Genomic DNA, 111,346 nt, shown 5'->3' on the forward strand with positions numbered 1-111,346 from the left:
TAGCCCTGCGCATGGCAACACCAGTGCCAGTTCACCTACAGTACCCTTACATCAATATTTACCAGGCTTCATTTTCCAGGCCAGTTCCCAGCAGAAAACATCTGTCTTAGTTCACTTTTAAAAGAAGCTGTTGTTTAGAGTTCAGTTCTTAACTTCTACTCACATTCCAAACCAAAACAATGAGAAAGATAAAAATAGTGATGTTCTCAACACTTATACATTCTAATCTGAGCTCACCTACCAGTAGCAGAAATGACCACTTTTCCCTTTAAAGATTACATGTTTTGCCCAACTCATAACCTAGCATGAGTTTTTCATATGTAGCAGCCTTCACTGGGCTAACAGAAGCCGAGTATAGTAATCAGGCTGCCAATGCTGTGGAGACAGCACATCCGACACAACTATAACTCCGCAGTCTGCACACTAATCACAATTTTATGGTTTTATGGTCAGGTCAACAGTAATCCAGGCCTATACACCTCACACAGGTGTGTTCACCTCTTGTGTCCGAGAAGTATATCATGTTTTCTATCTGTTATGAATTGCTAACACTACAACTGTTTCTTAATATAAATGCTTCTATGTGGTTACTTCATAACAGAACAGCAAAACATATGTTTAAAGCACTATATAAGTGCAAGTTGGAGTTTCTTCTCCAGATCTTTTTGTATTCTTTACATTCCTGGTATTTTTATTCTTAGGAAGTTGGTTATTTACTCACATTCTACGTGCTCGATATAAACAATTGTAAAGAATTTGTTCTGAATAAAGTGGGTCACGAAATATCATCTGAACCCAATGCTTTGACCAGACTCGAAACAGATTGTTTCAACTAATTTTTTGAAATGATAATTTCTCTGAAGGCATGATTGCATAGACATTTGAAACTTTTGTTGTACTGAAATCTTCAAAGAAAGCCAAATTCAAGCATAGATCTCCAGCTCAGCAACACTGGCTCCAAATATATTACATAAGTTCTAAGGTAAGGCTTTACCTCGAGTTAGTGTTTAAAACAATAAGTAAAGTGACAATAATCATCCCTAACATTTCAACTACTAATTTGGAAATGCCAACAAATGGTGGCTAAAATTATCACAAGTTGCAGGTGAGCCTTGATAAAATACTGGCCCAGTCTTAACTGGCTAATTTTAGAACTAGAAGCAAAAAAAACCATTCAGCTCCTCAGTTGTGCTCCATACTCCAGTGACCTCATAGACAATCCACTTGTGAGCTTCACTGCAATTTTCTGCTCGCGATACCTTTGACTCTTTTATTGATCAAAAATTTGTCTAATTCAACTTTACATATAGTCAATGACCCAGCATACAGCTCAAGGAATTTGGGAAAGAGAATTCTGAACACTAACAACCCCCAAGAATGGACATTCCTCTTGTTAAATCAAAGACCCCTTACTTTGAAACTGTACCCTATGATTTTACATTCATCTTGTAAGATGATCTCAGCATCCATCCCCTAACAATTTTCATGTTTCAGTGGGTCACCTCTTGTTCTTCCAATAAGTAGCCCAGCTTCCTCAATCTTTGCTCCAGACAAGCCCCACATCCCAGGAATCAACCTAGTGAATCTTCTCCGAACTTTATCCAATATAAATAGGTCCCTCCTGAAGTAAGATGACTTAAACTGTACACAGTATTCTAAGGTGGAGTATCATCAATTCTGTATTCAGTTGTGACAGGCTCCCCAAATTTTATACTCCACCCTCTTGCAAAAATGTCTTGTATCCCATTTACCTCATAATTACTTTATGTTCATGTATGCTAACATATTAAGATTTGTGAACAGGAAAGGTCAGGTTTATCTATATCACAGCATTCTGAAATCCCTCTTCATTTAAATAATGTTCTGCTTTACAAGTCTTTCTGTGAAAGTGGAGAATGTCACATTTTCTCATGTTCCATCTGCCACCTTTTTGCCCATTCTCTTAACGTATCCCTTCACTGACTCTTTGTACCCTCCTTACCACCTGCATTCAATACTGGCAAACACAAATAAAGAAGCATGTAGAAGACCTTGAGAGGTTGCAGAAAAGATTTGAGACAATGATTCCAGGAATGAAAGTCTTCAGTTACACAGATAAATCCATCACAACCAGAACTGAAACCTACCTGGTTCCAGTGAGATCAGACCACTGTACAGGATATCATATTATTATGGGAAGCAAATGTGATTGTCCTAGGTAAAGGTCACTGCCAGATACTTGCTGAACTCCCCCAAGATAATCCAGGAGTTTCCAAAATGAAGATGCTGGCAAGAATTTATGTCTGGTGGCCAGGATAGGATGCTACATTGGTGAGATAGTTGCCAAATGATCACCAAGGACAAACATTGTAGCCAGCACATACATGGGAATGACTATGTAAACCCTGGCTTCAATTACTCATTGACTGTGCTGGTCTTTTCATGGACTCAGTGTCCTAGGTCATTCTGGGTGACCGTTCAATGTGATTGGACATGCATAGAGTTTATTCGACAAGATTAGAGAAGACAATTAAAAAGCTGAGAGCATCGTTGACAATACACAGGCTCCTGGAAGTAGTAGCCATGGAGGATGGGGTGTCATTTTCCAGCAGGAATTTCGAGCATATTCTAAAGTCAAATGGCATTCAGCATGCTTGGTCATGTCCATACTATCCAATGTCCAACAGTCTGGCAGACAGCACTCCAAACATCAAAAGTGGCCTTAAAGAATAATGGCGTCGCCTCGTGCTCCCACAAGGAGCTTTAACAGTTCATCCACTTTACCAATACTTTCCACCCCAACCTTAAGCTCCCCTGGACCATCTCTAATGCCTCTCTCTCCTTCTTGGACCTTTTGTCTCCATCTCCAGCAACCACCTAGAAACAGATATCCATTTCAAGCCCACTGACTCCCACAGCAACCTAGAATACACCTCCTCCCACCCACCTTCCTGCAAAAATGTCATCCTCTATTCCCGATTCCTTCGCCTCCACCGCATCTGCTCCCAGGATGTGATATTCCACTCCCGTACATCTCAGATATCCTATTTTTTCAAGGACCACAACTTCCCCCCCTCAGTGGTCGAGAATGCCCTCCACTGTTTCTCCCGCATTTCCCGCAACTCATCGCTCACACCCGCTCCCCGCAATAATTTTAAAAAACAGAAACAGAATCGCCTTCGTCCTCACATACTACCCAACCAACCTCCAAATCCAATGCATCACCCTCCAATACTTCCACCATCTGCAATCCGATCCCATTACCAAAGACATTTTTCCCTCCCCACCCTTATCTGCCTATCAGAGGGACCACTCTCTCCGTGACTCCATTGTCCGCTCCACACTCCCCTCCAGCACCACCACACCTGGCACTTTTCTCTGCAACCGCAGGAAGTGCTACACCTGCCCCCACCACTCCCCCCTCACCACCATCCCAGACCCCAAGAAGACTTTCCACATCAACTGCAGATCTGCTAATGTGATGTACTGCATCCACTGTTCCCATTGTCGCCTCCTCTGCATTGGGGAAACCAAGTGGAAGCATGGGGACCGCTTTGCAGATCACCTATGCTCGGTTCGCACTAAACAACTGCACCTCCCAGTCGTGAACCATTTCAACTCCCCCTCCCATTCCGCTGACGACATGTCCATCATGGGCCTCCTGCAGTGCCACAATGCTGCCACCTGAAGTTGCTGGAACAGCAGCTCATACTCTGCTTGGGAACCCTGCAGCCCAATGGTATCAATGTGGACTTCACTAGCTTCAAAATCTCCCCTCCCCCTACCGCATCCCAAAACCAGCCCAGCTTGTCCCTGCCTCCCTAACCTGTCCTTCCACCTATCCCCTCCTCCCAACTCAAACGCCACCCCCATTTCCTACCTACTAACCTCATACTGACCCCTTGACCTGTCCTATCTCCTCTCTACCTCCCCACCTACACACACCTTTACTGGCTCCATTCCTCTTTGATTGGTCTGTATCCTCTCCACTTGTCCTCTCCTCTATTCATCTTCTATCCACCTCCCCATCTCTCCCTATTTATTTCAGAACCCTCTCCCCCTCCCCCATTTCTGAAGAAGGATCAAGGCCCGAAACGACAGCTTTCCAGCTCCTAAGATGCTGCTTGGCCTGCTGTGTTCATCCAGCTCTACACCTTGTTATCTCTTAAAGAAATTGCCTACAGCTTTACTCCACACCAAGATGTTTCGTCTCCTGTTTGATTACAGGACTATCCCTCATGCAACAACAGGAACAGCTCCAGCAGAGCTCTAATGGGGAGAAGACTCCACACCAGGTTATACCTGATATTCCCAGACCTGGGGGAGGGGGGAGGATTTTCAAACGATATGCATCACATAGCTGCCTCAGTCAGTTTTCTGGATCAAAAGCCCAACGGCATTGCTTTCCTCTGTTGACTCTGCTATAAGCTCTGTGTGGCTACATCTAGTACTACTGAATCCAGTAATTCAAAGGGTAATTCAAGGTATCCAAGGAGCCAGGAGAAATGCTAGTACCACAGCTTCATTAGTGGCCATCAGTGGTCTATTGTTCATTGCCCCATTGGAACTGAACTTTCTTTCAAGGAACATCGTTTAAAGGTCTTAGTATCATGGTCAAGTGAAGTATGTTATCTGCGCCAATATCCAAACAGTCCTATAAATTTCTGTGCCTCAGTCTTGCTAGTTGGAACAGCAGTTTATTGTATTTATTCTTTAATTTTTCAAAGATGACCCTATCCTCTTTTGCCCACTGAGCGCCTGAAAACTGCACTGATTATGCTGGACCCCGCATCTTTCTCAGGTTTACTTTTTTTAAAATTTATTCATTCACTGGATGAGGATGTTGCAGGCTAGGCAGCATTTATTGCCCATTCCTAATTGTCCGGAAGGCAGTTAAGAGTCAACCTGGAGTCACATGTAGGCCAGATCAGGTAAGGATGGCAATCTCTTTCCCTAAAGGGCATTAGTGAACCAGATGTTTTTCTTTCCCCCCAACAATCGACAATGGGTTCACGGCCATCATTAGTTTCTTAATTCCAGATACTTATTGAATTCAAATTTCACCATCTGTCATAGCAGGATTCAAACCCAGGTCCCCAGAACATTATCTGGGTTTCTGGATTAATAGTCCAGCAATAATACCAATAGGCCATTATCTCCCCACATCCCAGCATCTGTCGGGCATATGTTGTACCAGTGTGGCTAGAGCTTTCACCACCACAATTTCTGTTAGCCCATGGATCAATATGTCATCAATATAAAGTGCTACATTAATGTCCAGTAGAAAGGGAAGCCTCCTGCTCTTAGCCCACAGCGTAAGTTTGAGCTGTGTAGATATCTTTGTGGTAGCTGGCAAAAGGTATATTGATGAGGTTCCCATGTAAAAGCTGAGCTTCTGATTCCCTGGCTATCAGTTTCAAGAAAAAGGCACTTGCTAGATCAATAATGGCATGCCAGGCATCAGGCCCCTATCACAGAGTTTCTATAACAGTGATCAGATCAGGCACAAACACCAGCAGTGGAGGAGCATATCTGCCGAGTTGGGTAATCAACTGTCATTCACCACCTTCCATCAGGCTTCCTTACAGGCCACTCAAGGCTATTGTACGCAGATACCCCCGCATGTGTCACAATGTCCGCAGCCAACAGCCCCTTTATGGTAACCCTAATCTCTCTGTGTCCTCCTGGAATACGTGTGGACAGAGGAATAATGAGGGGTTGTTATTTTGCCTTGCTGACAGTAATCATCACAGATCGTATATCAAAAGAGAATTTGCCCAAAGGGTTTGCAGGGTGGTCCATACTGATAATATTTCCTGGTATGTTGGATATCAATATTAGGACTACTCATGGGTGTCCGTTCCCCCAGGCCATTCTAATATTTGTTCTAACTGCCAGTGTTATTGCTCAACCAAATCCATTAATAAATCATTCTGAGCCCTACATGACTGTGTGGATTTCCATATATAATAGTAACTTCTGCCCCGGTGCCTAATAATACAATGTCTTGTTGTACCTTGCTTTTCCTCCAATAAACAGTGATAGTGGCATGAGGCCTCAGGTCTCTGGTCGTCCTACCACATGCCCTTACACAGACCCTGGAGTCCTGGCCCCACCCCTCACTGATTGATTAATTAGCCTGCCTGACCCCCTCCAGGCTAGGGTACAGGGATGTTGCGGGAGACACAGTCAGTGCAGTTTCCTTTCCTCCCCCCACATCTGATGTAGTCTTTCTCACTTCCTTACTCTTTGGAGAGTAGTGCATCGCCCACATATTGTACATGGCATCTGTGTGTGTTTCATCTATCTTCCTTCTCTCAGTTCCTGCTTTTAATAATGCCGCAAACATTTCTCTTCTAGTTATTTTTGTTTCAACTTTGAACCTACTCCATCTCCAACTTGTCGTCCCTGTTTGTTGCTTGCTCGAGCGGACCCCACTCTTCGCTTACCAGCCTCCACATCCTCTAACTGTCCTAACAGCAAACATACCTCTCCCGCTGCCTGTCCCTGGGCTGGCTCAAACTGCGCTAACAAGATCATACCTCATCCAGCCTGGACCACTTTGAATTAGCCGGCTATTCATTCCAGCTGCAGAAGCTTCCTGGTCTGGCCACTGAAACTGTGGGGAATACGTACCCGCTTGCGTAGCTATATCCCTCAAATGTTTATACCTTCTGGTATGCACTCCCATTTTTCAGCATCACCTTCCCAATCTATCGGGTAAGGGTAGGTGTTTCCTATTGTTATTGGGAGTGCGTTCCACAATGATCCAGTTTGCGCAATGTTTCTAAAGACACTGCTCATATATGGATCAACACTTAATGCTCCCAGATTCCCTCACTCTCTGGCACTTAGCATAATATAAGCAGCTCCCTGGTCCCATGACCCTGTCAGCCAAGAGGCCAAGGGTTCACCCCAATTCTGTTTAAAGCACGGCCCCAAATTCTGCCGGTCGGATGTATTTAATCTCTCACTATTCTCGAATTTTGGGGGTTCCGTCCTCCTACCTGTTTTGCCTTATTTGTTATTAGGGGTCGTGCTACGAGTCCTTTTTCTGAGGATGGCTTTGAAGGTGGAACATCCCCTTCCCCATCTGTCTATTCAGACTGTAAATCAGATGAATACCAAATGTCTCCATCCCCATGGTTGGGGTCCCGTTGTGAGGTGAATAATGTACACATTTTGAATGGATCAATTTTCGAATTGCACTGTTTTGCTCTCTTTTTCTGCTGCACCATCATCAGACGGTACACAATCTGGTTCTGTTTCTCCTCCAACTTCTCAGCTTTCCCCTGCGCTGTCTTAACTGCTTCTGCTAGGGTGATGTTACGCTGTTCTATCATCGTCAATGCAGCCTCAACCAGCCTGTTTTTGGCCTGGCACACCTCCAATTGCCTACGTGTCGAACACAAAGCAGTTAACAAGCACTTGTGTATGGCAGCCTGTATGACTATTCCTCCTTTCTCTCTATTTCCAGTATAACCGCCCCCCATTCTTGCAGGGGTCCTAGTTGTGCTAACAATTTAGCTACAGACTCGAATCCAGAATCTGCCGCATTTCATGCTGGAAGGTCTCTGGAGCATCTGGTAGCCTTTTCCTTCTCTTAAGTATTTTCTCAAATCCCATCCTCATTGCCAAAAACACCTTACATCGCAGCGTGTATCCAAGCAGTTCTTTTGGATTGGCTTAAATATAACTAAAAGAAGGCTCGACAACAGCGATTTGCTTAAATATGAATGTTTATTAAGTAATAACAATGATGATAGTTGTAAAACAAATGGAAATAAAAAGAGGAAAAGCAACAAATCTCACACCCTTCCCTCGATTGATGGCCCGTCTGGAGGTTTAAGCTCATTCCTGCCACTATCCATGATCCGGTCTGAGACAATGTCCGACTCCCGGAACAAAACTCTCTCTGTCTTATACCAAGTAACAAACAGCTTCTACTGAAATAGCTATAGCAAAAAAAAAAATGCTGGTGTCGTCTTCAGTCTGTAAAATAATATTCACAGGACTCATTCAAGGTCATGCAGCTCTGAAATATTATCGTTAACTTCCCCAGCTATTTTCCTGTCCTATACAGTTTGGGCTCACAAAATTGAAAGACCTAATGGACGTGGCATTGCTCTCAAACCATACGGTGTGGTGTTTATGAAAATGAAGGAATTCTACACAATTTATATGAAAAACCCTGTTAAAATTGGTGACAACTACATGCTGAATTTATTTACCAATTCCTCTTGTGCAGAACCAGACATAGGTAAAGTAGGGAATTTAATTCTTGGGGACCCATTCACGCTTAGACACAGGGAGCAGTCGCGATAACTCCTATCATCCTTCAATGGAAAAGAAAATCCAAGTGGTGTGTAACATTTTGGAGGGAATGGTACATAATTGGACTTGTAACCCAAAACTCCAAGCGAATGTTCTGCCAGCATGGGTCCAAATCAGATGGTGAAATCTGAATTCAATAAAAAAAATCTGGCAGTGGCCTAAAGGCTACCACGTAACTATTGTCAATTGGTGTAAAAGCCCACTTAGTTTACCAGTTTTTTTTTGGGGAAGTTTATCTGTCATCCCTTAGCTGGTCTGGCTTACATGTGAGTCCAGATCTACAGCAATGTGACAAATTGTTCAGTGTTTTCTGGGTATTTAGAAAAGGGCAATAAACGATGGCCCACACCTTATGAGGAAAGGAAAATGGACAGCTGATGAATTATTTCAACAAACCTTAACCAGTAAAACATTGGTTTGGGGTTACTTTTTGCATAATCAGGCAAAAATGAAGCATTGCAGGGTTTTCATCCAACTGGCACAGATAGTTCTCAGGGCCTATTTATCAGAGATATTTCTCTGTTCAATGGGCTTATGTTACAGCATTTTTTAAAAATGCTCACAACAGCTACAATGAGCTATTTCACAATACTCACCAAGGCAAACCCACACCTCTGTGTGGAATCTGGAGAGGTGTTAGAATTGGAGCTGAATATGGATAATGTTTGATTAATTGAAGGTCTGAAAGTTACGTTGAAATTCCAGATGTCACTTTGAGTCCTTTTATTTCAAAGCAAGATTCTATTAATCATGAACTAGGTCATTTAAAATTGATGAAAATTGATGGTTTCAAAGCAAAGGCTTTATTTGAAAATTGAGGCAAGTACCTCTGCATGCACACCTCCAATGTTATATTTCATGATATTTGGATTTCGTCTTCAAGCTTTTGTAGTTTCAAATCTTCTGCATAGCTACAGCTTAAATAAAAAAAACTGTAAAATTACTGTTTGCTACATCCCTCATACATGAGTGACATTAGATTGACAATGATGTGGCTGACATTCTGATATTCTCATATATACGTACAGTGTATTCAGTTTGCAGGCTACTCCCCAGTTGATGCAAAAATCCTAACATCTTCATGTCTATAACAACATAAGCTCAGTTCTGTACAGTTCAGTGGCTTTGCCTCTTTATGACGCAAGTTGGCAATTACACTGGTACGAAAAGAGATTAGTGTGCTGTGCACACATTGTTCAAACAGTGATGAACGCTATTGACATTAGTTTGGAGAAGTTGATTGCCTGGTACTACTATGTACAAAGCACTATGTTGGAATGGTAGTAACTGCTGTTACTGCACCCAGATTTGAGTTCAGTGAAGCAGACTTCTCAGTCACACGTTCACACTATATGTTTCCTAGGGCTTCAAGTGCTCTACTCCGTGCCCCCTGTACATGAGCACCCTAGTTGCTTGATTGCAATCCCTTTGCATTAATCTTTCTTTGGAGGATGGTATCAGCAAACTCCAGAAATAGTTGCTAAATAGCAACTGGAAAAATTAATTGAAAAATTCCACATTCTAAATGATTGATAATTTCACATGATAAAGGAAGAAGCAAGTTTGCAATTGCTTTTCAAAAATTTATCTTCATGTTGAAGAAATGCTTAGTGTATTTTTAAATATGTAGATAGCTAAAAGTCCTTTCTTGAGCTTCTTCTCCCATTGAAATACTGTGTGTGTAAAAGTCCCTTCTTTGATTGCTTGAAATGCCACTCCTGGTCAAATTCATATCCTTCTCATTGTTTCCCAGATATAACCTCCTCCCTCTCTCCCCAGTACATTCCTACTTTTCATCACCTTTGTTACATTTATAATAAGCTATATGCCAAAAATCTATCAGTGTGCTGCATTTGTTATCATTTAAGTTGTAAACCTGTCAGAAAACCTCCCTGTCTGTAATCAATTTCAATGCAAGTTTCAGTTCCCAAATTACTTCTAATTCCCAACTCTAGTATCCCTAGTTAAAAATCAAAGATGTATCAGTGATAATGGGAACTGCAGATGCTGGAGAATCCAAGATAATAAAATGTGAGGCTGGATGAAAACAGCAGGCCCAGCAGCATCTCAGGAGCACAAAAGCTGACGTTTCGGGCCTAGACCCTTCATCAGAGAGGGTCTGATGAAGGGTCTAGGCCCGAAACATCAGCTTTTGTGCTCCTGAGATGCTGCTGGGCCTGCTGTGTTCATCCAGCCTCACATTTTATTATCTAAAAATCAAAGATGATTGTTTCAGTTTGTAATTGAAATTAATTCTTGAGAACATCCATACACAGCCTGAACACTTGTCAGAAACTAATCCAAATTTCTTTCCATTTTGCGAATAACTATTCTTGAGGACTGGGATGTGAATTTTGCAAATCAGATCTGCTACTGTCCACGTATGCCTAAGCTCCAGCATGAAGATAGTGGGTCATGAACTCTCTATCAATGCATAAGTCTCCCATAATGCAGTAGGCTGGCAGGCTCCAAAACCGCCAGCGTTTCTCTGTCGAATTAATGGGCATTTTAACTTCTTAACATGCCAAATGATCCAAATATTACACTATCCATGTCAAGGTGTGGGCAGCTGAGTGACAATCTACCATCCACTTTTCAGCACCTTCAGTGAAATAAACATGGAGGAAGTGGGGTTTAGAAATGCTTTGAGCACATTGGGGCATACTATTGAAATAGTTACTGTCTGGGACGTGAGTCTAGCATCTCACATAATAATAGTAAACGAGAAAATGTGACTGACAGTCTTGGAAGGTGAATGATTATGACTTAGGTCACTGAAATCCGGTCATATAAATCTGTATATGCTTCCTTAATAGATAATAAACCAGTTGTTAAATCCAGAGAAACAACATCAAATGATATTATTGCATTGTTATATTCATGGGATATCAGATAAATTTGAATACATCTTGAAAGCTTTCAATGGTTAATTCAATCCCAAGGAGCAAAAAGATTATGGAAAGCATCAAATTCCATAAAGACTTTAGGAACCAGGTAAACTGCTGGATATTTTAATTAATTACCTTTACAGGCTGGTTAATAGATTTGTGTATGGGCACCAAGAAGCAGAATTAATATGAGATTGCATTGTAGTCAGTATTACTGATGAATCTCTATCAGATTTATTATAATCTAAAGAAGACCTCACCTGAGAAAAGACAACATAGTTGCTGCCAAACAGAGCTGTGTAAACAAAACAGAGCAATACTAAGAGGTGGAAAAAACCTTGGCTCAGGAAATGTCCAGTGGTCAGACAGCTTAAACTTAGAAAGATAAACAAAAGCATCAGAAAAGAAAGTACACTTATGAGGGAAAATGCAGGACATCATAAAGCTTCACCAGGGCTAAGACCATGCCTTTAGCTGCTATGGTTCAATGCTCTATAATTCCATAATAAATCTTTCTTCCTCTCTTTTGTCTTTAAGACACTCCTAATCCTATCTCATTCATCAATTTTTGTCCAGATGCCTTAATATCTCTTTATATGGCCTAGTGTCTAATTTTATTGCTACTACTCCAAGAAGAGTTTTTCAGACATTTATTATGTTAATAGTGCTGTGCAGATGCACATTGTTATGAGGAATCTCACCAAATGCCTTACAAAACTTCAAGCCAGCTACATTAGTTGAATACACTACACCAAGTAAAATATTTAGTTCCTCAAAAATCTCCGATACATTGTGAGACATAACCTAGGGCTTCAAAGTTCACACCTATGAACATACAAATTAGGGGCAAAAGTAGGCCATTCAGCTGATCAAACGTGCTCTGCAATTCAGTAAGATCATTGTTGATCAGAGTATGCTCTAAGTTTCACATTTACATCTGCTCCCAATACTCTTTGATTCATTTGCCTAACAAAAATCTATCTAGCTGTACCTTAAAAATATTCAATGGCTCTGCTCCCAGTGCTTTCTGTGGCAGAGTTCCAAGGTTGCACAATCTGCTGAGCAGTCTTTTTTTGTTGCAATGCCCTTTACATGATTTCACTTCATGTAAAATATTTTTATGCATTGAGTACTACTTATATTAGGTTCATGATATTTGTGTGCATTAGTCAGTTTCCAAGTTAGAATGCGTGGCCCTAGATTGAATCTCGATTGACTGTATAGTGTGAGATTTCATTTGTGCTATCACAAAATCTCTTAACATAACCAAACTGTATTTGTAAAGTTGAGTGCCTCCCTGTATATTAGTTTTGGGAAAATGCCCATTCCTCACTTTTACCTCCCTATGTCTTGCTGTGTCTATGAAAATACTGAATAATTCAACAATCTTCAAAATCTTCATTGCTATGTGTTTAAGTGAACATCTTTGGGCAGAGAGAGAACAGAATTGATAGGATTTGAAAATAAAGGAAAGGAGGCAAAAGTACAGCCTGGGACATAGAGTTTTAGGTGTTTTTTGGAGTAGGAATGCAGTGATTTTGGGAGGAAATTCAAAAGGCAAGAATGGCTGAAGGATCAGCTACAGATAATGGAGCGGAGAGATTCAAGGGATTAATGGTTATCAGAGGAGCAAACAGTAAAAGGGATGATCAAAGTTAATGCTCAATTCTGGGGCTGGTACTGGTATTGAGGCTGAGGCTGAGGCTGAAGTTGGTGCCATGGGAAAAAATAGCATTCCAATCTGGCAGGACGGGATGTAGATTGTAGAATTGGGATTGCAGATGATTTTTAAGTAAAATGAACAATTTTTAAGTGAAATTGTTGGGGCATCTGTAGGTAAAGAAACTCAGCAATGACAAAGATAATGGGTCTGGAGGGCACTATAGAGGAATGTATACAGGCCACAAGTTCTCATTTAGCTAAGATGTGTTGGTTTGGCAGTCCTACAGTGACATGGGCATATTTAAAATCTATAAAGATATTAGCAAAGTTTTTAATCATTCATTGCAATTCTTCCAGTAAAAAAAAGACATATTTTTGTTGGTGCACTGATCTCCACACTATTTGTTGCATCTCCACTTATAAACTAATGTTAGATAATAAAGTGTGAAGCTGGATGAACACAGCAGGCCAAGCAGCATCTCAGGAGCACGAAAGCTGACGTTTCAGGCCTAGACACTTCATCAAGGGTCTAGGCCTGAAACGTCAGCTTTTGTGCTCCTGAGATGCTGCTTGGCCTGCTGTGTTCATCCAGCTTCACACTTTATTATCTTGGATTCTCCAGCATCTGCAGTTCCCATTATCTCTATAGACTAATGTTAGCCTGATTTCATGATTGCTTCTGTGTTGAAAGTGTGTTCTTTTTTTCAATTACTCATTTAAGTTGCTGCCCTATCAATCTAAATGCCTTGCTTATCTAAATGCCTTACATCATCTTCACAGGAAACTCCCTTCTTGCTAAAATTTAAATTTGGTTCAGAAGGTCAACATTTCATTTGATAACTGAATACCGTATAAAAACACCAAAAATACTAATTTTGTGAACGTCTTGATAGAGAGATTCAGCAGGTGCGACTGTTGGTGTCATCTTCATAAAGGTAGGTAAATGTATTAAATTAGTTACTTTTAAACAGGTTTTAATTAGAAAGCTAGTTATCTAAAGACAACATTAACTTATTATTTATAAAATTTGAAAGAACTGTGGATGCTGTAAATCAGAAACAAAAACAGAAGTTCCTAGAGAAGCTCAGCAGATCTGGCAGCATCTGTGAACAGAGATCAAAGTTAATGTTTTGGGTCCATATTTTCTGTTTTCTGCTTGAGCTTCAGGACTTAATATCGAGTTCAATAATTTTAGTGCCTGAACTCTCCCACATCCTTACCCCTACTCCACAAACCAGGCCTTGTTATCATATTGTCTGCCAATGCACACTACCTATTATTACACACTAACTGCTCCCCATTAACAGCTATTCACCCTCCTCGCTAGATTGTTATCCACCCCCTTGTCTGTCCAACTGTTCATCTCTCTTTAGGCTCGATCTCCACCCATTGCTTACTCCTGTCCTCTTCCCCCCACCCTACCTTCTGCTTATTAATCAATATTTTCCTAGCTGCCATCAGTTCTGAGGAAGGGTCACTAGACTTGAAACATTAACTCTGAGTTCTCTTCATAGATACTACCAGGCCTGCTGAGCATTTCCAGCCATCTGTGTTTGTTGGAATAATTGCAGTTTACCAGGTCTGTGTGCTAATCTGTAGGTACATGGCGACAGAGCTGAGAGTGTAGGATATCGACTGTTTACTGGTTTGTGGACAGGCAAAATTCTCAGGTATTTTTTATTGCTGCAAGGTAACCTTATTGAACTGAGGCATACATTTGACAAACTGGCAAGGCAAAATATTTGTGCCAGTTAGATGTCAACCCTGGAATGCCTTATTTATACTTGATTATGTAGATATAACCTCAAACTAAAGTTTTTGTGGTTCAGCTTTGTTTAATGGTTAACCTAGCTGCCTAGCATCAATCAGGTTAATTTATCTAAGTCTAAACAAGTAGCTTTAACTCTGTACTGCACCCACAGCTGGGAGTTACTAATGGATAGGCCAAGAAAAACTCAGAGTTAATCGCGTACGAAGTGAATACATAGTTGACTTGGAGCTGCTCGTGAAACACAAACCCCAGTTTTAAGCAAAATCACGTGATGAGCTAAGACAAGTTATAAGCAAATCCAGCTCTGGCTGACACCAGAAACTGAATCTAACTCCCACGGACACATATGATAAACTGAAAGTGCCCTAGCTAACTTAGCAGTTCGTGATGATGCAGAAAGCTCAAATGTATCAAATAAGTGAAGCTAAAAACATTGAAAAAAAAAACACATAACTCCAAAATTCCATATCATGCTAGGATTTCTGATCTGGTGTAGCTACTTGTTCAAAAATATTTGAGTTTATTAGCTGAATTTTGCATTCTAAAACATGGATTTTAAAATCTTAATTGAAAACTCAATGGGACAAAGGAGTTTGAACTAGAGGTAAGATTCAATCGAAATGTCAAAGAATTTAGCCTGGTGATCATCAACCACTGACCAATAAACTGTCATAGGTAATATACAGGAAACAATAGACTTCCAACACTTCGACACACACTAACCTACAGGCTACGAATGGACACAGACCAAAGATAGCTTTCCAAGTTTGGCCCACACCTACCAAAAGGCCAAATTAACCAGTACATTGCCATGGCTCAGAAATACACCACAGCAAATTGGTAAAGATCAGCTCAAAGATTTCCTTCTCAGATTAGACCATTGTTACTTCAGGCATTCTCTCCTCTTCATGAAACCTGGGACGGATATGCCCAACCAAAATTTAACCTACTCTCCTAATGTTTCACTGAGGTTTCAGATACATAAAACATCAATGATTTTACTGTTTCTTTATCTGCTCCCTTAAAAGATGGCAGATACCTAATACAATTGTCAAAGGTTAGATTTGCACCTACTTCTAAATAGTTGGCCACCACTGCAAAAACAAATAGTCATTCTGAAGGAGGGTCCCCAACCAAAACATCAGCTTTCCTGCTCCTCTGATGCTGCCTGATCTACAGCTCCACACTGTTATCTCTGACTACAGCATCTGCAGTTCTTGCTATCCTAGTCCCAACTTCTAGAAGGTTTAGAATTGTCACATGATTTATTCCATTTAAGAGGAAGGCAGGGTATAAACAAATCATTTAAGGTTAAGGAAATCTTGGCCTTTATCTCAATTGGGCTTGAATACATTGGAGGTAGACAATAAATGCCAGCAACACTCACGTGCAACAAACAAACTTTAATAAAGTTTCGTAAAGCTCTCGTTAAATTTTATCCAGTGTTTTGCATTCATTTCTGAACAGCTCACCTCAGGAGGCATATAGACCCTGGAATGGCTATGGTGCAGAATCACCAGAATGGCTAAGACTGCCATGTTTAGAGGACAGGTTGCACACCCTTAATATTTATACCTTTTAGTATAGTGGGATAAGAAATCTATTTCTGAAGCTCTTTGACTGATTAGATTATTAGAGAGGGTTGAGTGATTTGTTTATTACAAACTTCATCTTTGAACTGATGGAGCCAAATCCCTACAATATGGATTGAATGTTTTTCTTCTAGAATGGTGCTGAAGTGGCTCCTGAGAATGTCTTTCATTGGATTTCTCCTGACTGAGATCACTGGAATTCCAGCAGGTAAGAGACTGAATCCAGTACAGAGGCTTTAAAGGGAAATTGTCATTGATAACTTTTTGTTTCAGTGAAGTTGAATAAATAAAGTGAATGCAGTCAATGTAGTAATGTGTTTTAAGAACTCAAAATGACAACTTACAAAAGACTCCTGAGCAAAATTCAGCAATATATTGTCGTGAGAAAATATGTGGATGGAAAGTTAGTTGATGAACAGGAAGCAAAAAGACAGGATGTATGGGTGGATTGATCTAGTGACATATTGTGAAAAAAAATTACAGGTTCACCAGATTGTACAAAAGGGAGTTGTTCTTAAGATTGTTAATTTTTAAAAAAATATCCAAATTTTAAAAGTTATGTAAAGCATCAGACTTTACAATGTAGCAGAATTTGTTTTGAATGATTTTCTCATCCTGATGGCAAAGGTAGTGTTAGGGATCAGGCCAGACCCCTCAAAATATGTTAAGACTGAAGCCTAGAACCTAACTTTTTTCTTAATTTTAAGAGTAAATGTTACGTGCGTGTTCCAGATGTGAGGCAAATGGTTAAACCACTTGGCATTAAGCAAAACACAATTCAGTTAAACACTACAGTTAAAACACAAACAAAAGATAGTGGAATTTAGAAATGACAACTGTTGGAAAACTTAACGGAATACTGATACAGGACCTTAATTAATTAACTGTTCTAACATAATAATATCCCATAAACACACCCCTTGGCAAAAAGGTAGATTCAAACACAGATTCCTACAGGCAGGAGACAACATCCAGAGGGATTTCGGTGAAAGTCAGTTAGAAATCATTTACTGAAGCTTGCAACACTTCTGGTATCCAGAGCATCTTGTGACTGCTACAGCTAAAATAAAACTATAAAGCCTGAACTGGGAAAACTGGCCACTCTCCCTCTATTGTACAACCGAACTAAAGAAAAACCTAAAGCCCTCCTGAGATTGTTGACTTAGGCAGTCTCTTGTAGCTATTTTTCACCTCTGCCTTGGCAACCTCACTTCAAAGATAAACCCAGAACAAAATAACCTTTTGAAAGTGAAGGTTTCAACACAGTAGCAATGGTTCTAGTTCACCATGGTGTGCCTTGCATCATCACAGGATAAGGTTGAACTTCCAGACTCTTGATATAAATCCATTTATGAAGCTGCATGTTTAGCCAGCATAGATTAAACTGTCTCCTCTACACAGGGAAGATGAAGCATTGGGTGATCTCTTCATCTTCCCCGTGTAGAGAAGATGGTTTAATCTCTGCAAAAGAGACCCTGAGGTTCCAGTTGCCTGCCACTTCAACATGCCATCATGTTCCTTGGCCAACATCTCTGTCTCAGGTTTGCTGCAGTTCTCGAATATTCTGAGGAAGGGTCATGGGACCCAAAATGTTAGCTGTTTACTCCTTCACAGATGCTGCCAGATCTGCTGAGCTTTTCCAGCAACTTTGTTTTTGTTCCTGATTTACAGCATCCACAGTTCTTTTCACCATTATACTAAACTTCACCACTTCCTCTGGTAGCTCATTCCAAACACACACCACCCTCTGCATGAAAACGCTGCCCCTTAGAACCCTTATAAATCTTTCCCCTCTCATCTAAAACCTATGCCCTTTAGTTCTGGACTCCCTCACCCAAAGGAAAAGAGCTTGGCTCTTTACTCTATCCATGCTCCTTATGAGTTTAAAAACTTATATAACGTCACCCCTCAGCCTCTGGTGTTCCAGGGGAAAAGACTTCAGCCTATTCAGCTTCTCACTGTAGCTCAAGGTCTCTCACCTTAACAACAGTCTGGTGGATACTGTCAGGAAGGACATACTAGCCTTGGAGCATGTCCAGCAGAGATTCACACGGATGATCCCTGGATTTAATGGTAGGTTTAACGTATGATGAACGGCTAAGGATCCTGGGATTGTACTCATTAGAGTTTAGAAGGTTGAGGGGAGATCTAATAGAAACTTACAAGATAATGTATGGCTTGGAAGGGGTGGACGCTGGGAAGTTGTTTCCGTTAGGCGGGGAGACTAGGACCCGTGGGCACAGCCTTAAAATTAGAGGGGGTAAATTTAAAACTGAAATGAGACGACATTTTTTCAGCCAGAGAGTGGTGGGCCTGTGGAATTCATTACCACGGAGTGCAGTGGAGGCCAGGACGTTGGATGCCTTCAAGGCAGAGATCGAAAAATTCTTGATCTCAGAAGGAATCAAAGGCTACGGGGAGAGTGCAGGGAAGCGGAGTTGAAATGCCCATCAGCCGTGATTTGAATGGCAAAGTGGACTTGATGGGCCGAATGGCCTTACTTCCACTCCTATGTCTTATGGTCTTATGGTTTAAATCTTTCCTGAACCTTTTCATGTCTCACAACATCATTCCTATGGCAGGGAGACCAGAACTGCACACAGTGTTCCAAAAGTGACCTAACCAATGTCCTGTACAGCTGCATTATGACCTCAAAACTACTACACTCAATGCACTGACCAATAAAGGCAAGCACACCAAATGCCTTCTTCACTATCCTATCTAACTTCGACTCCACTTTCATGGAATTATGAACCTACAGTCCAAGGTCTCTTTGTTCAGCAACACTCCTCAGGTCTTTACCATTAAAGTGCATATGCCCTGCCCTGATTTACCTTCCCAAAATGCAGCACCTCATATTTATCTAAATTAAATTCCATCTGCCACCCCTCGGCCTAATGGACCATTTCATCAAGATCCCATTGTACTCTGAGGTAACCTTTTTCACCGTCTACTACATCTCTAATTTTGCAGTCATCTGCAAATTTAATAACCATATTGCCTGTATTCACATCCAAATCATTTATATAAATGACAAAGAGCAGTAGGTCCAGCACTGATCCTTGTGGCAGACTGCTGGTCACAGGCCTCCAGTTTGAAAAGCAACCCTCCATCATTACCGACTGTCTTCTACCTTTGAGCCTGTCCTGTAGCCAAATGGTTAGTTTCCCCCTGTATTCCATGTGCTATAACCTTGATAACCAGTTTATCTTGAGGAACTTTATTGAATGCCTTACTGAAGTCTATGTGCAACAGGTCCACTGCTCTGTATTCATCAATCCTCTTCATTGCTTTCTCACTGATATACATGAGCTCCAGGCCAAGAACATCTTGATTTTAAATTTCTTGTCCTTAGCTGGGATTTTGTCAACAGTGCATCATTTCTAAGCATGACTGAACTGTGCCTTTTACACTCTCTCTACTTCCCATTTCCCACACAATTGCAATGAATATGTTATGTACCAGCAGTGTGCATGCAAAGCAAATCATGTCTGTTTCAATGACGGAGAAAGCATTTCATCAGTAAAATCTGTCATCAGTTAAGAATGCAGTAGGTGCAGGGGTGCGAGAGGAAGTCTCTTGATTAAACAGGAAACCTCTACATTATGCCCAAGACATTCTGCCAACACTTTTTTGCCCAACTGCACTTCCATTAAAATCTGGCTTGAGAACATAGGGGTGGCATGGATGGGCCATATAATCTAATGGAACTTGTAAATATTTCATGTAACATTGGTTTCACTTTACTTATCTATGAATAATTGTTACTTGGTGAGACTAGCTAAGTCAGAGAATGAAATTTGCTGCCACACCCTCATGTTTGCATACTCTGATGCTTAGTTCGAGACATTTCCATTATCATGGTTTTCATTCACTCTTTAGAGGATCTTCAGGCTAGTGCCCAGTGTTGTACCTGGCACTTTTTCAGGCATGGCTGAAATAACAGGCTACGCTGCCCTCCTTTCCATGCAATGCAAGGGACATTGTTTGAGAGCAATCTCAGTAGGATAGTCAAAATGTTATAAATGCACCCAAAGTCCTGTGAGGACCCTATGAGCTAATGCACATTTCCATAGTACTGACACCATCCTTTAAGATTCTCATTTTCTTACCTTGGCTGACGGTTCCTGCCAATCACCAACCCCACTCCTTTCTCACCATAGTTAGTCTTCCAGAACCTTCTCACATTACTGCTCCATGCCCCCAACCCTGCCTACTAGGCCTTTCTTCTACACCAAGTTGGAACCTGCCATACAAGACAAGCATGCAGCTGACTTTATTACAATACACTGTCATGAACTCTAAACTATACATCTCACCATATTTCTAGTTCTCCGGGGCTCTATATAATCCCACAATACCTTCACTAACTCTTCTGGTCAAACCCCCGAGATATCTGTTCTCATCTTATTCTGGTTTCTTGACTAACCCTGATTTTAATATGCGTATTACTAAATTTGGGGAGGCATGGTGGCTCAGTGGTTAGCACTGCAGCCTCACAGCACCAGGGACCCGGGTTCGATTCTCACCTCGGGCGACTGTCTGTGTGGAGTTTGCACATTCTCCCTGTGTCTGCGCGGGTTTCCTCTGGGTGCTCCGGTTTCCTCCCACAGTCCAAAGATGTGCAGGCTAGGTGGATTGGCCATGCTAAATTGCCCATAGTGTTCAGGGGTGTGGGTTATAGGGGGATGGGTCTGGGTGGGATGCTTCAAGTGGCAGTGTAGACTTGTTGGGCCGAAGGGCCTGTTTCCACACTGTAGGGAATTTAATCTAATCTAATGTCTGTGCCTTCAGTCGCCTAAGCCCCAAGCTCCAGAATTGTGTTACACTTCTATATTTCTAACCTCTCTACCTGGCTTTCCTCCTTCAACAGTTGAATAAGGAGAATATTGGGATGCTGGGAGTTGAAGTGTAACTTGACAAGCTCATGAACAGGGAGAACTAATCTTGGCAGTCTTAGACATGCACTAAAAAAAATAGTGTTCGCTCTTTATACATGCCATTAGTCACATGTTCCGTCAATCAATTCGACAACTTACAATCACATGTTAAACAGGTGCTTAGTTCCTTGTACCTGTGTGCACATTCTTTCTTCTCATCCATACAAGGTTTCCTATATCTCACTGATTGCGCAGTCTAGGCTGCTGCCTTGTTTTTATCATCCACTCTCTGGCCTGCTCTTTGCCCTAGTCTCAATCCTTAATCTGTCTAGAGTACATTTGCTGATATTTTCTTGAAGAATACAGAAGCTGGGTATTACTTAAGTGGAATAAGACTGCAGAATGCTGCAGAACAGAGTACTCTTGAATGTGTTTTTTAAATGTATTTACTGAATGGCTATGTTCCTCCTATGTGTACAGATTCCAAGAAAGTTCTGGGAAGTCAGTTTAAGCAAAATGTTTTGCAGGAAACTATCAACTTGATCAGCAAGTTTTATGAAGGGCTCAGTGATGGGTGAGTATTAACCTCAATAACTACAGTTGAATTGGATTTTCCAACAATTTATACAATTAGGATAATTTGTTTTGGCTGAGCTATACACGTCTGTGATTCCAGCTCAGATTTAGTTTTGCTGCTTTTAGTTTTACACTGAATACATCGCCAATTAAACTTCAATAAGCATTATCAAATTATTAACTTGCTAATCAATATTCGTTATTATTTCACTGTCATATTCTAACTGTCATATCTAGGAGGGTCTAGTGGTGCTTGTTAGTATCCCCACCTCTGTATCATAACATTCCTGCTTCATAACTTGCCCAAAGATGGTGCTTTGAAATTGTTATTGCAACTAACCTACAAATAACCATGTGTATTACAAATGTATTGTGACATTTCATGGTTTAACCTCATACAATCTCTTTTATGTAACATCCCACATAATTTGATATTATCTGCCTCACTGTAGCATCACATACAACTTCACGATGACACTGTCAGCAACAAAAGTAGTACGACTGTAATGAGAAACAGTCATTTCAGTGTCTTAGCCAATACAATACATAATCTCATAGAATAGATTCACATTTCTTTCTGTCAATGACTACAGTCATTGTCATTGCAGTTTAGACACATATCATGTGGTATATCATATCTTTACTGGGGCCTTTCTGCCACATCATGGCTTAGTCTTATTCCACACTTCTCCTTACTCCCACTCATGTTCTCCTTTTTTAAACATATAATTCCCTTTTTAAGTATCAAACACTTCAACAACGGTTTATACTATCCATATAAAAGGCACTTTTCTCTAATTCCCTTACTTATGTTTGTGTTCTTATTTTATATCAGTACCTCCTCCAACAATTGGTAAGATCTATCACTGTTTAATTCATTAATGCTAAGAGCCTGTATGAAGTTAGCCTTAACATTCAAACAAAACATCCTAGCTTCTCAAAATGGTGTGCAACAGATTTCTTTCTAGATTCTAGTCAAGCCACTATCACTTTGTCTATTTTGTCAATGCACTGAAGGGGCCAAGATTGCTATGTATTCTCTCTAATACAAGTTATCTCTTGGTATCTGACCAAATTTCCTTTAATTGAGGCACTGGATCCATGGGGCACAGAACTAGGCTAAAAATGACTAAAAATCGAAGCTCCAAATGAAAAGCCCTGATTTGCAGTCTCACACCTACGCTAGAATGTTTAAGTCTGAAGTTTTCTCATGCTAAAAATCCAAGTTCTTACATAAAATCTATACCCCTATAGTAAAATCAAAATCTATCAGAAATCTACCGTATAATTTATAAAATTATTGAAATACATAAAAAATCTGAAACACTTCCATTAAAATTCAAGCTTTTAGCTTTATGTTTGCTTCATCTCTGGTTTGCTCATCTATTTTCTGATCTAGAATGTGGTCATTTCTACAATAGTCTTTGTTGTATTTTGTGCTGTTGTTTATTCTATTATCACACAATTCATTTCAGTAAGAAAGATTTAATCCTTTATTAAAACACCCCACATCTGGAAGACATTTTCTTAAGATGTAAAAAGGATTCTTCTGAGACAGACCTCCTGGATTCGAATCTTACCTGCTCCAGCAATGAGTCATAACATCCTTGAGTAGGAAATAAATAAAAGTTTTCCTTGTCATTGGGCTAAATGCATCAACAAGGAATATTACTTATTGGTGAATAATCAGAGAATTTAACCCTTCCAGCTTGCAAATAGCAGAGCAGAATCTTCTCAGGCTCTAAACAACATGGGTTATGCCAAAAACAATGAGGAGATTCAAGTGAAGCCTTTCTCAAAACTGGGAACAATGTGTCACATTTTCTAAATAACTCTGGGTGTCAAGACAGGATTTCCAATAGTGAGCAATGGAAGGCCTTTTAATGAGATTATTGCCCTCATCATTACCTAATATTACTTCATTAATATGTAGGCTCGTATTCTACCCTTCTTTAAATAGAAACTAGACATGAAGAATTCCTGACCTCAAAGTCAATGTGGGAACCTGACAGCTCCAGTTTGTCGCTTACTCCTCCAGACCACCAGCTTGGACATGCAGCATCAACATCTCAAAATATCTCCATGGGTAGTGGTTGCATGTACCACACATCTGCGAATGTTGGCATATGACATGTCCCACCCTCTCCACATCATCAAGTTGTATCGCCAATTTAACTCAATGCTGCACTTTCAAATGCACCAGTGTCTCCCATTGGAATGCTGCTGCAAGGACATTTTCCATACAGGGACACAAACACAGCTCATAGATCAAACCAGGATGCATCACAAAGGTGCTCACTTTCTCTCCTAGTGCATCCTTGCTTAGTGTCTACCTGGATGCTCACAGCATCTGTGCCTTGCCTTGCATTTTTTGCATTAGGCTACCTCAGCCAGAACATAGAGGGTCACAGATAACAAAGTGTGGAACTGGATGAACACAGCAGGCCAAGCAGCGTCTCAGGAGCACAAAAGCTGACGTTTCAGGCCTAGACATCCTTCTCCAGCATCTGCAGTTCCCATTATCTCTGATCACATAGAGGGTCACAGTTTGTTGCATTACCTTGCAGTTTAGCAGAGACACAAAGTCAGACAGTTTGTCACACTGGTCAGCAGTCATCCATGAAGGGGTGGACATCTTGCAACCATGGTAAATCCACTGCTGGAAGCAAAAGGACGTGCCTCCTAGTCTAAAGAGAGTTGTCTACAGTCAAGTCCAGGGAGACACTGCTCAGTCAGGGGTCCCAGCACAATCAGTTCAAGGCAGTCTGTAATATCAGTACAGGGACTTAGGCACAGTTAGGCATCTGGTCAAAGCAAGCCAGTCAGGGATTCCATCCCTCTACAATATGGGGAGTGGGGCACATTCAGTGGCACGTGTGGATCCAGCGCAACCAGTCCAGGGAATCACAGGAACACAGTTGGGGAACTGTGCAGTTATCAGTCAGGGGTGTGGTCATTCAGGCTAATTCCCTTGAGGGCAGAAATGTCAATTATTAGGGGATGTAGGTTTAAGGTAAAAAGAGAGATGTTTAAAGGAGATGTGAGAGGCACCCAGAGCACCCCGCCAGAAGAGGTGGAAGAACAGTAGCAATGTCTAAGAGGCATCTGGACAGATACATGAATAGGCAAGGAATAGAGGGATATTGAACACGTAGAGGCAAAAGGGTTTTAGATTAGAAAGTCAAAATACTTCCTAAGTGCAGGGTCAGCGAGCCAAAGGGTCTATTTCTGTTCTGTACTTTTCTTTGCTCTTTGCATAGTGACTGGAGAATCAAACTAACACTGGATGCAGGGAACATCATAGGGGCGTAGTAAGTGGTTAATCTGAACAGATGGGACAACTGTGTGAGAAAACATGCTAGGTGTTGGGGAGAGAGTTCCAACATGAAGTTCAGTGCAACTGACACTTGGCTAAAATTTGGTCAGATTCAGCCCCACATGTTAGGGTGAACAAGCTGACAGGTTGCGTGCTGGACACCATAAGCACCAACAACTACAACATTGCTGAACTATTTTATGGATCTTTCACAGGATACAAGTGGAAATTGGTGATTCAACATCAGTTTTACATCAGTATCTTACTCAACAGTGGGGATGGAGAATAATGCGTGGGACCAGCTATTTGGTAGATACTCAATTTGGTGCTATAAAAGAAAGGATTTTGGAAACTTGCTAATATTCACAAGCTTCAAGATTGTCCAACTCTCTTATGGCCTTTGTGAAACACATCAAATTATTTTCTCTTCTATATTTGCAGTGAAGGAAATATTAATAAAGCATCACAAACTTCTCTTGATCTCCTAAACTTCTTCAAGCAGTTTAGATCATCAACCAAGTGCCAGCAAGCTTCTGGCTCAGTGGAGACTGCCTTAAGAATCATCCAACACCATGTACTCTTGAGCCACCAGTGGTCATTCAATGTATCAGGTCAGTTCAAAGGTGACTTCAACCACAAACAAATACTCAAACTCAAAAATGATGAGTTATAGATGGTAGACATCTTGAGGGTTTATTTGTGGCAGCTAACGAAAGATTGACAGATTTATATGGTCAAAAAAGTATACCCCATTTCTCAATTATTTTTAATGTATCAGTACACATGAAAAACCCAGCTTTCTCCATCCCAGGCTCTGCAAACATTTTTAATACGCTCAAATTGAAATCACAGGGCAGACAAATATAAGAAGTCCACTCAAGCCTGTTTTGCCAGTTGTTAAGATCAAAGTTAATCTGAACATGGCTTAGACTCTATTTTCATACCTGCCTCCCTTGACTCTCTTATTGATCAATTACCTATCTAACTCAGCCTTCAAAATATTCAGTGGCACAGCCTGCTTCACAGGATAGACAGTTCCAAAGACTAACCTCCCTCCAAGTGAAGGAAATTCCTCTCACCTTCACCTCAAATAATCTTTATTTTAAACAATGTTCCCGAATTAAGAATCTCCCACTATGGGAAATGTTTGTTCAAGGTCCACTCTGTCAATCCCCATCAAAATTTTATATGTTTCAATGAGATCACCTCTCATTCTTTAATGTGATTCGGTCCAACCTGCACAAAGTTTCATCTTAAGATAAACCCTATCAAAACTTCTCTGAACTTCTTCCAATAGATGTGTGTCCGCTTCTTTAGTAAGGTAATCAAAATTGTACACAATATTACCAGTGATGGAAAGGATAAAACCATAGTTAATTCAAGATCATGAGGTGGGTAACGTAGGGTCTTAAAAGTTTAGATTTCACTGATTAGGCAACAAATTTTAAAGTGAGTCTGAGAAAGGATGAATTTCAGTATAAAGGAAAATTGGTGATCAAAGTACAGAAATAATGCACAGCAGAAGTTCACCAAAGATCCTGAGACAGCACCTTTCAAACTTACAATATCTTCAATGTATATGGACAAGGGCAGCAGATACATGAAAACAGCACCAACTGAAATTTCCCTCTGAAACACTCACTATCTTGACTTGGAAATATATTGCCATTTTTTCAGTGTTGCTGACAATATCCTGGAATTTCTATCTAAATAGCATTATGGTTCTACCTATACAAAATGGTTTGCTGTGGTTCAACAAAACAGCTCACCACCAGCTTCTCGAGGCTGACTGAGAATAGAAAATAAATGCTGGCCCAGCCAGGGGTGCTCTCAACCCACAAGTGGTACAAAAGTGTATAGTTGCATCCAGCCACATCTAGTTGCTATGATGACCAACAAACAATTTAACCTCCATAATCCTTGGATCAATTTACAAGGTCCTTTCCAGGTAAAACTCTCTACGGTTAATTCACTGAATGAGTTCTCAAATAGGTTCCTTGATCATCAGGATTAAAACTTGCTTTAAACAAAAATCCATTATTTGTTTTATTATTAAATTCCCAATGTAATGCATACAAAATCTCAATCTACCTTCAATTATCACCAGTTAATGATTTTTTTTGTAGATCTTTTAACCTTGACTGACCTTAATGATCTGATGCCTAACACAGAGCATTCACCTGTTGTCCAATCCTCTGCCTGCAAGAAGGACTGCTGGTCCAACCGTTATAGATCCATCAATTCCAACTGCAACAACAGGTACCTGAACTGAAGTATTACTCATTTATGGTTCACAATAGCTTATATTATGGAAAAGAAACAAGAACCGGTGAACTATTGTTAATTACTGTGCATGGGCTGCATAAGTAAACTGAGCCAAATGTCATAATTCCTAAAAACACCATGAATAGTTTTACGGATATATAATACAATCTCTTAGCACTGCATCTAATAGAAACAGCAACAGCAAAACTGCACTAAACAACTGCTTAAACTTATATAGTCCCTCAATAGAACAAAATGTTCCAATATTCTTCACAGTCATGTTATCAAACAAAGTTTGACACCAAGCCACATACAGCGATGTAGAAAAAGTGATCAATGGCTTGGCCAAAGAAACTGGTTTCAAGGAATATCTTAGAAGAAAAGATAGAGTTAGAGAGATGAAAAGAGTACATATTATTCACCAGAAGCTATTATGCAATTGTACCATTTGAAGGAGTCTGCAATAGGAGACAAAAGGAAGCCATTGTTTGCACGTGCAATTAAAAATTCTAGGTTTCTTTGGCCCTTTCTATCCTGAGAACTTCACAATACTTTCTTGATTCTGCTCTTTCCAGGAGGGCTCCAAAACTGGGGGCAACTAATACTCCTTATGCCCGTTGGCTTCCTGCTCAATATGAGGATGGATTTTCACTTCCAAAAGGCTGGATAGAAGGGAAACTGTATTCAGGATTTCCCCTACCACTGGTAATTATCATTGTTTCTTCCAAATCAGAGAGACTTCAACACCAACATTAATATGGCTAATTATTGTTATTAAAGATTATTATTTAGGTGCGATAAAATTTTTGTTTTAAAATTTTCTGAAGGTCCATTGTGCTGTCTACCAGGAAGGGTGGAAATCAGAGAAGTTGATGGGATCAATCCAGAAGTATGGAGTAGCATAATGCTAATGTTATTGGGTGATTAATCAGAGGCCCCGACTCAACGGAAATGGGCTTATGACAGTTGGTAGAATGAAAATTCAATTAATTAATGTGGAATATAAATCAAGCCTCAGTAATGGTGACCATGATAACTATCACTGATCATTGCATAAATCTATCTGGTTCACTAACCTCCCTGAGGAATGAAAATCTGCTATACTTGATTTGACCAATGTGGGACTCCAGAAGCACGCATTATGGTTGACCCTTAACCACTCTCTGAACTGGCCAAGCCATCTCAGTTCAAGGGCAGCGAAGGAATGTTCAATGCGTTGTTTCTCTCATGTTTCAGTTTAGTTTAGGATTTTGTCTTTGTAACCACCTGCCATTTTGCTCCAGTGTAATTTGCAATGGTCTCAATTGGCAAATATAGCTCACTTAAGAGCATCAGCTTTCTCACTGGCACTCAACCAGCAGCACACGGGATACAATCCAGGCAGGAGCCCTTGTGGGCACCCAGACTGCGACCCTTGTGAAAGAGTACTCAGTACGTGACATTGAGAAGGGGATGAAGTGTCCACTGAGAGCTGTCCACTTGCCCTTGAAGCTGCCTGCCATGGCTCACCCTTCCCTTTACCTCTGATCTCCACTCTGCAACTCCCCCTCGCCATTTCACAACACCCAGCCTTCAGTTGCCTATGAACTGGTGTCTCTTGGCAGTCCAGGGCCTGGGTGCACTGCTAGTATGTGATGCTGTCCCTACTGATACTGCTTACAATGGTCAGTCGTGGCCCTTGATTATCTATCAGCACTTGGTGGAGAGGAGTAATGTAATTTCTGCCCCCAAGATCCTTGATCCCACATCTGTCCACATAAATGGCTAATTACTTAATCAGTCAGCCATGTCATAAAGGAAGCAAAGCAAGACCTAGACTGGCTCTGCAGTCAACAGACGAGATCCCCAATGTTTGTATTGATTACCACCCTGAGTATGGCTGAGGCAGAATGCGCTGACCCCACCCCTCTCTTCCCTATTCACAAAGTAGATGAAATCATAGAACAATTAAGCATGTGTCTTTTCCAACATGTGGTGATTGTACATTGAGCTGTAGAATAATGAGACATCAGCAGAACGTACAATGATCACAATCTTTAACATAATAAAATGATGCTATCGATATCACATGATTACATGGAGTGATTCCGCAGGAAGCAGAAACTCTACCATAGTCTAAGAGAATGCATGCATCCACTATATTGCAAAAATATTTAAGAAGTGAAGAAATAGTTCTTGGGAGATGTGAGCTAGTTGGATGCTGTACGCATAATTAGACACCGTCAAGGTAGGGTCTTATAATGTTAATTTAAAGTAATTTTAAAATGCTAGACTTTGAAGAAGTTCATCTACAATTACAATTGGGGAAATGTTATTTCTTCACTTAGGGAATATGCAATGAGATGTATCAAACTAATGTCGTTATGAGTAAAGAGAGCAATTAACATAACTTTACATAAAAAGGGAGTGATCGAAGGTGAGGCCACTAATTATTTTAAGAAAACAGAATAAACACTTTTTAAATAAAAACATGGGAGAAACCAGTCTGTGTTTAGAGAATCAGACAATGGTATTTACTTTGGGAATGATCTAACACACTTGGGACTAAATAACTTTCTTTTGTGCCACAAACTAAATGGCCCCATCTATAAGCTGCTTATCAATCCTGGAAGAAGCAAATGGATCTACATCAAGCACATGAGTTGCTTTATAATGATTTATAATGGAACAGCCATGAAGGTATGAGTGTGAATAGGGTTTCAATTGTACGTTTCATCTCAGAGGTGTTTGACTGAGAAATAAGGAAACATTGACTGTGAAGAAATATCTGTAAAGCTATGTGAGAGCTTTTGTTGCAATTTGTTACAAGCTGCAAGTTGTTACATTCATACCTGAACCATTCACCCTACAACACAATACACGGTGTACAATTCTTCTCCTCCAGAGTGGGCTTGTTCTCAAACCCTACAAGTAATGTGCACAGCATGGAGACACATGATCATCCATTGTCAATTTCAGATCATTGTTTTATTCTGGGATGATGTTTTCAGTGTCAAAAAGAGCACACGTCCTTGACCATTCTTTTTCAGTTTGTTCTCAGCAAGGATGATGGTAAAGCTGGGTTTATTGCTTAGCACTGAGAAGTTTGAGCTAGTATCCTTTCTGGAACTATTGCATTACATTGAACCATTGTGTTACTGGTGCTCCACAGCAATGTTTGGTAAGAATTTTTATGGTGTTGTCAAATGGCAGTGAAAGAATAATTAGTCTTTCTAAATCAGAACTGTATGCGAGTTTTAAGAGAATTTGTAAATGATACAGTTTTCATGACATGCTTCTTTTTGTCCTTCTTGATAGAGAGGTTATGCAAGATAAGCTTGGTGAGCTTCGGCAGTTCTATAAACTTCACATACTATAGCTCTTGATAAAGTGCCCAATATTGGAAGGGTTGGCTATCTGGGCTCATGTTTTACATGTCAGTTGAATGCGTTGTTTTGTCCTGAATTGTATTAGCTTTTGGATCAGTGTTCAGCTGTACCCATCTCAGCTCTTGTGTAGTGTTGATATGGTTGGATCAACCAGGCTTCTGGTCAGTAGCAATTTCCAAAATGTTGGTGCAAAGAATTTGGGGACATTGGAGTGTTAGTGAATGTGTTGGGTAATAATTGCTATTCCAGCACTTTGGAGTATCTATTGTTACTTACTGTTATTGGTCAGCCTTAGCCTAGTTCCGTCTGTAGATCAGTAGAGACTAACTCATTGTCAAAGGAGTGGACAATTAGGTTTTATGCTATGGACTCAGCAGCATATATCCCCTACTCCGTGTGAGAAGAGGTCATGAAGCAACTGAAAATAATTGAGTCAAGGTCACTGATCTGAGGAACTTGTGGCATTACAATGATTGGTCATAACCACATTCCTATGAATTGATTATCTATATATTTGGGGCTAAAAGAAGTGGCTAAGGAAAAGCAGCCAGACTGAAGGTGGTTGAAACATGACATGTCTGTTTGGCCATTTCTCAAACAGGGGCAATTTTGACATTAAGCTTGCTCCCTATCTAAGACCAATGTTGCACAGAAGCCTCCAAATTTGTTTAAAAATAGGTGTAAGAGAAAAAGTGACACCAGTCAGATATCTATTTGTTAACATTGTCATATCAATAGACATAAAGTTTGATTCTATCAATAGAGGAAATATGCACTTTATGAACTGTGTGACATTACAACAGATGTCTAGAAACAGAAGCTGCTTTTAAATTCAATAATGCTAATTGAGTAATTTCTGAGGATGGGTCAACAATTTATCTTGATGGAGAAAGGAGCCAGGGGCAACATCTGCAATTACAAAATAATCTGTCAGCATAGACTTGTGATATTGCAATTATACCCCATGCCCAATGAAAGTGCTGCAGTGGCACCATCACTGGGAAGATAAGTTTACATAGGTGGGTTCCATTATAAATCTGAATGAAGAGCTTCAAAATTGAAATATATATAAAAATTTAGACAGGACATATGAATTTTGATTAGGTAACTAATCTGAGGAGAGGAACATCACCCTTTGTTGTAATAGTGCTAAATGTGGACTATCACATTTTAACTTCTATCATCTGGTGGTTATTGCTGAGAATTTCCGTGGATGAAATTTTTTTTAAAGCAGAAGAAATATGGAACTAACCATGTTGCAGAGATCACCTGAGTTCCCAGAGTAAGGCAAGCTTGGCGATATCCATGTGGAACACATGGAGTCATCTGCATTCAGTTTACCATTTCACCGAAAGACTTCAAAACCTGCTAATTATGTAAATGCAAGAAATTTGCATTTTTTGTTTAAATTCACACTTGCATGATAATATCACCCACTGGAAGTTTTTTTAGATTCGATTCCCTACAGTGTGGAAACAGGCCCTTCAGCCCAGCAAGTCCACACTGCCCCTTGAAGCATCCCACCCAGACCCATCCCCCTATAACCCACACACCCCCGAACACTATGGGCAATTTACAATGGCTAATCCACCTAACCTGCACATCTTTGGACTGTGGGAGGAAACGCACGCAGACACAGGGAGAATGTGCAAACTCCACACAGACAGTTGCCTGAGGCGGGAATCAAACCTGGGTCCCTGGCGCTGTGAGGCTGCAGTGCTAACCACTGAGCCACCGTGCCACCCTTAACCTTTACCTGCCAGTTGCCAGTTTGGAAAGAAATTGGAGCTACAATCCATAATACATACTGAGTTACATTTTAATTTTAAGCAGCAACGCAGAGACAAGAACATGGAATCTGTAGGAGCGCTTTTCCTTACACCACCCAAGACATTTTTCCATCCCCACCCTTGTCTGCTTTCCAGAAAGACCACTCTCTCCTTGACTCCCTTGTTCGCTCCACACTGCCCTCCAACCCCACCACACCCGGCACCTTCCCCTGCAACCGCAGGAAATGCTACACTTGCCCCCACACCTCCTCCCTCACCCCCATCCCAGGCCCCAAGATGACTTTCCATATTAAGCAGAGGTTCACCTGCACATCTACCAATGTGGTATACTGCATCCATTGTACCTGTTGTGGCTTCCTCTACATTGGGGAAACCAAGCGGAGGCTTGGGGACCGCTTTGCAGAACACCTCCGCTCGGGTCGCAATAAACAACTGCACCTCCCAGTCACAAACCATTTCCACTCCCCGTCCCATTCTTTAGATGACATGCCTATCATGGGCCTCCTGCAGTGCCACAATGATGCCACCCGAAGGTTGCAGGAACAGCAACTCATATTCCGCTTGGGAACCCTGCAGCCCAATGGTATCAATGTGGACTTCACCAGCTTCAAAATCTCCCCTTCCCCCACCGCATCCCAAAACCAGCCCAGTTCGTCCCCTCCCCCCACTGCACCACACAACCAGCCCAGCTCTTCCCCTCCACCCACTGTATCCCAAAACCAATCCAGCCTGTCTCTGCCTCCCTAACCTGTTCTTCCTCTCACCCATCCCTTCCTCCCACCCCAAGCCGCACCTCCATCTCGTGCCTACTAACCTCATCCCACCTCTTTGGCCTGTCCGTCTTCCCTGGACTGACCTATCCCCTCCCTACCTCCCCACCTATACTGTCCTCTCCACCTATCTTCTTTTCTCCCCATCTTCAGTCCACCTCCCCCTCTCTCCCTATTTATTCCAGAACCCTCACCCCATCCCCCTCTCTGATGAAGGGTCTAGGCCCGAAACGTCAGCTTTTGTGCTCCTGAGATGCTGCTTGGCCTGCTGTGCTCATCCAGATTCGCACTTTGTTATCTTGGATTCTCCAGCATCTGCAGTTCCCATTATCTCTCCACATTGATACCATTGGACTGCAGGGTTCCCAAGCAGAATATGAGTTGCTGTTCCTGCAACCTTCGGGTGGCATCATTGTGGCACTGCAGGAGGCCCAGGATGGACATGTCATCTAAAGAATGGGAGGGGGAGTGGAAATGGTTCGCGACTGGGAGGTGCAGTTGTTTATTGCGAACCAAGCGGAGGTGTTCTGCAAAGTGGTCCCCAAACCTCCGCTTGGTTTCCCCACAAAAAGTTAGCATACAGGCAGGATTCAGGCAAGTGGACGATGTTCATTCAAGCAGAAACTAGGGGGTGGGCCAAAGGATCTTCCCCAAATCTGGCTTTGAAAGACAGATCAACGATGCACCCTTTGCTTTTACTAAGAAACACAGTATTTTTATACATTTTGTGATGCAGCCAACAAATATAATGTCATCACCATCCTTCCCCTTAATTCAAACACCCAATCCTGTGGGACACCTAATTAGTGACAGGCATTTCCATGGACAGCCCTAGGTTCCCATGATTCGATGGTATTAGCCAAACATTGTAATCTTCCTGTGCATTCTACTCATTTGCATTCCAAACGTTTGGAATGGCTTTACTCCTTCGCATCTTTCTCAGCCTTGCTTATCTGGAAGGACAGCTCAACCTCTAGTACCCATTGTGTTTTGGTGTTTTTTTTAATCACATCCAGTTACTCCCTTTATTTTCCCCCGTCCCAATTACATAATGCAAAAATAAAACGTCAGTTCGTTTTAATTGATTGCTATCAGGTTACCTTCTGTTATAAAGTCAATTATAAGTGTAATGACAGAACTTCTAACATCAGCATTTTGTAACTTATGGACTATCAACAATCTATGTTGTCCAGGGCATAAGAGAAGGTGTCTTTTAAGGCTAGTAAATCTTTACATCTAAGCTTAATTTTTTTTTGAGGCTTGGATTATATTCTGGTTGTGAATTGAAACCAACTTCTATGATTAGAGCATTTTAAGCTAGAAACTATTTAATATGGCTGGTAGCTTCAAAGGGGCAACTATTTACTACTATTTTGGAGATAATGTTAGCCGTTATTGAGCAGCTGCTTCTGACCTAATCTAGTACCTGAAGTTATTCAGTTATGGGACAATCATCTTTTCATTAATAAAGGTGGAATTGGTCATATGTCTGTTCTGAGGCATCCTTTTATCAGAATTGTCTTGGATGGAAACATGCAGCATTCCTTTACTGACCTTCTAGTAGTTCTGTTCAAAGGTACCATTGTATTTCTCTGTGGGAGCAGTTTGCTTAGATCTGCTTAGCTTCTGTCTGCCATTTTGTCAGCAGGCATGGGCCGCTTAATATGGTCAGGTACATGCCATCTTACATAGCCAGGTACAGGTCACCCCTACAGGATCATAAAGAAAATCTAGCAAGATTCTCTCACAATTCCTGTATCTCTCATCATCTCAGGAAAAAACAGCACTCTGGAAGAACAATTTAGGAAAACTTTAAATCTCAGCTTTAAAAGCTAACACCGCAAAGACTCGAAGGACATGTAAGTTCTGTCGTATTATTTCTCCTTGTCTGGCCCAGACTCTTTCTCTTTTAACAAAAACAGAAATCATGGGAAAAGACTCAATACATCAGGTAACATCTGTGGAGAAAAAGCAGAGTTAATATTTCAAGTTTAGTGACCATTCTTCAGAACTTATTACCTGTGTTTGTGAGTATGTTTGACATTGTTTTTTTTATTTTTTTCTCAAGGTTTTTAGATAATAAAATCACTCTCTGCTTTTGACAGAACCTTAGTTGAATTTTCAAAATTTTGAATTTTTATTCTTTTATCAAATTTGGTTTGGAGTTGTGAACTTGAAATTGTGAACTGGAAATGATTTGTAGACTTTGGGACAGCTTGCGGTAAAAGTCTCTAAGAGTGGACATGGTTCTCCCTTCTCACCTGGTCACAACAAAATTATAAATGGGTATAAGTAACTGGCAGCAAACATAGCAAAACTGTAGCTACAATTTGGAATTTTAAAATATGGAAATATCTGGGACAGTTCCAGCTTTGGATATTGTGCTGCAGGGAGATGGGGTAGTGGTATGAGATATAACGGAGCTGCATTTCTAAACTAACTCCTAGAGCAGTTGAATGTTAGAGAAATCAGAACAAAGTCAGTGAATGAAAAGAGAGACAAAATAGAAAACCAAAAAACCATAAAAGTCTTTTTACTATACAGTCCATTGATGCCACCCGAAGGTTGCAGGAACAGCAACTCATATTCCGCTTGGGAACCCTGCAGCCCAATGGTATCAAAGTGGACTTCACCAGCTTCAAAATCTCCCCTTCCCCCACCGCATCCCAAAACCAGCCCAGTTCGTCCCCTCCCCCCACTGCACCACACAACCAGCCCAGCTCTTCCCCTCCACCCACTGCATCCCAAAACCAGTCCAGCCTGTCTCTGCCTCCCTAACCTGTTCTTCCTCTCACCCATCCCTTCCTCCCACCCCAAGCCGCACCTCCATCTCCTACCTACTAACCTCATCCCACTTCCTTGACCTGTCCATCTTCCCTGGACTGACCTATCCCCTCCCTACCTCCCCACCTATACTCTCCTCTCCATCTATCTTCTTTTCTCTCCATCTTCGGTCCGCCTCCCCCCTCTCCCTATTTATTCCAGAACCCTCTCCCCAACCCCCTCTCTGATGAAGGGTCTAGGCCCGAAACGTCAGCTTTTGTGCTCCTGAGACGCTGCTTGGCCTGCTGTGTTCATCCAGCCTCACATTTCATTATCTTGGATTCTCCAGCATCTGCAGTTCCCATTATCGCTAATGGATTTCTGTTTTGTTTATACTGATCTGCATTGTATTGCTGGAAACGGCCAAAAACAAATGTAGTTGATGAGGTTCTACTCAATCCTGTGATTTGCCAAGTGAACCTATTGAAAATATGTAAGGTGGACCCAGGAATACTAAAAGTTAGCTATTATTTTCCTTTTGCTTTGCAGGCCCGAGAGGTTTCCAATAAAATTCTGAAAACAAGTATTGAAGATATAATTGAAGATTCTGAATGGACTCAGCTCTTTATGGAGTGGGGGCAGTGGATGACACATGACATGAGTTTAATCCGCCCAGCTCAGAATCTTGAAATGTCTAGTAACAACATCAACTGTGAAAGGTCTTGCGTGCAAAGAAGTCCATGTTTCCCTATTAAGGTGAGGCATTGAATGTCTGTTTAGAACCAACTAAGGATTCTGTTGGAACTAGATGTTCATTAATGTTGGGTCAAATTTTCATCCATGTGGTCCATCCTAAATAACAGGTTGTTGACAGACTGGCTTAATTCTTGTTAGAATGCGATCATCGGCTTGTATTCCACGAAATACTAACAGCAAGCAAAAAGCAGGGTAATGTGAAATATAAGTTTATAATACAGCAAGTCATTAGGACCTGGAGTGATGATGGAGGCAAATTCAACTGAAGTATTCAAGAGGGCGCTGGATGATTATTTGGATAGAAACAACATGCAAGAAGATTGACACTTTTTTGAAGAGCCTGTGCAGGCATGATGGGCTGATTGGCCTTCATTTGTGCTGTAATAATTCTGTGGAAAGTCTTATATGTCCTGATAATTTCTTACATTGTGATCATCCCCATTTCCATACTGATCTCTTCTCTCTATTTTCCCCCTCATCCTTCTTGAGATTATCTTTGTGTTGTAGAAACGGGGATATTAACTGTAGCTAATAACCACTGTATGCAGTAAAGATTGTAAACAGTCAATGTTTAAGATTGCATTTGAGTGGAGAAGAAGTATTCAAGCACAAGGTTCCAATGCTGACAGATGCATCAGCTCTGGCTCCTGACAGTCTTTGTAACTACGTCTAACTAGTTAGTCTAACTGATACTATTGTTAATTATATAGACCCTCAGACTTAGCACAGGAAGGAGGATTTGTGGCAACATGCTAACCCAACCATATAATACATCATAAAAACAATATGTGATCAGCAGTGGAGAACACTGCATAAGTACCTCATGGTAATAACAGTGGAAAAAGAAATCTAATGACTGAGGAGAAACATTTTTAGAAGAGCACAAATACTTTAAGAATTTTATTGCTTTAAGACTACATGATAGTTTTACATATTCACGGAGAAGCAGTCGGCAGTGTTCATGAAATGTATTAATGTTTATATTAATACTTATATTAGGCAAAATGAGTTCGTCTTTAAGTCTTTAGTGAGAATGTTTATTAATAATCTCTATAACATGTTAATTCCAATTTGACTCGAACAGTAACTTTGAAGACCATAACATGAAAGGTCAATGTGAATTACCCTTGCTCAAAAAAAACTCTAAGTTGCCACGTCAACAAACAACTGCAACACTCCTTTCAGTAATAACATACAATCTGTATTTCAAGGCAAGCACATTCCACATATTCACCAGAGATAGTAGGAACTGCAGATGCTGGAGAATCTGAAATAACAAGGTGTAGAGCTGAATGAACACAGCAGGCCGAGCAGCATCAGAGGAGCAGGAAAGCTGTCCTCTCCTCTGATGCTGCTTGGCCTGCTGCGTTCATCCAGCTCTACACCTTGTTATCCACATATTTACCATGTGTGTTTTTTCAGAAAACAGTTAAACACGTAATGGGAGAATTTTTCACCTCAATGCTGTAGATGGCACGTTGAATCTGAAGAAACATGTACAGATTAAGGAGCAAATTACTGCAGATTCTGGAATCTGTACTGAAAACAACAGATACTGAAAATCACAGTGGGTCAGACAACATCCGCGGAGAGAAAGCAAGCTAATATTTCGAGTCTAGATAATTCTTTATTAGAACTGGTCTGGTCAAGGAATATACATGATTACACTCCCTCAGAAAACTAAAATAGTTTTGACTGGAGCCTACAATTATGAAGCTCTTCTGTGTAGCTGTAGTTGAGAATGCTGTTCTTTTTCTATGTGTTACTTGGCACTGATATCTCAAGAAAGTAGATTCTTTGAGGGGACAGAGATTATTGAGCAAAGCAAAGTAATTTTTGAGGAGGCAGTCATTCTTGACAAAATCAAAGAATTTTTTCAAAAGTAAAGAGCATCTTGGATAATGAGCTTCATTCCTCACTTCAATATTACTGTTGGATGCATTCAAGGAAAAGATTATAATCCCTCAGATGCACGACAAATTTTCTCTAAACTAGATTGTTCCTTGCTCTATATCGGGAGCTTGAGGATATGCACTTAGTGTGAGATTCACTGATTAATTATTTAAAATATTTTAGTAGTTTTTAATACATATTTTAATTAAAATTAAATTTCTGTGGTGGTGTTCTTTCTTCTATTATTATTCATTTATATGTAATGTATTTTTTAATGAACAGGAACATGCAAAATGGAATAAAGGTGAAATTGATTGAAAATTGCAATTAGAAATGGGAAAGTTTCTAAACTGATCTACATGATTATACAGACAAGATCTGCAACTGACAAGTGCCGTTGCATAAGTAAATCACTACCTGAAAAAGACCACTTCCATCCTGACACAGCTTTAATAAATAATGGTTCCCTATTTAATGTTAAATATCGAGCACTAAAGTTCAAAAGAGGCGAATACGCCTCAAAGTAATTACAGTACTTTCAAGGACCTGAGTATTCTGAACTTTGGCAACTTCCCCAGACCCATATATGTCTTTGTAAGATAGCTAGGATAATGTATCTCGGTCAGTTGCCACCATCGTGCTACAAACACAGATTGAAAAGTCATTTGGCAAGAAAAGCCCTCTTCGAAACCACAGCAGGATTATGGGTTTTCAATGCTCAACTACTGTACAGCTTAGTCCTCATCTTTACACCTGTGAATATCTGCCTCCCTTACCATTCTGGCTTTTCATCCACAGCTACCACATGGTGATCCACGGAATACAGGCACTTATCCATGCATGCCATTCATTCGATCAGCTCTTGTATGCTGCCCAGGGTTTTCAGGCCTGAGTGGATGTGACCAGATCAATATGCAGACATCCTATATTGATGCCAGCAGTATTTATGGTAATATGGAGCTCCAGGCAAAGAGACTCAGAGATTTTACTAGTGACCTGGGCCTGTTGAAGGTCAATCCCACTTTTTCAGACAACAACTTGAAATACCTGCCCTTTGAAAACCATGGACCAAAGGATCCCTGTACCATCGCCCACAACAGCTCCTCTTGCTTTGGCATAAGAGTTCCCTGTATGTTAGCTGGTAAGAAACCATTAAATGGTGAAATTGTATAAGCATCTAATAGCTTGGTGAACCAAAGCCTCAGTGAAATCAACACAAAAGCTGAACACTCTGCATCATATCATGTAATAACAAGCGTGCGAGAATAAGAATCAAATATGATCATCTCGACAAGTTCTGATCTGGTCAGTTTGGAAAAATTCCTACGTTTTCCAAATGAGGAACCTTTAATTAAGGGGCATGGTTAAAATTGGAGTCAGACTTTTCAGGAATTAAATTTAGGAAACAATATTTTACACAAGGGATGGTAGAAGTTTGAAAATTTCTTCCAAATTTATGCTAAATCACGCATTGATTTTAAATTGAAATTGGTTTATTTTTGTTGGCCAAAGATACCAGGAATGTGGGGGGGAAATTGAGTGTATTAAGTTAGATTACAGATGAGCAATGACTTAAGTGAATGTTGGAACAGACTTGAACAGCAGAATTGTTTACTCCTGTTTCCATGTTCCAACTCATTCAAATAGTGAGTAAAGCCTCCATGACACTACGTCTATAATGTTCCTATCCCAAAGATCTGATAAGCGCCTCTTAAACACCAGAACACATATTGCCATTTTACAAACCGTACATCTAATTTTACTTAGTTCACTACTAACTGGAGTAGAATATTCAAACCCTCAAGCCTGTTCTACCTTTTAACAAGATCAAGACTAATCTGTGACCTAACTTCATCAACCCACACCTTCCATATCCCTTAATACTCCAGTCAATAACAAATGATCAATTTCCATTTTAAAGTTAAGAGTTAATTTGGTATCAATTGCTATTTGCAAATAATATTGAAATTTAACTATTAATTATGTGCAGATGTGTTTTCTAATTCTATTCCTGAAAGGTCTGGTTCCAATTTTTGGACTTTGTCCACAGTCCTAGTTTCCCCTATTGTGACGCAGCCCATAACACAAACTTACTAATCACAATTGATGAACGGTATCAAGTACTTATATTCTTTTTTGATCAATGGTATGTTGTGGGATAGATTTCAGACCAAACAGGGTTGTATCTATTGGACAGTTATACGACATCATAATACGTTCCCGCATAAAGGTACCCACTTGGCCTTTATTATCACTGTCTGTAATGGAGTCAGTTATGCAATGTTTAGCCAGTGGTACAATGTACAATAACTTCAGTAAGCACAGAATCCTGACTACATCTGTATGCTTGTGATATGGAACCACGCAAATTAATATTGTTGATTATCTCAACGAAAAGGCAACTCTATGTGGCATATCTTAGGTAGATTAAGATGTTAAAAAAAAACCATAAGTGAACAGTAAACTATATACCAACCTAAAGAAGAGTTCTACATGGTCTCAGCAGATAACACCATTTCAAATGCTCTGTCAGGTGTTGTCTTGCATCATTTCCTGTGGTAAAGATATTTCTAACTATATGCATTCAATGATATGATAATTGGAACACTGTACCACATACATTAAAGCAGTCTCATTTCACAAATCACCACACACAATTTTGCCATAACTACCCTAATTGTTGAAAGCATGAATCCAAATACACCTTTTCATCTCCTAAACTACAGAAAAGACAAGCTAATTGTGTAAACTCTGCTCATGGTTTAACCCTTAGTGTGCAGGTATAATTTTGATAAGGCCATGCTGCTCTCCTTCATGATCAGTGTATATTTCCTAAGATTTAGTGCCTAAAAGTGCATTCCATATCTGGTTTAACCAGCATTTTGTGTAAAAGAAACAAAATTGCTGCCCCTCAGCATTCCAAAAGGCTTTTTGAAATATTTTCCATAGCCGTTCATGATGTTTTATTAATTCAGGTACTTGAATCCCCAAGTCCTTTTGGACCTCTACTGTTTCTAACTTTTCACCATTTAGAAAATACTCAGTACCATCCTTTCAGTTCCTAAATATATGTCTTTATGTTTGCCCTCATTGAGTTCCATTTACCAGAATTTGCCATTCACTTAATCTATCAATGCCTCTCTATAATTCTATGCCTCAACCTATATAGCTTGTGAAATTGCGTGTCCTAATATGACCAGTAAATGCAGATATATCTTTCCAAGCCATCATCTAAGTTATTAATAAATAAGCTGAATAATTCAGGCTGCAGCACAACTCTTTGTGGGACATCGGTTAATGTGTTCCAAATTAATTTCACTTAAAGTCTATTTACAGTTGTTGCGTGAAGGAAAATGTTATCCTGTCATTTGGGCTTACATGTTAGCACAGGTCATTAAAGTATAAAGTTGTTTGTTGACCCACTGCATGACCCAGGCCATCATTTCAGTGTCATACTTTCTTTACTCACTGGCCTGGGCTCTTAGGGCTCATACATCATGGGATATATTCAGTCTTGCTATCTACATGTTATTTACGCATGTTAATTATGTTCACATAGGCGATAACCGCGCAAATGAAAACCTGGGACTACTCAGTTTTCATACATTATTCCTCCGGGAACACAATCGCTTGGCGACAGAGCTGAAAAAGCTAAATCCTCACTGGAGTGGAGAAACAATCTACCAGGAGGCAAGGAAAATCATTGGGGCATTTCAGCAGGTAGAATCAAATGGAGGCTTTAGGATGAGAGTGTGTAACATTGTGCCTATGTTTGTTATAATCTAATTATTAGAGATTGAGTAGTATGATTAGTCAACAACGCTATTATCATTCAAACGTGTTAATATCAAAGTAGTGGAGGATGAAGTAGATAGATCCTCATGTCTTCTTCATCTAGCATTTGACATGGTTATGTCTCTATGCGTTGCTGCATGTGAGACTCCATGCGTAGGTGTGAAAATCCCTTACTCAAAGCCATTCTCTGAAATGACAGAAATGAATGACTTGTTATGATCCCAGTAAAGACGGCCAAATTTATATTGTATTCTGACTGTAGACAGAACGTACTATCAATTTAGCAGTCTTTACTGGGATCATATATAAGCCACTCATTTCTGTTATTTTTAAAATAGTCTAAGTGTGACATACTAAGACAGAAAGGGCACACAATTTTATGCATTTGAAACAATCTTAAGCCTCAGTATAAAGTTTGATCAGTGCAATCTACTATACAATATAATCCAACACCCAATTAGGTTTAAGATGTGGTAAAATGGGAATAAAGATGCCCGACTGAAGCACACTACAAAGTATATTAAAGAGCAAATACACTAAGATAAATCCTGCAAATTTCTTAGCAAGCTTCCTGCTTCTCACCCACACCACCAATGTTACTGACATGGTGGATCACCAAATCTCATCAAAACTTTTCCAAAGGTTTCAGTTTCTTCTCTTGCTTCAGAACTAGAAATCCTAGCGTCAGAACTCCCTCAGACGCCACTCTGTCATAGGCTGCCTAAACAACTTTTGGCTTTTCTTCCCTAGGACTATGCTCTCCCTGGATTCTTGCAGATTGACTGGAGCATTTAGTCACAGGCACAACTCCAGCTTTACACTGATGGTGGGGTGGAGGGGAATTGGTCCACAGCTAATAATGTTACTAGTGATGAACATTGATTGTACAATCGATTTGTTACTTATGATACGGAGAAGTGGTCATCACCTCTCTGATAATTAAAACCAAAACAGTCAGAGAGGCTCGCTTCACCTCATTAATCTGTTAAAGGAAGGGTGAAAAGTGGCACAACCTGCCTCTCACATCCAATCTGTTATAAAGGAGTGATTAAATGAAAGAAATCCCTGATACTCACTTTATAAGCAACAAGTAGCAATTTATTTATCCGACTCTAACAGTGAATAAATTTGCAGAGCTATGAATAAACCAAAAAAATTCTCCTCTTAACTACTAACTATTCCTGAATAAAACAAAATTCTAATGGGATGCTGTTCCAATAAATATAATGCCCACCTATATAAACCAAATTAAAAAGAAAGAAAAGTAAAACTTTATCTCTTGAAATTACATCCGTGATAAGTCTTCTAGAATGTTTTTTGCCTTCTCTGCTGTCTTCCATTCAGGAACACCTTTCTCCATCAAATTTGTGTGTCAGGAATATTAGCTAAGAGTGCAATAGTATCTTTATTTAGATAGCGCTTAATCTGAGAGTTTACCGATTTTTCTGAGAACCAGTGATTCTTTCTTTCAAACCTGAGAGCTATTCTCTTGACAGATGACAGTCGATTCTCACCCCAATTTTGAAATCCCCTCTTCTTTTATCCCCTTGATAGCCTGTTAGTTTCTTATAATAGGATTGTTCCTAGCTTATCAAAACTATCAGATTTAAATTTAATTGGGTTTTTGTATCTAGGGTCTGGTTTAAATTAATTTGCTAAATTCAAAAACCTGTTTTCTTGGTAAAAATGCTGCTTTTCCTGGTAACAGTATAGTCTTTTATACAATGTTCAATTTCAAGAATTCTCTGTGCATCAAGCCTGAAAAAAGTCATCTTTTAAAGGGACCACATACTCTGCACCCCCATCATTTTACAAACATCAAATAGTCTACCCAACTTCATAATACTTGACTTAATCAAAGCATAATCATACAAAGTAACACAGTGAGGAAGAATAAGAAAACCTGGCAAAAAACAATTACTGACAACATATCTGTAACAATTATTCCCAAGGCTAAACTTGTTCTTCACTTATAAATATTAATAATTATGTTTTGGCAGATTATAAATTACAGGGATTATGTTCCCCTAGTAATTGGTAAGGATGAAACAGAGAAATATCTCCATCAATACCAAGGTTACAATGCATCAGTAGATCCCAGGCTGTCCAATGTTTTTGCTACAGCTGCAATGCGCTTTGGGCATGTCACGATCCAGCCAATCATGAAACGTTTTAATGAAAAATACCAGGAGGACTCGAGGTATCCCAGCATGCTCCTACATGACACTTTCTTCGCTCCAGGGAATTTAATTGGGAAAGGTACTCAACATTATTTTTCTCACTTGAAATAAGCAGCAGTTCAGATTACCATAAAATATCAACCAATTCAAATTATTAATGTACTTCTGGTTATGTGAGTGCTGCTAGATTATAGAACAATGGTCTAATTTTAGCTTCCAGAATTAATAAGCAGCTCTCCCAGATAGATAAAATTGGAAACAGTATGCTATGCCCCATTAAGCACTCATGCAAATCACAGGTTATATACAGAATAAAGTTCTCTCTGATGTGGCATCAAACACTCTCAACCAGGTATGACATGAGTTAGAAATGTAAGTTGGAAAGTACAAGATCAGAAATGAAACTGAGGTCTATCTGATAACATGTTCTATTTTGAATAGCAAACTCTTTTCATATCCTTACACAATTTAATTAAGTATATGTCATATGTGTGTATTTGCACTAAATATTACTCTTAGTCATACACTGGCTAATACATACACAAACCTCTATCAAGTAGTTAAACCTAAATCATTTCTCTATATCTCCTCTGAGTCCAGATTTTATGTGTACCGCCTTCTCATTACCATCCCACCCACAACGGGTGTAGGAGTGACTATAAAATGATGTACTATTGTGTGACTCAGGTAATTGACACCCACAATCGAACAATTGAATATGATGAGAATCATGGCATTGATATCTTCCCCAGCAACTCACCAACCCCATGGATATTTTACAATAGCAAGGGCTATGAGGGGCAGGCAGAAAAATAAAGACCACAATCAGAAGAATCTTTGTAGATGTTGGTGTGTTCGCTGAGCCGGGAGATTTGATAGCAGACATTTCATCTCCTTACTAGATGACATCCTCAGTGCTGTGGAGCCTCCTGTGAAGTGATGTTGTCTTGTGCTGGCTCCAATTTACATGGCCTGGTTTTTGCTGCTTCCAGTAGGTGTTGGCTCTGGTTGTGTGTTGTAGTGGTCGGTATATCAGGTCTAATTCAATGTGTTTGTTGATGGAATCTGTGGATGAATGCCAACCCTCCAAGAATCTCCTGGCTGTCCTCTGTTCAGCTTGTTCTATGGCAGTAGTGCTGTACCAGTTGAAAGTGTGATTTTTCTCATCTGTGTTTACTGAAACCAAGGACATCTGATCTCCATAGCACTGAGGATGTCACCTAGTAAGGTGACAAAACGTCTGTTATCAAACCCAGCTCAGCGAATACACCAACATCTACAATCAGCACCCGAGCCACAAATCTTCACTCAAACCCTGAAGAAGAATCTTTACACATTGAATGGGGGAGCTGGTTCAACAGGCCAAAATGGCCGATCACTGCTCCTACTTGGTATGATCTTATTATGTAAATGATTTAAAACAAGTCAAAACAGGTGTCAATGTTATCCCTTCCCCACATTACTCCATATCCCCCTCTGTTTCAAATATTTACCCAATATTCTTGGAAGTGATGCAATTACCCCCATCTAAGTTGCATTGCATAGCCTTCCATGTATTTATAATTTCCTGCATAATAGAAACTTCAATCTTTGATCAAAAATTCAAAATGGACATCCCTTCATCACAGTCTCCCTAACTAGAACAAAGTAATCCACTCTTCATTTTATCAAAACCTTGCATAGTTTAACAATTAACTTTACTAAATCACCTCTGAGTCTCTTCTCTTCCAGTGGAAATCGAGTCAGATTACTACATTGTACCCCTCTGTTCTATAGTCACCCATCTCAGATTAAATCTGCCATGTATTCTTTCGTGTTTTAATACATTATTACATCACTTCCCAAAGCTAGTCTCAATACTCAAATTATGGCCTAGCCAACTCTTTGTACAAATTTACAATTTATTTCTTAACTTTTGTACTCTATGCCCTTATCTACAAATACAAAATACAATCAGTTTTTTTTATGGTTCTAACAACCTGATCTTACTTCAATGGAATTAAATTTGAGTGCTCATATCCTCTATTCATGTCCTCTCTTCACTGTCCTTCCATGAAGTCTTGGTTGAATCTCTCCTGGAATCTTTACCTTACATTTATTCACATTAAATCACAACTGACACTCTCAACCTATCACATTTAATTATTGGCAGTAAGTTTTTGTCTTCTTCACCTGGGCAATAATCTGGTAGAGTGGTTACCCCAAAATTGCCCAGCCATCCAGGCATCCTATCCATCTAATAATCTAATGCATTTTTAACTCAACAATATCAGTGAAATGATAGAATGAGAAGATGTAAAATGCAAAAATAGCACAGCCAGTTGCAACCATTCTACTGAAAAGAAATGGAAATGTGTTTAATTTTTTAGGTGGAATTGATCCAATCATTCGGGGCTTGTTTGGTTACCCTGCCAAATTGCAGTCTCAAAGCTCCATGATGCCAGATGAACTGCGTGAGAAGCTAATTGTACCATCACAACATATAGCCCTGGACCTGTCTGCCATAAATATACAGCGCTCTCGGGACCATGGGCTTCAAGGTAATAGAAAACAACTACAGTGGAAAGCTGGTTTGCTAATCACTAATCACAAAACCCACATGCAACAGCTATCACATTGAGAAATAGCCTTGTTTGTGCTTAATTTGAAATTAGTAAAATCTGCATACTTTGTAATTTCTTGCGCTAATTTTGCCTTGTATTTTAAATCCAGGTTACAATGCTTGGCGAAGGTTCTGTGAGCTTTCTGAGCCCCAAAATATTGTGGATCTTTCTCTTGTTCTTAACAATATGGAACTTGCAACTAATCTCCTTAAGTTGTATGGAAGCCCGGATAACATTGATGTGTGGGTGGGGGGCATCTCAGAACCCTTCATGGAGGGTGGCAGGGTAGGCCCTTTGTTCGCCTGTTTGATAGGACAACAATTCAAGAACTTGAGAGATGGAGACAGGTAAGAGAAGTGTTGAGGGTTTCAAAGTGATCAATTTGTATACCTTGTTGCACTCTTCTCATTTCAATAAAATAGTTTTGCTCTCAAAATTGTCAAACTTTTGTTTCTCAGCGATTAATGAAAACATGGATCAAAGGTTGGCATTTTTAGCACTAGCTCTTCTATCTCATCCACTACTCATCTCAATTCTACCACCATATCCTTCAGCATCACGCCCAGCTCCTTTGCAACAACATTAGCATCATGTTTAGCACATCCTTTCAACTGCAGTTTCTGGAATTTCGGCCATTTCCAACATCATCACAATTAAAATTACCCTTGGATCCTTGACCCTTACGTCCTTGTATTGATGAATATTTGCAACCCCAACCCTTGACAAACATACATGGAATGCCAGAGGAGGTTCGCGGACCATAAAAAAAAGCGAGCTTCTCTTCCCTTTTCCCTTTCAGATCAGAAATCTGTGGACCATGAGCCTCATGTCACAGATCTGCTGAAAAATGCGACTGTGAAAACGTTATTTCCTTTATATGTATGCCACGTTTCAGGCTCGAGATCCAACAAAAGGCCTCCAGGCTTTGGAAATGCAAGAGTAGGTGTATCTGTACCACCCCAGGTCCCGTGTGACAGATGCAGAGTCTGAACTCCTGAGTTAAGAAAGACTTAGGCAAGTCAATGTGACGAACTACTTCAATGTTTCAATATATCTGAATGCATTTATTCCTATTAAAAGTTTTTTAATCCCATATATTAACTATAGCTAAGAGAATAGGTGAAGACTAGTTCTCAATGCCCTTTAGTGCTAACAGGTATAAACTGCAGAATAGAACAAGAAAGCAGTTGTTATGATGGAGTTAGTAAGAACTGTCAATGCTGGAATCAGAGATAACACAATATGGAATTTAGGTGGAATTGATCCAACCATTCAGGGCTTGTTTGGTTACCCTGCCAAACTGCAGTCTCGAAGCTTCATGATGCCAGATGAACTGCGTGAGAAGCTAATTGTACCATCACAACATATAGCCCTGGACCTGTCTGCCATAAATATACAGCACTCTCGGGACCATGGGCTTCAAGGTAACAGAAAACAACTACAGTGGAAAGCTGGTTTGCTAATCACTAATCACAAAACCCACATGCATCAGCTATCACATTGAGAAGTGTGGAGCTGGAGGAGCAGGAAAGTTGACGTTTCAGGTTGGGACACTTCTTCAGAAAGAGTGTCTTTCGGAAATGTTCCAAATTCTTCACATAGATGAATGACATTGTAGGTGATTGTTGCAAAGCTAACAATTATTCCCAGTGAAATCTTATAAATACCAATATCTGGTTAGTCTTTCTTTGTTGGGATTGTTTGAGAGATAAATGTAGGCCAGAGCACTTACATTCTTCTGAATAACCTTGTTCTTTGTGCTTCAGATTCTGGTGGCAAAACAAAGGTGTTTTTACTGACAACCAGCAGCAGGCTCTTCAACATATTTCATTCTCCAGAGTGATCTGTGAGAACAGCAAGATTGAAGAACTCCCTCGGGATGTGTTTAGGTACAGGCCATATCCAGAAGGATATGTCAAGTGCAACCATATCCCACAGGTAGACCTGAGTGCCTGGAAAGAGAATACTGATGGTAATGACACTGTTGGGCCTTTCCTAGGATTTTGACTAAAGATATTGGGTTCATTGTGTTTCTCCTAAAACTAGATCAGTGACTGATGATAGCTATAAGCAGTTTCAACAACTGTGCTGGTATTTGATAGATTGGATGGAAGAGGTTCCACGTTATTTCTATTTCCTTCTTTTGTTTTCTCCTAAAATGTCAAGATCGGCCCTGCAATGTGCTAAAAGAATACAGATCAACTTAATGCTGCGTGGAGGCGCAGTTCTCTGGGAAATTGATGTACCAGTGCATCTTTAAGCTCTGAGCAACCACTTCCCATAATGCTGCTTTCACCACTCATAATATTTCATGTCAGGGTCTTCAGAATGAGACTTGATATTTGAGATCTACAAAGCATATTGTGAATTCAACTAAATTTTTAACATGCAATTGACAGAGGGGGTTTGTTTAAGAGATTGTGTTAAATGAAATAAAACTTGTAAAACTGCCATTGACTCTTGAAACAGGTTTTGCTACTATCTCCTCAAATTGAAAAGAATCCAAAACATTGAATAATATAACTTTAATTCTAGTCCTTTAATCATTTGGTGTCAACAGAAATATTTCTCCTCAGGAAACATCCTCCAGGTATCCGTCTTATATAGACCTCTCAAGATCTTCTTTAAAACAAAAGATCACCTGAGATTCTTCTAAATTGCATTGGATACAGGTTTAACCGATTCAGTCTTTTTTCATACAATTAGAATGTTTTCCCAGGAATGAGTAAAGTAGGCATCTCTAATCTGTTTCTAAAACAATTACAATTTTTTTTCTAAAAAGGATACAAGACTTGCCACAGCAACTTCCCAACTCTTTTCCTGCCAAAGTTCATTCATTACCCACATTCCATTCCATCTTCCAATTTTTTGCCCATTCCCTTAACCCAGGGGGAGACTTGCTACCTCCTCTTAGTGTTCAGGGAGGTGTAGATTAGGTGGGTTATAGGGGATCGGTCTGGGTGGGATACTCTGAGGTTCAGTGTGGATTTGTTGGGCCCAAGGGCCTGTTTCCACACTGTAGGGATTCTATGATGATTCTTACTTTCCTACATTGGAAATTTAAATATCATACATGCAATCCCATCATCCTAGTAATTGGTATATATCATAAATAGTTGAAAACATTAGTTGGGCCACGGCTGGAATGATGTGTGCAATTCTCATCACTACACTATATAGAGGATGTGATACATTAGAGAACATGCAGAAGAGATTCAACAGCATGTTAAAAAAAACTGGAATTAAGACTCTGACAATGACCATGAATCCGATGTCAATTTCAGAAAAAAAATCTAGTGGACTGATATCCTTCAGGGAAGGAAATCTGCCATCCCTACCTCATCTAGTGTACATGTGACTCTAGACCCACAGTAATGTGGTTGATACTTAACTGCTCTCTCAACAATAAATGTTAGCCTAGCCAGTGACGTCCCCATCCCATGAATGATTTCAAAAAATATTGCTGAGACTAGAGTAATTCAGCTATGAAGAGAGATTGAATAACTGGAATAGAAAAGGCTGAGGTATACAAAGTTCTGAGGGTCATTGACAGGACAGATAGGGAGAAAGTTGTCCCCTCTTATCCATTGTGAATGTCACTTTTTCAAAAAATTATAATAGATTAATTAAACATGATCTCCCTCACAAAGCCTGGTTGATTCTGCCTGATCACATCACAATTTTCTAATAAATAAAAGCAAAGTATTACGGATGCTAGAAATCTGAAATAACAGTAAAGTGCTGCAGAAGCTCAACAGTTATAATAGCATCTGTGCAGACAGAAGTAGAGTTAAGGTTTTCAGTTCAAAATGACTCTTCTTCTGAGCTAATTCCCAGGAAAAGTAGTACTGGATTCAAAATATTACCGCTGTTTCTCACTTCATAGGCACTGCCAGACCTGCTGAGTTTCCCAGGCACTTTCTGTTTTGATGTAGTAAGTGTCCTGCCACAAGTCTCTCATTACTGAATTGTAGTATCTTCACGTTGATATATGTTAGGCTGACTGGCCTTTCTAGTTTTGTGCTTTTAGCCTGCTTTTTTCTTGAAAAAAGCAGTTACATTTGCTATTTTTCAATCCATTGGAACTTTCTGAAACTAAGGAACTTTGAAAAATTATAACCAAGCACCTATTATTTTGCCACCACTTCTTCTGAGAGTCATTAATATTCACTTGAAAACCTACCACTGCAATTTTATTAACGTATCTTTTAGCCTAGTTTCACCCTAGCCAGTTCTGCCTTCATTGTTTTCTGTTTTCAGTGCACCTTCTTACTTGAGCAAAATGTTTTATTTACTAGCTGTCTGTAATTCCTTTGTGTCAAATTTGACTTTGAGCTCAGGAAGGAGACAGAAGAAGCAATGATCAAAAGATTGGTCAAACAAGTAAGTTTTACAGGACATCTTAAAGAAACAGATACAGATTTGGAGAGATTTAGAGAGGGAATTACAGATCTGAAGCCGAAATAGATAAAAGCACCATCACCGGTAGCAGGACTAAAGAATCTCAGGCTGCATAGGAGGTCAGAATTTGAGTGATGCAGAGTACTTAGATGGAGATCACAGAGATACAAAAAGGCAAGACCACGGAGGAATAAGCATTTGTTCTACAAAATCTCAATTCAAATTAAATCTTAGCCATTTCCTTTTCCCCAGTATGCAAATCAGCCAAAAGGAATGCAATACTGATTAAGTCTCCTCATGACGCAAGTTGTCTATGCAAAGCTTATAAGCAAATCTTCTTTTGGTGTTACCTGAACTGGCAATCGCTGTGTAAGGGCATTAAGACCCTGGAGTACTATTGTGATGATGTCCTCACTGGATATTAGCACCACAGTGTGGGTGGATTTAAGACAGGGATATCACAGAATGCTATGTATTACATTATTTAGTTTTAACATGCAGTAATCCATGTTAGAAAGAAACGCAAGGCTGAAGACAGTTCTTGGCCTTGCCTTCTTCTCAATAAACGTGGCTTGACCCAAATTCATGGAATAAAAGCAAAGTACTGTATATACTTGGAATCTGAGACAAATGTGGAAAATGCTGGAGAGACATGTCTGTGGAAAGAAACACAGATAACTTTTCTAGTCCAGTGTGACTCCTCAAATGATGGATGTTGTTATTAAACCACTCAGTAAATCAAAATCATTCACTCTAGCATTTCAATAGTATTGTTCTGTTTAGACTGATGGAATGAATTTATTAACATTTTAATGAAGAATTGACGTTCCATAAAATGTGCAACAGAATGTTAGATTATATAGAAGTTGCTTTATACACAGAGAGCAAAGCTTAGAAATGTTATTGTTTTGTAACATTTACTCAAACACTTCCTTTATATTTAGACTTCCAATCTTGACAGCTTCTATTCGTTCCCTTTGCAGTAACTCCCTGTGGCTCTGTCCCGGTTGTTGCTGATGCCCATTTCTCAATCTGTAAATCTTTGGTCAGATACACCTGTAACTCAGGGTTCAAGTTGATTGGAAAGGATACCCTAAAATGTTTGAATAACGGCCAATGGAACTCTACACCACCCAGGTGTACAGGTAAGAGCTGAAACCCAGTGCAAAAGCTTTGAAATTAAGACTTGCAAATTTAATCAAACAGTAATCGTTTATTAATCAAAGCAAAGTGTCTGCTAACTTAAAAGGGAGTAAAGAAATGGTCAGAACCAGAATCAACAAAGAATCTTCCATGTCACATAACAATTTTGGTCAAATAGATAGGTTTTTGTAATAAGTGACTTATAGGAGTAAAAGAAGAAAAATATTTTTCACAGTCTGCAATTATCTGATAATTTCCTCAGGGGGCGGCCGCTGGAGGGGTGACCATGCTCTATCTTTGTGGAGAAAGTCCCAAATTTACGCTGAGGATGCGGTATTCTATTGTGTAGCACAACTACCCCTGTGCTGAATGGGATGGATTCAGAACAGACCTAACCATTCAGAACAGGGCATTTTTGAGCTGTTGGGGAGCATCAGCCACAGAATAGTATTCCACAACAGCTTTTACACACATGACCCAATATATTCCTTCACCCCACCATGACCATTCAGCTAGGGATTTAAGCCTGGATCAAGCAGTTCAGGACAACATGCAGGACAGCACCAGGTATTCCTAAATCAGAGGCACCTAGCTGGTGAGGCTATAACACTAGACTATATTGCATGTAATTATAACATTTTCTATTTAATGAAGAGGTTAAGATGTTTTTTAAAACCAAAAGCTAATAGAATATGTAAAATTGGCTGCAAGAGGTTATATAACTGATACTTGTTGTTTCATATCAGCCAAGTGTGCATGTATGTGTCTCTCTGTGTGTGACCATCTATGTGTGTGTGTGTGTGTGTGTGCGTGTGTGTGTGTGTGTGTGTGTGTGTGTGTCTGTGTGTCTGTGTGTGTGTGTGCGTGTTTATGTGTGTGTGGGTGCACACATGTGTCTGTGTGTGGGTACACGTGCATGTGTTTCTATGTGTGCATTGATCTGTGTGTGTGCATGTGTGTGTATGTGTGCACATGTATGTGTCTGCATGTGTGCATGTGTCTGTCTGTGTGAGTATGTGTGTGTGTGCATGTGTCTGCGCATGTGCATGCACCTGTGTGTGTGTGTATGTGCATGCATATGTCTGCTTGTGTGTGCATGTGTGTTTGCATGTGTGTGTGTGCATGCGCCTGTGTGTGCATGCATCTGTGTGTGTGTGTACATGCATCTCTGTGTGTGTATGTGCGCGTGCATATGTCTGCGTGTCTTCGTGCATGTGTCTGTGTGTGTGCATGCATCTGTGTGTATGCTCGTGTGTGTGCACATGCACATGTATTTGTATGTGTGTGTGTCTGTGTGTGTGTATAGGAATGCTCTTTTCGTTCTTTCTCTGAGCCAGAGGGCCTGGATTCAAGTCCCACCGGCTCCAGAGTTGTGTGATAACATTTCTGAATGGGTTGATTGGAAAATATCTGGACAGTCTGATGCATCATTCTTGTAGCAACTATAATGGGAACCATTTAGAATTTGGTCAAAACAACTGATTCTTAAAGATGTGAACATTCAGAAACAACTTCTGAGACAAAAAAGACACTGGAGAAGCAGGGAATTCCAGAGATATTTACCTTACCTTGTGGGACAAAAGTTAAGATAGCAGCAATCTGAAGTTTGATCATTTAAGGCTTTGAGATACCACATTAAATCAGAGCTCCCCAGGAACATCTGAGACAACATCCTCAAAAGTGTCTTTTCAACTCACGAGAAAGCTTTTCATAAATTGACCATGTCCCGCTGAACGTGTCCAGGCAGGTTATAGCGTGGTAACTGCAGCCATGTTGAGGGAACAAGAAACCTCTCTCCTTCTCGGTCTCTGTCTCTCTCAAAACCTGGTTCAGTTACTAAGGCTACCTGTGCAAGCCAACTCCAACTATTCAACAAATCTAATTAACCGTTCTTGATCAGTCAACCCTTTTATCCCAGGAATCAGCCTGACGAATTTCCTTTGAACTGCCTCCAATGTTACTATATCCTTTTTTAGTATAGAGGCCAGAAGTTCCAGGTGTGGCCTTACCAACACCCTATATTGTTATTACAACACGTGTCTATTTTTAAATTCCAACCCACAGCATAGATAGAAGGGGAGTTGTGATAAAGACATGAGGAGGCTACAAAGGGATATGGTTAGGTAACATGAAAGGGCAAATATATGACAACTGGAATATAATGTGGAGAAATTGACCATCTTGGAAGGACAAGTACAATGGGACATACTTGTACAGAGACAAAAGTACAAATTTGTGAGAAATTACAGAGCCCTTATATGCAGAGTGATCTGCATGTCGAATGCATGAATCACAAACTGTTGATATGCAGGTAATTAAGAAAGCAAATCCTTCATTACTAGAGAAAATGCCAATGCAAACTTAGAAAGATTATTCTTCAGTTATACAGGACAATAATCAGACTGTGTCTGGAGTAATGTGTACAATATTACCTTCTTTATTTGAGGATTCAAAACATTAGAAGCAGTTTGGAGGAGGCTAACTGGACTAATAGCTAAAATGGAGGAGAAAACAGAGTTAACGTTTCGGGTCCCTCAGAACTGAGGAAGGGTCACCAGGCCTGAAACATTAACTCTGTTTTCTCCTCCACAGATGCTGCCAGACCTGCTGATCTTTTCCAGCAACTTTGTTTTTGTCCCTGATTTACAGCATCCACAGTCCTTTTGGTCCTTCTTTAATTGCTAAAGTGGATGTGTTATCCTATGAGGAAGGACTGGACAGGTTAGGCTTGTATCCAATGGAGTTTAGAAGAACAAGAGGAAATTTGATGAAACAAATCTTGACAAGATAGACGTGGAGAGCATTGGAACCTCCTTCAGGAGAATATAGAACTAGGGAGTCACTATTTAATAATAAAGTGTGGAGCTGGATGAACACAGCAGGCCAAGCAGCATCTGTGCTCCTGAGATGCTGCTTGGCCTGCTGTGTTCATCCAGCTCCACACTTTGTTATCTTGGATCCTCCAGCATCTGCAGTTCCCATTATCTCTGATAAGAGGCTCAACAGTTTTGAGGTACTGTCCCTTCCCACTTATATGTTGATCTGTCTGCTTGATAAGCAGTGGGTGGTAAAGTCGCTATTTAATAATAAAGTGTTGTCAATTTAAGACAAAGTTGAGGAGGACTTTTTTTTCTCTCAAGAGGGTTGTGTTCTTTGGAACTCCCTTCATCAAAGATGTAAAAGCAGAGTCTTTGAGTACTTTTAAAGCAGAGGTAGGTCAATTTTGCTAAGCAAGGGGGTGAAAGGTTATTGGGAGAGCTAGAGTGCAGAGTGGAGTTTGCAACCAAATCTGTCATGGTCATATTGAAAGGCAGAGAAGATCTGAGGGCCTGATGTCTATCCCTGCTCCAAATTCATATGTTCTGAATTTAATTTGTCTCCTTAACAGAAGGTCCTGGAACTTCTAATATTCAAATCATTCTTCTTGCCGATCAGTCTTGAAGCCTTAGTGTCAGCTTTTTCACTGCTAACTGTAACTTGTATGTTTTGAGCGGATGTCCTGAAACATCTAGTCCTTAATCTTCTGGCCAATCAACGCTATAGCTTTGGTTCTCCTTTATCCTTAAGCTACACTCTCTAGAGCATAAATGAGCCTGGCCGATTCACTTCAGGTGTTAGTATTTGGCACTAAATGAGAAGCTGACTTTTGACATTTCCTCCACAACATGCCCCAAAATTCAAGTATTTTCCAATAATACGCACCAATTAAGAATTTTCCTCGCTAAGCTTACATATAGGACAATTTGATAATTCAAGCTTTAGTAATTCTACGAATGTACCAAAGAGGTAACATCTAATAACATTAACTTATTAAATAATATTTTCAGAACCTCAACCAGTGACATCCGAAGGAAATACAGCGAGTACAGATTTTCTCAAAGACGGCTCAGGAGTTGATGCTTGGGCTACACCCTAACACCAAATTGCTTCTCAACTATGAGGATACAAGAGAGGTGGATGGGGATGAAGTTTACCATTAAATATAGGAATACAGCTATTATGTGCTCTCTCCACCAGTGCCAAGAAAGTACTCAACAAAATGGAGTGAGTCTTCCCCTTCAGTCCCTTTTAAAGCATGGTCTTTGGCAATACAGTCACTGGATATGATTCCAGTCCTCACACTTTTACATATTTGATTCTGGGGTATGAGTGACGATAGCAAGGCAGCATTTACTTCCAATCACCATTTGCCCTTGAGAAGATTGTGGTGGTGACTTTTTTCCCCCTTTTACTTTCCCAGACCCTTGCAGAGGACTGCTCTCAAATGCTTATGGAGTAATCAGCAGAGCAGCACATAAAATATTCTCCGTCAAGGTGGTATTGTGTCGTGTGAAAGTAGCCCCCAAACCCCAAACACACACCCACCCCTGGCACACCCCTTCCCCCTGTTGCCCTTTCCTACCCCCCAACTTCTTCAGAACCTCTTCCAAACCCTTTATAATTCAGCAGAAGACTCTACGGCAGCATAAGTTTTGGATCTTCGGGGCATGCCACTTCAGTGAAATAATCAGAAATGCTGGATTTTGAGATATGCTTTTATTTGGATGGCTATATGCTAAACTGACAGTTTTGTCATCATTACAACCAAAGATTCCACAGGTAACTTCATCAATTGTTTGTGATTATTAGAGCTGCTTAATTTGGCTAATCCATGTGCCTACATATTCGTGACTGCAATTCATTTGAATGTACATGCAGAGGCTTACAATAAGTGCAAGATCTTTCCAATAACCAAGGACATTGTTTAAATTGAGTAATCTGTTTGTTCTGATGTTGTTGATCTCAGCTAACGCTCTGATGCTCTTATCATTAATATATTGTTGTCTGTTGCTGTGATTACTCTTTTCTTGTGCAGAATCAGTAAAATAAATTAGTAGCAACCATGTTACATCCTATGCAATTCCTTGTCTGACATGGGTCAAATAAATGGTGTCTATACCAGCACTGAAATAGTTGTTCTCTTGTTAAGAATTGCTCTCTCCTTCTCCCTCTCTCCTTCATTTTCTGGGTTTTCCCTATACCCGGCAAAATGTTTTGTTCTCTCTTTGTCCTTCAACTCAACTGGCAACTTCCCACCAACAGTACAAACATAATTAACCCAGTATGTTAGTAACAAAGGATACAATTTCAGAAAGATAAAATGTTATGATTTGAGCTTTCTCCTAATTGCTCTTTCTATAAAATTCTCACATTAAAAGGTGGTTTCCATAAGAACAGATAGAATCTTTGAGATCAAACCTATAACTGTCTACATATTAGTGCATTCTGGAACCTATAATTATTCTTTATTAAAGTGTAATGCAGGTAGGGTGATAATTACACTCTCGTGTGCTCTGAAAGGCAGTGAATGTCACACTGTCACTTTACTACATTCAGGCTAAGCCTGATAAATTTATTTGTCAATGAGATAATTCAGCATAACAAGAAACAAATGCTTAACAAATGTCTTTGAAAAACAGAATAAATTAAAAGCAGTCTACAAGAGATTAAAGTAAATTGCCCACATAACCTGGAATTTTTTTTTAGGAAGAAACAACCTTCTGTAAGAGTTTATGATATGATGTCAATAAATAAACATTTCTTTCAATTTCATGGCACTCATTTTGCAAGTCCAGAATGTGTAACTTAATTAGAACCTAAACAAAAATTTATCAACAGTTATGACAAACATTTATTAATGCTGTAGATATTAATATCGGGACATAAATTATGTTTAGCTCAGTTCCATTTCCTGACATGTTGAACATTAGTAATTTTGAATTCCCCTGGATAATTAAATTATTTGACATTTGTCAGCAGTTAAATTCATTTTCTTACCTCAATTTCGGTCCACAAATCAAATACTCATACATCCTACAATCAGTACAGAAGTAATAACTGTGCAGAAAATCTGCTGTACAGCTTTTTGTGTTATTTTATGATACAGTGGGTGACATTTAGGAAAGTACAATTTCTGCAAATATAATTAAACAAAAATTTAGCAAAGGTACCTACTTCGTCGTTATCAACTTGAAAGACATTGCTGCTTTGGACATAAAATTCCAATTGATGAAACACTTTTGGAGTCCTCAAGTGACTTTGACAAGGTCTCTCACAGATTGCCTAAAAGTTACAGGGAGACAGAGAATAGGATGCTGTTATCAGGTAGACAATTGACAAATAAAAAGGTTTTAGACTGGAAAAGCATTGTGAAGGAGATGCTGTAGCCCTGACATCAGTATTCGCCTTTTCAATTCTTAAGAATTTGGTAAATTCATGAAAATTCCAGCATGTAACTCATCTATAACAAAGAGGATACCAGATACTTTGCCGGAGACAATATAAATCTGAAGTGTGAAGATTGTTAGAGATCGGTGTGTGCAATTTGGGACATGCAGAAATCAGCAGGATGTTACTGCCATTGAGTTGATACAAAGGGGAGAACAATGATGATTCTGAGGATCAGGTATTTACGTTATAAGTAAAAATTAAGGGATGTTTCAAAAATTGAGGCACTTTGAATTTCTTTTGGCAAAATGTAAGGCTTGGGCTTTCTTTTTTCGAGGGGACAGGCTGTTTGCTGTCCTCACCCCAAGAGTACCCTCAGATATTACCTAATAGATATGTATAGGTACACACGAGGTTCTAGGCACAACAGTGAGCAAAGAAAAGTTCACCTTACATGAGACACACCGGTCTTGCTGATTGTCAAACTAATTCAATACAACGTCTCAGAAAGATCCAAGGCTATGAAAAGATAAACTTTCAGAAATCTGACAGGATCACAGATGTCCACTATGAAAATGCCACTAAAAAGGAGATTGATAAATAGCGCTTTTGCAATGTCCTCATGGGCCACTGCTAGCCCTGACTGGGCATAATGAAGAGAAATAGAGTGGAACTTAAACCACCCACAGATCTTTCACCAAAATTATGGAAAGTGAGAGGAAGATTTCCACAGAAACTTATCTCCAAAGGATCTGAAGAGGTGAGTGTGCAGAAATGGGCAAAGGGGCTTTTATTTTCTGTTGGGCAGGGAAAGTGGATATAAGGCTTGACGTGTCTGTATAGCCAAAGACTCCATTACACTTGAGTCACACAGTCGTGAATACAAACATCCTGTGCATATGAAGCATGATTGACAACACCCAGGACAGCATGCATCAGAACAAGTGATACTAATTGGTCAGATGTTGAAGCCTATTTTGATGAGTATATTCTACACACCATTATAGACACAACATATACATACTATGTTCCTTTCTGTCTTTTCCATCTTTTCTCACAACTACCACTCGTAATTAAATCACATCTTTAACATAACAAGGCACTTCACAGGAGGAGCACAAAACAAAATCTGACACGGACCCACATAAGGTACTATTGGACAGGTACATTATCAAAAGATTGGGCTGGGATCAATTCTAAGGTTTGGCGGAAAGAATGAAAGAAAAATAATGAGACAGTGAGATATCTTGGAGGGAGTGTCAGAGCTTAGCATTTTGGCAGCTGAAGACACAGCTACTAATTGGGGACAAATTAAAATCAAGATTCTGAAGAGAATAGTATTGGATTATCAGCATTAAATCACTAAGTTATAGATCTGTGTCCCTCCCTCCTTCTATCTCTACCTGAAGCATTCTTATTGTTGTAGGGTTGCGACATATGGCTCTGAAATGCAATTATACCACAATAGGACAAGTCAAGATCAAGCCCCAAGAACTGCACAGCTGTTAGAAAAATTAAACCCACACTATCAGTGTTATTAATTAATACACTCTGATCAACTGAGCTAAATGGTTCTGATAAGCATAGGGTCGCCAAATGTTGGAAAGTTTTGAAAGCGAGAATGAGTATTTTGAATTCAAAGTGTTACTTGACGAAAGCTAAAGTTGGCCAACAAGTACAAGAGTGAGGATAACAGATCATCCATGATCTCATTGAGTGACAGGGCAGGCTTGAAGGGCTAAATGGCCTGCTTCTGCTCCTAAGTCATATAGTCTTGTGATGAGCACATAGAACTCAGTGTGAGTGAGGGCAGGGGCAGACCTCATGTTTGAGTGAGCTCAAGCTTACAGATTAATAGTCACACTAATTTATAGGCTAATAGTCTGACACAAATATGAATTCTGCTTCAAACAATCAGCCCTGAGGTAATAGTTATGTTCACTGTTTTTATTTGTTGATTCTGTAACAGGATTATAATGCACCTAGGAACAGTAATCAAGTGTAATCAGTGTGCTGGATGCAAGCTGCTTAGTACATTCTCCACTCTTGAAAGCAGAAAGATCACCAGAATTTTCCATAAATTTTCAGTATGTCAACATAAGTCCTCTGAATATCGGCAACATTTGGATGAAAGTTGAAACTAGTTTTCAAAAGATGGAGTAAAGTGATCAAGTTGACCATGGGTCATGTTCTTTAAACTTGGGTAGTGCTCACATAGAATGGACTCTAGTATCCTTGATGCCTTATACATACTTAGAATTACCTTCTTCTCAGAGCTAAATGGTGCAGAATCATATTTAAGTCATTGCCATGTCTGCAGAATAAAACAAATACATTACAATGAATCACAGTGGCAAGTAGGCGAGAACTGAGTAAGTATTGTTGCAGCCACTCTGTAAAAATATTCCCTGTGGTCAGATTCCATGTGAAATGTGAACATGACTCGAAAGAATGTGTCAGAAGGAACTACAATAAGTGCATTCAAAATGTTGCTAAATAGCCACCAACAAAACTGAACCAGTTTTTGGACTGAAGAGAAATTGATGACTCGTTTTGAGGATCTACATAATGCTACACACAGCAAGGTGGCTCAGTGGTTAGCACTGCTGTCTCATAGCCCCAAAGACCCGAGTTCAATTCCATCCTCTGGAGACTGTCTGTGTAGAGTTTGCACATTTTTCCTGTGTCTGTGTGGATTTCCTCCAGGGTTCCAGTTTCCTCCCAAAGTCCAAAGATGTGCAGGTTATATGGATTGGCCGTACTAAATTGCCCATAGTGTCTGGGGATGAGCAGACTAGGTGGTTTATCCATGGCTAATGCAGGCTTACAGGTATAGGGTGGGTCTGGGTGAGTAGCTTTTCAGAGGGTCAGTGTGGATGCAATGGGCCAAATGGCCTGATTCCACACCGTAGGGTGTCTATGATAATCCAAGTCATGCATTATGTAAATTTCAGTTTTGGGCCGCAAAGCTTTATTATGGGTGTATACCAGTGCTGGGACTAAAATTACTTTGTGGTACATCATGGAACAAAGCAGTGGGGAGGGCGCACAGAGGCAGCTATAGAGGAAAGAACTTTAGGTCATGGTGTGCACTGTGATGCAAGGAAGATAAGAAATTGCTTCATGAAACAATATAGAAGGAACTCTTGACTACTAAATAGACTGCTGATCTAGGGTGTTTCGGGCTGATAACTAGATGTCAAATACCAACACCAATGTTTATTAAATTAAACAGAATTGCAGAAGACTTGCTACTCCCCACAGCCCGTTTTATTAAACCTGAGTCTTAGTGCAAGCCCAGCGTGAAAAAGTTGCATGGATCAATGCTGTTTTTGTCAGAAAATAAGAGCATGAAGGTCCCTGGCAGACATATGTCACTTTGTCAGGAACTGAATTTCTAAACCAATTTAAAAAGTATGTAATTCAATTTGATAGCCCCAGAGGACAGCTTTGTACTATGTTAGAGTTACACAACAGCCAGTTGGCAGCTCCTACCTGTACAGCTCGGTGGTTCCTGGTTCCATTGTCCATTACTCAGGCACGTTATTGTGTCCTCTCCCACCAGTTTGAATCCAGACTCGCAGCTATACCTGACTGAGGACAGACAGATCGAGAAATGGGCATGCTCAACTGCTGGGACAGAGCTGCAGGGGGTCACTGTCAAGGAGTAAATAAAATAAATGCTAGAGTGAGGTCCTAAGTGTAGAATCAAATTTTGGATTACAAAATGTGCTGTAATTCTAAGGAGGTTGCAATGGTCAAAACAATGGTCAAAGGCAAGTCAAGCTGCTGCAGAATGTATCTCAATAAGATTCAAGTGAAAAACACACAATCATCAATTCCTACAGTATGAGGCCAAACAGCCCATGAAGCTTGCACCAGTGTTTTAAAATAGGTTTTCAATTAGTCCCTATTCCCTCAATAGATCTACAATTTTCAAGTATTAATCCAGGGCCCATCTAAAAATTACTACTGCATCTTTTTCATAGACACCTCAAGAATGCATTCCAAATCATAACAATTCATTCTGGCTATCTTACCAATTAGTATCAGAGATAATGGGAACTGCAGATGCTGGAGAATTCCAAGATAATAAAATGTGAGGCTGGATGAACACAGCAGGCCAAGCAGCATCTCAGGAGCACAAAAGCTGACGTTTCGGGCCTAGACCCTTCATCAGAGAGGGGGATGGGGAGAGGGAACTGGAATAAGTAGGGAGAGAGGGGGAGGCAGACCGAAGATGGAGAGAAAAGGAGATAGGTGGAGAGAGTATAGGTGGGGAGGTAGGGAGGGGATAGGTCAGTCCAGGGAAGACGGACTGGTCAAGGAGGTGGGATGAGGTTAGTAGGTAGATGGGGGTGCGGCTTGGGGTGGGAGGAAGGGATGGGTGAGAGGAAGAACCGGTTAGGGAGGCAGAGACAGGTTGGACTGGTTTTGGGATGCAGTGGGTGGGGGGGAAGAGCTGGGCTGGTTGTGCGGTGCAGTGGGGGGAGGGGACGAACCGGGCCGGTCCAGGGATGCAGTAGGGGAAGGGGAGACCCCGAAACTGGTGAAGTCCAGATGTCCAAGTTCTTCAAGGACCGCAACTTTCCCCCCGCAGTGATCGAGAACGCCCTTGACCGCGTCTCCCGTATTTCCCGCAACACATCCCTCACACCCCGCCCCCCCACAACCGCCCAAAGAGGATCCCCCTCGTTCTCACACACCACCCTACCAACCTCCAGATACAACGCATCATCCTCCGACACTTCCGCCATTTACAATCCGACCCCACCACCCAAGACACTTTTCCATCCCCACCCCTGTCTGCTTTCCGGAGAGACCACTCTCTCCGTGACTCCCTTGTTCGCTCCACACTGCCCTCCAACCCCACCACACCCGGCACCTTCCCCTGCAACCGCAGGAACTGCTACACTTGCCCCCACACCTCCTCCCTCACCCCTATCCCAGGCCCCAAGATGACATTCCACATTAAGCAGAGGTTCACCTGCACATCTGCCAGTGTGGTATACTGCGTCCGCTGTGCCCGGTGTGGCTTCCTCTGCATTGGGGGGGCCGGGCGGGGGCTTGGGGACCGCTTTGCGGGGCATCTCTGCTCGGTTCGCGGCGGGCAGCTGCGCCTCCCGGTCGCGGACCATATCCGCTCCCCCTCCCATTCTCTGGGTGGCGTGTCCGTCGTGGGCCTCCTGCAGTGCCACAATGGTGCCACCCGAGGGTTGCAGGAACAGCAACTCATATTCCGCCTGGGAACCCTGCGGCCTAATGGTGTCAGTGTGGACTTCGCCAGTTTCGCGGTCTCCCCTTCCCCTACTGCATCCCTGGACCGGCCCGGTTCGTTCCCTCCCCCCACTGCACCACACAACCAGCCCAGCTCTTCCCCCCCACCCACTGCATCCCAAAACCAGTCCAACCTGTCTCTGCCTCCCTAACCGGTTCTTCCTCTCACCCATCCCTTCCTCCCACCCCAAGCCGCACCCCCATCTACCTACTAACCTCATCCCACCTCCTTGACCTGTCCTTCTTCCCTGGACTGACCTATCCCCTCCCTACCTCCCCACCTATACTCTCTCCACCTATCTTCTTTTCTCTCCATCTTCGGTCCGCCTCCCCCTCTCTCCCTATTTATTCCAGTTCCCTCTCCCCATCCCCCTCTCTGATGAAGGGTCTAGGCCCGAAACGTCAGCTTTTGTGCTCCTGAGATGCAGCTTGGCCTGCTGTGTTCATCCAGCCTCACATTTTATTATCTTACCAATTACCTTAAATCAAACCACAGAGTCATGCAGCACAGAAACAGATTCTTTAGTCCAACTCATCCATGCTGACTGAGTTTCCTTTACTAAACCATTCCCACTTCCCTGCACTTGGCCTATATCCCTCTAAACCTTTCTTATTCACATACCTATCCAAGTGCCTTTTAAATGTTGTCAGTATTCTGGTCATACAAGGAATAGCTTCTCCTTATTTATTCTGTCAAATCTTATTTCCAAATGTTCCTGTTAATTGTCTCTTCAACAGGAGCCTCCTTGTCTTTCTACGAACTGAAGTCATGCATCCCTGAAACATTCTGGTGAGTCTCTTCTCATGCTCTCAAAGGCCTTGACATCCTTCCTGAAGTGTGCATGTGAAACTGCTTATAATACTTTAACATCTTATAATATTTACACTGAGGCATAAAATCTGAATCAGAGCAAAGTATTGTTTCAATTTTCAGCACTGCATTCATAGAGTCATAGATTCTTACAACACGGAAACAGGCCCTTCAGCCCAACTCATCCATGCTGACACAGTTTCCTAAACTGCCCTAATCCCATTTGCTTGCATTTAGAACAGAACATAGAACAGTAAAGCATAGTACAGGCAATTTGGACCACAATGTTGCACTGAACCTTTACCCTAACCCTAAGGTCGATCTAACCTCTACCCCTACCTTCTACTATTATCTGCATGTCTATCTAACAGCCGCTTAAATGCCCCTAATGAGGCCAACTCCACTACCGTCTCCAGCAGTGCATTCCCCACCCCTACCACTCTCTGAGTAAAGAACCTACCTCTGACGTCTCCTCTACATCTACCTCCACTCACTTTAAAACTACGACTCCTCATAATAGCTACCTCCACCATAGGAAATAATCTCTGGCTGTCTACTCTATCAACACCTCTGATAATTTTGTACACCTCTATCAAGTCACCTCTCATCCTTTGTCATTCGAAAGAGAAAAGCCCTAGCTCTCTCCCCCCTTCCTCGTTAGACCTTCCCTCCATTCCAAGCAACATCCAGGTAAATCTTCTCTGTACCTTTTCCAATGCTTCCACATCTTTCCTGTAATGAGGTGACCAGAACTGGACACAATACTCCAGATGTGGCCGATCCAGGCTTTTGTATAGCTGAAGCATAACTTCATGGCTCTTGAACTCAATCCCTCTCTTAATGAAAGCTAACACACCATACGCCTTCTTAACAACTCTATCCACCCAGTTGGCAGCTCTCAGGGAACTGTGAACATGAACCCCAAGATCCCTCTGCACCCCCACACTGCCAAGAATCTTTCTGTTAACCCTGTATTCTGCTTTCAAGTTTGTCCTTCCAAAAGGAATCACCTCGCACTTTTTGGGTTAAAATCCATCTGCCACTTCTCAGCCCAGCTCTGCATTCTACCAAGGTCCCTTTGTAACCTAGAAGAGACCTCTGCACTGTCCACAACATGACCCACCTTTGTATTGTCAACAAAATTGCTAATCCACCCTTCCACTCTTTCGTCCAAATCATTTGCAAAAATCACAAATAGGCGAGGAACCAGGACAGATCCTTGTGGTACACCACTCATAACTGAGCAACATGTTGAATATTTTTCATCCAATACGCCGCTTTGTCTTCTAAGGGTCAGCCAATTCTGAATCCAATCTGCCACATTTCCCCCATCCGATGCCTCCTTACCTTCTGCATGAGCCTACCATGGGGAACTTTATCAAATGCCTTACTTAAATCCATGTGTGCCACATCCACTGCTCTACCTTTATCCACGTGCTTGGTCACCTCTTCAAAGAATTCAGTAAGGTTTGTGAGGCATGATCTACCCCTCACAAATCCATGCTGTCAAGAATCAAACTGTGGCTATCCAAGTGATCATAAATCCTGTCTCTCAGAGCCCTTTCCAATAATTTGCCCACCACTGACATAAGACTAACTGGTGTGTCATTTTCAGGGTTACCCCATTCCCTTTTTTGAACAAGGGAATGACGTTTGCCTCTCTCCAATCTTCCGGCACTATACCCATGGATTGTGAGGACAAAAAGATCATTGCCAAAGGCCCTGCAATCTCTTCCCTCGCTTCCCATAGAATCCTTGGATAAATCTCATCAGGCTTGGGGGACTTATCTATCTTCAAGTTCCTCAAAATTCCTAGCACCTCTCCCTTACTAACATTGACCTCCTCTAGCCGACCAGCCTGTGTCACACTGTCCTCCCCTACAACTAGGTCCCTCTGAGTTATGAATACTGAAGAAACATATTCATTAAGAATCTCTCCTATTGCTTTAGGCTCTGTGCACAAATTCCCTTTACAATCCTTGATCGGCCCTCCCCTTTCTCTGGTCATTCTCTTATTCTTCATGTACATTTAAAAAGCCTTGGAGTTTTCCTTGATCCTATCGACCAAGGTTTTCTCATGCCCCCCTTGTGTCTCTCCTAAGCCCTTTCTTCAACTCCTTCCCGAATAACTTGCATCCCTCTGGAGCCTTTTCCGTTCCTTGTTTCCTAAACCTTACATAAGCATCCTTCATCCTCCTAACCAGATGTTTGACCTGTCTTGAGCACCAAGACTCCCTCACTCGATCGCATCTTCCCACAACTTATTGAGCACACGCAGTATGCATTCCTTAAACAATCTCCATATTTCAATAGTGCTCTTCCCTGACAGCATCTGTTCCCAATTTAAGTTATCCAGTTCTTGCCAAACAGAATTGTAATTACCCTTCCTCCAGTTATAAACCTTACTTGCTGCATGTACCTATTCTTTTCCATGAATATTGTAAAAGTAGCAAAGTTATGATCGCTACCGCCAAAATGCTCTCCTACCAATAGGTCTAACTCTTGGCCCGGTTCATTGCCAAGCAACAAACCCAAAATGGCTTCTCCTCGTGTTGGTCTATTTGGACCATATCCTTATACACCTTTCATGTTCATGTACCTATTCAAATATCTTCTAAATGTTGTAATTGCACCCATGTCTAATACTTCTTCTGGCAGCTCATTCTATACACGCACCAACCACTGTATGAAAAAGTTGCCCCTCGGGTCCCTTTTAAGTCTTTCCCTCTCACCTTAAACATTTGCCCTCTACTTTTGGACTCCTCTGCTCTGGGGAAAATACCTTGACAATCCACTTAATCTGTGCACCTCATAATTTTTTAAACCTCTATAAGGTCACCCCCTCAGTGATCTAAGCTCCAGCAGAAAGTCTCAGTGAACCCAGTCTCTCCCAATAAGTGAAATCCAGCCTCAGTAACATCCTTGTAAATCTATTTTGTACTTTTTCCAGTTTAATAACATCCTTCCTGTACCAGGATGACCAGAATTGTATGCCACACTCTAATTGTGGCCTTACTAATGTCTTGTACAGCTGTAACATGACGTTCCAACTTCTGACTCAATGCTCTGACCAATGAAGGCAAGATTGCAAAATGCCTTCTTCACCACCCTGTCTACTTGTGATGCCACTTTTAAGGAAGTATGTACCTGCACTCCTAAATCTCTCTTTTCAACAACACTCCTCAGGGTTCTTCCATTAACTGTGTAAGTCCAGTCCTGGTTTAACTTACCAAAATGCAACATCTCACATCGCTCCAGTAACCATCTCTCCAGAAAAACAGTGACACAGGTTTTCTTTGATAAAATTCATTTTGTCAATTATAAACTTTGTACTTATTGTTTTATTCACATGGGTGTCATTCCCTTTTTTCTGGGAATTACTTAGCCAATGACATGAGTATACTGACCTCTCTCATGACTGGCACTGATTGATGACTTGTAAGGAAACATGAAGCATCTCTTTTATTATTTAAGGGACTATCCTGTGATCTGTCTTTATTTATTCCTGATTTTTATCCAATCTGACATGTGACAAAAAAGAATGTGAGGGTTCTGCTGAGAAAGCCTTACCTTCTTGCTCAAGGTGATTGACCAAGATAAATTTCCAAAGGGACATTCGAACCATTTCCTGTGAATTCAAGGATCTGAATCAATGGAGCAATTTCTGAGATCACAGTCATGATGGGCTACTTGATGCATGCCCAGTGACGCATCAATTGTGCTGGGTAACAGTCTTCAAAAATTAGTGTGTGGGAGATAGAAGTCCACCATTTGCAACACTCCCATCTACCTCCGGTCCCCCATGCTATGAGGCGGCAGGTTCAGAGATAGCTCCTGGCTGAGGTGGAGGATAGGGACGGACATGGGTGTGAAGTTAGCAGACATGTGATAGCCCGCCACTACATACCCCCTGTTGTTAGTCACTAACACTTCCCATTAACAACTATTCACCCTCCCAGCATAATTGTTAGCAAATCCTTTGTCTGTCCAACTGCTTTTCTCTCTCTTTGGGCTCTATCTTACTCTTTACTCCCTACCCCACCCATCTCCCTATTTTCTGCATATAAGCTGACGTTTTCCCAGCCACCATCAGTTCTGAGGAAGGGTCACCAGACCCAAAACATTAACTCCGTTTTCTCCTCCACAGATGCTGCCAGACCTGTTGAGCTTTTCCAGCAACTCTGTTTTTGTTCCTGATTTACAGCATCCGCAGTTCTTTTGGCTTTTATGTGATAGCTATGAAAAGCTTAAATGGATAATTTGCAACTTTTATGGCTTAACTGGATGAATTCTCCTGTTTGTAGCCTTAATGAATTATTGCATTTCCTTTGTAACTTTACTGAGTAAATCCTGCTGGGGGTGGCTTTAATAAACAATGCCTACCTTAATCACGGTTTTACTAAATGACTCCCTCATCTTTTTTGAAGATGAATCCTATTTCTTTGACAATTTCATGTGGGCTGACTCTTGCTGTCTGCGGTTCTAATAATGTCCACTATTTCTTTCAATGATCTTTTCCTGGATGATTTCTGTTCCTACAGTTAAAACATATGCTTCCTGTCTTTAACATGGTTGAAAAGAAGGATCTAATGCCTTTCCTTTCAGAAAAAAAGTCCTAAGTTTCTACTTCTGTTACATCAAGCCTGCTAAGGTTTCTAATCTGCCTTTTTGCCAAATTTATTCTGGCTTTGCAACATTCTTGGGTCTATGATCTCAGTTGGAACTGTTTTTATGGTTTAATTTTCCCTACTATAACCACATGTGCACTGCATACATGCTTTGGCTCTTGATCTGAGTTGTAAGTACTTCCTTTGCTTTTCACTTTCCCACTCCTTGCCCACCAGAGATTTAAACTTTGTTCCCAAAGCCTCCAATGTCCATTCACCCACCTATTGAACCTTGATTTGGGACTACTCCAATAGATCACTGCCACATTATGCCGTCTGTATCTGCTTTGAAATAAAGTACTCCCTCTCATGGAGTCCCTAACTGTCCTGCTGCAGTGCACCCTTTACACGATTTAATACGCTTTAACCATTTGACTGATTTCTTCCTGCTAAATCTTACTTCAAGTGTTTCTTCTGTAAGGTGCTTTAATCTTCTGCTCCTTCCTGCTGTTGACTATCTGTAGAATGAGTGGCTTAAGTGGAATCTAAAGATCTCATCCCGATCGCCATGTTGAATGTGCAATCAAACCAACTCTGTACCCCACATGGGATCTATCTGTTGTCACAGTGCTCTCTAAGTATAAGGATGTGTAGGCTCTTTTGGGTTTAATGTGGTAATGGAAAACAATTCCTGGTTAAACTAGAAAAGGGTCTTGTATTGAGCAGGAAGTCGTTTATAGTATGATACCAATTAGTTACAAGTTGCATTGATATTGCAGGCAGAGGTACAGAGTTTTATGTGGAAGATCTGGATGTTGAGCCTTAATCCTTCAAGATCCTAAACTGTTTTGCCCAGTAGTCCAAGTGTGAACAGCATAGTGGGAGGTATTTAACATTTTCCTCAGTATTAACACATCAAACTCTTACACCTTTATAGAACATGAAGCACAATAGCACACAGTTTACAAACTAAAGGATGGTAAATCATAGATGCATTCTGGTGTTGAAGCACATGACAAAGTTGGCAAATTAAAATGCATGACTGTGTAGTTTAAAGAAAAGTAGTGGTGGTGGGACGAGTGACATTTTACGAGATAAATGGAAATACATTTAAACAGTCAAACAGCTGACCAGCAGATGGCACCATCTGGTCACGCCCACCCCCCCCCCCCCCCCTCCCTGTCCAGGCAGCAGAAAGCTTGCTCCAATCTGAGTGAGCCTTTTGTCATGCCAGTAATGAATTTTGGGTGTTCAGTGTAACCATCTTCAGGTGGACACTAAATCAAACTATCCAGAGATTGATCCAGTTGGACAAAACGTCAGTGATGATTTGGGAGAGCAATTGTGGAAAGGACTAAGCCACAGTGTCAGAAGCAGAGATAATGGGAACTGCAGATGCTGGAAAATCCAAGATAAAAGTGCCGAGCTGGATGAACACAGCAGGCCAAGCAGCATCCTGGTGGCCTCCTGTTCATCCAAACACAACCAAACTATTTGGTGCTTCTTCTACTCTGCTGCCTTATAAAAGAACCATCATTGTATTAAAAGCAAAAACATCTGGAAGTTCTCAGCAGGTCAGGCAGTAAGGATGGAAACAGGGGCAGAGTTAGCATTTCCTGTCTGTGACCTTCCAACAGATCTGGGAAACATTGGAAAGATAATATGTTTCAAGGAAGTGAAATGGAGAAGGAAAGAAAAGAACAAAAATGGCCTGTGATTGGGTTTAATACAGAAGTGATTAATTGTCAGGCTGATCTAAGGCCAATGAGTGCAGTTGTGGGACTTGTAAAGGAACAACCTCTTTGTTTCAAGGAGATGTGAATGACAGGACAGAAAACAGCTGTTGTCTGAAATCCATGAAAAAAAATAACTAAAATTGAAATATGCGAAGAGAGGATAAATAAAAGGGAGGAGATGTTATAGTCTGAGATTGTTGAACTCATGGTCCAATCTGGGTGGGTCTGAGATGCCTCATCAGTTAAAAGATGTTGTTCTTTGGATTTGGTTTGAGCTTCATCAGAACACTGCAAGAGATCAACATCAGAGAGATGAGCATGACAGCAAGGTGGAATGTTAAAATGAAAAACCATTCAAAGTTCGGGACCACATTTCTGATCTGAAAGGACATTTTTCATCCAACAGTCATCCAAAACTTCCTACACAATCAAACCATTGCACCGAACACACACAATGTCCATGTGTCAATCAGAATTGCAAGTGGGAGATTATAAATTGTATCATTATTATATTCTTAACTACAGATCTTAATTAATTTAATTTATTTGATTATCAAACAAATAATTAACTTTTGTTCTAATGAGTAATTGCTTCCACCTTCATATTATCTAAAGAAGTTCCTCTAATTCCATCTCCTGCTTCTTCTTATAACCACCAGTTCAGTCGCATATAGGCCAAACAAAATTGGCATTGATAAACCAGGAGAACTGTGACTGTACCCCTCCAAAACTGTACCTTCCAAATTCTCTTTCCAGGCACTCAGGTCTACCTGTCCAATCTGTGCACACCTGACAAACCCTTCAGGGTATGGTCTGAATGTAAAGGCATCCTGTGGGAGTTCTTCAATCCTGGTGTTATCACAGATTATTCTGGACAGTGAGACTTGCTGTAGAGCCTGCTGTTGGCTGTTGTTAAAAACCTGTTCATTTTCCCACCAGAATCTAAAGCACAAAGGAAAACCATGATGGTATATTGGCATTTTGGACAATTCTCAGACTGTACTATGTGTGAGACTATGATCAGACTGCATCTACTGGTGTTCAATCAAAAGATCCAATTATGCAGGAGGGAGATTTCCTGGAAATGCTACCAATCTACTAACGTTTCCTCAGCAGAAGTATATCAGGGACCACTTTTCCAAAATTAATTCTTAGCTGGGAATGTCAGCATTGATAGCAAGCCCAGCATTTGTTCACATTCTTAACTGTCCTTAAACCAAGAGGCTTTTTAGGCCATTTCAAGTGGCAACTAAGAGTCAACCACATTTCGAGGGGTTTGGAGTCACATGTAAGGGAGGCCAGATAAGGAGAGCAATTTTCCTTCCCTAAAGGGCATTCATGAATTTTTTTAAAATTAGAATTGATGCGGTTTTGTAGCTACCATTATTGAGACTAGGTTTCAATTCCAGATTTTAAGTTAGTTGAATTTAAACTCCACCAGCTATCATGATTCAAGCTCATGACCCCTGGGTGTTAGCCTGGGCCTTTGGGCAATTAGTGGAGAGAAGTTACTCACTATATTAGCATCTCACTAGCTGTTGTATGGCCTATATTTAGTCTAAGTTGCTTAGTTTCCTCTCATTGAGAAAATGATCCCTTGTGCACATTGTGTAGAGTCAAAGCATAGACAGTGAAAGATCGCAGTCTTTGTGAGTCACAGGAAACAAATTGAAAAACTTAACCTCATTTGGTTTTGTTATGCAGAAATGAAAATTAGCCAAGATTTCTTCAGCTGAAGACAGGACTGAGCTCAACATGACAGCCAAAGACAAATAACCCACAGTAAAGAACCCTCAGCTGAGAAGCGGCCATTCTCTTGAACAGACTACCCCTATGTTCCCCACATGCATGTTTCCTCCAACACTGTCCAGCCACTAGTTTACACACATCAATCTAACCTGCTGAGTGAATGCCAGCTTTCTCCCCTCAAGCCATTGGCAACATTAGTAACAGCTGGAGACCAGGTTGAGAACAGCAGAAGGAGGAATTAGGAACGGTGAGGAAGTCAGTGAGCCCTTCTCCAGAACATGGTCTTAAATTTAATTGAACCAAGAATTGTCAAAAATCATTCCCTACAGTGATAGAGTTTCATTGGTGCTCAAGGCTGGGACTCAAGGAAAAGCTTTAAAATTCAGTTCTAAGCCTCTGATTCGGAGCTATTATTCATCTGCATGAATGAGTTGGTGAAGTTTTCATATAAACTCTTGTTGACTTTCATGCATACAATAAGTTATCATTTACCTGTCTCCATCTCGTAGGTTTTTGAACTGTTGCCCTGCAAGGCAGGCAAACAGTGGGCCCAGCTTTCCACCATTCACAGCTGGCTCAGATATTCCTCCTAACCATGGCTCAATGTTCTCAGGGGTTCTGTAGAGCTTGAACAGGTTGCTTGCCAAGTTTGCATTTCTGAGGACTGCAGTAAGCTCTGTCATATTCTTGGGCTCAGAAAGACCACAAAATCTCCTCCAAGCATTGTAACCTGTGATCAGAACAGAGGGAAGGGAAACAAAACAATTGGTTCATTTCTCCTCTCAACTTAATTTTCTCTCTCAACTTCCACTCCCATGTTCCAGCTCAACTCTCATGGCCATTTAAGTGAGAGTTGGCCAGCTACGCATTTCTGACACAGGGGACTTGAATGCTGTCTTTGCCCAAAGACCAGCCAGTTATATCCAATAGCAGCCTGTACAGAAACAGGAATCAATTTTCGCTTCCCCACCACTCTAAACAGAGCAATGAATATGCACACCCTAGGAATGGGATCTGGGACCTCCTTTACTTGCATCATGTACCATATAATAAATTACTCACTGCAATATTGATAGTTTAAACAAATCATTTGGTGATTGTTGTAAAATACTAATATTAATCGCACAATGTCAGAACCCCAATAAACTACAAAGGCAATAATAAATTACTGGAAGTGAGCATGCTTGGACTCTCCAATGATTTCTACAACTCACTTTTACTGCCAGCTGCATTCTCACCCAAGGTCATGGCTGTCAATTTCCTAATGGTTCAATGTTAAACAGCAGTGACAGAGACTTGGCAGCCGGTAGTAGACTGTAAGCACAAAGCAGTGCTTGTTTATTAGAAAATGGGGCATCATGATAGAACAACAAAATTACATGAGAAAGGAAGACTTATTCAAAAACTGATGATGACACGTTACGTGGGAGTGTACAAAGCATTCAAAGTACTAAATGCCACAAGAAAATTTATGCCCTCAGGGATGATACTCAGATTTTAAAGGGAATTATCTCCTAATGTAATTAATTACACTATGATCAATTGCATTAGATACGACAACTCTTTAATAATTAAATTCCTCTTTTGATGTCTTAGCAACGTGGGGCTGGGTTTTCACAGTGCTAAGGAGATTCAGCAGATCTTTAAAATTAACAAACAGCCCAGATCTGGACACCCTGAACCCCCTTCGAACCAATCCCTTTTTTTCCTGGTAGGAGAAGGAGCCAAGGCATAAAACACACTGGAATGAAAGATGAATTGGCAAGACCATTTAAACTCAGCTCACATGGCAAGATTCTTCTCCAGGAATGGTAGCAGTCCTCTTTATTGGTGGATTCATTAATATTCTTGAAAGGCAGATAAGATGTATAAAACTGCAAAAATGTCAAGTTGCATACATTCCCTTCCTTTTAAAATTCGCCAGATCTTTCAAAATCCTGATCCACCCCATCCCCACCGCTCTATGACCATTTCCTATAATACAAGTAACAAAGAACAAAGAACATTACAGCACAGGAACAGGGCCTTCAGCCCTCCAAGCCTGCGCTGATCCAGATCCTCTATCTAAACCTGTCACCTATTTTCCATTGCTCCCTGCCTATTCACGTATCTGACCAAATACAACTTAAATGACATAGTCGTGCCTGCTTCTACCACCTCTGCTGGCAATATGTTCCAGGCACCCACCACCATCTGCATAAAGAACTTTCCACACATATCTCCCTTAAACATTTCCCCTCTCACCTTAAAATTATGACCCCTCGTAATTGAATCCCCCACTCTGGGGGGAAAAAGCTTCTTGCTATCCACCCTGTCTATACTGCTCATGATTTTGTCGACTTCAGTCAGGCCCCCCCTCAACCTCAGCTCATATATCATGATTTCCTCTTACCCTAGACCATTAGATTCACTATGGCTTGCAGTCAGAATAATGTTGTTAAAATGATGTTAGAAAATAAAATTGATTCTAATTAGTACTTGCAGTGCAACAGCGTTTTACAGTAGTGCAAACCAAATTAGAGAACAAACATCTTTCACACGGTTCACCATCATTTATTTCCACCTGTTGCAATAGTTAGAAGTGGGCAACTTGCACCATTTTCAGCATATATTGCAACAGTATAGAAGGAAATTGTTTGCACTGCAAGAATGCTATCTTTTGCACATCAGGTATTTAGGGTAAATTTCTGTTCATAAGAACACATTGCTGCAGCATTCTGCAACGAACACAAAGTATTTTGAATACAAAGTATGCTGGAAAAGTGTACACATGTGTGTCTGCATGGATGTGTTTATACTGACTTCATGCTTATGCACATGCATATGTGTGTATAGCATGTGAATCTGAATGTTTACTTATTTTAAGTCTGTATATGTATTTTTATCTTGGGATGTACTTCATTGTAAGTATAGGAAATTACTCATATGTTCAAATGTCTGCAAGTGTTCCCCAATACCTGGGAGTCCATGATCCCTGGAACGTTGCAAATTTAACGAAGCTAGGTCCAATGGTAGGCGACTTGTCAACTCAAATAAATGTTGCCGAAGTTCATCCACTATCATCCGATCTTGTTCCTGACGCTTGGCTGGATTGGCCAGTAGCCCCCGAAGAATTGGGTCAATTCCACCTGAAAGAATAAAATGTCATGGCAATTAATATTAGTAACAGGTTTTCTCCACAGTATTTTTCAGTTTGTTTTCTTATCTTCAATTTCCATTGGTTGGGAAGTACTAATAATTACAGACAGTAATAAGCCCCCAGCTCTTGATCAAACACAGAGTTTCTTCATAACCACTTCCCACAAAACCAATAGCTCTATGTGTTCACTGTAATATTGCAGTTATACCTCATTCCGTTGAGACCTTAAAGATTTACTTCAAGTCCTGTCATTCTAAAGTCAGTAGCTAGAAGATGACTGTCTTCTGTCATGCCAAAAGATGAATGCATTTGTGTACGGTATCTGTATTTCCATAAGTGTACAATGCTCACATGGGCCTGAGTGCACAAACATACTCGCATGAAGACAAATGTATCCTTTGAAAAATCAGTGTACATTGTTACATGTAAACACACTTTCACCACATCTGTACGTATTAAAATGGACAACACATAACAAATTCTAGTAATGTGTAGTAGAAAACGTTGATAATGTTAGATGTAAAAAATCAACAAGTGTTTTACTAATTTGTACTAACATTCACGCCTAAAGAGCATAACATCTCACAAAATCAGGCACATTAGATCATTTACCAAAAAAGATCAACAGTCTGTAGCTGAACATCTATGTGAATCATCCTGTAATCAATAAACTTACTCAGCATTGCAAGGGAAATTGCAAATCTGGAACAAAACTGTGGAAAAATGTTTGAGTAATCATAAACAGGCTAAAAAGCTGCTAACGGAAATGCATTGACATTTTTGAGTGGGTGTGCATTAATGACAATACACCCAAAAATGCACACACAACTCTCAACACATCTTAAACTTAAACATAACTGTATTCCCCAAAATACAAGAAATAGCATTCTACATTGCAAGCAATTATTAAAGGCCCTTTATAATTTATTATTGAACACCAGCAAGTTAGTCATTCGGCAGATTCAGAAGATATTTACATTTATAACTGATATGACAATTTACACTTGTCAACAGTGTTGCTTTATGTGAAGCATACGTTGTTGAACTAGATCACATTTCTACAATCTCTGCAAATTATTTGTTGTACACTACAACAACAGGAGTTGGTGAAATGCAGCTAAAACCCTTTGCTTGGCATCCTTGGAGATCTTGGGTATTTACCTGTTCTGGAATGGTGTCAGACTCACTGACAATGCTCCAGCTTACTAATACAACACATCTATGTGGTGTACTGGCCTTCTTCAATGTGCACTGACTGCTGAGAAACAGTTGCAATGTTTGAGCAACATCCAGAGGCAGTTTGTTTTTTACGCTGCTGCTTCACTGGTAGCATCTGATTAATTTAAGTTGAGATTTATTACTTACCCTGATCAACAATTCTCCAAGAAGAGAAGAAGGAATTGTGTAGGAGCAGGTTTGGGTAAAGTGGATGTTCTTGGTAGCTCTCATTGAAACGATGGACAATTGGCTGAATGGTGACATGACCATATCGGAAACAGGCCGTAGCAAAAACATTGGCAATTCTAGGATCAATAGATTCATTGTAACCCTTGTATGGAGGAAGATATTTCTGCATTGCATCTGAACCAATCAGTCGAGGAACATAGTCTCTGTAGGTTATTATCTGTCAAAAAGGAGTCAGGGAGAGGAATGGGTAAATGTATTGTCTACCAAGAAGGAAGATCTCTAGAAAAGTATGGATTTAAGACTAGAACACCGCACCAGTCTTTCACTCAATTATAAGTGCAATAAAGTTTTCTTAATTTGATGGCAACTCTTTTTGAGCTCAAGCATCCAATAAACATATGATATTCCAATTAATCACAAAAGTGATTATAGAGTGGCTCAGTGGCTCAGTTTTAGAATTCTGCCTCACAGCCCAGGGGTTTTCGTTCGATTCCAGCCTCAGGCGACTGTCTGTGTAGAGTTTACATGTTTTTCCTGTGTCTGTGTGGGTTGCCACCAGGTACTCCAGTTTCCTCCCGCAGTCTAAGAATCTGCAGGTTAGGTGGATGAGCCATACTAAATTGCCCATGGTGTTCAGGGATGTGCAGGCTAAGTGGGTTGGTTCTTATCTGTCAAAAAGGAGTCAGGGAGAGGAATGGCCATAGGAAATGCAGGGAACGGGCGGGGCATGGGTTTGGGTAGGATACTCTTTGGAGGCTTGGTCAGTGTGGACCTGTTGGGCCAAATGGCATGTTTCTACACTGTCGGGGTTCTGTGGATCAGGGTTGTCAATAATGGCATAAAGATCCGGAATTTGGCAGGAAAAGAGAATAATTCAAAATCAGTGATGCTGCTAGGATTTTGCAAAAATTTAAAACATGATTAAGATTCATTAAATTTACTTGTTTTATTTTCAAGCATACACAGCAGTGGGTTAATTGATAGCATTTTCACTTTTAAGTCAGAACACTATAGTTTCAAGTGCTGCTACAGGGATTTCAACACAAAAGCCCAGGCTGAGACTTTTATGATTTCCCATAGCACTGAGGGTGTGCTACATTGTTGGAGATTCCATCTTCCAGGTCAGACATAAGAGTATGGCCTCATTACTTCCTCTGGTGCATTATTTTGATGAAGATCATATCAGTTATCCCCAGTGTCCTTGCTAATATGTATTTCTGCACTAACATTTAAAAACAAATCTAGTCATTATCAGAGATAATGGGAACTGCAGATGCTGGAGAATCCAAGATAACAAAGTGTAGAGCTGGATGAACACAGCTGGCCAAGCAGCGCCTAGTCGTTATCAGATCACTATCTGTGGAAGATTGCTCTTTGTAAATTGACAACCCAGCTTCCAGCATTGCAAGCAGTGACTACACTTCTAAAATTCTCTGTTGGTTTGTTGCAATGTGCTTTGGAACATCCTGAGGTTATAAAAGCTGCTAATCAATTGTGAACATTTTATTTATAATCTACCATACCTGATAAGTCTTTCTGTACAGATACAATTTCTGCTAAATGCAATGGAAGCATTAATGATGGAAAAGCAATTCTACAATTTCACTACATTTATTAATATCTCATTGAACTCTGACTGCCCAATTTAAAGGCATTCCAGCACTCTTCAGCAAAGTTTACGATTGCACATTGGTTGAAAGCTAACATAGGTCAGGATGCAGCATAAAAAGATCAGATAGCATACAGTACAAAATGTATCTTTTAGTTTGGATGTCACTTGCAATATTTTACCTGCTGAAATGCACCCATGATTTTCCTTGCTTCCTGGTAGATTGTTTCACCGCTCCAGTGCGGATTCAGCCCCTTCAGCTCTCTCGCCAAGCGATTGTGTTCCCGCAGAAACAAGACATGAAAGGATAATATCCCCAGATGCTCATTTACTCGTCCATCTCCTGTGGATAAGGTGAAGGTCATATTGGTAGCAATTTTGCACAATTGTAGAAAATCATTTACATCTTTTTCTGACAGGAACATTTCCACTCTGAGACTATTTTCTTTTTCTCTTTTACTTTTGCACGTTTTTTAGTTTGCATTTCACTGCGCTTCTTAACCTAACGTGGATCCATACCCCTGCATGAGCATCATTGAGATGAGTCTACATATTTGACTGAAAAATTGACATTCATGAACCATTCCCTGCTATTCCTTGATACCAGTAGCAGTAAAAGTCCAACAGAAGAAGAACAAATTCCCATGATAGAACTGGTTTGATTTCATTAATTGGGAATAATAAGTAACCTGACCAACAATGGAAGGTATCCTGATCAAAAAAAATCTATATAACAATTCATTAAACCATTCTCAAAACAGAAAGCTTAAGGAAAAGATTCATTAATTACATTCAGTTCTGAGGAAGGATCACCGAACCTGAAACATTAACTCTGTTTTTTCCTTCACCGATGGACTGCTAAGCTTTTCCAGCAACTTTGCTTTTGTTCCTGATTTACAACATCCACAGAATTTTTAGATTAATTTTTGGCTTCCCTTTGGAAACAATGGGGGGCAGTTTATTTCTCATCAACTAAGTAGCAATGTAAAAGCTCAGCAATTTTAACCTGTGCGTTTCATATTCAAGCATTAGTCCATCTCCTGCCTTTCATTTGCAATTTAAGTCATTTTCAGCTCTAAAAGTTTTGGATTTAACATTTCCTTCTCCAATCCACTAAATCTGAGTGATGTAGGCACGGTGCATCTAAAATGTGAGTAGCAAAAGCATGCTTAACAGACTTCACCCCACTCACTGGTTACAGTGCTGAGCAGAATACTTTGGAATGTGTTTCCTTGATCTAAAGAAGCTTTTATCCAAGGAGTTCTGAGCTTACAATTTCATTGGGGAAGATGCTGTAGCACATTAATGAGAAGTATTCCATATGCACATGACATGTTATATGCTGAAATTCTTACCTGCTAAGAAACATGGAACTCCACTACCATTGGGGTTCTTAGCACAAGGCCTCTCTGAATGTTTGCTGCTAAATGGTAAGTATTCCAGCCCATTGTCAGAGTGGTTCTGGTTAATTGCCAGCAATCCTAAATCATTTGTATAGTTTTGGAGTTGATTTGCAATGGATTTACCACTACCATACACCATGCTGGCATCAATGAAGGATGTCACTGCACTTAGCTGTTCCCGAACATTAACATGTCCAGACAGTGAGCCCAGGTTACCAGTGTTGCACGTAGGAGCAGATCGAAAAAAAGGCATGCAGCTTGTGCTCTTATTGAACCTGGAGTCATCTAGAGGTATCTGACAATGAAAGACAAGCACAAGAATAAAGTTAATTTCAAACATCAATGCACACATAAGTAAATTAATTAATAACTTAAATTCCAAGACTTGTGTTGTCTCTCAGAGATACATTTGCAAATATAGATACATGCAGCTTTTTTTGACAAAATTGAGAACCTTTCCCTTAATGACGCGAGACCTAACATCAAGTATCAATAGAGTCGTCATGACTCCAAGATTATGCACAAAGTTCCAGTAATTGCAGATCAATGTCCTGGACCTGCTAACAACAATCCAGGAGAAATATAACAACAGCACTTTTAAAAATGATGCCTTTTCATTTTCATTCAACCAGTTATAAACAAAGGTAAAACGTAGCATATTGTCTTCTTGACTGAATGGAGTGGTTAGGAGGAGGTGGTGATGAGATTGTGGCTGTTCATGTGAGAATATCTGTTACAACTGATAATTCTTTGTTCATGTCAAAGAATACAAGTAATTTAAGTTAGCAAACCTAACACTTATTGGAAATTTCTGCAAAACATCCATGGAGCTGTCAAAAGTTAGAAGTCTAGCTATCATAGATTTCCAAACTAAAAATACCATTGGTCGAAAGGCTCCTCTCTGAGTCGGATTGAGGAACTGATGGGATACTAGAAAAGACTGATATTTATGCAGGATATTGGACTGGCATTGAGTGACTGCCAAGATCTATAATATTTCACTTATTATATTTGAGTGATTGCAGATCCTAGACAGTACTGAGGAGAAAGGAGCCTTGATATACAAGCCCATAGAACCCTGAAGGTGTCAGCACTGGAAGACTGACGGGTGAAGAAGGCAAACAGATGCTTGTCCTCATTAGCCATCGCATAGAATATAGGAGTATGAAAGTCTTGATACAACATTATACAATTTTGGTTAGGCCACAGATGGAATACTGTATGTAGCTTTGGTCACCACACCATCAAAAGAACTGGAGAGAGTGCACAGGAGATTCATGAGGATGTTGCCTTAGACGAAAAGTCACAGTTAAGAAGAGAGACCAGGTGGGGCAGGGTTAGTTTCCTTTGGAATAGATGAAGCTGGGGATTGGGGGAGGGAGGTAATGGATCTGATTGAGGTATACACAACTATGAGAGGCATAGGCAGAGTAGATCATGAGAACCTCTTCCCCATGGCAGCGTTGTCTAAGACCAAAGGGCATAACTTCAAGGTGAAGTGTAAGTGATTTCAAGGGAATCTGAGGAAACGATTTTTCACCAAGAGGGTGGTAGAAATATGGAATGCACTGCCTGAGAGGGTGGTAGAGGCAGGTACTCATGCAACATTTAAGATGTATCTGGATGAGCACTTCAAATGCCAGGGCACTGTAGGCTATGGACCAGGTGTAGTTTGGTGTTTGTTGTTCAGCACAGATATGGGGTGTTGAATGGCCTGTTTCTATGTGGTATGACTTTATGACTCTATCATTTCAGTGAACTCAGATGTGTACATCCCAATTTTCATAGATGTAGGCACATGCTTGCCCAGAATATCAGCATCCAGTTAAAAGCAAGCTGATGATTTACAAGCTACAATTTTGTACTGCTACATATATGCAATACAGAGTAATAAGAAAATAAAAAAGATTTGATCCATCAAAATGTTGTCATTAGCAGCAGAGTCTGAACTAATTTCAAAGTGTGTACATCAATACCGTTTACAGTTACTGGTGTGTTTTGGTGGTGTCACCCAGAAGAGGGGGAGGAGATGGGTGGGGAAGGGTAAAAAGAATTGCTCAGGAACATAGAATGAGTTAATCATCTCTCATCTCTAAATTGTTAAGGCTGCATATGTCTGTAGGAGTATGTTAGATGTATGACTGTTACAGACAGAGAGCTTGTAGGTATTTATCAGGAATATACAAGTGACATTTTGTGTTTTCAGTGGGCATGTATCAGCAATAGTAATTTAAATGCAGCCTTTAATTTAACACAAGCTTCCAAAGATATTTCAAAGGTAGAATTGGTTAGCAAAGGAACAGTAGATTGGTTATTAAAAGATGTGGGTTCTCAAATAACACTTTAAAAATCACTAGAAGGTAGTGGAACACAGTGGGGGTTTGGCTGAGAATTTCAGCACGAGTCTGGACAGCTGAAGATTTGGTCACATTTGGTTGAGGAGTGCATTTTTAAGGACAGGGTGGTTACCATGATAGAGAAAGGAGAGGCCATATGTAATTTTACAAAGAAGATTGAGAACATAAAATTGAATTCATCATGGAACCTGGCACCAATGTAGAACAGTAATAATTTTGGGTTAAGGATGAATGGAATGTAGACAGGGTAATTTGGACGTGCTAAAATTCATGAAGGACATGAGACTGGACAGAACAGCATTGGAGTTGTTAAACCTGGAGGTGACAAATGGACTGAAGTGGGGGGTAAATTTCAGAGATGATGCAAAGGTGAAAATAAGTCTATGTAATGGAGACAATGTGGGGTTAAAAGGTCAAATGGATACCTTTCGTAAGGTTTGTAATAGCCAAGTTCAGCTTAGCCAGAATGTGCCAAGGTGAACTCATGTCTGGGACTGAAAATGATTCCTCTCAATTTTTCTGGAGGATGTTGCAGTTCATTCAAGACAGACCTGTAGATCAGCAGGGGATGGTTTGAGAGTGATAATGGAGAGATAAAACTGGGTTTCATCATTGTATTCCTGGGAGCTGATAAGCATGTCTCAAGTGGATGTTGCAACATAGTGGGATATAGACGAAGGAATGAAGGGATTTAAGAGTGAATCCTTATGATATTTCAAAGCTAAATGTGAGAGAGAGAGCAGAAGAAAAACTATTTATGGAGATGTTCTGATGACAATCAGATCAGGAGAAGTAAATCAGCAAGGAAGATCAGATTGACCTGTAGAATAGAGGAATGGTATTACAGCAAAATGCGCAGTCAACAACACCAAAAGCAGCCCCGAATTTGCATTGGATGAGGAGAGATAATTTATCATTGTCAAAGTCAATGAGGATGTCGGTTGTGGATTTGAATCATACCATTGCCATGCTGGTTATAAAATCGGATTAGATTTGCAAGGCAGATAAACATGGATTTGAGAAACAATATGTTCAAAGATCGAAAAGGAAGGAAAATTAGGATGAAGCTTCAATTTACAAGGGCAGAGGGGTAGAAGAGGCAGTTTCGGAGGAAGGGAGTGGTAATTGTGATTAGGAAAAAGAAGGAGACACAGTGAGTCTCTAAAAGACTTTAAGATTTGAACTTTACCAGCGGACTGATGGAAGTCTTTAAAAATAATGGTGGAAAACAAATTGTTTTTCTTTTATTTGAGAAAATCATCTGGCAGTTTGCTAATTTGGGCTTTGCATGAAGTACAAAGTGTCCTAACCTTGATGGGAAAACATGGACTTCTTTTTGTGCATGTTTTATCACAGCAAATACCATTATTAAATGTTTCGATGCTGCCAGATTGAGGAACCAGATCTAGATCATGGTCAAGCCACTGGCCCCACTGTACAAAGAAGTGAGTATGATCCTCATCCAACGGGACAATCTGATTGGCCACTTGTAGAATGTGGTTTGATACGGTTCGTACCTGACAAATTAAAAGAAATAAATTAACATATAACCATTAACTTAAGTCATACCTTTGAGAGCACAGTGCCAGGCTCTGAAAATGTACTGGCTGCAAATCTGTTGAAAGTGCCAGAATGCATCAATTGAAAACATTCACCTCTGACCTTAATGAAGTATCTGGGATTAAAAGCTTCTATTATGAATGGTTGTCTGGCAGTCACATGAGAGTAAGGAGGCAGGGTAGTGACGTAGTCCAGCCACTTTGGCAACTCTAGTCAAACGTGTACATTTCAATGGCTCTCTCAGACCTTAGTAAAGGAAACTAGATACACTAAAAACAGAGGCCAAATTTTCTTTAGTCCAGGTCTATACATGGGCATCAACCACTCGGTGGCTTGCACAAGATTGAAAGAAGGTTGTTGCACTTCTCTCCATCTGGATTTATCTGCCAGACAGAACCCTAAATGACAGTTAGGGATAGTCGTAACCTGGCAGTTCCAGGTAACCTGGAAAATGGGCATTAAAAAATATTGAGCAGCCAGGGTCAGTTAGTTCAGTTGGCTGAATGGTTGGTTTATGATACAGAGCAATGCCATTAACATAGGTTTAATTCCAATGCCGGATGATGTTACCATAATAGTCCCACTTGGTCAACTTTCACCCCTTGCTTGAGATATGGTGCCCTGCAGGTTATAACCACAACTAGTTGTCTCTCTAATGATACAGCAGCCTACAGTCCACTAAGACTCTGAATTTTACCTTTTACTTTAAATGCAAAAGCTGTGGCGAAACTGTATGAAACTCAATTCATTAAAGTTTGTGATTCCTTTCAGGCCTACGCAATATCCTAACTGTATACCTGTATAAAACAAACAAGTTTGTGATCTGATTTTCTTCCTGCAGCGGTAAACTTGTTCAAATGTATTACAAAGGTACTATTCTCCAAGTGTTTGGGTGCACAAATCCTGAAGGCATCCCTGAGGGGTGTTGTCGAACAGAGAAAACTTAGGGGCTCAGGTACATCGCTCCTTGGAAATGAAGTTACTGGTAAACAGGGTGGTGAAGAAGGCATTTGGCATGTTTGCCTTCGTTGGTCAGAGTAATAAGTGTAGGAGTTGGGATATCATGTTACAGCTCTACAGGACATTGGTAAGACTACAATTGGAGTGCAATTCTGGTCAGCCAGCTACAGGAAGGATGTTATTAAACTGGAAAGAGTGCAGAAGAGATTTGCAGGAATGTTACCAGGCCTGCAGAGTTTGAGTTATGAGGAGAGGCTGGATAGACTGGGACTTTTTCCTTGATGTATAGGAGGTTGAGGCATGACTTCACAGAAGTTCATAAAATCATGAGACACATATATAAGGTGGCTAGCCAAAGTTTTTTCCCCAGGTAGGGGAGTCAAAATTGGATATCATAAGTTTTAAGGTGAGAAGGGAAATATTTAAAACGGGCCTGTGGGGCAACTTTTTCACATAGAGGGTGCTGCGCATATGGAACAATCTGCCAGAGGAAATGGTAGAGGTGGATATAATTACAACATTTAAAAGACATCTAAAGACACTTAAAGGACAGGTACATGGATAGGAAAGGTTTAGAGGGATATAGGCCAAAAGCAGGCAAGAGGGACTAGTTTAGTTTGGGAAACTTAGTCAGCATGGATGAGTTGGACCAAAGAGTCTATTTCCATGCTATATGATCCTATAACTCTATGTCAGTAAACATGTGCTTTCATTGTCCTCTTTGGATCAGAAGATTTTCTCCAGGTAGAGAAATCTCATGTTATTACATCAACAGAAAACGATTTGGAGACAATGAAGGTTGTCCCGAGAACAATGGAAGATCGCCCATAAATTTGCATAAATAAGCATGACGTATACAGCAGCCTCAACTTCAGTACAGAACTCTGAATCATAAAACTCAGTCACTGTGCAACAATCTAATATGGAGAAGATTCAGTAGATGTGAGGCTGTCAAGATTTTGAATTATAGATTACATCTTGAAAATGTTTCCTACTGTGATATATGGATATGAAGACTATTGAAAGGTATTGAAATGTGGGAATCCACGACACATGCAACATTTTCAATCACACAATATTGAGTTATCCATTAGGTCCAAAGCACAGATGGCTGCTGTTTCCTGAATAAACTTATTTAAGTCAGCATCCATTTCCATATACTGTCCAAATTAATAGAAAAATGAGCACTACAGTTCCAGCTCTAACAACTTTCAACATCTGATATTCACCAGAGCAAGTTTCAGAGGATAAACTGACACCTGGAAAGCAATCCATGCCTTTATAATAAAAAGGTTTTTGTTTTCATCAGTTGTTTAGCTAGAATCACTGCCTCTGAAATTATATGCAGTTGTTGTCTTAACCAAGGTTTACCAAAAATAAATAATTTAGTGTCTGCATATTTCGCTTTGAATACTGAAGTTCAAGCTGTGATTGAGCCAGAACTGATCAAATCCTTTGCCTCAGGTATCTTTAAACTTACTAGTGGCAAACGAAATCGCGAATATAATTTCTTCCCAGTCCAACCCTTTGGAAATGAGAAACCATCCTCATACTCAGCTGGGAGCCAGCGGGCTAGGGCATTATTAGCTGCTCCCAGATAAGGAATCTTCCTGGAAAAATACAATCAAGACCGGATCAATTTATTTAATATCATGTTTGTTTCACATCCAACTCCTAATGGTCTCAAGACCAATGCAAGATCACACTTTCAATAATCTGCTGATCCAGGCTCCCTCAGGACTTCTTTTCCAACCCTCAAAGACTTGGAATCTGTCAGGAATGTTTCTCTAAACCTCTACTGACACAGGTTTCTTCAGGACTGCCCTTGCAAATATCTGATCCAAGGCACTGACAGAATTGTCCTCCCTATTTTAAACATAAGGGGGCTGCACATCCAACCCCATTGACTGTAGCTGTTGTACAGGTGTGTCCTTCCATTTATTAATAACTACACCACCTTATTAGGATTGTCCTACTAACGTCCACTGACCCCAAGAGCTACATCGGGCTAATCCTCCACTTCCAATCTCGATGCTAAAAGTGCCTGAGACTGACTACTCCAGATTTTTTTTGTCAGGAAAGTACAATCCAGTCAGTCTAATTTCAGTAATGGGGAAGTTATTAGAAAGAATTCTGGGAGATTAAACAGGGGTATTCAGCATGTTTTTTCTTAAATGAATGGTTATGTTTGCCATATTTGATCAATTATTTTGAGAGGGCAGCCAGTAGTCATTGATGTTTTTAATATACTTGAGTGGTCTACGTGGATCTTTGCAAGTTTTTAATACAGCCCCTCATGGTAGACTGGTCAAAAAGGTAAAAGCCTGTGGAATTCAAGGCAAAATGGCATATTGGATCCAGAACTGGCGGAGATACAAAAGCAGCAAGTAACGGTCAAGGATTGTTTCTGTGACTGGAAATCTGTCTTCAATGGATTTCCAAGATAATAAAATGTGAGGCTGGATGAACACAGCAGGCCAAGCAGCATCTCAGGAGCACCAAAGCTGATGTTTCGGGCCTAGACCCTTCATCAGAGAGGGGGATGGGGAGAGGGAGCTGGAATAAATAGGGAGAGAGGGGGAGGCGGACCGAAGATGGAGAGTAAAGAAGATAGGTGGAGAGAGTATAGGTGGGGAGGTAGGGAGGGGATAGGTCAGTCCAGGGAAGACGGACAGGTCAAGGAGGTGGGATGAGGTTAGTAGGTAGCTGGGGGTGCGGCTTGGTGTGGGAGGAAGGGATGGGTGAGAGGAAGAACCGGTTAGGGAGGCAGAGACAGGTTGGACTGGTTTTGGGATGCAGTGGGTGGGGGGCAAGAGCTGGGCTGGTTGTGTGGTGCAGTGGGGGGAGGGGACGAACTAGGCTGGTTTAGGGATGCAGTAGGGGAAGGGGAGATTTTGAAACTGGTGAAGTCCACATTGATACCATATGGCTGCAGGGTTCCCAGGCGGAATATGAGTTGCTGTTCCTGCAACCTTCGGGTGGCATCATTGTGGCAGTGCAGGAGGCCCATGATGGACATGTCATCTAGAGAATGGGAGGGGGAGTGGAAATGGTTTGCGACTGGGAGGTGCAGTTGTTTGTTGCGAACTGAGCGGAGGTGTTCTGCAAAGCGGTCTCCAAGCCTCCGCTTGGTTTCCCAAAGTAGAGGTAGCCACACCGGGTACAGTGGATGCAGTATACCACATTGGCAGATGTGCAGGTGAACCTCTGTTTAATGTGGAATGTCATCCGCTCAGTTCGCAACAAACAACTGCACCTCCCAGTCACAAACCATTTCCACTCCCCCTCCCATTCTCTAGATGACATGTCCATCATGGGCCTCCTGCACTGCCACAATGATGCCACCCGAAGGTTGCAGGAACAGCAACTCATATTTCGCCTGGGAGCCCTGCAGCCATATGGTATCAATGTGGACTTCACCAGTTTCAAAATCTCCCCTTCCCCTACTGCATCCCTAAACCAGCCTAGTTCGTCCCCTCCCCCCACTGCACCACACAACCAGCCCAGCTCTTCCCCCCCACCCACTGCATCCCAAAACCAGTCCAACCTGTCTCTGCCTCCCTAACCGGTTCTTCCTCTCACCCATCCCTGCCTCCCACACCAAGCCGCACCCCCAGCTACCTACTAACCTCATCCCACCTCCTTGACCTGTCCGTCTTCCCTGGACTGACCTATCCCCTCCCTACCTCCCCACCTATACTCTCTCCACCTATCTTCTTTACTCTCCATCTTCGGTCCGCCTCCCCCTCTCTCCCTATTTATTCCAGCTCCCTCTCCCCATCCCCCTCTCTGATGAAGGGTCTAGGCCCGAAACGTCAGCTTTTGTGCTCCTGAGATGCTGCTTGGCCTGCTGTGTTCATCCAGCCTCACATTTTATTATCTTGGAATTCTCCAGCATCTGCAGTTCCCATTATCTCATCTTCAATGGATTTCCAAATGGCTTTATGCTAGGGTCCTTCGTGTTTACATTAATGATTTGGATTTAAATGTAGGGGGTATGATGAAGTTTGCAGATGACACAAAAGTTTGTAGGATGGTCAATAACGAGGAAGATAGCCATAAGCTATCAGAGAACCAGGCAGAGCTAACAATTTTGATACAAAATTGGCTTTAAGATAGAAGACAATGGTGGTGGTGGATGGTTGTTTTTTCAGACTGAAGGCATATGACCTGTGTTGTGCCATAGGGTTTGGTGCTGGGTCCATTGCTTTTTGTCATTTATGCAATGGATTTAGATGTGAATATAGGAGGCATGGTTAGTAAGTTTGCAGATTGTACCAAAATTGGTGGAGTAGTGGACAGTGAAGAAGAGCACAACAGGATCTTGATCAGTTGGGCCATTAGGCTAATGAGAAGAAAGTGGGTTTAATTTAGATAAATGTGAGGTGCTGCATTTTGGAAAGGCAATTCAAGGCAAGAATTACACACTTAATTATAAGGTCCTGGGGAGTATTGCTGAACAAAGCGACCTTGGAGTCTCAGATAGACAGGGTAGTGAAAAAGGTATTTGGTACACTTGCCTTCATTGGTGAATGCATTGAGGATAGGAGTTGGGATGTCATGTTGCAGCTGTACAGAACATTGGTTAGCCCTCTTTGGGAATATTGACTTCAATTCTGTCCTCCCTGCTATAGGAAAGATGTTGCTAAACTTGAAAGGGTGCAGAAAAGATTTAAAAGGATGTTGTTGGTGCTTGAGGTTTGGGCTTTAGGGAGAGGCAGGATAGGCTGGGGTTATTTTCCCTGGAGCATAGGAGGCCGAGGGGTGGCCTTATCAGATCATGAGGGGTATAGATAGCATGAATAACCAAGGTCATTTTCTCAGGGTAAGGGAGTTCAAAACTAGAGAGCAGAAGTTCAAGGTGAGAGCAGGAAAATATAAAAAGGGCCTAAGGGGCAATTTCTTCACATGGTGGTCATGTATGGAATGAGCTGCGGAGGAAGTGGTGGAGACTGGTACAATTACAACATTTAGAAGGCATATGGATGGGTATACGAGCAGGAAGGGTTTAGAAGGATTTGGGCCAAATGCTGGCAAATAGGTCTCAATTAATTTAGGATTTCTGGTCAGCATGGATGAGTTGGACTGAAGGGTCTGTTTCAGTGCTTTACATCTCTAGGTTTCTATGAGGATATCAACAGACTGGTCAGCTGGGCAGAGCATTGGCAAATGGAATTCAACCTGGACAAGTGTGAGGTAAGGCACTTAGGCAGGGGATGTGCGAACAAGTCAAGGGATTACTCTGTGAATCATAGGAAATGCTTGAGGTCAGAGAGACCATACGTTCCTGAAGTTAGCAGGCTGTTTATAAAGTAATAAGGAAGGCAAATAAGAGACTTGCTTCCACTAGCCGAGGCAAAGTCTAGAAGAGCAAATGGAGGTTTTGATAGAACTGCATAAAACACCACATTTGGTGTACAGATTGCAGTTCTGGTCATCAAAATTATAGGAAGGATTCATTGCACGAGAAAGGGTGCAGATGAGATCTACCGGTATGGTGTCTAGGAGGGGCTGAGATATGAAGAAAGGTTGAGCAGATTGGGGTGATTTTCCATGGAGCAGTGAAGATTTATAAAGGTGTATACGATTAGGAGGTGACAAATAGGATAGTTGGAAAGGCACATTTTCCATGAAGGGAAAGGTCAATAACCAGGAGGCATTGACTTAAGGTAAAAGACTATGAGGAGAGTTGCAGAGAATCTTTTTCATTTAGAGAGGGATGATAGTCTGAAACTCACAGTCTGAAAGGGGAGGTTGAGTCAGAAACTTGTGTAACATTTAAGCAGTATTTAGATACTGACTTGCATTGACATAGTCTCTGACCAGATTACTAGATTAGGGTAGACAGACCTTTCTTTATGATCACAGATAAGATGGACTGAATAAATATTTGCATCTGTGATCGCATACGTCGATTGTGCTGCAACACTCAGAACTACTTATAGAGTGCTCGGAGCTAGGCTGACCAGAACACTCTACAATTGGAGCAGGAAGTCTTTGTCTTACACTCTGCTATTCTTGTTATTTGCTGAAAAACTCCGGCAGCATTAATTGTTCCCCTGCCTTGAGTGCACATGTTGATTGTGCTACTGCAACACAATTATGGAACACATTTCATTTCACGTACAATATTTTATGCTTTTCTGCATTAAAGTTTATTTGTTATTGTTCCGCACACTTAAGTAATCTGTCTGTCATTTAGTAGTTTCTGAGATGAATTCTTTTAAATCCAAAGTTTGTCCTAGATTACTATGATCTGTAAATGATATATAGTAATATGTAACTGGATTAGGCCATTCAGGCCCTCAAGTCTCCATTCAAATGCTGTTCTATCTTAATGTATTTTCCTACACTAACTCAGTTCTCTTCATGTCTCTAAGATTTAGAAATCTATGTACAGTTTGAAATATTATAAAATATAATGCATAAAACACAGTTAAAGTTATATTTATAGTTACATAAAAAGCAGTTACGTCAATATAACTTTAAGTGATAAAAGGAGTGAAAATAACATGGGGAAGGCAATAGCCTAGTGTTTTATCATTGGGCTATTATGGTAAAGATCCAACTATTGTTTTGGAGTCCCAGATTCAAATCCAACTATGGAAATTAAATCCTGTAAAAATCTGGTATTAAGAATCAAATGATGATCATGGAGCCATTGTTGGTTCATTCATGTCCTTTAGGGAAAGAAACTTCTGTCTTTCCCTGGCCTGGTCAATATATGACTCAGACCCACAATATTGTAGTTGACTCTTAGCTGCCCTCTATCAGTGATAGACAACAGAATGCTGGTCAGGTAGTGATACCCATGTCTGACGAATGATTTGACAAAAATAAAGCTGACTTTACTTCACTTGAAAGTGTGGAGATTCTGAATAAGAAATTTACTGGAGTAGAAGATGTTGAGAAAGGATTTATAACATGTTAAACTATTCATGAATTGCTGGTAGAAAAACTATTGTGTATTTTTGCATTAAACCTGGATTCTGACTCACCCCAGCAATTTTTGTACATATTCAAAGGGTCTTAGGCAGCTCACCACCACCTTTTCGAGGACAGCTAGAGACAGGCTATAAATGTTTTTCCCACAAGTGAATAAAAAAAACTCTACAGTTTCAAATTTCATTAGGGACCTTTATTTGTCTTCAACCATATTAACTTGCCTACAATTGCCATACATAGACGTATTGCTAAGTGTGTGGTGGTTATGTGGTCCAGGTGGATATTGTCTATCATCTGGTGAATTTAATTAAATCACATGTTGTATTTTACTACTTTAATTGTGGGTATCTACTGATGTGGTTCTGAAAATATGGTAGGATTTTTGCTTCAAATAAGAAAACATTTCACTGCAGATCTGATGGTTGATGAATTATCTCAAGTCGGTGCTTGAGTAATTGACTCGGAATTCATTCTGAAGAAAGTCCTCATCAGCTTCATCAAAACCTACCTGTTGTTGCAGTTGGAGGTGACAGTCCTGTACCGGTTTGACCAACAATTGTCCTCACATTCTATGGGCAGGAAGCTAGCTGAGCAGCCTGTGATCCGCAAGATGGTGTCCAGGTCAGCCTGTGTTAATAGATCTGGATGATATACACATTCGTGAGAACATTGCAATCTCTAGCATAATCCTATTGTCTCAGTGATAATAGGAGCTGCAGATACTGGAGAATCTGAGATAACAAAGAGTAGAGCTGGATGAACACAGCAGGCCCAGCAGCGTCTTAGGAGCAAGATGCAGCTTGGCCGGATCCGTTCATCCAGCTCTACACTTTGTTGGCTCGTAAAGCCCTATTGGCTGTGGTAAGACATAGATCAAACTAAATTTGACTGCTCGATCCCAAGTTAATATGATACATGTGATGTATCATTTAATTTACGCAAATTGAGAAATTCATTTATGATATATCTTTATGATTTATGGTCTATGAATTAATTAATAGATTGTTCCTGTTGAGAACATTTCGGTCAAGCTGGGGTTCAATTTGTCTTGCCTATGGTAAGAAAGCTTGTGTATTTTTGCAAAGGAATAAAAGTTACAGTGAGGAACATGGCAAAATTGGACAGAAGATATCTGAAAGTATAGTTGGCTGTACTTACACTTCACCAACAGATGGTGACAGTAGGAATGGCTGCCCAGAATATCACACTGTAAGGAATAATGTACTTAAATCTCAGTCCACAGCCTCTTTCCAAACTGACCTGTTGCATTCAGTGAACGTTTGTAGACTTTCTTGACGTTATTCTGGATGAGAATCAGTGCATTTTCGAGGTACTCTGCAGACCTCACTGTCATTCTCGTTTCTGCCATTGGCTGCTTGAAGTAGGCAAGGAGGTCAGATGAGGTGAAAGTCCTTTCAGCAATCTTCAGTTTATGGCTGAAATGACGAAGACAACAAATATGAATCATCATATAACAGCTATCAGATAAAACAACAGACGCCAAACAATAAAATATCATGCAGCAGATAATCACAGCTTTTTCAACACAGGGTAATATTCCAAGATGCTCCATAAGGGTATAAATAACTAAGACACCTTTACAGAAGTCAGTTAGCAGATAACAAATCACGTTGTAATTGAAGATGAAAAAGATCCTTGACTGATCCTGGTTTATCCATTAATTTAATTATTCAGTTCCTCTTTGACCAAAAACATCAAGTTGATTCAGTAATTCCAGGACTTTCATCACTACCTTACTGTTCATTGTTCTGAACCAGGTGATCATGGATGCAAGTAACCTGGGTTGATATTTCAGTACAGTACTATGGAACATTGCAAAAACATTAGCTTACTCAGCTGGTCAGGTCTGATTTGGATTCAATTGGATCATGGCTGATTATTATCCCTCAATGCCATTTTCCTGTCGTATCTCCATATGCCTTAAAGACATTAGTTTCCAGAATTCCGTTGATCTCCATCTTACACTTCCCCAATGATTGAGCTTCCACAGCCCCTTGGGGTAGGGAATTTCAAAGCTTTCCCAAAGTCTGACTGAAGCAATTTATCCCCATATCAGTCTTAATAGGCTACACCCTTATTCTGAGATTAGGTCCCCTGGTTCTAGATTCAACAGTCAGAGGAAACAACCTATCTACATCCATCATGTTATGCTCCATAAGATTTTTCTCATTCTTTGAAAATCTGGAGGAAAACAGAGCCAGGAATTGCTGCATTGTTGACAAAACCATTTGCCACTGCAAGAACATTCTGTGCTTTAAACACTGATTTGTACACAGTTCCTGACATTTGGTAAACAGCTCAATTTAGAGATGACAGTTCTTCATAAAGCCCACCAGACCTTCCCAACTAAACTTTCTTCTCCAGTCTACAGTTCCTTTACTTATCCATGCTCATTGTAACCACTGTCAAAATGCGACAGAAAACTCAGACTAAAATCAAATAGCAAAATAGATGTCAAAACATAGAAACACAGCTAAATATACCTTTATCGCAGTACGTGTCTTTAAAAAAAAAAATGCCAGCAGATTCTTAATCCTCAATTCATAGTCTAACAGGCAGCATTGGATATAGATCACATAATGCAGAAAGCTCCAGTCTGAGGCTGGTGTTACTGAGATAATTACTCACCCATCTCTGGTCCTTTTATATGCTTTGTCCACCATTTTGATAGCTTCCTCTACTGAGTTGTATACAAATTGACTGCCCTGGGTTTTCTCTGGATCTGCACACACAGAAGGAATATCAGCAATTTCAATCACACAGTCAGTCGAGAAGCATGGTTATCTAAAGGGTCCAATAACCAGATAGTTATAAAATAGAGCCTTGGAGAAAACCTGGGCAATTTGATGAAGTTAGAGCTGGAACCTTATGGAGTAGGATACAACCTCCAGGCTGAAGCAGGAGCTGTTCTCTGTTATCAGACAACAGAGAATGGCAAGTCTGGAACTCCAGAAGTTAAATCCCTCATGGAGCATACATGGAGTTGTTACCAACTGTACACAAGGACAACCAGTGCAATTGTTCCTAGATCTGGGAATAGGAGGAAATTAAGTTTGGAGTATAGATCACATAACTCTTCCTCATATTGTGGCTATTGATTACAAAGGAAAACACAGCTGCTAACAATGCTCCTTGTGTCTTTTACAGTGACTGGACGGGAGAGAGAAGGGTACTGCTGAAACATGTCAATATCTGAAGCAAGTGTAGGCCAATCAGCCCATCCAGCCTGCTCTACCAACCAAAGTGATCAAGACTGATCTGATTTTACATCTACACTACCTTCATGCCTACCCCAATAACCTTCCATCCCTTTGCAAACCAAATGATCTACTTGGGCATTAAAAGCAGTCAAAAATTCTCCCAAGTACTCACAATCCACTGATGGAGAAACTAATTCTCCTTATCATTATTGTAAATTGGCAACCCTTATTATTAAATAGTGACACTTAGTTCTAATTTCTCTCATTTAAAGAAATATCCTTTTCATACCCATTCTCAAGGGTCCACTCTGGATCATATATGTTTCAACAAATTTGTCTCTAAAGCTGAGCCTGCCCAGTCTTTCCTCAAAAGGAAAACCTGACTATTCCAGTTATTAGCTAAATGGGGCAGCATGGTGGCTCAGTGGTTAGCATTGCTGCCTCACAGCTCCAGGGACCTGAGTTTGATTCCACCCCCGGGCAACTGTCCGTGCAAAGTTTGCACATTTTCCCAATGTCTGCGTGGGTTTCGTCCGGGTGCTCCAGTTTCCTCCCACAGTCCAAAGATGTGCAGGCTAGGTGAATTGGCTGTGCTAAATTGCCCGTAGTATTCAGGGATGCTGATATTAGGGGGATGGGTCTGGGTGGGATGCTCTGAGGGTCAGTATGGACTTGTTGGGCCAGAGGGCTTGTTTCCACACTGTAGGGATTCTATAATGATAAACTTTCTCTGAACTGTCTCCAATGCAGTTATATCCTTCCTTAAATATGGAGACAAAGGCTGTACACCACACTCCAGATATGGGCTCACCAGCACCCTATGTAGAAAAAACATAAGCGCCTTACAATTTACATGCATTTCCCCTCAGGATAAACTATAACATTCTATTTGCTTTCCTAATTACTCTGTTCCTTTAGAACAACATTTTGCTCTTAATGCATGAGGACACCAAATCACCTTGCATCTCAGATCTCGACAATCTCTAACACTCAGGTAATATGTTTTTTCTTATCTTTCCTGTCAAAATGGACATAATACACAATTTGACAGATTAGTACCCACTAACAAACTTGTTGTAGTGTTCATGTGTCCTCTTCAGAATTTATTTTACTTTTTCTCTGTCATTGCGCCATCAGCAGATTTAGTAACCAGACCTTCAGTCCCTTCATCCAAATCATTTATGTAACTTGTAAAAATATGAATCCTTAGCACTAATCCTTGTGACACTCTACCTCTTGCCAATAGTAAAATGCCCCAATTATGCATATGCTCTGTTTTCTGTTATTTAGCCAATCTCCAATCCATGCCAACATGTTATCCCCTACACCATGATCTTTTATCCTGCACCTTACCAAAAGCTTTCTGGAAATCTAAGCACACCACAGCTGCTGGTTCCCTTACATTGACAGCAAATGTTCTCAGTTCAAAGATTTCCAAAAATTGTTCAAAACTTTCACAAACCATGCTGACCCTGCCTGATTATCTTGAATTTATCTAAGCTAAGACACTACGATATGTTAACTCAGCTTGACTAATAGTTTCTAATATTTTCTTTATGATTGACGGTATTAAGCTAACTGGACTACATTTTTGTGCTTACATCCTCCATGAAGCTGTGCAATAGACCAAACAGAGAGGGATGTAATGGCCTCGTAGAATTATCACTCATCATTCCAAGGCAGTGCATTGCAAACCCCAACCATTCACAGTGTGAAAATGTTTTAAGACATTAATGAGACTGATGTCTGGAAAGGTCTGAGGAATGGTCACCAGACCCAAAACATTAACTCTGTCTTTTTCTTCACAGATGCTGCTAGACCTGCTAAGCTTTTCCAGCAACTTTGTTTTTGTTCCTGATTTACAACATCTACTGTTCTTTTGGTTTTTATTTAATGAGACAGATGTGTTTTGATGACAAACAATAATAATTTCACGGTCACTATTACTGTAAGAAGCTCACAATTCCTGACTTAATAATTGAATTTAAATGCCATCAACTTTCACATGTAAGATTCCTGCCTTTGTTCATGGCCACACTGTATGAATCCCACTGTTTGCAGCTTGAATAAATGACCCTGCTTAAATTGTGGTTTTACTGAATGAGGCCCACACCTTACAGTTTAAAGAAAAAATTCTCACCTTTATTGCATTTCTTATGATGGGTCCCCACCTTTTCTGTGGTGTGATTAAAGTATCCCAAATTTTCAGTCCCTGTTAGATCAGTCCTGCTCAGGCTTTAAGACCCAGTTTTGCCTCAGCCTGATTATCATTTTCATTACTGGCTTCATGATATCCCAAGGTCTGAAACCACAGATTAATAATGCTTCATGGCCCTTTAAATTCATTTCTGTAGCCATTCCTTGTGGTGCCTCCCCCCTGTGGACAGACTGCTCAATCTGAGTTTAGGGCAATCTTTTTAATTTTTCACTTTTGCAGGCTGTATTACTGTGCCATTTTAAAGTATCCCCTGTCTCTCCAAGGATATTAAGCTTCATTCACTTCGTCTCCAATAGCTCTTTGCTCACCCCTGAACTCTGAAAGGGGATGATTCCCATAGACTATGTCTTTGCAATGCAGACTGGCTTTGAAGTCATTAATTCTCCTTCTCCAAGGAGTTGCTAATTCCCCTGTTGTGGCACATTTCTTATCAGGCCTGAAATACTTTACCGTTTACTTGAGTATTCTTTATTGTTGAAGATTGTCATAAGACGTTCTGCTGTGGGATTCTTTAAATTTTTAGTTCTTCCCTGCTGCAGACATAAGCAGGTGACTTAAAACTAAGTTCGAGGATCTTAGGGTGCTTGATTATGAGTGGTCAGTTCAAATCCACACCACTATTTACCATGCTGCACTGGCATGCCAGCTCACTACACCAAATAAGCTACTACTCATGATGTGGTTTGCTGCCATCATCCTCCTTAAATGTAAGAAACCTCAGGTCCTGGCTCCTATTCTGTGACATTACAAGACTCAAGTCTCAGCCTCTCACCTGCATGAACACAACTGGTCCAAGACATGAGAAATCCTGGGAGGGCCATGCTCAGGAACCACATGGAGACCATTCTAAAAGAAACACATTCAGTCTATCAGATAGGATGATCATGTACAGGTGGAATCTAACCACTATACACTAATAGCTGCATATAGGGGAGGCGATGGCCTAGGGGAACTATCGCTGGACTGTTAAACCAGAGTCCCATATAGTGTTATCATAGAATCCCTACAGTGTGGAAACAGGCCTTTCAGCCCAACAAGGCCACACTGACCCTCAGAGCATTCCCCCAGACCCATCCCCCTACAACCCACCCAATCTACACATCACTGAACACTACAGGCAATTTAGCATGGCCAATCTACCTAGCCTGCAAATCTTTGGAATGTGGGAGGAAACCAGAGCACCCAGAGGAAACCCACACAGACACGGGGAAAATGTGCAAACTCCACACTGACAGTCACCCGAGGATGGAATCAAACTTGGGTCCCTGGTGCTGTGAGGCTGCAGTATTAACCACCGAGCCACTGTGCCGCTGGGGACCCAGATTCAAAGCCTACAATGGCAGATGGTGGAATTTCAATCTAAATATCTGAATTAAGAGTCTCGTGATGGCCATAAAACCATTGTCCATTGCTGGTTGTTGGCGGAAAACCCATCTAGTTCACAAATGTCCTTTAGGGAAGGGAACTGTCATCTTTACCTGTTCTGGTCTACATCTGACCAGAACCACAGCAATGTGTTTGACTCTGAACTGCCCTCTGGGCAATTAGGGATGGGCAATAAATGCTGCCTCGCCAGTGACACTCCCATCCCGTGAATGAATAAAGGAAAAAAAAATGTACTTTACAACAAAAGGTTCAAAGTTGCAGCCCTAACCCAGCATCAAGTCTCGTCAATCTCAGACCCAGTCATGTCACTAAACCATACAGTCACATGGCCAAACAAGTTACCTTGTTGCACCCTAGCCCAGCATCTGCTCACAAATCTAGCATACTCTCAATATCAACTGCACTCACCACATAAATACAGTGGCTACAAGAGCAGGTCAGGAGCTTGGAATGCTGCAACAGATAACCACTTACTGATTCCCCAAAGCCTGTTCATCATCTAAAAGGTACAAGTCAGGATTGTGATGGAATACTCCCCACTTGCCTGAATGAGTGCAGATCCGACAACACACAATAGCTTGACGCCCTCCAGAGCTAAGGAGCCCACTTGATTGGAACCAGGTCCACAAACATTCATTCATTCCTTCCTCCACCTATGCACAGTAATGATGTGTACTATTCTCATTGCAGAAATTTTTATTCATTCGTGGGATGAAGGCATCGCCAGCTGGGCCAGCATTTATTGTCCATTCCTAATTGCCCAGAGGGCAGTCATGAGCCAACCACATTGCTTTGGGTCTGGAGTCACATGTAGGCTGGACCAGGTCAGATGGCAGTTTCCTTTCCTAGAGGCCATGAATGAACCAGGTGGTAATTGCCAATGGATTCATGGATATCATTAGATTCTTAATTCAAAATACTTATTGAATTCAAATTCCATCATCTGCTGTGGCAAGATTCAAATCCAGGTCCCCAGAACGATTCCTGGGTCTCTGGATTAACAGTCCAGCAATAACAACACTAGGCCATTGTCCCCCAGCTTACCAAGGCTCCTTCAATAATACTTTCCAAAGTCATGACCTATTGAGAAGGTGATTGTCAATATCACCACTTGCAAGTTCCTCTCCAAGCCCCTTATCATCCTGGCTTGGAAATATATCACTGTTCCTGCACATTCCTGTTCAATTTGTGCAATCCATCCCTCACAACACTACAGTTGTATCTCCACCAGATGGGCTGTGGCAGCTCAAGGAGGCAGTTCATCCTACTTCTCAAAAGTAACTAACGATGGGCAAAAAATTCTGGACCAGCCAATGGCGCTCACATCCCATGAATTAGTAAAATCTGTCTCTATAAGTACAGCCAATGAAACATTACTAATTTAGAATGGGATGCCAATTGTAAGTTGAGCAAAACAGGTCTTTTCTCAACCATATTATCAAATCCAAATGAAAATAAAACAAATATTATACAAAATTTTTAACAGAACAATAAAAGACAAGTGTACAAATGAAATCCACAGATACAGTCACTAATTCTGGATGCTGGACAATTAAATGGAAGCAGCAATCTGGCAATGGCCCATGAAACAACAGAGAGACACTGAGATGCCTCCTATTCAGCTGGCACTCATATTCCTCATCCACACATCTCCATGCCGCAATCATGCTATTGGATGATGGGCACAGTTAAACCCTGTAAATTTCTTGTCGTGGGCAAATATGTGGGCAATCAGCCAGAATTATTCAATCTGACGTGCTCTTTCCTGACAATGTACACCAAAAGTCTCTAAGGAAAGGATGTATTGAACAAAAACAGAAGGTGCTGGGGAAGCTCAGCAGGTCTGGCAGCAGCTGGGAAGAGAAATCAAGAGTTAATGTATCCGGTCTGGTGACCCTTCCTCATAGGATGTATTGATTTTCTTTCAAAACAACTCAAAAGATCCCCAAGCTATTCTGTGATCTAGTCTATCCTACATTCTACATGCCTGACTCACTGAAGTTTTTGTAGTTAGTTATCCAGATGATTATCACTCACCTTCAATAAATCTCAGGTCTTTTGAATCTCTGACTGACTCAGTCTATTTAATAGCAGAGCCACTCCCAAGACTGACGCCTCTTTTGGCTGCTCAAGTTACATGTGTCGCATCTGCTTTATGCAGGCGTGATTGTTTCTATTTAATCAGGTATCAAATGCATGCAAAGCACAACACTGACAACAATATTGAGGATGCTAAATCAAGTATCTGTGTCATGTATAATATGGGGTTTGAATAACACCAGTCACTGTAACCGATTATTATCAACTGAGCTCCACTGCTTGCAATTTCAGGCATTTGATATCTACTCCAGGCAGTCACAGTCCACTGAAGGTTTGCTTGGCTCAAGTCAGATTTTGGGATGAGGAGTTTAACAATGTGCACTTGTGTAAAATGGACAACATTAATCCAACCGCCCGCAGTACGTCTCTAACGACTCGTATTTCCATGACTTCACCTGTCGTATATACTATTGCATAAAGTCAAAATCTGTGCCATCTGTTTAATTCTTATTTAGGATGTTTATTTACGAGAAGGCTTATAAAGTCATATCAATGTTCAAAAGTGTGCTGAATCCTTGTGATCCTTTCGCACATATTGGTTTGCTGCTCTGTAAAGATCCATTAATAAATGAAAATTTCTCAGAAAATAACAAAAATGACGCGACAGTCCATTTGCAGTTTAGCTACTAATTCAAAACTACCGACTCATGGGACTACTGTCATTATAACTTTCTAGACAATGTCTTAAAGGTGTTCAGAGATAGAAAGAATTGCCGATGCGGGAGTCAGAGCTAACACATTGTGGAGCTGGAGGACCACACCAGGTGAGGCATTTCTGAAGAAGGGTCCCCACCCGAAACATCAATTTGCCGGCTCCTCTCATACTGCCTGGCCTGCTATGTTCCTCCAGCTCCACACTGTGTTATCTTAAAGATGTTTGCCCATTAGTGACGCCGTTCCAAGAACAGAAAGAAAAAGAATGCCAATTTTTTTCACAAATATTCTACTACCAGTGCTCAGTATCTATATTTGTATGCGCAGATCATTCTGTGTAGATGAATGAAAATGGATTCCTGTGTACAACTGAAGTCAATGATAATGTCTAGCTAAGCCAGCATGAGTAAATGTACATTTGAAAAATGTCCCCAAACTAAATGAGCATCAAACACTCTGACACACACATGAGTACAGACATGTGACTTCTTCTCTGTCAGATTTTTACCTAAAGGCAGGTCCCACACACACACATCCCAGTCCTGGGATCACCATCACAGGGCAACAAGGCAGGGCTTGAAGGGGACCTAGTGGGAATTGAACCTCATGTTGTTTGCAGGCAGGAACATTGGATATGATGCTGGCTGCTCCAGTTCCCATAACACTGTTGACCAAGTGCCGGGCCTGCTCTTATCACCTGCCAGTGGCTTATGTTGATGGATTTGCAAATTGATCCTCAACCTGTTTGGCCATGTAATCAACAAACCTTCTTTATCCATCATGTCCTGGAGTGGAACTTGAAACCACAGCTACTAGATCAAGGTCAGGAAGCTGTCTAGTGCACCACAGGGCCTCTGCCCGCACACAAAAGCAAACCTGCACTTTACTTAGTGATAATGGGAACTGCAGATGCTGGAGAATCCAAGATAATAAAATGTGAGGCTGGATGAACACAGCAGGCCCAGCAGCTTCTCAGGAGCACAAAAGCTGACGTTTTGGGCCTAGACCCTTCATCAGGGCCTAGGCCCGAAATGTCAGCTTTTGTGCTCCTGAGATGCTGCTGGGCCTGCTGTGTTCATCCAGCCTCACATTTTATTATCCTGCACTTTACTTAGCTATGTTATCTGGTGGACGACTTTTCCAACAGTAGCATTCCCTCAATGTCGGTCCAGTGTTTGATAATCATTGTGTGTGGCTAAGCATTTCTAGAACATTGTATGGAGGTTAGTATTTGATGATTATTACGTAAATGTTTTTGTAATTGAGGTCATGATGTATGGTCAATATTTTAAGAGTATTGTGTGGACTTGTGTTTGATGATGATTCAGCATTGATCAGTCTTAATGAGTATTCTGTGTCAATCAGCTACAAGAGCAGATCAAAGGCAGGAAATCTGCAGCAATTCACTCATCAACTGACTTCCAATATCCTATGCACCATCTAAAAGGCACAAGTCAAGTGTGTGGCAGAATATTTTCCACTTGCCTGGATGAGTGCAGCTCTAGCAACTCTGACATCTGATACCATCCAAGACAAAGCAACCAACTTGATTGGCGCCTCGTCCACCTCATAATACACAGTAGTAGCAGTGTGCACCATCTACTAGATACACTGCCATAGTTCACCAAAGCTACTTCAATAGCACCTTTCAAATCCACAACCTCAACCACCCAGAAGGACAAAAGTAACAGATGCATCTGAAAGTTCCCCTCCAAGACACGCTCCACCCTGACTTGGAAATATATCACCTTTTCTTCACTGTTACTGTGTCAAAATCTTGGAACTCCCTTTTTAACATCACTGTTGATGTGTCCAATGCAGCAGTTCACAGAAGTTGGCTTGCTACCACCTTCTAAAGTGCGATGAAGTATGGGCAATAAGTGTTAGTCTAGCTAGAAATGCTCACATCCTGTTAATGAATAAAATAAAATAAGCATTTATGATACACAGCTGGGAGGCCAAATCTGCATCTAAAGGTTATAACCCTGGTTCACGCCAGGACATTTTTTTTTAAAGAAGTGAGCCAAAACTACTAAATCTAGTGACTTTCTGGAAGTCTGAAATGTCACAGCTGTATGTATCAAAGAAACCTCAAAGGGTGAAATTGCACTGCAAAGCAAATTGTAATCTCCTGGGAGTTACCCCAACCTTTGAGGTGAATGAGAAAAATACAGTAATGAGTGTAAGATATATTTTGAGTCTTCCCCTTTGAAGAATACTCAAGAACAGGGCTCAAAAGCCAGTGTTAAAATGGCCTATGTGAGCTAGTAGATCAAGATATACTATTAAGCTAACATACTCATGTGCACTAGCCTGGGTTCATTGCTACTAAAAATCACAATCAAAGAATTACCCACTAGTCACCCCTCCTTTATAGGTAAAGGATTGTCTCACTCTGAGTTCTCAAAGCTATTTATCAAGCAGGCCCGTCAAAAGAAAACAGACAAAAGAATTTTAGTCATCTTACAATGCTAAGAAGCTAGAAATTGTCTGCTGAACTATCAGCATTTCACTATCCACTCTTCATGAGCCACCTACAGAGACAGAGATAGAGACTTGAGCCACCTATGGAACCTTTAACTCATATGTCCTTTCTGGACTCAATTCTCATTTTTAATCATTATGTATGAGTTTTTGTTTTGACTTGCACCTACCAATTGATAAATCCCTGCTTTTATTAATTCAAGAAAGTTCCTTTGAAACATAAATTATTTGGCTTGGGTGAATGTTATCCACAAGAGAGGGGAGCTATGTAAATTAATTTTGTAGTTAGATAGGGGATGGATGAATAAAGAAGTGGATCTCAAGTTCATCCCTCCTTGTCTGGTCTGGACCTGTAATGACTTTGGGAACCTTGCCAAGAACCTGGCTGTAATATTATTATCAAACCTGATAATAAGAAGAATGAAACCTACAGCAAATCCATTAACAGAAACAATTGCTAACTGGTTAGTGTTTATGGATAAGTGTTTATGGGTTATTATTTTCCTGGCAGTAATCCTGGAATAATTTTTCACATACTTTCAGGCAACTGGACTAGAGAGCTTCAAGAACATCACTGAAGTATTTCCATTCCCCTCTAAGGAGTCTCCTGCCATAACTGAGATCCTAACAGAACAGTTACTTCACGAAGAGATTGAACATCTCCCCATCTCATTGAAGACCCTGGCTCCAGCAGCAAACACATTGAGAAGCTTTAACAGCGATATACAGAGTGGAAAGCAATGCACTGGAAAGAGTGCACAAGCTTCTGAATACCCCAGTTATTCAACCCTGCAAGCATCACCTGAGTGGAATGGAAGCAAGTAAGTGTCAATATTCAGGGAATATGAGGAACAGATGAAAATGAGGGGGAATTGGCTTTGTGTTCTTAACAAATCTAAATCAAATAGCAAGGGCTATTTCTCAATCACAGGGAAATCAACAAATGAAGGAGGTTCACACGAATGATGAATGAGAACAGCACAATGGTCTCCTTCAAGAAATAGTTAAATGGTACAATTGGTATTCTGATTAAAGGATATGAAAAGCTTTTTTCATCTGAAATTCCCCATGAGGTAAAGTGCATATAGCGTGACACAAAATCTTACCATATGTCAGATAAAGTGCACCCTAATTTCTTTGGCTACACAATACATCCATCAAAGCATCACCTAGTTTATATTGTTCAACTATTTAAGACACTGATCTTTCCATGTCCTTTTCATGTGACATTGTCTCTATGACCAACCCATTTCTAATGGCAGTTTGTAATTACAGCATTCACTGGGTTTGCAAAGAGTTTGCTGCTTGAGATGAATGATTTCTTACGCTCCTATGATTCACATAAATCTACATTGCCGCTTCAAGATTATTTGACCTCATGTAATTGTTGTTCTGACTCACTTTTTGTTTTCTTGCTGCTGATCTTCCTAAAAAGTCTGTAAGGGCCAAGCTTCTACCATTAAAGTGCATACGATCCAGGTGATTGCATCTTACAGAATACCAATAATATGTGACACCTAAGGGAGATCAAATTATCATTGATGTCTGTAATTGACACAATACACAATTGTGAGAAGACACAGAGAAATCGTACTCTGACCCACTTAAACATTTTCAAAACTCCTGATGTAACAAATGCAATGTTGAGCCAAGCAGAACCATAGAATCTACATGGCCATTCTGTGGATTCACTGAACATCATAATAAAATATGGAATGGTAAACCATTTATTCTACAAAAAAAACTATACTTCTTGATGAGTAAGTGCTTTCTTCAGTGTGTTACAAACCATTTGCTGCAAATTCAAGTCTGCCAAAGAGCCTTGTTTGGCTTCATTGAAAGAGACAACAGAACTCTCACGCAAAGTGCCATATTCATGTCAGCTGCACAGAAAGTTGATTCCTATGAAACGAGAGGGAGTCCTGTAGTGCTTAGTCTTTGTTTTCCTCTCAATATATCTTGGTGCCACTTTGGCACTCGTAGTTATATTGAAGGAAATCTGCTGACTGCTTTCTTAGCTTGCCTCAGACCCCGCTTTTAGTGAGCATCATTTAGTGGCCTGGGTTCTACAAGGCTGTTGCCTGCAGGGGCAGGTGCAACCTCCTTAGCTGAATCTGATGGAAGCATTCAGGACCCTGTCAAGGCAAGGTGGTGGTATGGCATGGCAGTGTCCACAAAATGACAATCCCTGAGTGTCCATCTGCCTGTCTGTCGCTCCTCCTTTCTGTTGATGTGCAACAGTGCTTCCCTCAACCCTTCAGGCAGTGGGACATCTGGAGGAAAGCCAAGGACCCTCAGCCCATTCATCAGAAAAGGGGGATGGGGAGAGGGTTCTAAAATGAATATGGACAGAGGGGGAGGCGGATCGAAGATGGATAGAGGAGAAGATAGGTGGAGAGGAGACAGACAAGTTAAAGGGGCAGGGTGGAACCTGTAGAGGTGAGTATAGGTGGGGGAGGGGGGGGGTAGGGAGAAGATAAGTCAGTCCAGGGAGGACGGACAGGTCAAGGGGGCAGGATGAGGTTAGTAGGTAGGAAATGGAGGTGCGACTTGAGGTGGGAGGAGGGGATAGGTGAGAGGAAGAACAGATTAGGGAGGCGGGATGAGCTGGGCTGGTTTTGGGATGCAGTGGGGGGAGGGAAGATTTTGATTGATGGATAACTGTTAGGGAAAAGTGATTCATCACAGTCATAAAGGTGCTGTCACCTTTGCAGCCTTTAGTGTCCATTTATTGCCACTAATTAGCTATTGCGACTCAGTTTTAGTTTCTAATTGCAGCCACCTTTCCTACTGGTGTACTGCATCTTGTAGTTTTCTATATGTGAGTTTGCATGGCATATGCCAGAATTGGGTTCTTGCTGACACAAATATCTGGAAGCTTATTCATAACACAAAATATTTAGAAGGCCACAATATCACAGGCATACAAACTTCGTTCAGGTTCTGTGTTTATTGATGTTACAGAACATCACAGTCACATGGCTGGTCTACTTCAGTTTTTTGTAAATTGTAAGCCCAGGATATTGATAGGGATTCAGCAATGGTAGTACAATTGAATAACAAGTGATTATGGATAGCTTGTCGCTTTTTGGAGACGGGCATGTCCTGATGTGGCATGAATGTTACTTGCCAAAGTCATCCCAAATCTGGATATTGCCTGGATCTGTCTGCACTTGGCCATGGACTTCTACAATATCTGAGGAGTTTTGAATGATACTGAACATTGTGTATTCATCAGTGACCATCCCCACCTCTGACCTTATGATGGAGAGAAGGTCATTGGTGAAGTAGCTGAAGATGGTTGGGCCTAGCAAGGACAGGAAGAACATCTTTACATTCTGTGGTACCTGATCTGTGTTGTTGACTTTGATATTGAAACCACTGGTAAACTTACAAATTTGCCAATGACACTGAGATACGTATAACGGTAAGGGAGGAAAATGCAGTGGCTTAGTTACAGAAAGATTTAATTAATTATGTTAACAGTTTAATTTAACAATTATAACATTTTGTGAAAAAAAACAAGAAATCATTATGTTTCAATGTCTAGATACTATGGTCATGTCATTAATAGAGCTAATTAAACGGTAGTACATGGTGACAACATGAAATGATTTGATGAGGCTTCACACTTTATGACCTGACCCAGAGTTGTCAATTCTCCCAGACCATCAGGGGATGTTCTGGAAGGGAACGTTAATCTCCTGTGCACTGCTGCTGATGATCTGGGAGGAAACAGAGGTTTTATTTGCAATTTATAATTATTGCAAATAAAACCTCAATCAGTAACAGAAATTCAAGAGCACTTCCGAAAGCAGTGACAAGGGTACACCAATTACCTAATATTCCCTCTAAGTCACATGCAAACCTGATGTGGACATATCTATTCCTTCATTGTTGCTGGATCAACACCCTGGGATGTCCTAGTGAACCACGCTGTAGGAGCACCTCACTGAAATGTTTCAAAATGTGGACTTACCACAACCTTCTCAAAGACAACGAGAGATGTGAAGTAATTGGCAACTGTGTCACAGAGTCACAGAATTCATACAGTACCGACAGAGGCTATTCAACCCATTGTAGCTGTACTGGCATTTGTGTCAGTGATAACCAATCCCCAAAAACAGGCTATTTAACTTCTCACACCATAGCAATGTGCATGAAACCACAAAGACTGCAAGAAACTCAACCTTTATTAGAACAAATATAGCAGATAATTAAACTGCAGGAAAGTGATATATGATCAGATGTCATGTAATTTGTGTCAGAAAGTTGTTCTGTGACAAACTTCTTCTGACTTCACTTGGGGAACTGTGCCAAATCATGCCACAATAACTTAAACAGAACTCAAGTGAGTGCAGAGAGCAGAAAAAAATTTCATCCCAATGTAAGTTGGTTGTGCCATGAAGCAAGATTTCCTGACCTTCTGGGAGAATTGGCAAATCTAGGCAAGATCATGTATGGTAAGCCTCAGCAAAATCATTTCATCTTGTGACTATATACTGCCATTAGCTTTGTTAATAAACATGACTATATTACCTAGGCATTGAAATTGGGATTAAGTGTTCTTGTTACTAATGAGATCAGTTTTAATGACTGAATGACCTTTTTCATTGTTTATAAGTCAGTCACAAAATGTAAGCATTTATTATCTACCTCTGATTGCCTTTCAGAATTTTGCACTCCAAAATCAACGAATACCTCAATTTTCACTGGTTTTCAAAGTCTAGGTGTGCTTCAATGGTGGTAAAAGCTGAGCTGTGGAGTTTACATTCACTGCTTGGGGATGAAAAGGAGCCAGGACTTCATGCTGAGATCCATGTTTCAAACACACTTTCTCTCTTTCATTCCCAGTCACCCACATTGCATGGCAACCAAGAAATATTTTGCATAATTTTCTCTGATTAATGAAGTTCTATTGCAATCATTTCTTTCAAGAAAAATATAAAAAGTGATCAAACACTTGCTGGTTTAGTATAATTGAGTTGATAGCTGGACAGGAAATAGAAAGTGGGAATTCTGTGATATATCAATAAAAATCATTGCCAGGTCAGACCTCACCCAGCTGCCTTAGTTAGGGACAGAGTGTAAGAGTCCTTACGTTTCAGTTACAATTCCTAATAAACATTGTCTTATGGTTGTACAAACCCCCAAGAATTTCAATAAACTTGGGACAGTACATAGTTAGAAACTTGGAAAGACCACATAACACATAAACGGGCCTAAGATCACAAGTCCCCAAGGCTCCTGCTGCAACCAACCTAAAATTACATGGGCTTCAATCTCTTCTCTCTGTGAGTTTATTGTGATGCTTCACTATGAATGCATTGAGAAAAGCCAGTTTTTAGCATTGGGATAACCAAATGCTGTGCCTAAAGCCCCTCATTTAAAAAAAAACTGACCAAAATTTCACACCTCTTTATTTGGATGTTTACCACTAATTTTGGTATTCATATAATTTACCAACTCCATGTTGGCGCTACTCAATGTTCAAATTGGTACTAGTTGTGACATATAAACAGCTAGTGTAATTACATCTGAAGTGATGACAAATTGACTAATCTCACTAAAGCCTGCAAATTCCTACAGCTAGGTTTCACAAAGGAGAGAACAGATCTCAATGTGGGAAAGGGTGAGAACTGGCTAGAGCCAGCCTGACAGATGCTGAGATAGCAATACCCTAGCAGGCCTGTGGGGAGGAACACAATTACCACAGATAGTTACTTTGAAGAATCCCAAACAAAGCAATAGCAGCTGAGGATCTCAAAGCTCCTCTAGAAATGTTGCTATTTCTGTCACAATTGCCTGTTCTGGCTCAAGTATTCTGCTTGGCACAAGCAAACTGGGATCAGAAATTTTCGTTCAGAGCAATCACTATTTACCCAAAACTCTGAACCATAAAATTGCCTCCAAGGTTCTGATGGTCCTCACCCCTCTATCAGTGAATATAGACCAATGGTCTCATTCCTACTTGCACTGCAGCCTTCTGGTTTCATTCTTGCCAATGCTGTATATTCTCCAGTTTCAGTCCCTTATTACTTTACTCTCTGTGGGCTCATTCATAAGGTTTCCTCTACACTTGCTTCACTGTTACTGCACTCCATTTGATTTCACTCCAGCTCTCTGTTTTTCCAATTATTTCATTCTCACTTTCATTGTAGTCTCACCTAACATTGTCAATGTACTCCCACGTGAACTTTCTGAAACTATCCCTATATTCCCTAAGGTCTTGACCCGTTGTGACTAGTATCAAAGTCCTGGGGGAGGGAATGCTGTCCATAGTGCAAAACACCAAGGCCCATGTTCCAGGGGAGTCCAGGTTCACGTTATCTTTTTCTATGCAAATATCAATGCTGTGCATCATTACCTACATTATTCTGATAAATGAACTCTTATCTTCTATCATGTCCTGCTTCTTTCCTCCATGAGTGACAAGTGGGCATTAGAGGTCAAGTACGACAGAGCCATGGGCCTGCCTACATGAGATTTCAGCTTTCCGTTGTCCATGGTGCTGAACATCAACAGAGCAACCACAAATGATTGGTTGAGCTGGTCTGGCACAAATTGGGACAGACATGCTGGTAATTGGAGGGGGCATGAAATACTGGATACATAACATTACGTTTTGGGGAGCCAAAATTTAATTGCGAGTCTAAAATCTGGTCAGTTCCTCTGGACTTTACACAAACTGTTTTGTATACACCAAGTATTTTGGAATTTTAAAAAAGTGAATCACATTTAATTCATCATTTCTCCATTCAAATTCCTCACCTACTTAGACCTATAAAATG

The 111,346-nt window shown here is 40.7% G+C and overlaps 2 protein-coding genes across 4 annotated transcripts; one reads left to right on the top strand and one right to left on the bottom strand.

The window, feature by feature from the left end:
- Nucleotides 1-13,702: 13,702 nt before the first annotated feature.
- LOC125464558 (eosinophil peroxidase-like) lies at nucleotides 13,703-57,822 on the top strand. Of its 3 annotated transcripts, none has more exons than XM_048557071.2 (15): nucleotides 13,703-13,798; nucleotides 16,361-16,434; nucleotides 21,587-21,680; nucleotides 25,440-25,609; nucleotides 27,170-27,257; nucleotides 27,839-27,968; nucleotides 36,504-36,710; nucleotides 39,402-39,744; nucleotides 42,163-42,323; nucleotides 44,399-44,657; nucleotides 46,948-47,118; nucleotides 47,291-47,528; nucleotides 48,948-49,153; nucleotides 52,566-52,727; nucleotides 56,553-57,822. In XM_048557071.2, the coding sequence occupies exons 2-15, from the start codon at nucleotides 16,362-16,364 to the stop codon at nucleotides 56,639-56,641; spliced, it is 2,391 nt and encodes a 796-aa protein (XP_048413028.2). In that variant the 5' UTR covers nucleotides 13,703-13,798; nucleotide 16,361; the 3' UTR covers nucleotides 56,642-57,822. The 3 variants fall into 3 exon arrangements, with proteins under 3 accessions (XP_048413028.2, XP_048413027.2, XP_048413029.2); XM_048557070.2 differs by having other exon boundaries at nucleotides 27,125-27,257; nucleotides 56,553-57,821; XM_048557072.2 differs by lacking the exon at nucleotides 56,553-57,822 and having other exon boundaries at nucleotides 27,125-27,257; nucleotides 48,948-49,119; nucleotides 52,566-52,672.
- Nucleotides 57,823-58,734: 912 nt separating this feature from the next.
- On the bottom strand, nucleotides 58,735-95,212 carry LOC125464415 (eosinophil peroxidase-like). Its single transcript, XM_048556729.2, has 13 exons — nucleotides 95,142-95,212; nucleotides 93,753-93,928; nucleotides 93,001-93,133; nucleotides 87,028-87,157; nucleotides 84,338-84,544; nucleotides 80,623-80,965; nucleotides 79,450-79,610; nucleotides 77,617-77,875; nucleotides 76,070-76,240; nucleotides 73,605-73,842; nucleotides 72,100-72,305; nucleotides 62,428-62,589; nucleotides 58,735-58,827 (listed from the first exon to the last, which is right to left on the bottom strand). The coding sequence occupies exons 1-13, from the start codon at nucleotides 95,174-95,176 to the stop codon at nucleotides 58,817-58,819; spliced, it is 2,232 nt and encodes a 743-aa protein (XP_048412686.2). The 5' UTR covers nucleotides 95,177-95,212; the 3' UTR covers nucleotides 58,735-58,816.
- Between the last annotated feature and the right edge of the window lie 16,134 nt (nucleotides 95,213-111,346).

Source organism: Stegostoma tigrinum, chromosome 27 (genome assembly GCF_030684315.1).
Source record: "Stegostoma tigrinum isolate sSteTig4 chromosome 27, sSteTig4.hap1, whole genome shotgun sequence".
NCBI lineage: Eukaryota > Metazoa > Chordata > Chondrichthyes > Orectolobiformes > Stegostomatidae > Stegostoma > Stegostoma tigrinum.

Excerpts from the sequence above, each read along its gene's own strand:
- LOC125464558 (XM_048557070.2), top strand. The coding sequence starts at position 16,362 with ATGGTGCTGAAGTGGCTCCTGAGAATGTCTTTCATTGGATTTCTCCTG. Across the intron at positions 27,258-27,838 it reads AATTCCAACTGCAACAACAG|GAGGGCTCCAAAACTGGGGG; the intron begins GTACCTGAACTG and ends TGCTCTTTCCAG. Across the intron at positions 36,711-39,401 it reads GTCCATGTTTCCCTATTAAG|CTACCACATGGTGATCCACG; the intron begins GTGAGGCATTGA and ends TTTCATCCACAG.
- LOC125464415 (XM_048556729.2), bottom strand. The coding sequence starts at position 95,176 with ATGGTGGACAAAGCATATAAAAGGACCAGAGATGG. Across the intron at positions 93,134-93,752 it reads ACGTTCACTGAATGCAACAG|ATCTATTAACACAGGCTGAC; the intron begins GTCAGTTTGGAA and ends TATATCATCCAG. Across the intron at positions 79,611-80,622 it reads AGTTCCATGTTTCTTAGCAG|GAGATGGACGAGTAAATGAG; the intron begins GTAAGAATTTCA and ends CCTTATCCACAG.